General features: G+C 42.5%; 3 protein-coding genes, 1 long non-coding RNA gene and 1 pseudogene across 7 annotated transcripts; 3 read left to right on the top strand and 2 right to left on the bottom strand.

The window, feature by feature from the left end:
* Nucleotides 1–4,378: 4,378 nt before the first annotated feature.
* Nucleotides 4,379–5,450, bottom strand: Rprml (reprimo-like). The gene has a single exon (NM_001033212.2). It carries the CDS (start codon nt 5,176–5,178, stop codon nt 4,825–4,827), a length of 354 nt encoding a protein of 117 aa, NP_001028384.1. The 5' UTR covers nt 5,179–5,450; the 3' UTR covers nt 4,379–4,824.
* A 495-nt stretch (nt 5,451–5,945) lies between these two features.
* On the bottom strand, nt 5,946–16,023 carry 1700072I22Rik (RIKEN cDNA 1700072I22 gene). Of its 2 annotated transcripts, NR_131109.1 has the most exons (3): nt 15,648–16,023; nt 7,736–7,829; nt 5,946–6,353 (listed from the first exon to the last, which is right to left on the bottom strand). It is a non-coding gene; the product is annotated as an RIKEN cDNA 1700072I22 gene (long non-coding RNA). The 2 variants fall into 2 exon arrangements; NR_131143.1 differs by lacking the exon at nt 7,736–7,829.
* Nucleotides 16,024–16,068: 45 nt separating this feature from the next.
* On the top strand, nt 16,069–23,891 carry Lyzl6 (lysozyme-like 6). Of its 2 annotated transcripts, none has more exons than NM_001356472.2 (5): nt 16,069–16,135; nt 18,016–18,201; nt 19,806–19,964; nt 20,981–21,059; nt 23,568–23,891. In NM_001356472.2, exons 2-5 carry the CDS (start codon nt 18,063–18,065, stop codon nt 23,635–23,637), a joined length of 447 nt encoding a protein of 148 aa, NP_001343401.1. In that variant the 5' UTR covers nt 16,069–16,135; nt 18,016–18,062; the 3' UTR covers nt 23,638–23,891. The 2 variants fall into 2 exon arrangements, with proteins under 2 accessions (NP_001343401.1, NP_081359.1); NM_027083.3 differs by having other exon boundaries at nt 16,069–16,225.
* A 9,584-nt stretch (nt 23,892–33,475) lies between these two features.
* Nucleotides 33,476–120,382, top strand: Gm884 (predicted gene 884). Of its 2 annotated transcripts, none has more exons than XM_030246104.1 (14): nt 33,476–42,082; nt 44,969–45,040; nt 46,006–46,077; nt 50,376–50,447; nt 51,682–51,762; nt 70,064–70,135; nt 72,264–72,338; nt 109,083–109,201; nt 111,445–113,192; nt 114,019–114,123; nt 118,349–118,395; nt 119,981–120,011; nt 120,086–120,193; nt 120,272–120,371. In XM_030246104.1, the coding sequence occupies exons 1-14, from the start codon at nt 33,573–33,575 to the stop codon at nt 120,335–120,337; spliced, it is 11,178 nt and encodes a 3,725-aa protein (XP_030101964.1). In that variant the 5' UTR covers nt 33,476–33,572; the 3' UTR covers nt 120,338–120,371. The 2 variants fall into 2 exon arrangements, with proteins under 2 accessions (XP_030101964.1, NP_001028606.2); NM_001033434.2 differs by having other exon boundaries at nt 40,220–42,082; nt 120,086–120,189; nt 120,268–120,382.
* Nucleotides 53,828–54,750, top strand: Gm11643 (predicted gene 11643; annotated as a pseudogene).
* Nucleotides 120,383–144,179: the final 23,797 nt, after the last annotated feature.

Raw genomic sequence — 144,179 nt, 5'->3', positions numbered from 1 at the left:
GGTCAGTCAGCTAAAGGGTGATATGACAAAAACCTATGGCACCTGTAATGTCAGTTTCCAACATGAGCTTATCACTGCATATTGCTAAGCGAAAACAGTCGCAGGTCTCCAACCATTCAAATGTTCAAAACTGCACGAATGCTGCAAGGACAGCTTTTTTTTTTTTAAATTAAAATGCCCAGGTTTTACTGTTTTGATTCCCTAAACACACAAAAGGAGCTACAGCAAAGGATTGATGGTGATTCTTTCTGGGTGAGAGACTGGGACTACTGGAAAAAATGCACTTCAAGTCCACAGATTCTACCTACTGGTGACATCCAAGGACCTAGCATGGCTGCGGGGCTCTGTGATTCAGTGTCTCATGCCACCATGACTAACTACATCCTTTGCTGGTATTGAACCTCATACAGATCAGGGCAGAGATGCGTGAACCCTTCAAGATATTTCTTTTTGCATTATTCTCGGTGCTGTTGAGTGCTTTCAGACATTCACATTTAACTTCCCAATCACTTGGCCAGCTAATATTCTTAGAGATGAGGGACCTGAAGCCTGAGAGGCTGAGTGGCTTTTTCCATCAGCTGGGAAACCCTGAGGCTTGCCTCGTTAAGCCCCGTGTCTCTGTGCACATCTGCCAACTGTCCGCCCATTTCCTCGCTTTTGTTGAATGCTTCCTCCCCAACTAGGGATGATACTTTTCAGAGTATGGAGCAGTGGGGCCCAGGCCTGGCTTTGAGGAAGGGTCACCGTCACAAGGAGGCTATGCAGTTGGCAGAGGACACAGACCTTGTGAGGTAGAGGTGTGACCACCCCCAACCAACCCCCCTAAATGCTGCTGCTTTGCCACTTTATCTTCAGCAGATTTGCAAGTGGCTGCGGTTGACCATCCCCTGTGTAGACAGAAGCCTGACGATGGGGCAGAGGGAGAGACCTTAAGCTCCTGCGGAGCCTCGTTTCCCCCTGCTGTATTTCTCTATTCTTTGCCTTCTTCTCCATGCCATCTTCTCTCTGCTCCCTCTCAGATTCTCTCCTCGTTCCTTTCCTTCTCCCTCCTCCCATTCTTATTTTTGCTTCCTGCTCTAGGGAGAACGGGAAAGATGTTCTCACATGGGTCCTGGCTCTGAGTCAAGACAAGCGGAGTGGGGGCAGAAAAGGACTCCGGGAAGAGGATTCTGGTTGCTGAAGCACATGGCTGAATGGAAGCCTGGAGCAAAAGGAGGTGGCATCCCTTTTCTTCATCCCCTCAGTCTGCTCAGCAAAGAACCACCAGTTGGGCAGTGAGGCCACTGGGAACAGACCTCTTTTGCTCCCTCTCCTTTGGAAACCAGTTCTGACACTCCAGGTGACTGATATCTGCTGTGTTGCTGGGATCACGGGAGGGTGGGGCTCGGTGCAACTGGGACTTTGCACCCTCCTTGGCAAGCTGGGGAAGGAGTGGAAGTGTGGGTGTTAGCACTCCCAACTCCTCTGCTCCAGGATCACCTTGTAGGCGACGGTACTTGCGACGGTACTTATGTCTGAGTCCCAGCTGCCCTATCCCAGGACTGTTGCTGTTGCCCTAGGGATAGCATGCTGGGACTGGGCTCTTGCTGACCCCTGGCCCAGAACCCGACCTATAGTAGATTTGCTGTAGATGCTAATTGACAGAGTGAACGTGAGAGAGTCCATTAAAGGCAACCTCAGTTTCCTCTCCCATAACAGCAACTGAGGTGATGTCTTCTCTTACTCGGCAGGGTCTTAGTGTTACTCAGGCAGCTTCTTTGGGTCCCATTTTCCTCTTCTGTAAAATGGGAATGTGGATGAAGCCGGTGCTTCACAAATTAGATCCTTAGGAAAGTACTTTGAAAACACCACTGTGAGGTCTGGGTGTAATTATTACTAGCTTTCTGTCCAGGGTCCTTGTTTCAGAGCCAGCTCCATTTTACTGGGCAAAGCTCATACATTCAACAGAGATAGCCATAATGCTGGTAGTTTTCTTTGCTGACTGTCTTTTAAGGGCCATGTCCTGTGCTGGCTACGTCACATGCACGTTATAGGAGCTCTGAATCTTACCACTCCTTCTGTGCAGGTGACACGGAGGCACAGAGAGGTTGAGCTACTTCACTGAAGTCACAGAGCCAGGAAACAGAACAGCGAGGATATCACAGACCAGGGTCTTGTGTTTCTCCGTGCTGAATCTGAGACCTTCTGAGACTTGGCCATTGTGTCCTAAGCCAGTCTCACAGGGAGAATCCAAGGGTTGGAGACACAGGAAGTGCTTTCCTCTAAAGTCCCCAAGGCTCAAGATTCTGATCCTGGGTCACCTTTCTTCTTCCTGCAGAGCCGTGCCTCGCCGATTTCTACCTCACACAATCCTGCCTTCCTCCTCTCTGCCTGAGGTACCCCTCTACCCCTTCTAGGCTGCAGGAATAAGAATGGTTACAAGTGTGGCTGCTCCTCCTCATCTCCCCAGAACAAGTGTCTGCTGCCATTTCTTCCTTGAGCGTGGCCTTTGCATATACCTTCGTGTGCAAGCAAGTACCCGTGCATATTTGCCTGTGAATGCATGCTTGAACACTGAGAAATGGACAGCAGAACATTCACGGTAAGCCTAGGGTGTTGGTGCATGCATGTAAATTCAGCACACAGGAGACTGAGGAAGGAAGGTTTTGAGTTCAAAGCCATCTTGGGTTATATAGGGAGACCTTGGAGTTTTTTGACTCAAAACCAAGTAAAACACTCATACATCTCAGATAGGTCTTTGTTAACAATGACCGTGGACCTGCAAGGCTTCTCCACTAAGGCTTTCGAGTTTGTCAGCAAATTCAAGAACTTGAACTCGTGAGCCACCTCCCCTCTGTCACACTTTTGCTTCAGGAAGTTTTCGATGTTCACTGGAAGGCCTTATTCCTCCCCAAGCCCCTGTCTTCTGGGACTTGAAGAGACTTCTTTGTGGTGGTCTGAATGGAATATTCCCAGCCAGTAGGTGGCCCAGACTCCAGGCACCTGTGCCAACTCAGGCCAGGGGTCCAGAGTCAGTGTCCAAGTTCCCCCATCTTCCAAGCCCCTTCCCACTGAATCAGACAAGCTACCTGAGACAATGCCAGTCAGTCATCATGCACACGGGAACACCCCATGAACCCCAGTGTTCCTTCTATGCTATGGGACTTGTCTCATAGCTATTTAACAAGGGTTCTGCAGGACCTGGCTTCGCTGGCCTGTCTATCACATGGATGAATCCCTGGGTATATGACTGAATGGCAGGGTGGTGGGAAGGACATATCTTAATATCGATGACTTCACAGAGCTGTGTGGGAGCTGGGAGGAGTCTAAATCCTTCGGATGCAATCACCACTTATGATATACCCCCTCCCCCACACTGCTGCCTCCTTTCCCTGCCTAACTGGTGCCAAAGACAGAAGGTTCCTTCCGTTATCCATTCTAAAGCCAGGGAAGGCTTCAGCCATCTTCTTTCTCATCCTCCTTCAGGTCTACCCAGTTGGCGAGGAGAGGGAGGCACCTGAGCTCGGTTCCCCAGAGCCCTTTCCAAGTACTTTATGCCCAAGACTGGCTAAGAGGGTGCACATAGGTCGAAAAGCCTAAGGGAAGAGGGCTTTCCTCCCTGTGGTGGCCTGGACTCAGTTGTACCCCAGAGCAAAGGCTTGCTGTAGATGGCCCCCTTCCCTTCCTTCTGGCCAGTAAGCACCAAGTCCCCTCCAGAACTCAGTTTCAGGTTATAAGGGACTAGAGGGTGCATTTTTTTAAATGGGAGGGTCTAGTACTCAGAAGACAACTTCACCTGGAGGCCATTTTCCTCATCTTAAACACCCCAAGTCTCCTTCCAGGACAGAACTGTTCCATCCATCTACCATCCGTAAGGGTGGGGTAAAACAAGCCATTAAATGGGGCTTCTGGGCTCAGCTTGGAATTTTACTAGACCCAGCCCCATCTACCCAAATGAATTTATCTGATATGTTTATTTTATTCCCTCCCCAAAATTCTGTTCGCTTTCTTTTTCCATTTCCATTTCATGAAGATGACTAAAATTTCCAGCAATTAATCTCATTAAGTGTCTGGCTGCCCCAAAGGACCTGCCTCCTCTACAGTAGTAGTGTAGAAGAAAACAGTTCTTTGTAGGAAAAAGGAAACAAAAACACAAAAAAAGACAACAAAAACAACGTTTAAAAAAAAAACCCAAAAAGATAAAACAGTTCCTTTCTTTCTCCTCTTGGTCTGAGAACCAGGGAGCTTCAGAGCTATCTGCCCCATAGCTCCTTTAATGGACCAAACTGGGCAAGAAGTAGGTCACGGTCTCCTCCCTATACACACACACACACACAGACACACACACAGACACACACACACACACACACACACACACACACACACACACGGCACAGTTAGAATGTATAAGGAAGCCCGACGGCTATGGTTTTATTACAAAATTTCTTCTCAGACGCAATGCGAGATCAGATGCAAAATCTCAGCGATGCACCTCTTCCCTGAGCCCTCCTTGGAGCTGGCCCCCACCAACACGGCCGACATCCCCGCCATAGTTAACCTCAGCCCCGCATTGCGTCTCCCCATCCCTGTCTCCCACTCTGCCCCGAACTTCTCTTTGTAAAAAACCTGTGAAGAACCCTGCGTCCCCGGCCCCTGCTGGAGCGCACACAGGACGGAGTCTGGCATGACAGTCCCTTCGCGCACCGCCGCCGCTGAGTCCTATGGTGTCCAGACCCGGGTGGTGCGAGGTACTTCGTTGATCGCAGGCAGCGGCCAAAGCCTTGAGAAAGAGGCTCCGTAGTCTCTTCCTCGCGGTGCTTCAACTCTGGCAAGGGCGGCCGGCGCTCAGTATAGTCCCAGGATGGCGGCGCCCACGTCCTTGGAGGGCCTGCGCTCCTGCATCAGAAAGTTGATCATGCTCTCGGACTTGATGAGCAGGTTACAGCCCAGGAAGAAAACGCCGAAGACCACGGTGAGCGACAGCACGCAAAGCACGGCGATCTGCGCCACGCGCGACACCCACAGGCTGCGTTCGTCCGGCGCCAGTCCTGCGGGGACCCCGTCGCTGGCGGTCAGTGGTGCGCCGCCGGGGCAGCAGTCTAGCCACGTGCCCAGCCCGTGGCTGCGGTTTCCCAGGGTGGCTCGGGCGTCACCACCCACCTCTTCCAGGCCGCTGTGGTTCAGGAAGCTCACGTTCATGCCGGCGTGGTGCCTGGGGGGGGTCTGAGAACGCAGGCTAGGACGCGCCCGGGAGCTGGCGGCGTCCGCTCTGTCGGGGACGCCCGGGGGGTCCCTGGATTACCCTTGCGCCAGGAGGAGAGGAAGGCGGGAAGTCGCCCACGCGCGCTGCGGTTCTTGGTCCGCCTACCTCCCCAGCGGGAAACCGGCGGCCAGGAGCAGAGAGCAACAGGCGGCGCGCGAGCTTGAGAGAGCCAACAGTGCGTGGCAGTCGCCCACGGAGCTCCGAGACTGCCGTGCTGCCCCGCCCCTGGCAACCGCCGAGCTCCGCCCCGCCCCGCCCTTCCCCAACCCACTCGCGTCGCCCAAGCTGCGGGGACACGAACCCCTCCCAGCGTGCTGTCTGCGCAAAGCCCGCTGGACAGGGTCAGAGTGTTCAGGCAGCTCCTGCCCTCGGGCCAAGTAATCTTTGACTCACTCTAGGCTGTCTGTTTTGGGCCGAAAGCTGCCCCAAAGGTGCGGGTTCCCAGAACTGTGGATGGGGGCGGTCTGGAGCCTTTTTCATTCTGTTACATTCTGTGTGTGTGTGTGTGGGGGGTAGCTTTGGCCCACGGCATTGCCCACTCCAACGGGTGTGGCTCTGGGTGGCCTGACTGTGCCACATTGTCTCTGCTGGCCCCTCTCAGCTTTTCCCTGGCTGAAGGCTGTCACAGCTAAGAGCTCTTTGCCTCTTACCATGGCCCCATATGCCACCTCTTTTTAACATATTTATTAAAATTAAGTCATTTGGCGGAGTTTCTATTTTATTTATTTTATAGAAATAATCATTGTAGATCACTTAGCACGGATCAGCAAAAGTTGGGAAAAACCCTCTAAAACTGCAAAATCCTGCTGTCTGGGGTGGGCCAGTGTCCTTACCTAGGTACAACCTCCTCCTGGTTGTCTCTATTTGTGTCCGGGAATGCAGCGTCTTGCCTACTGTAGCGTACATGCTGTTTTGTACTGCAAGGATCTGGCTCAGACAGTCTGTGCTTTGCTTTTGGCACCAGAATTTCTTTAGAGAAATGCTCCTATATTCCTTTGCTCATTATTCTGCTCAGCTTAAGGCAGGGCGGGGGTGGGGGTGGGGCGGAGAGGTTTAATCTGCACTCGCAGCCCATGTCCTTGACTCTGTCCAGCTGTAGTCCAGCTGTCTGCTGCAAAAGGTAGAAGTAGAGAGTGAGTATGGGGACTTCAGGGAAACCCGGCTCCAGTGAGCATACTCAGTACACGTGGGGGCAAATGCCCTGCTCCATAAGCTCTCAATCTTTCCTTCCTGCCCCCCTTACCCTTCCATCACTCTGGGTAGATCCTGCTGGGTAACTTGGTGTGAAAGGAAGGTTGAGAGATGTTTGCCTTTGACCTGTAGTGTGAAGGTAGAGAGAGCGAGCTAGGACCCCTGGAAGCTAGCGAAGATCACCAAACTAAACACAAGCCTGGGCTCTTACCCGGCTCCCCCCTCCCCGCTCTTGCTGGGACAAGAGTCAGCCAATTGCCTATGTCCAGCTGCCTGAAGAGGGGCGGGGCAGGAAGCTTTGCGTAGAGGCAGGCAGGCCTGGGGGTGGGGTACAGAAAAGTATTCCTTGGGCTCAGCAGAAGGGAGGCATAGAGTAGTCTTAGTTTGTGGGGACGTATTGCTTTTCCTACCGTGTCCTTTGGGATTTAGGGACAAACTTAGGGATGCTGTCAGCTGCCTGCCAAGTTCAAGCCTGCTTGCTACAGGGACTGTGCTTAGCTTTCAGGTAGTATCAGGGTTTGATTTTTCACATACAGTCTGGCCATTGCCTCTGTAGACCTAGGCTCTCAGGCTCCTTCAGCTCAGAAATGGGCGTCCTGTATGACCCAAACCCAGGTCATTACACACTCTCTGTCTGTACCATGAATCCTGGCAAGATTTGGCACAGTTTGATGTGTATGAACTCTTAATTTTTACTCCCCCCTATGTATGTATAGATCAAAGGTAAGTGTTTTTCTCCATTCCCCCCCCCCACGCTCCCCTCAGAACTAAGGAGTGACCCCTGCGTGTCATACATGTGAGGCAAGCATCCGTCAGGGAGCTTTAGCTCCTGTTCCTTCTATGTTAGTTCTGAAACAGGGCCTCCCGCTGAGTCTGGAGGTCACCAAGTCCACCAGACTACCTGACCTCTAGGAGCCTCCGGTCTTCACCTCCTCAGCACTAGAATTACAGGTGTGCAAAACTCAAGTCCTTACACCTGTGTGCTGACCATGTTACTCACTGAGCCTTCTTCCTGCCTCCTGAACTCTTAATTTTTGTGGGAACCCTGACAGGTAAAGGCGTTCCTTATCAATGGCTGCCTTGCAAATCCCTTCACATAGAGCCGACACTGGTCCCCTCACAGTACCTGAGGGACAGGGATATAGAAGCCGCTAGGCTCTGGCATAGAGTCCCTCACAGGATGGAACTCCAGGTCTTGGCTAAGGCCACAGTCATCTAAAAGTTAGACATCTATTTCTGTGAAGAGGCACCATGACCACAGCAACTCTTACAAAGGCAAACATTTGACTGGGGCTGACTTACAGTTCAGAGGTTCCGTCTATTACTGTCATGTGGCAGGAAACATGGCGGCACGCCGGCATACATGGTGCTGGAGAAGGAGCTGAGAGTTCTACACCTGGGTCAGCAGGCAGGAAGAAGAGAGAGTGTGGGCTTGGTTTGAGTGTCTCCCCAGTGACACACTTCTCCAACAAAGCCACACCTTCTAATAGTGCCATTCCCTGAGTCTATGGAAGCCATTTTCATTCATACCACCGCACTCCCTTAGTCCCCTAGTTGCCTGTTGGCAGGAGGGGACCTCAATCCTTCCCTCTCAGCAGCTTTTCCATGGGGCTGCTTGGCTTTCCTTATGGCCACACTTGAAGAATGCACTAAAAGGTGAACAACTGGTAGATGGGAGAGGGAAGAAAAATGAAACCCGCCAGCAACCCTCACGTGGCCATGGTCTCACAGCAAGCCTTGGAGACTTAGAAGGAGGGAAATCTTGCCTGAGGTCATAGCAGGTAGTGTGGCCCAGACAGTATTTAAACCCGGATGACTGACAACCATACTCCTTCCAGCTCATGATGCATGTGGATAGATCTGTGTGGGGTGCGTTTCACTGTCGGGAAGATCGGAAGTTCAAAGTGTAGGGCTGGGCCTCAGGAACCCAGGAGCAACTTTGCCACCCGGGTCGCCACCCTCCTTTAGAGAGAAGGAAGAAGGTGCCTCTGGGGCAGCTGCCACCCACGTGGGACTATTTTTACCCTCTACCTCAGTCACACTCTCTCAGCTCTGGAAGGGCCATGTGGACAATCTGGTCCCCAAGAGGAATTGCATGGGCTACTCAGAGGCTGTTAATGTACTGTCCCTGCAGCTGCTTGAATTAACCTTTAGCCTTCTGGCATGTGTGGGCCACCAGGGTTGGTAAGCAATGATCCTCCCTTGGGCAAAGAGGTTAATAAAACCCTCCTTATTACCATTGCTGGCTAGCTGAACCATGGGGGAAATGCCCTCGTGAGCTGACTTTAGAAACCATCGCCACTGTAAACAGGGTAAGTACAGCGTTCCTCGCACATGCGAGCTATTTCAATAATGGTAAGACCAAGTCCATTTACATACCCACCTATACCTTCTCTGCCCTGTAAAAATGTAAATAGTTGACCGTGGAAGGAGCGCGCCCTCCAGAGAGGCTGAGAGGCCCGGACTGGAATTTACATCGCCAGAAGTCCTCTCGGGTCCTATTTACATGATTCATTATCTCAGCAAGCTCTTCCTGAAGCAGGCAAATTTGCCTTCTGCCCAGTTCCTGTCCAAATGGTGTCATGTTTCCAGTTGGCAGACAGGACGGAAGCCAGTGACATTTTTACTGCGCTGGGTACAGAACTAAACACTGGTTGCTTTGCTCACCCTTGCTTACATGAGGTTGCTACTAGGCTGCCAGCCCTGTTCTGCTATGGCAAGTGGGTGGAGGGCAGAGGGAGACCCTCAGATTGTACAAGCCAGTGCAGAGTACAAGCACTGTGCACTGAGGAACAAATATATTTGTCATAGGTACCGGAGACTCTATGCCTCACCTTCTGCCACCTGTCTGATTTAGGATTGGTTCATTGGTTGAGACAGGGGTTTTGTGGTGGTTTGAATATGCTTTGCCCATGGCAAGTGGCACTACTAAGAGGTGTGGCCTTGTTGGAGTAGATGTGGCTTTCTTGGAGGAGGTGAGTCACTGTGGGGGCGGACTTTGAGATCCTATGCTTAAGACCCACCTAGAGTGGAAGAGAATCTCCTGGCTGCCTTTGGATCAAGATGTAGAACTCTCAGCTCCTTATCCACTACCACGTCTGCCTGGACTCTGCCAAGCTTGGCCCAGGGAGCGGCACTATTAGGAGGTGTGACCTTGTTGAAGGAAGTGTGTCACTGTGGGCATGGGCTTTAAGACCCTTGTCCTAGCTGCCTGGAAGTCAGTCTTCTGTTTGTCTTTGGAAAGAGATGTAGAACTCTCAGCTCCTCCTGCACCATGCCTGCCTGGATGCTGCCATGCTCTCGCCTTGTTGATAATGGACCTAACATTAACCTGGAAGCCAGCCCCAATTAAATGTTCTTTGTGAGAGTTGCCTTGGCTGTGTGGTTTCTTTTCACAGCAGTAAAACCCTAACTTAGAAATCAGACCCAAGTAAGTGTTTGCCTTTATAAGAGTTGCCTTGGTTGCTGGGCGGTGGTGGCACACACCTTTAATCCCAGTACTTGGGAGGCAGAGGCAGGCGGATTTATGAGTTCGAGGCCAGCCTGGTCTACAAAGTGAGTTCCAGGACAGCCAGGGCTATACAGAGAAACCTTGTCTCGAAAAACAAACAAACCAAACCAAACCAAACCAAACCAAACCAAACCAAACCAAACCAAACCAACCAACTAACCAACCAAACAAACAACCAAAAAAAAAAAACCAACAAAACCAACCAACCAACAAACAAACAAAAAAAAACCCAAAAAACAAACAAACAAAAAAGAGTTGCCTTGGTCATGGTATCTCTTCACCACTACGGAAACCCTAACTAAGACAATTTGGCTACATAGTCCTGGCTGACCTGGAACTCAGGATGCTCTTGCCTTGGCTTCCTGGGTGCAGGATAACAGGTGACACACTATGTCCAGTTGGTCCGTGTCTTAGAGAACATCAGTGTTTTAGAGATCTAGAATCTGTTTCTGCAGGGCTGAAACACAGTTGGCTGTGTGATTTTGGACAAACCAACTCTCCTCTCCTCTTTGGATTGGTTCAGGCATTAATCAAGGAAGCTGGAGAGGTTGCCTAGTAAAATGCCTGCCTTGAAAGCACGAGGACCCGAGTTTGATCCTTACAGACTATGGGTTTTTTTTTTTTTTAAGGTGGGGCACGTTGTGCATATATACTGTATTACATACGTGTAATACCAGAGCTACGGAGGCAGAGCCTGAAGGCCCCTTAAGACTCATTGGCCAGATAGCCTCACCTACTTGGTAGGGTCCCACAAGTGAAAGACCCTATCTCAAAAGAAAACAACAACAAAAAAAGGTGTTTATGTGTCTGGATGGGGGGAGGGGGTAGTGCGTGAGGAACAGCCTCTGAGGTTGGCCTCCTGCTCCCACACGAGCGTGTGTGGGCACACGTACACACACTTGTACAGACACAAGAAAGTCTTCCTTACAATTTTCTTTACAGAAACAGGTTAGTGAACCAGGCAGGCTGTTGTCTGCTTTCCTGTGCTCTGTGTCTGGAGAAGCATGAATCCCAGGGTCTTTCTTTGTCTGGTTTGTCCCCAAAGTGCCTGAGCCTCATGAGCCACCTGTAGGTGAGGAGGTTGATCATTATCTACAGTCTCAAGACTGCCCTCCCCAGAGCAGAGGTTCTGTGAAGTCTGCGATACAAGAGACACTGCAGGAACTCTTAGGACCTTAAATACATCATGTTGTTTGTGAGTTCTCTAAGGAAATTCGGGATGCGGCATCTGACGATGAGACCCTCCCCCTGCCCCCCTGCTAATATCAACTGATGCTTTGTGCCTAGAACACTGGGAAATTTGCTGAAGCCTCTCTTAAGCCTCAGTTCCTTTATGTAGGACATAGACAACGTTTCAGAAGTTAAACAAGGCCACGCCTGGAAACAGGCCTGGCTCCGCACCTGGTGCAGAGTAAGTGCTCAATAAACGCTGCTAGCTATTATCTATAACGAGGTCCTTCCTCTCCAGCACTGACAGTCTGTACTTCCAACTGCAGCGTGTAATTAAACCGCAAAGCATCTGGCTTCCCGGGCAGAAAGAAGAAGCCTGGAGGAAGGAAGGAGAGAGAGAAGGCTCCTTCTGGGCTGCCCGTTTGTGCAGCAGCCTCCCCACCAGCCAGGGCAACAGGGAATGGAGCGAGATGCCAGCCCTTAATGACAGGGTTTGAGGAGCCTGTGGGTCCCTGTTAGCTCAGACCCTTGGGGGATATTTGCCAAGGCAGACAGCTGAAGGGAAAATCAGGGCTGCTTTATGGTTGCTGAAGTTCGAATATGGTTGAAATGTCCCTGAAGGGTCCATGTGTCGATGACTTTGTTTTTAGGGTGGTAGTGGAACTAGGAGATGGTCGAACCTTAAAGAGATGGGGCCCCTAGTTTGGGCATGGTGGCTCATGCCTCTAATACCAGCATGGGGAGGGGTATGGTAAGCAGGCTCAGGCAGGTGAGCTCCCATATGCTTTCCAGTAAAGTCTGGGCTACCGAATGAGGCCTTGTCTCACAAAAACAAAAGGAAGGGCTGGGGGTGTGTAGCCCAGTAGGTCGAACACTTGCATAAGGCCCTGGGCCTGAGTCACAGCTTGGTATAAACCAAGCATAGCACTGCGTGCCTGTAATTCCAGTTCTGGGGTACAGAGGCGGGTGGGTCAGAAGTTCAAGGCCACCCTCTCTCTGTTACTTGCCAAATTTGAGAGCAGCTTGGGGTATATGGCTCCCTGTCTCAGAGCAATATAAAGGGTGGGACCTTTGGGACATCACGGTGTATATACATACCATAGACAGTCCATACCATAAACAGCTAGGCCACAGAGGAAGGGCAGAGAAATGCGGTAAGGACAAGCTGGTTGAAAGTGACAGCTACAATGGGGAAGCCAGTGCATGCTGGGCACCAGAGGAGAGACCAGTGCCACAGGCTAGTGGAACACGGGAAAAGAAGCTTTGGACTCCCAAGCAGCTTAGCGATGACAACTCGGGCTTAAGCGTGGGAAACCATTTTCAGTCTTGCAAGCATAGGCTTGGCAGTGAGTCTTTGATGGCAGTCAGATGCTGCTGGCCCAAGGAAGGGCCAGGCATGTAAGTCTCTCATCACTTGCATCAGGACCTGCGAAGGCTGGATATGGAACTCTGGATTTGGGGGCACAGGTCCAGGGGTAGCTCAGGCTAAACTTGTATTCAGTCTTGTAACCCACCCACCCACCCCCCCAAAAACTGTTCGGGCATAGGGATCCTTCTGCCTGCGACCTGATGCACTGTTAGGTAGCCTCTGATACTGTACTGGCCGCTTTTGTGGGTCAACTTGACACAAGCTGGAGTTCTCACAGAGAAAGGAGCCTCCCTTGATGAAAGGCCTCCATCAGATCCAGCTGTAAGGCATTTTCTCAAATAGTGATCAAGGGAGGAGGGTCCAGCACATTGTGGGCACTGCCAGCTCCCTGGGCTGGTAATCCTGGGTTCTTTAAGAAAGCAGGCTGAACAAGCTAGGAGAAGCAAGCCAGTAAGCAGCACCCCTCCATGGCCTCTGCATCAACTCCTGCCTCCAAGTTCCTGCCCTGTGTGAGTTCCAGTCCTGTCTTCCTTTGGTGATGAACAGCAATGTGGAAGTATAAGCCGAATAAACCCTTTCCTTCCCACCTTACTTCTTAGTCATGATGTTTTGTGCAGGAATACAAACCCTAACTAGGACACACACCTTTCACACTGATGGAACCAGCCATATGATTTCTTCTGGACAACCAAAAAGGTAAAGCAAGGGGCTGGTTTGAGAAATGTTTGTTTCTGGGCCTGGCTGTCTTGGTACACTCACGACATTATCTTACCTGCTATTACTAAGGTTTTTTTTTTTTTTTTAAAAAACCCAGGTCCCATGCATGCAGCACCCATGAAAGCCAGAACTGGGCAATGGACTCTTTAGAGCGGAAGTTACAGATGGCTGTTAGCGGTTGTTACATGGCTGTTACATGGTTGCTGACACCTGAACCTGGATCTTCTGCAAGAGCAGACAGTGCTCTTAACTGCTGAGCCATCTCTCCAGCCGCTGGCTAGATGGATTTTTATGACGCGCCATTTGAAAAAGGATCCTACTTCTGAAAATGGTATAAAACTGCCATCACAAGGCACAATTGCTCAACACTACAACGGTTAGTTTCCAAGGAGACACACTATACATTATTGTTTATAAGAAGGATCAGTGATTAGCTGATGGACCAAGTTTAGCCACAGCCTGTGTTTGCAAAATTTTACAGCGTCACAGACAGACTCACTTATGGGTGCACTATCTGCGGCTGGTTTTGTGCCACGTTGACAGAACCAAATGGTTGTAGCAGAGATCTTATAGTCTGCAATGGTGAAAATACACATCATGAAGGCTTTTATAGAAAACGGCTTCATAAGAATTATAAAGAAGAGGGGGGGGAGACTGGGTTGAAAATACATCTTAGCAGTTAAGAGCATGTACTGCTTGAAATAGCAGGGCTAGACACTGAGGACCGACAACCACTCACTGACAATGTCACAAAAGAAAGACATGACATGCTTGTGATGTTAATGCAACCTAGAATCATCTGGGAGGAGAGTCTCACACACACACACACACACACACACACACACACAGAGAGAGAGAGAGAGAGAGAGAGAGAGAGAGAGGGAGAGAGAGAGGCTGTCTACTTTGGACTGCTCTGTGGACATGTCTGTCCCGGGTTGTCTTAGCCAAGTTAACTGATATGGGAAGAGCCTACCCAGTATTGGCAGCGCCATTCCCTAGGCAAGGGATCTTGCCTTGTTTAAGATGGAGAAAGCAATCTGAGCACAAGAAGGCAAGCAAGCACATGCAGACACTCATTTCTCTCCACTGTTCACTGGGGGATGTGACGTGACCAGTTGTCCCAAGCTCTTTCTACGACGACTTCCTAGTAGTAATGAACTGTATCTTGGAATTGCAAGCTAAAACAAACCCTTTCTCTCCTAAATTGTTTGTTGTCAGGACATTTTAATCACAATAACAGAACTAAAACCAAAAGCAATGTCTTTGGGAAGACAGCTAGACTTGTCAAAAGTTTAAACCTTCATCTAATTAGGCATCTAGACTCAACTCTCAACGAACAGAAAATGGAAAAAAAAAACCAATTGGGAACATGTTAAGCTACATCACAGATTTGCAACATGAAATGTGGCTATTTCAAATAACAAGAGCTGGACATTAGTGCTCAACAGAAAGCCCATCAGGACTAGAGAGACTAAGGCAGGAAGAGAATCATGAGTTTGGGGCTAGCCTGGGCTACAGAGTTCTTGAAAAAAAAAAAAAGACAATTTGCTCCTGAGAGGGAGCTAAGCCTGCTGGTAACGTCGTCGGAAACAAGTTCAGCTTTAGGCTACCGCCTCCCAGCTCTGAGACTTTGGGATGGCTTAACTTCTCTGCAGCTGATTCTTAGGAGCTCTGTGAAGACAAATGGATTCCCTGCCTGCTGTGTTGAGCGCTGTATCCCACTGGCGGGGCTCATTTCAGGGTCAACATTTGTTCTCAGAGGGAGGCTTGTCTGCAGCATCCATGGGCACTTCCCTGTCTCTTTCCCCTCTCTTTCATTGAGTCATTCATCCCCGTGCCCCACTGTTTGCCATATGCTAAGCAAGCTAGTTAAGTCGGTGATGCTGCAGCATCTGGTCCACTAAGTTGCCTGTCAGCTCCACAAACCAGAACCTGCTGCCCCTTAAAAAAAAAAAAAAAAAAAAAAAAAGGTCTGGGAACACAGGGAACTCTCCTACTGCTGATGGACAAACAAGGCAGATTCTGAACCAAAGGAACCCAAGCCGACATTCAGGCTGTACCAAGAAAAAGAGAATGGTGCCTGCTAACTCCGAGAGGGAGGCTAGGTCATCTAAGGGACGGCATTTCGCAAAACCAAACTTTAAATCCACGTCTTCTTGGACATGGGCTGCTTCTGCCCTCTAGTGGCTGCTGGCTAGCACAGCAAGTACCAGCTTCAGGCAGTTGAGCTTTGTTTCCAGACTTCTAAATTACACTATGTTTCTCTACCATGCTTGACCCGTAATTACCTTTCCTCGAAATGTATCTTGTTTAATGATAGTAATTTCTAAATATTTTTTCGGCACCATTCTAAAGTATTGCCATGCTATAGTAGGTAGGTAGGTCTTCTTTGTGAGCATGTAACAGAAACACAACTCAAATTTGTTTATGTAAGAAGGGATACTCACTGAGTCCCAGAGAGAGGAAAAGAAGGTGTGTGTGGGTCCTTGAAGGTTGTTTCTGGACTGGATTCTGGACTCCACAGACTTTCTACAAAAGATTGGAGCTGCACAGGGGCCCACAGAAATCAAAATGCAGGGTATAGGTCCTGAGCAAAGTCCCACAGCTCTGCAGAGTTACAATCAGAATATAAGCACAAACCCTGCAGCCCAGGGGCAGGATGTGTAGGTCCTCTTTAGAAACTAAGGTTGTCCTGTTCTCAGAAAGGAAGGGAGGTATCAGGGTTCTGCCCATTGGTCCGCCTTACACCTTGCCTTCCAGACCCATCTACCATTTCTACCTAAAGCCTGCACAGTTTGCACAGTTCAAACCGGCATATTTCCTGGAGAGTGATGATGTCACAGAACCAGAGTTCCAGAAGGCTGAGGTGGCCAAGAACACATGCCTTCTTGAGACGAAGGAGAACTATTAGCCAGATGGGGCCAGAGAGTGCTTGGTAAGGAAGAGGAGGCTCCTGCCACAAACCATCTTGTCCTGTAGATCCTCCCAGAAGGGCCTGGGCTGGCTGCGAGCTAGGGCCAGAGAGGTATGCTTTGAAGCTGGATAGGGCCACATTCGGGGACTACTATCACCCCAAAGGGAATCCCTGAGGGGCTCCATGGGCCAAGCCAGACATTCCTGCATCCCAAGGCTTGGGGAAGCCTATCTCTGAGGTGCATTCTGCATCAGAGTAGGGAGGGCTGCAGGACATATCTGAATTAAACAGATATTTGCTATTTACCGGAAAGTCTGATTTAACAGGACTTCATCTGTTCTATTTGCAACACCAGAGCAGGGTAGTGAGAGCATCCAGAGAATGTCCTAAGTGCATGCTGTGTGACAAGGACAAATCAAGAGACCAGAAGGCAAGCAAAGCCGCCGGAGAGGCCACGTCATCCCTACATATGATGAAGGAGAGGGAGGGATCCTGGCCTTTGCCCTCAGCATCATACACCTAGTTTAAAGAGAAAGACACACATCCTAGGGCAGGACCAGCCCACGTGTGCGCTCACAGAATGAACATTTTGAAGGACAGAACCCAGTTATTTTATAGATGTTTCCTTCTGTTTAGGTTCATTTCTTTATGCTTGGACCCAGGCTTCCCATCTGTGGCCAGAACACCTCATTAGAGCTTATGCATCTTGAGGTTTCCCATCCAGAGGTGCAGAGTGTCCCTTTGTCCCTCACTGATAATGTTAATTTTAATTGCAAAGTCAAAACATTGGGTTTTGCTACGCAATACGGGAATGACCAAGGCCATGTATATAAGCCCTGATATTTTTCCAGCTTCCACCAACTCAGACCAGCCCCAATAGTAGTCATTATTCAAACCAATCACTGCCCAGGCTATGCTCCTACTGTAGCCTGGGAATCTGCCACATTTATAGGAGTCCTGGTTCCATTCTGTAAGGAATGTGAAACCATATCTTTTTGTTTATTATTTATCTTATTCATTACACCGTTCTGATTGGGCAAGTATTAGTAAATAGATCTTCATTTCACACATGGGAACCAGAGAAGTAAGTATGTTGTTCAAAGTCATACAGCAGCCCAGCCTTTGATAGCTGGTAGTGGGTGGGAATTCAGAGTCCTTGATCTTCAAACACACACACACACACACACACACACACACACACACACACACACACACATACACAGGCATACACACCATTAAAGCGAAGATTATTTATATAATACGATTATATTCGCTTGTTTTCTGATATGCATTTATACAGAAACAAAACAATAAAACCTACAAGCAGCCCTCCAGGAATGGCATGAGGCAGAGGTTGCAGTGGTGAAGGTCATATGTCATGTATCTGGGAGTATGGGTTGGGGCATATTGGCATCCCGTGTCCCTGCCCTTCCTCTGAAGGCACACGCTCAATCCATACCACAAATGCTGGTGAAACAAAATCTGCTCTAACTTTTGCCAACCTCACTCCCCATCCTGCTACCCAAACGTTGCTTGTGCCTAAATACCCATGAGAGGAGGACCAGCCACTGAAGCCAGAGTGGTCTTGATTTTGAACTCTTGAATCTGAGCAATGGGTATATGGAGGATCAGGAGATTTCTCTCTCTCTCAATCTTTCTCTCTCTCCTCTTATGTTAAATTTTCCGAGACAAAAAACATGATACGAACATAAAAGAACAGGCCCTTACCTGTGATACTAAGGCTCTGGTAGTAGAGGCAGGAGGATTGCTGAAAGCTGGCTACATACTGAGTTCCAGGGTAGGCTCGGGGTGTATGTACATCGAGGTTGAGGAGTGGGGAGCACTGAAACTTACCAGGTATTGAACATTGAGTGAGCGAGGAAATTTGGTTTCTCTCTCAGATCCCCCAGGCTCTCAGAGACTGCCTAGTGCCCTGTCTCCTTGGACAATGTTGAAGGCACTGTTCATCTGTGTGGCAAGCTGCCTTCTGGTAGTGAATGATGGCAACATCATCCATCGCTGTAGTTTGGCCAAGATTCTGTATGAAGAGGACTTGGATGGGTTTGAGGGCTACTCCCTGCCTGACTGTGAGTGTCATCTCCTTGGCTCCTTCCTCCCCACCCCTCCTCTGGATCTCTTACCTGCCTTCCTTCGCCATTTGTCTTTCCAAGTTGAGTTCAGAGAACCATCTCCCTGCAACAAGAAGCCTCTCCCAACATGTCACATCTCAGCCAGTAGCTATTAACTGAGCTCTTACCATGCACTACTGCTTTGGAGGTGAACCAAATTCTTTCCCTCACAGAGCTTACATTCTAGCACAGCAGCGAGCACTCACGCGGATACCCAGTGTTGGCTGGTGGCGGCATGTGCGTGAAGAATGTGGTGCAGGCATGCAGTTCCCAGAGTTGAAGGCAAGAGGATTGCTCTGAGGCCAGCCAGGGCTCGGTAGCAAGTTCTTGTCTCAAACAAGCAAAGGAGAAGCTTAAGGGGGTCAGCAGATGGCTCAGGGGGTGAAAGCACCTGTCACATTGTAAGCATGACAACTTGAGTTTGATCCTTAAAATAATGACTTACAACAACAACAACAACAACAACGTGGGAGCCAGAGAAACGCTCAGCAGTTGTGAGCATGCTCTGCCCATCCAGAAAACCTGAGTTTGGGTCCCATATGAAGCAGCCTATCTGCGACTCCATCTCCACGGGACCTGACACTTCTGGCCTCCACGGGCACCCTGCAGTCACATGCACATACACACAGTCATGCATATGCATAGTTAAAAAACGATTTCTTATGCATCTATAATCCCAGCACTCGTGGAGAAATGGGTGGCAGAGAGAGAGAGAGAAAAACCAACCTGAAGCTCCCAGGCCCAGCTAGTGTGGAATACACAGTGCAGCCGCAGAAATGGGAGAGGTCCTGAAGGACAGAACTGACTTCAACATGTTCTCTCTCTCTCTCTCTCTCTCTCTCTCTATCTCCCTCCCTCCCTTTCCCTTTCCCTCTATCTCTCCCTCTCCCTACTTCCCTCTCTCCCTCCCTCTGACTCTCTCCTTTCTCCTGTCTTCCTCTTTCTCTCTCTCACACACATGTACATGGGTAACACTGTGGAAACTGAAGTCAGGGGAAGGCTCCGAGGAAGTGGCAATGGGCCGTGCTGAATGAAAGAACCACATGACCAGAAGAAAAGTATTCCAGGCCAAAGGAACAGCCAATGCAAAGGCTGTGTGGGAGGGAACTCTCTGCTCCATCTAAAATTTGTACATACATGCCTTTTGATATGTTCTCCACTTCTCCTGTTCGCTTGCTCTCCCCTTTGCTCCACCCCCTCAGCCCCCTCTCTCTCTGTGTTAAACCCATACTTTTGTACTTTTGTTCAATCTGTACTAGGCCCCTTGAAGTCAATACGAGCCTGTTTGGCTGTGCATAGCTCCTGGCAAACAGTAGGTACTCAGCAAATGCATAAAACATAAGTAGGTGGAAAGATGGGGGGATGGCTATAAAATGGAGGGGGAAATGGACCGAAGGATGGGACAGATAAGCCTATGGCTTTTTCTAGCTCTTCAGGCATAGCTAGGCTCTTGGGCCTTGTTCTCTCTCCTGATACCTTGCTTCCACCCCCTTTTATGTCAACTCCCTACCCACTCAGTCTAGATCCTTGCTAAAGAGCCTCCCTCTTCTCTCTTTTCTAAGGGCTGTGCTTGGCTTTTGTGGAAAGCAACTTCAACATATCAAAGGTGAACGAGAACGTTGATGGTAGCTTCGACTATGGCATCTTCCAGATCAACAGTCGTTACTGGTGCAACGACTACCAGAGTCATTCGGAGAACTTCTGCCATGTCGACTGTCAAGGTCTGGCTGGGAGCCCTAGGGTGGGAGAGGTGAGAGAGGAGACTAGGCTCTACTTACAGGACCTTTCTTCCCAGGCACTGCCTGAGTATGTCCTTCCAGGGATGGTTTAAAGAGCAAGGAATCCCTTGACTGAGCAGATGAATAACCCCACAGTTGTTCCATCCTTGCAAGAGGTCTGAGGGTCCCTTGGGCCCAGAAAGACTTTTCATAGCCAGGCGTGGCCTTGCTGTCACACTGACAACATGCTATATAGTAAGCAGAGATATGCACAGGCATTTTATCCGCCCTTCCACACAGTAGAAACTGTTTATGAGCCCCACTTCTCAGATGAGCAAACTCAGGCTCAGAGGAGAACCAAGGTATGATGATGTCATCTAGTACCATCCACTCGGCAGGCTGGACTGGGAGGAGTGTCAGAGTCCAGAAACTCAAGGCTGGCCTGGCGTCATACAATGAGATACTATCTGAGGAAGAGAGGAAGAAAGGGAAGAAGGGAGTAGTAGGGGGGAGGGAAGAAGAGAGGAGGGAGAGGGAGGCAGTTAGTCTAAAAATGAATGTGACTTGTGGCTTGAAATACCCAGGCTAATGGCAGATCAAAAGCTGAGTACAAAGTCCCTGTCTCAAAGCTAATCCAAGAGGCTTGACGGGGTGGCTGCATCCTTCCTACCCTGATATCCCTGGGCTTCTCACCTATAGAAGCCTCCTTTCTCCATTAAGCAGGACCATTTTTGGTCTCTGCGTTGTCTGTTTTGGCATCCCTCATGCCAGAAATCCTGCAGACTTTGGGTGAGCCACTACCTACCTTGACTAGAGAAAGAGCAGGGACCAAAGTCCAGTCTCCTCCTGGCCCCGCTTCTCATCTCTGCCAGCCACTGTAGGGCTATCTAAGTGGTCCCTAGGATGGAGGCCTTGACTAACCTGGAAGTGCTCAAGCCTTAGGTCAACAAGACAGTGTTCGTCTGGTCCTTGGGATTAGCCTTTGTACCCATCACAGGTAACCTCTTCCTTCTTTTCAGAACTACTGAGTCCCAACCTCATTTCAACCATTCACTGTGCAAAAAAGATTGTGTCTGGACCAGGAGGGATGAAGAACTGGTGAGGAGAATGTGGGAGAACTGGTGGGAGGACTGGTAGGAGGACTACTGGGAGGACTCATGGGTTGAAGCTAGTGGGCAGAGCTCCAAGAAGGACATGACAGAGCAAGGAGCAGCAGCCAAAGAGTTGTGGGCAACCCCTTACAGAGCTTAAGAAAAATGTGGGATTGGAGAGATGGCTGAGTGGTTAATACCACTGGCTGCTTTTCCAGAGGACCCTGGTTCAATTCCTCGAACCACAGGTCAGATCACAATCACCAGCAACTCCAGTCGTAGGGGAATCACCACTCTCTCCTGGCCTCCACTGGTCCTGCTCATACCTCCACCCAGCAAACACTCTTACATACAAAAGAAACATTAAAAAAATCTCAAAAAATTAAAATAAAAGGAAAAAGATGGGGGTACTGGATGGCCTTAGTACTCTTTGTCCTAATACCCATGTTGGTTCCTTCTCTAATATTGTATTAATAACTTCTGATTGTAATAAGAGAAAGCAACTTGAGCTGGCAGAGGGAACCTTTTTTATTCATACATTTAGATGCTTTTGGTTATTTATTTTTAGTGAATGTGTATGTGTTTGTGTGTGTGTGTGTGTGGGGGGAGGGTAACTCCTGCACACTTCTGCATAAATGTGTGTGGAGGCCTGATGTTGATGGCAGGAGTCTGAGGAGGATCTCTGGATTGTACCCAGAGCTCACAGAGTTGGATAGTCTGGCTAGCCAGTTAGCTCCAGAAATCCTGTCGCAGCTTTTGAACACTGGAATTACAGGCAGGCAGGGAAGCCTACCTAGCATTTATGTGGCTTTGGGGGAATTCCAACTCAGGTCATCCCCAGCCCAGAAATTTATTTCACGAGAAGGTTGCTTACTGAGCCCACTCAAGGGATGCAACAACTAGGCCTCAGGAGAGGGCAGGAACCGCAGGGGAAGCTAGGAAAAAGACAGAGGCTTCCCATGGCCAGTTCTGCTTTCACTGCATATGCAAGCCTCTGTTCTCTGCAGACCAGAATCCTTTGCTCCCCGACACACAAGACAGACTATAGCCTCCCAAGTCTGCAACTTAAAGCCCTAAGTGGACCAGTTGGACAAGTCCTGGTCAAAGTTCCAGAGATAGAGACTCTAATTGGTCCAGTATGAACCAGTGGTTTTCTCCTTGTTCCAATCAGCTGAAAGCAGGAGAGGATTTAAATAATACAAATGTCTCTCCTGCAAGGGGTCTCTCATAATACACAATGTTTCCTGTTAAAGGGGGCCCCTTAGTGGGACAGATACCCCAAAACTTTTAGCTCCTCGAGGCTGGATGCACAGGGGACCACTTTTCTGTGCTTCAAACTGGACACGTAACTAATACAAATGGCTCCATCTACAGGAATGAGTTAGAGTTATAGAGTTATGAGCCTAGCATGCAAGATCCAGGAAAGACCATTAATGATTATGAGGGCTGCTCCTTTCTGAAGGGTAGGTTCAAAGACTGCATCTTGGGTTTGAACTAACTCTAAATCCTATAGAATAGTGCTACCCACCTTTGAAGGGAAATGAGGATTTGAAAATGTGGATACTTACTAAACAAGGGGAAAAGGTAAGCCCAAGGGATGAGGGAAACTTAAAGAATCAGAAGGGTTGGCCCTGCTAGGAATGAAGGGGATTCTAGAGGCTGCTCTTCAGGGAGGACTCCAAAGACTGGGCTAGTGTGTTGTGCACTGGGCTATACACAGATGGCCTAGTCTCTAGTCGAGCTGAGGTGTGGAACCCCGGGACCCGGTGGTGATAATTCACCTTTATGGGACAGAAGGCGTTCCTTCATGTCTCCTGGAACTCTGGCTCCTGTCGAAGTTACCGCCCCCACATCCCCCACAAGAGAAGCATGGTTAATAGTCAGGTAGGCAATGTCCCAAGCTTCTGACTTTCAGGCTAAACTCCTCCCTAGTTACCTAGCAACAGTAAAGCTAACAGCACACCATAAGAGGGGCTGTTTGGCCCCTCCTCACTCTCTTGATCTCTTGCTCTCTTGCTCTTACTCCTCTTACTCTCCTGTCTCCTCTCCTTTCCTTTCTCTTTCTCTCTAACCTCTTACTCTCTCCCTCTTACTCTCTAGCCTTTCTTCTCTCTCTCTCTCTTTCCCCTTTGTCTCCCCTTGGCCATGGTCGGTCTCTCTCTCTCTCTTTCTACCTTTTCTTTTTCCCCCTGCTTTTCTACAATAAAGCTCTAAAACCATAGACTGTCTCTGTTCATCTGCGTTTACTCTCGCCTGTGTGGGAACCTCTCTCCCTCAGCCTCTCTCCCATAACCCCGGGGCTACAGGGTGTTGTCCCAGGGCTGCCCCTTGTCCACCCCCACCGAGTGGAGTCAGTGGCTTAGATGCCCACCCGGGGCCAAGTGGAAAGTGTCTGGCCAGACATGGGCTATGCTTCCTTCCCCCTCCTTCCCCCAACCTCTTTAGTTCCCACACTAGTGCGTGGAGAAACAGCACTTACACAGAGAGCAAAAACCTTATATTTTTCACTCTCCAGGGTAGAATGGAAATTGCACTGTTTAGGACGACCACTCTCCTACTGGATGACGGGATGCCATCTGGGATGAGCCAGGGTGCAGACCTACTGGGGAGTCACTCCAGGACCCCTGTACTCCTTGGACATTCTTCACTATTTCATTGTCTTGCCTTCACCCGTTACTTTTTTCTCTTCCCACTTGCAAGTAAAACTGACCAGAGTCCTGGAGGGAAATATCTTACCTCGGCTCCCTGCTTGTGTTCAGCCAGGCCCAGTTCCTCTGTTCCTATCATTTGTAAACCAAGAAGATGTCAAATAAATATAATTATAGTTTTCAAAATTTATTAAACATACGTGTGTTTATTTAGTTATTAGTTCCAGTTACATCTGTGTACCTACCACTTTAAGAGTGTTCTAGATCCAAGAAAAAGGAAGACAAATGTATGGTGCTCTTAGGTATTCACAATTAAGGTGGTGAAAGAGAGACATCCACAAATATTGCAGTGGGCAACAAAATATTTACTAAAATTTATACACATTGGTTAGTTAGTGTCAGACAACTGTTTTTAAAGGCAAATTGAAGATCAAATACAGGTAACCAGCCAGTCATGCTGAGAGTCAGGAATTGAAGTGGAGAAAATGGTACTGAGACAAAGCTATGATAACAGGTACCAAAGATTTGGAACGACTGAGAATCTAGATTAATAATAATAATAATAATATAATAATAATAATATAATAATATAATAATAATTATTATAGAACCAGCAGAATGGTTTAGCAGGTAACAGTGTTTCCTGCCAAACCTAATGATCTTAGTTCAATTCTAGGAACCTACATGGTAGAGGAGAAAACTCATTCCTGGAAGTTGTCCTGACTTATACCCCTGTGTAATGGCATTTGGTGTGTGCATGCGTGCACGCACACTTTTCTGCATAGGATCTTATTGGTTTGGCAGGAGTAGATAAAAGGGACAGTTGGGGGATGTCCTGCACACAGCCACTACCAGTAGTGTCTAACTAAACTGGAGTATTAACTTGGACCACTTATTCCTCTACCCCAAGCTTTAACTGCATCAGCAATCAGACCAAGGAGCCGACGATGTACTGGTTTCCGATTTTTGTTAAACCAGAAGAGCTCCATATTAGATGCCTGTCATGTTGCTGTGCCAAAATGCCTGGGCGGAAACCAAGGTTTTTGTTTTTAATTTTTATGTTTTAACTCCCAGTTTGAGAGTCCAGTCCGTCACAGCTGACGTGGCAGCAAGAGTGTGGGACAGTTGGTCACATGGTATCTGTCGTTAGGAAGCAGAGATAAATGCTGGTGCTCAGCTCAGCTCGCTTTCTCCTTTTTGATTGGCCCAGAATCCTGGCCCATGGATCCTGCCACCCAAGCAGGTCTTCCTTCCTCTGTCAAAACTTTCCTGGAAATACCCTCCCAGACACACCCAGGGCTGTTTCCATGGCAATCTTAAATCTAGTCTGGGTGACAAGGATTAATCATCACAAATTCCAACTTGACCTTAATGCTTAGTCTATATTAAGTTCTTATAATTATAATATTATAACTAGAACACTCTAAGATGTCTACGAAATATCAGCAAAAGAAGGAAGCCTGACCCAACCCGGACACCTCTTTCTCATGATGAAGCAGAAGCTACGGACACAGAAACAACTGATATTGGATTTACGGTGGATTTCAAATTGAGTGGTGACTGCAGAGAATATCCTAGAGATCCCACAGATACCCTCCAGGAGTTGACAGAAAGACGTTGACATCAACACACTGTCAATGCTTAGTCATGATCTCAGGACGAGATTCCATCCAGCTACTGGCAGTTTGATCTTCATGTGTTATCTATTCCCAGGACTGTGGGAAGCGCTGTGTTCTGCTGGAGTTCCTGAGTGGTCTTGCCTCTCCTTGCCTGTCCAAGGGAAAGACGGGCCTGCCTATGAAACTTTGGTGCACCACCAAGAGGGAATCAAAGAACACGTAATTACATCTCTTGAGATGTCTTCTATAGTTGCTGCACACTCCGGATCGGATTAGCTATTATTGGATCTTCTGAGAAAATTCGTAGCGGCTCTGAACAAGTCAAGCTCAACAAGACCCATGGTTATGCTAGGGAAATCTGGCCATGCAGAGTCTGAAACTCACCTCAACACTTACCCACCAAGTGCCGCAGTTGATTGGTTCAACTCCCAGCCTTGGGTAGGCACCTTGCTGTTTGGTTTTCTAGCAACCAAACTCAAGTCTCCTGGGAAAGAGCTAATGGATCATATTCGAATGGTGACATCATACGCTCAGATGACAACATATGTTTTGATCAAGCAGTACTTGGAGCAGTGCATGGATGGGACAACTGCTTTGTCACAAGTTTCGTATGAGATACTGCCTTTCCTATCCATGGAAAAGAATCTCAAAAAGAGCCTTAGAGAGTGGTTTGAGTTCATAGCTTCCCTTTACATGGTGACTCCATCAATCTCTCTTTGGCAGCACTCTTCCGGAGTAAAAAAGAGAGTGCTACCATGATGGCATCCAAAGCACCTGTAATCCAACCTGGTACCACTTTAACTGGGTCTCTACTCTGCAGAGCCTGAGAGCAGCAAATCGTGAGATCAGGAATAGGTGGAGAACTGAGCCCAAATGTCCAAGATGTCCTTAAAGCTATTGGTGTCATGAGTTTCTCTATGGACAAATGAACCAATGCTACATTAAAAAAAAAGTAATATTATAATAGTCTCAGAAATTTTGTAATTTTTATGAAAGTCATACATTCAGGGGGAGCAGAATACATTACAGTTCATTTTATACAATTAAAAAATTATATTGTCAAGGTAAGAGAGATGGCTCAGTGGTTAAGAACACTGGCTGCTCTTCTGGAGGATCCAGGCTCAATTCCTAGCAACCACATGGTAGCTTACAACTGCCTGTAACTGTCTGTAAGATCCAGGGGATCCAACTGCATCTTCTGGCCTCCGTGGGCAATTGGCATATGTAGTGCACAGCCATACATTCAGGCAAATCACCTATAAACATTAAAATAAAGCTACTGTCCTTTTGTTATTTTGTTGAGGACAAATGAAAACACCATCATAGACCAGCAAGGATCTGAGGGCTGTCATTAAACTCACAAGTTCTGCGGAGTCCTATTGGCCTCTGACAACCTAGAATTATTGAGCCTTAGGCCTCATCATCTCTCTGGGCATTACTCACAAGTAGCCCATTATATCTCCCAGAGCACCTTTCTTAGGCTCCAGCAGTTATTTGGATCCATTCTGATCCTTTCCCAAATTTGCTTCTCCTCAATTTACTCCCAGCTTCTTCTCATCCTGCCCTGGCCCAACTCCACATACATATACCACCAGAAAGTCCAGGATGACCAGGGACATGCCTTTAAACATTTCAACCGCTAGATCTCTAGTGACTGAGTTCTGTTTAATCTATCATATTTTAAACCCCTTAAAGTTAACTCCAAGGAACCCATCTTTATAAGTCATTTCCCACCAGTTCAAAGGTGCTAACTACGTACTATTTTAGTCTCTTCGGGAAGCGAAGGTGAAGCCAATTGGATCCTGCAAGTCTATCCTTAAAAATACACTTGGATTGGGGAATTAGCGTCAACTCCAGCGCTGGAGTGGTGTGGCTGGAGCTGAAGATTGAGAACCGGAAGTCAGCCAGGACTCTGGACATCGGTGGTTCATGCCGCTTGCTTGTGCGCCTGTGCAGGGCGTTGCTTGCGCAGGCGCAGTGAAGGTAAGGCGTAGGCGTCGACCCTGGACCGCGAAAGCGTCGAGTGGGAGCTTGAGCTCTAGAGGCCTCGCAAGTGAGGGGCTGTACTGAGGAGAGGATGGACCAGGCCGCCTCTCCGCGCCCTCTGGCTTCGAGTTTCAGCTTCATTCAGGTAATAACTTGGGACGCAGGGCTAGAGGACCAGTGGTCAGTGAGCCAGCCAGGCGACCTTAGCCATCCATGCATTTTCACTGAGCCTCTTGGCTCCAGGCTTCAGCGTAGTTACAGGATTTTTTTTTTTTTATCTTGATCACTTTTAAACGGTCTTATCAAAACTCCCTTCCGTTCCCCAAAAAATGGGCTCCCTCGAGGTGTTGTAGAAACTTCCTTCTGTGTCAACATGCCAACCAATTTAATTTCCAAGAACTTGTCTCAGGGTGACTTCTTACGATGTTCCTCGATTCAGACACCTGTAATGATTGGCTACTTCATCGTTTCTTGCTGCTTATGTTTGTCCTTGTAGCTTTTATTGGATCTGGAAACTTAGTAGTGTATTATTATTACACTATCTCTACTTCTGTACATTGTTCAACACTCTATTCCATTCTAGATCATCCACTTCTAATGACTGGAGAGATGGTCTGTCAGACATTCTTTAGCTATTCTGATCTGTTTCTAACCTGTGGATATATCGAAGCATTTGTATAGTATAGATGTCACCGGAGAAATTACAAAGCAGTAGTGAGTTTTTATTGGCTTTTGGAAACTGAAACCATTTTATAAATCGTAGGTTTTAAGAATTTTACAAGTTAAGCCCATCACTGAATACGTGAAGTCATACTTACTGCAGAGCCTTGCCTTACTATTATTCACCCTCCTGCCTTGTTATCAGTTTAACTATAATTATTTTTTTAGCTCCAGTGAATATAGGTAGTTCTGCCTTGTCCCCCACACTCCCCAATACACACACCTTTTATAAATATAGAAAAGAAAATAATGTTTAAAAATAACATCAAGAAAGGGTATAAAGCACTTTAAAATAATTTTTTATTTCATTTTCTCTTCATGAAGGAAGGTGACTGCCAGAAAGAACTATGGTAAACTTACCTGCGGTAACAACTCTGTACTCCCTACTTGTCTAGAGGAATCCCACTGTGACATATCATACAGCCAGTCTACCTTACAGTACTGGACATTTCTAACAGGCAGTTTTAGATCTTCAGATAGAGAAGAAAATTTCATTTTTAAATCATTTATTCATTCATTCACTCATTCAGTTGACACATTATCAGTCCCCTGGAGGATAGTATAGACTATGCTTCTGGAAAAGAACAAAATATTGGCCTATCAGGTGCGTATTTGCTTATAGACTTGTGACAGAGAACTAAGGTGCATAAATAGATCCACAGACTACTGATTATTTATTACTTTATATTGTTTATTTATTTTGTATTGTTCAAATCTTATTAATATACAACACTTTAAAATAATTGAAGTAGATATCTTTGAAAGAACTACTGTACTGTAAGGCTGGGAAATAGTTCATTTGGTAGAGTGAGTGCTTGCCTAACATGAAGTGGGCTTCTATTTCTAACATCACATTGAAAAAAAACCTAAAGCGGGCAGATTGGTATAAATCTCTAATCCTAACACTCAAGTTGGAGAAAGGAGGTCGGAAGTTCAATATTGTCCTGGAGGCAACAAAGAGAATCCAGTTATAGGAGCCTTGTCAAAAAACAAACAAACAAAAAACAAACAAACAAAAACAAAAAAAAAAAAGAAAAGAAAAGAAAAGAAAAGAAAATTCCACAATGATTTGTAAAATATCTAGAGTAAGTGTTAGGAAGAATTTGCATTCTCACAGAAGTGTAGTAATGCAGATCAACTTCTCTCAGTCTTAGTTGCCGGTAAAATTCATAGAGATAGGTGTATTTCTTCCTTTTAATGGATTAGCAATTTGGAGAGGAGGTGGGTGGCTGGTTCATCTCCTCTGCCTTTTGGGTCATATTCTGCAATAGGAGCTGCAAGCTGTGAAGACTGAAACATGCCTTTGCTCACTCACAATTCTATGCTTTTCTCTGCAAGACTTTCTTGTTGCTAGCACTGTCCACCAATAGAGGGCAACTAGTAAATCATGTGTCCTGAAAATGATGCAGGAAAGTACTGTGACTTAAAAAAAAAATAGCATTTAGGGTTCTCTCTGAATACAGTTAAAAATGTTTTTCTTATGCCATTTAATCTTCACATCCACTCTGTAAAACAAACACTGAGTTTCAAGTATATCCAAAATAGAATCTGTGGCAGATTATGATACTGTAAGTCTCTTGTGACTTTATCTTAACACCAAATATATGGCAGCTTGACATCAGGCTCTTGTCCTAACTGGCTCACAATGCCAAGAATGGTCAAATTACTACTTTGGTTTTCATTGGTCAAACAGAGTCATGAAGAAAACTTTGTAGACTTTGACTAACCATACTTTCATGTCAATATAATCAAAGACAAAAGGATTGAACTGGGTTATGTGGAGAACACACAAGAGGACAACTACTGTTGAAAGTAAGTGGATGTATATGAATTAGCCCACCACCTATAATTAACCACCTTAATCATTTGGATAGTCCATATTTTCTTCATGATTTCTGAAGTATGTAATCAAAATGCTAACATCTAGTAGTTCCTTTGCAAATATTAATCAATTTTGAAGCTATAGGACACTTCACTGTTAGCTGGAATTGTTGGAGTGTTTTTTTAAAATATATTTTCATTAAAAGTTTAGGGGTTTTGGGACTGTGACTCAGTAGTAAAGAGCTTGCCTAACACTTGTAAAGCCTTTGATTTTAGTGTCAGTAACACACATACGCACGCACACCATATTCAGCAACACACACACACACAAACACACACACACAGGGAGAGGGAGGGGGAGGGAGACAGAGACAGACAGACAGAGACAGAGAGAGAGAGAAAGAGAGAGAGAGAGAGAGAGAGAGAGAGAGAGAGAGAGAGAATATATTCTAGAGTGGACTTTAATTCAAACTCCTAGTAGCTTTACAGTCTTTATTCTATGCAGAAGTGGTGCTGATGTCCCATGAACACAGAAGTCCTTGAGTTGTTGGTGTCCCCAAAGAGTCTGTGTGTGAGCTGGAGGAAGCTTTGTTTTCATTGTGGAGAGGGGAATAGAGGAGAGACACATTATTATTAATTTCTTTCTCAAACTCCCTTTTCCGTGGCAAGTTTTTTTTTTTTATTAAGCATATACTTGATTACATTTACAGTAGGAGAGTTGACCTACCCAGAAGTTTTGGAGGAAAAAAGGGAGCCATGTTTCTCTAATTCCTGGTTAAGTACTTGCTTTTATGCTAAAATAGTTGCCCAAATCTAAATGTTTTCAGTCTTCAATTACCTTGGCAAACCATTACCTAAATATTTTCATAAACTCTTGTGTGAACATCTAGTTCTTTGACTTCTTATGGAATGGCTTTAAGCGATGAGTAAATCCAACATTGAAAAGGTAGTCCAATTGATTCTGAGGTTTTTTGGTTTTTGTTTTTTTCCTAGACTGGTTCCAAGGCTAGGTAGGGCATCTAAGTCAGAAGCATGAGTGCTAATGATGGAGTGGAATAGGCTCACCATCATCAGTTCTACCAGCCAGTTTTGCTCAGTGTGTAATTCAAGCCTTGGTCTACAAAAGGCAAGAGTCTGCAGGAAGTATATCTTCCACCTGCCAATTTTAAACCTGTGGGTAAGATTCTTGCCATATTTTTTGGCTTAGTTTTTGGCCAGAATTCCTTAGATTCTGGCACCAGGAACTTCTGGAATAGATTAGAGGCAGTGACAATGAGTTCTATCAGAATGTACCTAAAGTAAGGCCAGTTAGCCAGATGTGTGTTATGACTGTCTTTCCTCACTAGGATAATGGTCTAAGAATTATGGATGTACTTTTGTTTTTGAAACATAGAACAATTATTATTCTCACATGCATTTAAATAAATTCATTTATTTGGTTGGATATAGAGCAGTCATCATTCGGTTTAATAATGGCTCAGGTTTCCCTTGTGTTGCTGACAGATATTAAGAGCCCTCAGGTCTTGTCAGACACCTATTTTAGACAGCTGTCTTCAGTATCTTAACTTATAAGGTTAGAAGAAGCGCTCTCTCTCTGTCTCTCTCTCTCTCTCTCTCTCTCTCACACACACACACACACACCTAGAAGAAGCTCTCTTTGACTTTGAAAAAATTACTGATAGCTACATGCAGAATATTCTATATTGAAGTGGTAAACAGAATAAAACAAGTCTAAGAAGTAGAGTCAATGATGGAATAATTAATAAGAAAATAGTGGGAGGTTATAATCATTTATATATTATTGAGAATATGGTCTACCAAGAGTGTCCAAAAGAAAAGCAATGATGCAGACTGAAACACAAGGAGGTTATAGCTATGGTTATATTTAGGCAGAACTTACCTTTGTATTTAAAGTAAATGTCTTTTTTGTTTACTTGAAGAGACCATTTATGTTTTTTTTAAAAACCGGTTTCAAGGTGAAACAACTTCAACTTTGTGATGTTCTTGAAACTATAAAGACTCAGAAAGGATAGATCTTACTCTAGCGAATAATTGTCTGAGTTCCTTCTATCTGGGTGGAGTAAACTTCAGTGCACATTGAGATGTCAGCAAACATCAGAAGATATTTGCATCCCAACCAAGAAGCATCTGAGTAAAGTTTAGGAGCCAGTCTCTTCATAACCCGGGAGCTCTTGTCTTTAGCTGCATATGTATCAAAAGATGGCCTAGTGGGCCATCACTGCAAAGAGAGGCCCATTGGACTTGCAAACTTTATATGCCCAGTACAGGGGAACGCCAGGGCCAAAAAGGGGGAGTGGGTGGGTAGGGGATTGGGGGTGGGTGGGTATGGGGGACCTTTGGGATAGCATTGAAAATGTAAACGAGGAAAATACCTAATTAAAAAAAAAGCCATGTTATGGCTCAATGAACATAGCATGGTACATTTAAAAAAAAAGAATATATCATTCCATTTTCCTAGATTAAGGAAAGACAGTAGCATAGTATAACCTCTAGGTTATTAGCAACATAGAGCCAAAAGGACCTTGGGGCTCTTATGGATTGTGAATTCTATAGTTTCCCACCCCCAAAAAGGCACAAATAACTAGAGTAGTCAGCTATTCTTTTCTCAGATAGCATGAATACAAAGTTCCTTAATAATGTTTTCTCATCTGTGTATGACAATAGAATCTCACAGAGTCTATTAGCTTTATCCTTTCTGAGTAGCCCATCTCCTCTCTTTCTGTGTGAGGTTGGCTTATGCTTAATTTTGGCACATAGGTATAAAGCTGTGTAGCTCAGAGCACTGTTGCAGCTTTTAAGCATCCTACTTACCCATATGTCAGTATGAAGTGTGACATAAAATGTTTTTAAATTTGTAAAGAAAATATAACAAAGTAATCAATTGAGAAAAGAGACACAAAAAGGGCATAGATATAAAATACATTTTGGTAAAAAAAATGTTAAGAAATGCTTTCAGATGAGAAAGGATTGGATATGGTAGCTTTCTCCTAATCAGTGTTCCAAAATGTACATCAAAATTTATAAACCTAGAAAGGTTAAGCACATTACAGAAGGCCTGTGTTAAAAAAGGTCTACAAGAGGTTAAAAACTTGAATGTAGTGATGTATGATTAAGTTTATATTCATGGCCTGCAGGTAGCTCAACAGATAAATGTACTTGCCACCTCATAATCCAAGCCTCATGATCAGAGTTCCATTCCTAGAAGCCTCTTAAAGGTGGAAAGAGAGAACAAACTCCATAAACTATTCTTGGACTTCTGCATGCATGTTAGAGCATGTGCCCTATCCACCATACAATAATAATAAAAATGTATGACTTTATTGTAATTAAACATTACTTTTAAAGTCCTAACAACATATTATTTGGTGCTTATTCATTGATCAGTCTACTGTGGACACAAGGAAGATGCTACAGAAGCAAGAAACAGGATACAAATACTCCAGGATTACTTTTAAATTTGACTGTTGGAATTTTCTGCAACAAAGTTGAAAGAGAGATAGTCCAAAAGGCCCAGGAAAAAAGATTACTGGTAAGAGAACAAGCAGAATCTAATTGGGACCCTGCCCAGTAATGGTTTTGTAACAAAGGTTAACTGTCATAAATAAAGGGCGGGGCAGGGCAAGCTGGTTGTCAAGGTTCCGAGGGCTTTCATTCAGTTTCCCACCAGTGTGGGACAGCGCTGTGGATCAGTCCCTACTGCATGCCATGCCTCCACTGCACTTTGGCGCACGAAGGCTTCTCTTCACGTGGCAACTTTTGTGGCTGCTAGCCCCAGCTATTTCCATTCCAGAGTTCACTGGAAATCCAGTCCAGTTGACTTCAAAGCCGTGGGTGCCAACCAAGCTCTGGTCTTGGCACCCTTCTGATCATCCACCTAGAGCCGCACATACTCGAATATCCAAGACAGACACAGGGGACGTTGATCACCTGGGGTCCTCTGTTTCCACAGAGATGCTGTCCCCACTTGAGGAGTTGACTGACAGTTTGCTTCCGTTCCAGGACCCTAGTACTCTTCAGGAGCTGAACCCAGCATCTGAGGAGCTCATTTCCCATCAGGACCTGACTGACAAGCTGATACCAACTGGGAAGCAGCCAGGGAATATGTTAATGCTAAGTGGGGATCAAAATCAGGCTCCCACCCTGTCTTCAGAGTTCAAAAGTACTGCCAGTCTATTTGGGGATGCAGCAAAAACGTTCATTGTTTCACCCAAGGAGTTGAAGAAAGGTCTAGCTCAGCACAAAAAACTTGCTAAAGTGGTTGTTGGAAAACCTCAGTTTCAGAAACCAATTATGGATGATTATTATGAAGACCTGACTATGAATGAACCTCATTCTTATAACCTTCCTCTGCAATCCCAGGGGAATGCAGACGAAGTTCCCGAGCTCTTAGAGCAGGTTGAACTTGACCAGATGGAGACACAAACTCAAAATCCAGAGAACCTCCAGCAGGAAGCTCCAGATTATTTCCCACAGTCTCCTGAGGAAGATGAAACTTTAAATAAAAAAGAAGACCCAGTTCACCATCAACTCTATTATGCTTTGCCCACTATTACAGGTAAGCCTGTAGATACACAACTTAAAATTACTTCTGAGCCTATAAAGGAGGTTGAGTCATCTTCATATGAGGAGGAGACTCCAACTCAGACTCCAGGTCCTCTTGTTGGAGCTGAACTTTTTCTTAGCCAGCAGCAGCAGCAGCCAGGTGAACCTTCTGAGACTCCTGAGGAAGGTGAATCTTCTGGAATTGATCTGGAGTCTTCAATTCAGCCTCAGGAGGATTCAGAGGAGGTAGGCCCCTTACCAACTCAGCAAGAAGATCTATCTCAACATTTAGGCCCTGTTTTGGAGGATGAATCTTCTCTCAGTGAGCTAGAGCAACCAATTCAACTTTCTGAGTCTCCTGAGGTGGTAGGATCCGATTCTGAAAACCAACCAGAAGCCTCAGTTCAGCCTACAGTGTTCCCTGTAGTCGAGCAAGAGGCTCCATTTGGAGCTCCAGAATCCCCTATTGAGACTGTAGTTGAAACTTCACCAATTCCTGAAATCCAGCCAACTCAAAATGAAAATTACCAGTATCACTTGCCAAATGTTACAGTTATACCTGTGGATGTGACACTTACTATAACTTTGGGGCCTATAAAGGAGGTTGACTCTTTTCTGGCCCAGCAGGAGTTCCCAGTGCATGCTATAGAGTATTCTAATGATATTGAACCTTTTCTTAAAGAGGAAGAACCTCCAGCTCAGACTTCTGAGACTCCTGGGGAGAGTCAATTTGAAAGCCAGCTGGAGGTACCAGTTCAAGCCTCAGAGTATGATGAAGAGCTTAAAAGTTCTGCAACTGAACAACTAGCTCAATTTCCAGAGAATCATGGAGTGACAATTTTGCCCTCAAATCTCTATCAGACTCGGCATTCTAGCTTGTCAGATGTGACTGGTCAACCTTCAGATCTGGCTATTACCATAACAGAAAACCCCATAGAGATGGGAACTTCTGTCTATCATGATGCTGCTGCAACGCCTGAAGAGGTCGAATTCTTGAAAACTCAACAGGGTGTTCTATCTCAATCCCTAGAACCTATTCTGTATGACAAACCTTTAAGCCAGCAGGAAGACATAACTGGAATATCACAGATCTCTGAGGAAGGAGAACCCTTTCCAGACCAGCAGGAGACTCCAGAACATAGTCTAGAGCTACCTACTGAAGAGATAGCTCAACCTCCAGGTCACCACGAGGTAACAGGTCTACCCCTGGGTCATGGCCAAGTTTATTCTCCAGCATCACAGAATATCCTAACTCAGTATCCAACTGCCCCAGAAGAGGATCAGTATTCTCCAGTTGGTCAAGAGGTCCCAAACCAACTTGGAGAGTTTTCTGTGGAACCTTCTCCAAGTCAGCAGAAACTATTTCCAGTGCTAAAGCCCACTGCAGCTCAGGCTTTAAAACCTCCTAGGGTGGGGAATTTTTCTCTAATCCATAACAAGATTCCACATCACTCTCCAAAACCACTGAAAAATATGGTAACTGACATTCCAGGACACAAAATGACAGTTCCAAGACCAGATCAGGATCAAGGTGAGTATATAATATCATCTAATGGTTCATTTCAGTCTTTGGACCTGGAAGTCACTGTAACTTCAGGAATTACTCCAGAGACTATGCATATGTTACCAACGAGAACTATAAATCCACAGATTTATTCTCAAGTGAAAATCTCACATCCACAGCATGTAGAGACTCAGCATCCAAACCCAGCTAAAACCACAGTTCAACCTTTGGATCTGGAACTTGCCATAAATCTGCAATCTACTCCTAAGGAGAACTTTGCTCAAACTTTGCAGGAGACCACAACTCAGTTGACAGGGCCACTTAAAGAGGTTACAGTGCAAGCTCCAGAACATCATGAGGGGACAATTCCAATACCAACTCAAGATCAAGCTAACTATCCACGTTCACCCACTGTCTCATTTCAATCCTTAGATCTGGAACCCACCATAACTCCAGAGGCTAATGGAGAGCCTTATCATCCTACAGTTTCACAGCAGATTATAATAGTTCATCCTCCAAAGCACCCTCTGGTGATATATTCAGAACAAGTTCACACTCAGCATCCAAACCCTACTGAAGCCACAGCTCAACCTTTAAATCTGGAACTTATCCTAACTTCACAACCTACTGCTGAGGGAGAACTTCCTCAAACTCTACAAGACAGCACATCTCAGATAATAAGAGAACCACTTATAGAGGTTGTAGCTCTAGTCCCAATCTATCAGGAGGTGACAGTTCAAACGCCAAGTCAAGATCAAGCTGAATATTTAACCTCATCTACTGTCTCATTTCAGCCATTAGACCTGGAACTTTCCATAACTCCGGAGTCTACCAGAGAGCCTCATCTTCCTACAGTTCCACAGCAGACTATAATAGTTCATCCTCCAAAAAACCCTCTGGTGATACATTCAGAACAAGTTCACACTCAGCATCCAAACCCAACTGAAGCCACAGTTCAACCTTTGGATCTGCAACCTACCATAACTCCACAACCTACTGCTGAGGGAGAACTTCTTCAAACTCTACAAAACAGCACAGGTCAGATCACGGAATCACCTACAGCGGTTGCAATTCCAGTCCCAGTCTATCTGGATATGACAGTTCCAACACTAAGTCAGGATCAAGCTGAATATTTAACCTCACCCACTGTCTCGTTTCAGCCCTTAGATCTGGAATCCACCATTACTCCAGAGCCTACTAGAGAGGCTGAACATTTTACAACTCCAAAGAACACTACTGCTTTTCCTCCAAAGTACACTCATATGACACTTCCACAAGAAGTTTCTGTTCAGCACCTAAAACCAACTGAAGGCATAGTTCCACCTCTGAATCTGGAACTTACCATAACTCCACAACCTGCTACTGAGGGAGAACTTTCTCAAACTGTGCAGGAGAGCACAACTCAGATTACAGAACCTCATAAAGAGATTATAGTTCCAGTCCCTGTATTTCAGGAGGTAACAGTTCCAACACCTAGTCAGGATCAAGCTGAATATCAAACATTTCAGCATTTGAATCTAGAACTCACTTCAGAGCCTACAAAAGAGGCTTACCGGTCTACAGTTTCAAAGACGACTATAACAGTTAATTTTCCAAAGCGCACTCAGCATCCAAACCCAGCTGAAGCCACAGATAAACCTTTGGATCTGGAACTTACCATAGGTTCCAGTTATCAATCTACTGCTGAGGGAGAACGTTTTCAAGAGACCACAACTCAGATTTCAGAAACACCTAAACAGGTTGTAACTCCAGTCCCAGAATATCAAGAAGTGGCAGTTTCAGCACCTATTCAGGATCAAGCCAAGTATCCACTTTTACCCACTGTCTCATTTCATCCCTTGGACCTGGAACTCACTATAAGTTCAGAGCCTCCTAGAGAGGCTTACCCTACAACAACTCCAGACCAGACCATGGTTCCTCCGCAAAAGTACCCTCTGGGGATATATCCAGGGGATGCTCACATTCAGCATTTAAATCCAACTGATATCACCATTCAGCCTTTGGATCTGGAACTTACTGTACATAGTCAACCTACAACTGAGGAGGAACATTCTCAAAGCATTCGGAAGAACACAACTCAAATTACAGAACCAGTTAAAGAAGTTGAAGCTCTAGCTCCAGAAGGTGAAGATGTGACGATTCCAATGCCAATACTGGAACAAACTGAATTTCCAACACCGAACAGTGTGTCATTACAGTCTGTGGATCAGGAACTCGCCATACTTTCAGATCTTCCTGGTTGGACTTACCACCCTCAAAAACTAAAGGAAATTAAAAGACATACACCAGGAAAGATTTTCCTTCATTATGCAGAACCTCCCATGGGAACGGTAGTTGAAACTCCAGATCTGTTTTTCCTCAAAACTGCAAAATCTAAACCTGTGCAGGAGACCTCAATTTATATTACAAAATCATCTAAAGAGATTGTAGCTCGAAGTCCAGAACATAAGGAGGCTGTGCTTCCAGATCCAGTTGAGGGTCAAGAGAAGTCTCTAAACCCACCCAATATGTCATTAAAACTTTTGGATCAGGAACGTATCATACCTTTTCTTCCTCGTGGACTGGCACAGGAGCCTCCAAATCCAAAGGAGACTAAAAACCATACACCAGGGAAGATTTTCCTTCATCATGCAGAACATCCCATAGGAATGGTGGCTGAACCTCCAGATCTGTTTTTTCTCAAATCTACAAAATCCAAACCTACACAGAAGACGCCAACTCAGATTAAAAAATTACGTAAAAAGGTTGCAACTCACACTCTAAAATATAAAAAGGGGATGCTTACAGCTCCAGTTGAGGGACAAGCTGAGTCAGTACCACCACCTAATATGTCATTACAGCCTTTGGATCAGGAACTCACTATATCTTCTCAACTTCCTGCTTGGACTCACAACTCTCCAAATCCAAAGGAGAGTAGAAACCATACACCAGCAAAGATTTTCCTTCATTATGCAAAACCTCCCATGGGAACGGTAGTTGAAACTCCAGATCCGTTTTTTCTCAAAACTTCAGAATCTAAACCTGTGCAGGAGACCCCAACTCAGATTACAAAATCACCTAAAGAGGTTGCAGCTCACACTCTAGAATATAAGGAGGGGGTTGTTCTGGCTCCAGTTGAGGGACAAGCTGAGTCAGTAGCCCTACCCAATATGTCATTACAGGCTTTGGATCAGGAGTTCACCATATCTCCTCAGCCTCCTGCTTGGACTCACCACCCTCCAAATCCAAAGGAGACTAAAAATCATACACCAGGAAAGATTTTTCTTCATTATGCAGAACCTCCCATGGGAATGGTAGTTGAACCTCCAGATCTGTTTCTTCTCAAAACTACAAAATATAATTCTGTGCAGAAAAACCCAACTCAAATGACTAAATCGCCTAAAGAGATTCTTGCTCAAACTCCAGAATATAAGGAGTGGGTGCTTCCAGTTCCAGTTGAGGGTCAAGCTGAGTCTCCAACCCCACCCAATATGTCATTACAGCTTTTGGATCAGGAAGTCATCATACCTTCCCTTCTTTCTCCACCAGCTCGTGACACCCCAAATCCCAAGGAAACTAAGACTCATACACCAGGAAAGATTTTTCCTCATTATGCAGAGCCACCCATAAGAATGTCAGTAGAACCTCCAGATCTGTTTTTTCTCAGATCTACAAAATCTAAATCTGTGCAGGAGACTCCAACTCAGATTATAAATTCACCTAAAGATGTTACAGCTCCCACTCGAGAATATAAAAAAGGGGTGCTTCCAGCTTCTGTTGAAGGTCAAGCTGAGTCTTCACTACTACCCCATATATCATTACAGCATTTGGATCAGGAACTTATCATACCTTCCCTTCCTCCTCCACAGGCTCACAACCCCTCAAATCCAAAGGAGACTAAGAAATATACACCAGGGAAGGTTTTTCTTTATTATGCAGATCCTCCCATGGGAATGGTAGTTGAACCTCCAGATCTGTTTTTTCTCGAAACTACAAATTCTAAACCTGTGCAGGAGACCCTAACTCAGATTTCAGAATCTCCTAAAGAGGTTGCAGCTCAAACTCTCAAATATAAAAAGGTGGTGCTTCCCGCTCCAGTTCAAGAACAAGATGAGTCTGCCACATCACCCAAAATGTCATTGCAGCCTTTGGATCAGGAACTCACCGTATCTTCTCAACCTCCTGCTTGGAATCACAACCCTCTAAATCCAAAGGAGATTAAAAACTATGCACCAGGAAAGATTTCCCTTCATTATGCAGAACCTCCCATGGGAACGGTAGTTGAACCTCCAGATCTTTTTCTTCTCAATACTTCAAAATCTAATCCTGGGCAGGAGAACCCAACTCAGATTACAAAGTCACCTAAAGAGGTTGTAGGTCAAACTCTAGACTATAAAGAGGGAGTGCTTTCAGGTCCAATTGAGGGTCAAGATGAGTCTCCAGCTCCTCCCAGTATGTCATTACAGCCTTTAGATCAGGAACTCACCATGTCTTCTCAGCCTCCTGGATATACTCACCACTCTCCAAATGCAGCGAAGACTGAAAACCATACACCAGAAAATAATTTTTTTCCTTATGCAGAACCTCCCATGGGAATGGTAGTTCAACCTCCAGATCTGTTTTTTCTCAAAAGTACAAAATCTAATCTTGTGCAGGAAACTCCAAGTCTGATTACAAAATCACCTAAAGAGGTTGCAGCTCACACTCTAGAATATAAGAAGAGGTTGCCTCCAGTCCCAGTTGAGGGTCAAGCGGAGTCTCCACCACCACCCAATATATCATTACAGCCTTTGGATCAGGAACTCACCATATCTTCTCAACCTCCGGGTTGGACTCATCACCCTCCAAATCCAAAGGAGACTAAAAACTATACACCAGGAAAGATTTTTCTTCATTATGCAGATACTCCCCTGGGAATGATAGTTGAACCTCCAGATCTGTTTTTTCTCAAAACTACAACATCTGAACCTGTGCAGGAGACTCCATCTCAGATCACAAAATTGCCTAAAGAGATTATAGCGCAAACTTTAGAATATAAAGAGGGCTTGCTTCCAGTTCCATTTGGGGGTGAAGATGATTCTACAACTCCACCCAATGTTTCATTACAGCCTTTGGATCAGGAAATCATCATATCTTTTCCTTCTCTTGGACAGGCTCAGCAACCACCAAATGTGAAGGAGAGTAAAGAACATCAGCCCGAAGAGATTCTCTTTCACAATGCAGAACCTTCAATGGGAACAGTAGTTGATCTAGATCTGTTTTTTCCTAAAACTATGGAATCTAAACCTGTGCAGGAGGCCCCAACTCAGATTACCAAATCACCTAAAGAGGGTGTAGTTCAAACTCTAGAATATAAAGAGCTAGTGGTTTCATCTATAATTGAAGGTAATGTTAAGTATGTAACACCCAATGTTTCATATCGACCTTTAGACCTAGGGCTCTCTGAATCCTCTGGCTCCACTACCGAGGTTTATCGTTCTACTACTTTGAATGAGACTACAGTTCCTTCTTCAATGCATCTTCAAGTCCCAATGCCACATTTGCACTCAAATTTTTCTGTAACTCAACAACCTAATACAATGGCTAAACATTCTTCCATAATGGAGACTCCAGCTCATCCTTCAGAGATACCTGTGGAGACTGTAGCCCAATCTGTAGAGTATTATCCAACAATAGTTTTAACTTCAGTTTATATTGAAACTCAACATTCAAATTTATCAGCTATAGAAACGGCACATTCTGAAGTTCCAACAACCACAGCTCCTTATCCACAGGCTATATATTCTGAAGTCCCAACAACTACAGGTCTTTATTCAGAGGCTACACATTTTGGAGTCTCAACAACTACAGCTGCTTCTCCAGAGATTACACATTCTAAAGCCCCAGAGACTACAGCTCTTACTCCGAAGTGGCCTGGTACAACAAGTCTATCTCCAGATCAGGTTGAGAAACATTCAAGCCCTACAGTTCAAGTTTTGAAAATGGAATCTACCATAACTCCATATTCTGAAAATTCTAGTACAGAAAATGATTTAACTATAGAAAAAAGTGCCTACAATTACACCAAAATATGTGACTTCTGCGTGTGTGAAAATGAGACACTGTTGTGTGTTCATCTCAGCCCAAAATGGAGACTCCAACAAGTGCCTGTGCCAAGGCCCAACACCTACAATGACACTTTTGTTATCTTGTAAGACTCACCTTTTCTTATTTCTGTTTTACATTCTGCCTGACATGGCAACCTTTCCCTCAAAGCCTTCCCAGACCTTCCTTGTCACCCCAGCTCCCATCAATTGACTTTTTGCTTTTACCTTGGCTTTGTCAGCTTTTTATTGTCTTCACTTTCCTTCTTACTTCAGTGCCCCTTCCCCAAACTTTTATTTATAATTTTCTTTTTCCGTATTCATTGCTTAACGTCCGTTCTTCTGTTTCACTACACCCTCTTTATAATTTATTTCATTAGTGAAGATGTAACAGACTGATTAGCGTAGATTGCAGAGCTGGACTCCTGAGGCTGGAGCCCAGATCTTTCATGTGGTAGCTCCTCAACTCTAGGAAGAATTCTTAGCTGTGAATGAACTTCATAACCCGTAAAATGGGAAGTCTGATAGCTACTCTTCCATAGGGCTGATGTGAGTCTTAGTTAAATACATGGAATATTTATCTTAGTTCTTAGCATATATGAGTGCTAGGTGTTAATACTTTGAAATTTCTCAGTTTTGTCCAGAGCTCATTCTTGTTCTTAGCTTTCTATATTTTACATTCATTGTGTGCACTACTCAGGGCTAAGAAGTATGGGAGCTATATATGTATGAAGTTTTTCTCTGGAATGTGAATTACTAGACAAGGAAAGGGGGAATATTATGTTAAATCTTAACCTTTGTCCCAAAGTGTTTTTTTAAATAAAGTAAAAATAGGGATTACAGCATAAGTAAAGGCATAGCTACAAGAATAAGGATTTAGTGGAATCACTTACCAGCAAAGAGAAAGCAATGAGACATATTATGAAATACTTTGAATATCAACTCTAGTGGTTTGAAAGTCACAGTATGCTATAGAGAACCATAGAACATTTCCAAGAACTACTGAAAAACTATTAAATGGAGGGCAGAACCTTGCTATGTAGTATAGGTTGGTCCTGACTTCATGATCATCCCGCCTCAGCCCCTTAAATAACAAATATAGGCATGTGTCATAACACTCAGATATAGGATTATTTTAGCACCCATGTGTTGAGTGATCCAGGGGAAAAGCTTAATTCTCGATGACCATGTAGAAGGATCTAGCAAAATTTAGGAATAAAGTGAGGGAGAACTGAGCCACTGTGGCCATTTGGTAGTGGGAAGGAAACCCTGAATCTCCACAGAGTAGGAGAGGAGAGGATTTAGTGACTGATTAAAGAGTTGAGAACTGATGCTGCCTTTAGTCCCAGCACTCAGGAGGCAGAGGTGGTAGATCTCTGTGAGTTCAAGGTCAGTCTGGTCTACAGAGCGAGTTCCACACCAGTCAGGGCTTATAGGTGAGAGCTCATTTCAAAATAATAAAAAAAATGAGCCCACAGTTTGCCTTGATGAAGATGAGGAAGACAGTTTAACAGATGGACTCAGCAGTCAGGAATGAGAGCAGCATGGGGGTTGAGTTCAGTTGTAGGCATTTCCTTTATTGGTGAACATAAAATTAGCTTAGGTGAGAGGAGATGTTCACTATCAAGTGAAAAGATTTTTTTCTTCTCTAACATAAAAAAATATGTTCAAACTGAGCAAGAAAGTCTTCACTGAAGTAAGAACATACGAAGGGTAAATACTCAAAGTGAGTCAAAGAACAAAGAAACTGAACATAACTAAATTTAATAGCTTCTTTTAAGCATGTGGCACTCATGTATAGATTCTCATTTTTGAAATGTCATGGAAGCCTTTTTGGTGACATGTGCCTATAATCTTAGCACTAGGGAAAAATGAGAATCACAAGCTCAAGGCCAGCCTAGACTGTACTGGTAAGATACTTTCTCAGGATGACAAAAGGGCTAGGAATACAGCTTAGTGGTAGATTGCTTGACTAGCACACACAATGCCCTCCATCCCATTATTAGGGCTGGAAATGGGGTGGGGGGAGTGGGACACCTGGGTAGATCACTCAGTTGTTAACATGTCCAAATTGCAAGTATGGGGATTACAGTTCAGATCCTCAGAATCTCATGTAAATGACAGGTTAGTGTTGACAGTCTACCTTACAGCTTGAAAGCTAGATACTACCGGAACAATCTGGCTGACACATGTACTATATCGGCAAGAGTCTAGGTTTGATTGAGAGACCCTGTCTCAGTAAAGTAGAAGAGTGAGTGTGGATAACCATTAACGTCAAACTTGGGCTTCTGCATGCACACATGCAAAATGGAAACAAAACATACAAGGTTTATAAGATAATTTATACACTTCACTCCATAGACCTTGTCACTCTTCTTCTGTGCCCTACCATCCATAACATAAATCCCACTTGGATTTTGGGGTGCAAAATGCAATTTCATTTGTGTTTTTCACAGATGAGCTAAAACTCCTTTCACAGTGATTTTGTGTCTTTTCCTTACGTGGCACGTCTGAGAACTATTTCCACACCAGTACATTTCTTTCACTAGTTATAATTTTTTCATCTTTCTAACACCTACACAGGCTTCAACAGACAGCCCTTAAGCAAAGTTTTGGTATTACTAATATGGTTTCTTAGTAGTTAATAGTGATTAAAAATTTGCCTATTTTAATGACCATATTAAATTTTAAATCACATATATTTTTATGGGCTTAAAGAAGGAATTCATTTAGACACAGTAAAAATACTTAGTAATTAACTCTCCTTTTTAACCAAAAGGTGGGTCAGATTAGAAGTTGACCTTTTGAGGAAGTATCTCACCAGTAGTCAGGCGTTCTTAACTGTGCTTCCTCAGAGACTGATAGATTCAGGAATCATAAAGTTGGTGGCGTCCCTCATTCTGCATCGAGCACTTCCATGAAGGTGTTAGGATTTTTACTGATTCTGTTTATTCTTTTCCTATTATTCAATTATATCAACTGTTTCTCCACAGAAATTTCAAAGGAAATGATATTTCTTTCATTGACAAAAATGTATGGAAGGTATACCGTTGGACTGAGAAATTGTGAGTAGTGTGTGTGTGTGCATAGATATATTCTCTCCAAATATTATGCAAAATAGTGCACTAAGGCCTTTTTTTGGTCCAGATTTTGAGGTGACTATGTCTGAGGAAAGACATTTCCTCTGCGCAACCCAGTAAATTTCTGATAGCTCAACATGGAAGGTTTAGGGTAGAGAGAGGGAGTTCTAATCTCACTAAATAAAGAAATTGGTATTGATTGCATTTTCCTGGTAAGTTGCATGAGGACTGGGGTGTGGTTCAGTGTTAGTACACGAGACCATGAGTTGGAACCTTACTAGTGCAGGCAAAAATTTTAATTTTAATGTTGTGGGGTTTCATAAGAGGCAGATTTGTTTTGCAGTACAGGAATAGTCTATGATGTCATTTTTAGTGGTTAGTAGTTAAGTAAGAGGGATATTGAAACCTTCCTTGTGCCATAATTCCTCAGCTCTGAGGTAACCACTACTCTAAATTGGTATATATCCATCAGACACATTTGCATATAGAAAATAACAGTGTCTCTGCTTTCCTTATCACTTTTACATAAATGATAACATCTGGTAACTTCTTGTTTTCACTTCATGATATTTAAAATTTTCTTTCACATGTGTAGAGGCTTATACTATTCATTTCCAGTTCTGTTTAATATTTTATAGTGTGTACACATCCGTGAGAATTTAATATTATCCTGCTGATTATTAGAGACTATCTGGTTTTTCTGTTACTTGTCTGGCTGTAATAAATGTCCTGTATACCTTGGACAAGTGTTTCTATAGACCAGATATCTAGAAATAGAGCCTTTAGGATAGTTTTTACATATGAAATTTTAACTGCCCTAAAAATAAGTAGTGCCAACTTACACTCTAGGCAATAGCACATGACAGCATGTATCTCTTCATCCCATTTCACCACCAATGTTCTCCGTCTGTTTGATGGTTTTTGATCCAGGTAACCTTTTAATTTTCCAGAATTCTCAGCGAAAATCACCTGACTGAATTACATAAGGAGTCATTCGAAGGCCTGCTATCCCTCCAGGTTTTGTAAGTTAGTTGAGCATATCTATTTGTAAGTAATGAGTTGTCTGTGGATGGATTAGATACTAACATCTCTTCAAACAATAAAACTGCGCAATTATTGAGTAGTTTGGCAGTGCTTGCCTATAATTCCAGCCCTGAGGAGGTGGAAAGTGGGAGGATTGCTGCAAGTTGGAGATCTGCATGGTCTACATAGTGGCTTTCATACCTGCTCCAGGGCTGCTAGGCAAGAGCCTGGCTCTAAAAACATGATAAAAGAAAATCTGCAGTTATGTCTGTCTGTGGGGGTGTCAGCCTATCTCTAACATTAAAATGCCTTTTATGCATTTTAAATTTCCTAAATTATATAGACAAGCTTCAAGCAGAAGAACTCCATTTATAGAAGGAAGATGTTAGGAAGATCTGAGCCATTACTGAGACTCACATGACCCTTGTTTTCTAAGGCATATGCTTCTATTTGGATCTTGCCATACCTCCATCAAGTCTGGTCCATGTTCCCATTTACTGTAGCCCATGAGTTGGGAGCGCTTTGACACTCTTATAAGACTTGTGCAAGCTGATGTGGCAGGGTGCCTGATAACAACTTAAGGAGGCAAGATTCATTTTGGCCCTTCATCTCAGAGGTTTTTGGTTCCTTACAGCTGGCTCCATTGTTTCTGGGTCTGTGTGTGGGCTTAGAAACCTAACATGTTTACTAATTTAGCCTTTACAAAGAGGTTTAAGACAGCATAGTAGGATTTAAGAAATTAATATTAACTTTGAATAGTTATATCAAACAGAAGAAATTAGCCAACTACATAATTTGAATTTGAAGGTCATTAACCCCGAATGTTTTGACAATATTTTACCCCTTTGAGATATAGTCTCGTGTAGCTCAGACTTGCCTTGAACTCTCTAAATAGCCAAAGCTTGACCTGATAAATTCTTGCATCTCTTACCTCACATTTCCAAAGTTCTGGGATTACAGGGATCCATTGTCACATAGTTTTTATAATTCTGAGGATCAAATCCAAGGTTTTTGTGCATTGTAGGCAAGACCTCTACCAACCACGATAGTAGATACCTTATGCTTTTTTTTTCTTTGAGAATTTGCAGCAGTCCTTCTACCGCAGCTTTCTAAATGCTTGGATTGCATGCATGTGCCATCATATCCAGCTTCATATGACCTGAATGAAATTGACAATGAGATAATGTAGCTAAATAGATTATATAAATATTATTTACATAATGAAGTTATTAGGAGAACAGACTGGTATTACAGTTTTCAGAATAAGTTTTATGCCCATGTCAAAATAGATACTGAAATAGTGGTTAATAAGTACATACAAAAGTTTACTTGAAGCAAACATCCCAGAAATACGTCTGTCATTCAATGATTTAAACACTAAAAGGCAGGGGTACTGGCATGTGACTTTAATCATAGCACTGGAGAGGTAGAGGCAGGCAAGTCTCTTGAGTGTGGCTGAGGCTAGTCTGGTCCATAGTGAGTTCCAGGCCAGCCAGGGCTATATAGTGTGTAGAGACTGTATAAAAAAGTTTTTAAAAAATCTCAGCAATGTTGTCAAGGAAAAAATACTTGCAACAGTAACTCTACTTGTTTAGAGATAAGAATATTCTGTGTTGTTCAGTGCCAGAGCTAGATTTCTAACCTTTACCCATGGGTTCAGAACAGCACAAATCGTGAATCATTACTGAGCACAAAAGAAAAAAAAGTGACATTTTTTTTAAGTGAATGGGGTATATTTTCACTTAGAGAGTCTTGCGATAATTCTCCAACCCAAATATGCCCTGGCAATGAAAACACAACTCAATTAATATGAATACAAGCTGTGTACCTAGATTGGGCAGAGCTACCACTACACTACCATCTTCCCCATCGGTGAGACCCCTTATAATTTCGGTTTCTCCAAGCCATGTGCTTCTGCTCCACTTCCCTGCTTCCCTTCTACTTCCTCTCTTCTGTCTCTCCCACCCCTCCTCTCTCCTAACTTTCAGCTCCACCTTCTGTTTTTTTGCCAAATCACCGGCTCTAGCCTTTTTTTTTTTTTTTTTTTTTTTTTTTTTTTTTTTAACAAATTAAGGTGGGAGAAGGTTTACAGGAAATCATGAGTGCTGACTCATTCCTGGGAGAATGCCGTTAGCATCAAATTACAAATAGCCCCAAAGCTACCAGCAACAAGAGAGCATTAGGGAAGTGTGTATACAGGGTTTGTTGTTGTTGTTTTTTGTTTTTTGTTTTTTGTTTTTTCGAGACAGGGTTTCTCTGTGTGTCATTCTGGCTGTCCTGGAACTCACTCTGTAGACCAGGCTGGCCTTGAACTCAGAAATTCGCCTGCCTCTGCCTCCCAAGTGCTAGGATTATAGATGTGCGCCACCACTGCCTGGCACATATACAGAGTCTTATATGGTGTGAAAAATCTTCTGTCTTCTGGGTGTGGTAATATACGTCTTTAATCCCAGCATTCTGGAGGCAGAAGCAGGAAGATCTCACTGAGTTTAAGACCAACCAGGGCTGCATAGTGAGACTTGTCTTAAAAACAAAACCACTTTCCTTCCATAGACACTCAGAGCATGACCATGATTAGTCCTACTTTGTATTGGTATTTTGTGGGGCAGGGGCTTTTGTGACTAAACTACCAAGCTTTACAAATGCTTCGAGAAAATAAAATGAACTTAGTGGAGTAGTCCTCTTATTATTTTAGTTTATAAACAATTATTTCATGTTAATATTATCATTCATTTATTTAAATGTCCTTCAATTTTAAAAATGTGCTAAATAGAACATGTCAAATACTGCATCTGTTATTGGAGGCACAGAGAGGCATAGACAAGGCTCCTTCCCTCTCAGAGCTCACACTGTGAGAGAAACAGCACATGAGCATGCATCTTAATGCTCTGAGACATAGAAGGTTCAGCCATGAAGTCATAAACTGAATTTCTTCCAAATAAGCCACGTTTTTTTAACTCACCAACGATGTGTTTATTTTATAAATATTTGAGTTTGCTCAAATACCTGTGTTAGTCTCAAACTTGGTGGGCAATGTAGGTAAGTTGGACTCCATGCTCTCAAGGAGTTTATAATTAGAAGAAGAGATGCAAAAATAATTTGAAAAGCATGGTGGGGCTGGAGAGATGGCTCAGCAGAGTTCGATTCCCAGCATCAACCTCAGGGGGCTCACAACCTCCTGAACTTGTAGCTCCAGGGGATCAGAAGCCATGTGCACAGAAACATACATACACAAAAATAAAAGTGAAATCGTTTTAAAGTAATGAGGTTTGAGGCGTGGGCTCCGTGCCTAAGAGCACAAGCCAGAAAAGCCCAGTGACCCACTCATTTAGTCCTTAGAACCCACACTAGAGAAAAGCCAGATGCAGCGGCATGCATCTTCAGTCAGTGAGCTAGCCTACAGTAAGCAGTATGGCAAGAACAAGAGACCCTGCTTCAACAAGGTAGAAGACTGGAACTGATTTCTGGAAACTGTCCTCCTACCTCCACACATATACACATTCAGTTTTTATAGGTCACTGAGGTATACATTGTGTCTAGAGAACAAGTAGAGAAAAGACTTGGGTTTGGTTCATGGAAGGTGTTCCAGCACCAGTGCAATTTGAGTAAGACCTTGAACAGTCACTGGGAATCATCAGGCAGGTCTCTTGGGGCGAATGTGCTAAACACTAAAAACAAGAGTGGAAAAAATGGTACACATCAAAGAGTGAGAGGGGTGCCCTGTTGAGCATCTGCAGAGTATAAAAGGGAAGGTAGTTCAGAATCAGGCCTTCTTTGGGTCTGAGTGCCAAGCCAAGGAGCCATAATGGGATCAGGGCTCAGTAACTTATGCACTAAGACAGCCCTCAGTGTCACCTAGAGAACTTGTTAGAACTTCGTGCTGACAGCACCCCACCCCCCCCAGATACCAATTCAGTAAGTCTGGGGTAGGGCTGAGAATTTCCATCTTAAGCTCCCGGATGCCAGATTTGTGCTTGTAAATTTAGTATTCAGGAGACTGAGGTGGGAGGACTATATTCTACATAGACAGAACCTGTTTCAAAACCAAGTCACTTAATAATTCTCTCAGGAAAGACAGCCTCTGAAATTTATCAGGGTTTATAGCTATCTATTTATATATGAGGAGCATAAAGGTTGAGATACTTAGTATAGGTTTTGAGGCTCAAGAAAGTTCAATCAAAGGTTTAGAGTTTAAACAAAAGCAATAGTAGTATCAATTCTAAATTCTGTTGTTTATTCATGCTAATGAGATATCTAATAGCTAACCAAAGCAATATTTCCCTTTTACTTTTCCTAGGGATTTATCCTGCAATAAAATACGCTATATTGAAAGAGGGACATTTGAACCATTACCTTTTTTGAAGTATATGTAAGTTACAAATATAACTCATTCATATTTGGAATTTTATAACCCCATGCTACTTATTCTGATGCATGATTAAAATTTTGCTAGTAGGAAATAAGCCACACTCAGTACAAATAACACATATTTTCTCTCATATGGAGAAGGCAGACTTATGCCTATTTTTTTTTTTTCAGTGCTGGGGACCAAACCCAGGGACTTGTACTTGCTAAGCAAGCACTCTATCAATGAGCTAAATCCACAATCCTTAGACTTACATGTAAATACACACATATGTCTCATGAATGTAGAAGATAGACTATGGAGAGCAAGAAAGAAGTCTAGAAGTATGTAGAATAAGAGAGGATGATGGGAGAAAGAAAGACAGTATTTTCTATAAGTTGAAATCTAGATTTAAGTGAGTGGTGTGTGTGTGTGACATGAAAGAAAAAGTGAGACTCTAAGGAGGAAGGGGGAGAAGGGGAAGGGACAGTGGATAATGGTAGGAAGGATAAGTAAAATATGCATCCTTACAAACACATGTACCATATATAATGTGACCTGTCATGATGAAATCCATTATAGTATGTAGATGAAACATTTTGTAGCTAATAGAAAGTAACTACAATTACACAGAAAATCATTATGTGTGTGTGTTTATGTCTGTGTACACCCATGTGGATGTGTTTGTTTTATAGCCTTCTACCATATGAGTCCTGGGGCTTAAACTCAGGCCTGGTGGCCAGCCTTTTTACTCATTGAGCTATCTCACCAACTCACATATTTTTTGTCTTTGGTAAACTGAGTGAGATTTGTCTTACGATATAGCACGGGTTCTTAGTTGGTGTGCCTGTGCACCCAGGTGATATTTGGCAACTGTGGATTTGCAAATGGCAGACACCACAGCTGTTCTAAACACTCTCCAGTATATAGGACAAACCTATAAGGCAAAACAGGGCTCCAGCCCAAAAATTCAGTGGTACTGAGGTTGTGAAACCCTGTCCTAGAGAAGTAAGATCATTGGGAAAAAAAGGGGACTTAGTTGTCATTTACTGTAGTTAGTACATTGCATATGTAAATACGAAGTATAAATCATAAGCCAATATTATCCACAGTGAGATTTCCTTAGTGAATTGAGAAAACATTGAAACTTTCTGAGAAGGGTTATGTTTCATCATATGTATATTAGGATAATTGTTACTGTTTTGAAGAATTTTTTTCTTTTGGCTCATGTCTTTTTAATTTTTAAAAATTATTTTAGGAACCTTGGGTGCAATTTACTCACGGAACTGAGCTTTGGAACATTTCAAGCATGGCATGGGATGCAGTTTTTACAGCAGTTGTAAGTAGGCAAAAGAGTCAGAGATCCTCCCCACCCCCATTCCCACTATTAAGAGTCCCACAAGGACACCAAGCTACACAACCATAACATGTATGCAGAGGACTAGCTCAGATCCACACAGGATCTGTGACTGTCATTTCAGTCTCTGAAATCCCTGCTTAGTTGATTCTGTGGGCTGTGTTCTTGTGGTATCCTCAACTTATCTGGTTTTCTTTAAGGGTTATTACTCATTTCCTCCTATTTTTGATTCTTTTCCTTGATTTCTTTAAGGGATTTATTAATTTTCTTTTTAAGGACTCGCTCGCCTTCATAAAGTTCAGCTTAAGGTCATTTTCTTGTGCTTCAGCTGTGCTGGAATATCCAGGACTTGCTATAGTAGGATAACTGGGTTCTGGTGGTGGCATATTGCTTTTGCTGTGGCTGTGTTCTTACACTGGTGTCTAGGCATCTGGATTTAGGGTGATTATAGATCTAGGTGCTGATTTCTGTGTTTGTCTTTGTTGAATGGGTGTTTTGTTCCTTGGTTTCTGTTTCCTTTCTGGTCTTTTGGCCAGGGTGGCCTATAGTTGAATAGAGGGTTTTTGCCCAAGTTGGTGGCTGGACTTCTGATACCCAGGTAGCCTTTGTTGGAGCAGAGGCCCTCTACCAGAGTTGTGGGGTTCTGGCATCCTGCATGGCCTCAGAGGTTCTGGCAGCAGGTATGGACTCTGGTGGGATACAAGCTTCTTGCATCTTTTCCAAAGGCAAGTTGCCAAGGGAGAGAAGAGGAATTCTGTGACACCTAGTACATGATTACTGGAATGTTTTTAAGTGAAGTTCTATTTTCCCTGCATTAAAAAATTTGTACAAAGGTCTCAACCGAGGTGGGTTTGTCCAGAACTGAATGGAGCCTAACCTCAAAGGCTTCTCATTGCACAGAATGTGTCAAAGTCCTGACTGGGGCTCTAGCAGCTTCTATATTAATAAACTCTGCATGATTATTAATCAAATATTTAATTTCCAAAATTAGTTAAGGGTCAGGCTCCTCAAGATCCATAGTCACCTCTGGTTCCTGGTACTTACTGGACTACAGCCTCCATGTTACTGACAAACACTGATGCTACATGTTAGTGGTACCTAACCTAAGAGGGGCAGATGCTCTTGAGTCTGAAATTCAGGTCAAAGACACACCAGAAGCTCATTAGTTATGTACCATTGCTTGATTGATAGCAGGATTCTTACCCCTTTTCTATAAAAATATTACAAAGAACTAATAGTGGTTTATAATCTACATGGTAAGTGTATACCCAACCCCTGAATTAAAGCGCTTCTTTTCATCTACAGAGACCCAGACTGGTGGCTTTTTAAAATTCTTTTAGTCAATTAATTGCTTCTAACAATAAAATTCCACGATTTTACAAACTGCAGAACTCCACAAAGCAGAACAGCTTCATATTATTCACATGCTGGCTTCTCTCATGCATGCAAGCATTATGCTGAAAACAAATATGAGCTAAAACAAAGTGAAAAATCTAAGCTGTACCCTATCGAAAGCTGTTAGTTCCTGTAGAGCTTACCTACAGTGTATTATCAACACTGAGTATAGCCACGCTGAGACTAACGGGGCTGCCAGCCTGTTTTGGAAACAGCCAGGGTTTCTCCTGCTCCCCTGGTATTGGTTTCCTGTAGGAAGCTGTCCATCTGCAAACGTTTGCTCTTTTCAGGAAATGGTCCTCCCTGTGGTCTGGACAGGATCCTGGCATCTGTCGCTCACATTCAGATGGCACAGACACTGAAGAAGTAGAGCAACTTCAGTCAGTCCTTTGGGATGGTTTAGTGGGATGTTGAATTTGTAGTCATCCTGCAGTTTTGAGAGGGTCACATCCAACATTTATGACACCTTTTCTCTTCCTGTTGCATCCTATTTTCCTGCTGGTATAGCAAGGCGCCTTCTCCTCTAATCCTGATAATTTGTCCTCTGTCTGAAACCGGTTTTTGATTATGAGGTGTCTATGATGATTCTGAGGTGTCTGTTATGTTTCCGGTACTAGGTAAAGTATTGACACAAATAAGATAACACGTTGAGCTGCTTCTTCTTCAGGAAAACACCAAATGACAGATGACACCGGTGCAGCGGGAGGGCGGGTTAGACCCACGGGCCCAGGATTAGGAGGCCTCCGGCACCTTCCACAGAGGATCCAGCAGCAATCTTAGGGGTCGTGGAGGCCGTGGTGTGGTGGAGGCCGAGGGGCTCGTGGAGGTAAAGCAGAAGACAAGAAGTGGATCCCCACTTCCAAGCTGGGGCGCCTGGTTAAGGACATGAAGATGAAGTCCTTGGAAGAGATCTACCCGTTCTCCCTGCCCATTAAGGAGTCTGAGATCATTGACTTTTTCCTGGGTGCGTCCCTAAAGGATGAGGGTCTGAAAATCATGCCAGTGCAGAAACAGACTCGGGCTGGCCAGCGTTCAAGGCTTTCCTCGCTGTTGGGGACTACAGTGGTCACATTGGTCTTGGTGTTAAGTGCTCCAAGGAGGTCTCCACTGCCATCCAAAGGGCAATCATCTTGGCCAAGCTTTCCATCGTCCCTGTGCAGAGAGGCTATTGGGGGAACAAGATTGGCAAGGCCTACACTGTTCCATGCAAGGTGACAGGCCGCTGTGGCTCTGTGCTGGTGCGTCTCATTCCTGCCCCCAGAGGCACTGTCATTGTCTCTGCTCCTATACCCAAGAAACTACCAAGGATGGCCGGTATAGATGACTGCTACACTTCAGCCAGAGGCTGCACTGCCACCCTGGGCAACTTTGCCAAGGCCACCTTTGAAACCATCTCTAAGACTTACAGCTACCTGACCCCTGACCTCTGGAAAGAGACTGTGTTCACCAAGTCTCCTTCTCAGGAATTTCTGATTGTCTTGTGAAACCCATACCAGAGTTTCTGTTCAGAGGACCCAGGCTCCAGCTATGGCTACCACATAAGGGTTTTTATACAAGAAAAATGAATTGAGTCTGTTTTTAGAAGAACAGATAATATGTTGAAAGTTCATAGAATGGTGTTTGACACATAATAAATACTCAAACATTATCATACCTCATTTTTTACTTTCTCCCAGACTCTTGCAGTCTTACTATTCTTTTTTCAGTTAATTAATTTATTTTTTGTATATGAGTGATCTGTCTTCATACACACACCAGAAGAGGAAATTGGAAATTGGATCCCATTACAGATGTTGTGAGCCACTATGTGGTTGCTAGGGATTAGAGAAGCAACCTGTATTCTTAACTACTGAACTATCTCTCCAGCCCCACAGTATTACTATTCTTTTTTTATTTATTATTTTTATTAGATATTTTCTTCATTTACATTTGAAATGCTATCCCTGAAAGTCCCCTATACCCTCCCCCTGCCCTGTTCTGCTCCCCAACCCACCCACTCCTACTTCCTGGCCCTGGCATTCCCCTGTACTGGGGCATATAATCTTTGCAAGACCAAGGGCCTCTCCTCCCATTGATGGCCTACTAGGCCAAACTCTGCTACATTTTCAACTGGAGACACAATCTCTGGGGGGTACTGGTTAGTTCATATTGTTGTTCCACCTATAGGGTTGCAGGCCCCTTTAGCTCCTTGGGTACTTTCTCTAGCTCCTTCACTGGGGGCCCTGTGTTCTATCAAAAAGATGACTGTAAGCATCCACTTCTGTATTTGCCAGGCACTGGCATATCCTCACAAGAGACAGCTATATCAGGGTCCTGTCAACAAAATCTTGCTGGTATATGCAATAGTGTCTGGGTTTGGTGGTTGTTTATAGGATGGATCCCCGGGTGGGGCAGTCTCTGGCTGGTCCTTCCTTCTGTCTCAGCTCCGAACTTTGTCTCTATAATGCCTTCCATGGGGATTTTGTTCCCCAATCTAAGAAGGAACGAAGTATCCACACTTTGGTCTTCCTTCTTCTTGAGTTTTTTGTGTTTTGCAAAATGTATCTTAGGTATTCTAGGTTTTTGGGCTAATATCCACTTATCAGTGAGTACATATCATGTGTGTTCTTTTGTGATTGGATTACCTCACTCAGGATGATATCCTCAAGATCCATCCATTTGCCTAGGAATTTCATAAATTCATTCATTTTAATAGCTGAGTAGTACTCCATTGTGTAAATGTACCACATTTTCTGTATCCATTCTTCTGTTGAGGGACATCTGGGTTCTTTCCAGCTTCTGGCTACTATAAATAAGGCTGCTATGAACATAGTGGAGCATGTGTCCTTATTACAAGTTGAAACATTTTCTGGGTATATGCCCAGGAGAGGTATTGCTGGATCTTCCAGTAGTACTATGTCCAGTTTTCTGAGAAACCACCAAACTGATTTCCAGAGTGGTTGTACCAGATTGCAATCCCACCAGCAATGGAGGAGTGTTCCTCTTTCTCCACATCCTCACCAGCATCTGCTGTCACCTGAATTTATGATCTTAGTCATTCTGACTGGTGTGAGGTAGAATCTCAGGGTTGTTTTGATTTGCATTTCCCTGATGATTAAGGATGTTGAACATTTTTTCAGGTGCTTCTCAGCCATTGGGTATTCCTCAGTTGAGAACTCTTTGTTTAGCTGTGTACCCCATTTTAAAATAGGGTTATTTGATTTTCTGGAGTCCACCTTCTTGAGTTTTTTATATATATTGGATATTAGTCCCCTATCTGATTTAGGATAGGTAAAGATCCTTTCCCAATCTGTTGGTGGCCTTTTTGTCTTACTGATGGTGTCTTTTGCCTTACAGAAGCTTCACGATTTATGAGGTCCCATTTGTCGAGTCTCAATCTTACAGCACAAGCCATTGCTGTTCTGTTCAGGAATGTTTCCCCTGAGCCCATATGTTCTAGCTTTTCCCCACTTTCTCCTCTATAAGTTTCAGTGTCTCTGGTTTTATGTGGAGTTCTTTGATCCACTTAGACTTGAGCTTTGTATAAGGAGATAAGAATGAATCAATTCGCATTCTTCTACATGATAACCACCAATTGAGCCAGCACCATTTGTTGAAAATGCTGTCTTTTTCCACTGGATGGTTTTAGCTCCCTTGTCAAAGATCAAGTGACCATAGGTGTGTGAGTTCATCACTGGGTCTTCAATTCTATTCCATTGATCCACCTGTCTGTCTCTGTACTAGTACCAGGCAGTTTTGATCACAATTGCGCTGTAGTACAGCTTGAGGTCAGGCATGGTGATTTCACCAGAGGTTCTTTTATTGTAGAGAATAGTTTTTGCTATCCTAGGCTTTTTGTTATTCCAGATGAATTTGCAAATTGCCCTTTATAACTTGGTGAAGAATTGAGTTGGGATTTTGATGGGGATTGCATTGAATCTGTAGATTGCTTTTGGCAAGATAGCCATTTTTACTATATTAATCCTGCCAGTCCATGAGCATGGGAGATCTTTCCATCTTCTGAGATCTTCTTTGATTTCTTTCTTCAGAGATTTGAAGTTCTTATCATACAGATCTTTCACTTCCTTAGTTAGAGTCACACCAAGGTATTTTATATTATTTGTGACTATTGTAAAGAGTGTTGTTTCCCTAATTTCTTTCTCAGCCTGTTTTATCCTTTGTGTAGAGAAAGGCCACTGATTTGTTTGAGTTAATTTTATATTCAGCTACTGCACTGAAGCTGTTTATCGGGTTTAGGAGTTCCCTGGTGGAATTTTTAGGGTCACTTATATATACTATCATATCATCTGCAAATAGTGATTTTGACTTCTTCCTTTCCAATTTGTATCCCCTTGATCATCTCCTTTTGTTGTCAAATTGCTCTGGCTAGGACTTCAAGTACTATATTGAATAGATAGGGAGGAAGTGGGTAGGCTTGTCTAGTCCCTGATTTTAGTTGGATTGCTTCAAGTTTCTCTCCATTTAGTTTGATGTTGGCTACTGGTTTGCTGTATATTGCTTTTACTATGTTTAGGTATGAGCCTTGAATTCCTGATCTTTCCAAGACTTTTATCATGAATGGATGTTGGATTTTGTCAAATGCTTTCTCAGCATCTAACGAGATGATCATGTGGTTTTTGTCTTTGAGTTTGTTTATGTAGTGGATTACGTTGATGAATTTCCACATATTAAACCATCCCTGCATCCCTGGGATGAAGCCTACTTGATCATGATGGATGATTGTTTTGATGTGTTCTTGGATTCGGCTTGCGAGAATTGTATTGAGTATTTTTGCATCGATATTCATAAGGGAAATTGGTCTGAAGTTCTCTTTCTTTGTTAGATCTTTGTGTGGTTTACGTATCAGAGTAATTGTAGCTTCATAAAAGGAATTGGGTAGAGTACCTTCTGTTTCTATTTTGTGAAATAGTTAGAGGAGTATTGGAATTTGGTCTTCTTTAAAGGTCTGATAGACCTCTGCAATAAACCCATCTGGTCCTGGGCTCTTTTTGGTTGGGAGACTGTTAATGACCGCTTCTATTTCTTTAGTGGATTTGGGGCTGTTTTGATCGTTAATCTGATCCTGCTTTAACTTTGGTACCTGGTATCTGTCTAGAAAATTGTCCATTTCATCCAGGTTTTCCAGTTTTGTTGAGTATAACCTTTTGTAATAGGATTTGATGATGCTTTAGATTTCCTCCGGTTCTGTTGTTATGTCTCCCTTTTCATTTCTTATTTTGTTAATTAGGATACTGTCCCTGTGCCCTCTAGTGAGTCTGGGTAAGGGTTTATCTATCTTGTTGATTTTATAAAAAACAAACAAACAAACAAACAAAAAAAAAGAAACAGCTCCTGGTTTTGTTGATTCTCTGTATAGTTCTTTTTGTTTCTCCTTGGTTGATTTCAGCCCTGAGATTGATTATTTCCTGCTGTCTACTCCTCTTGGGTGAATTTGCTTCTTTTTGTTCTAGAGCTTTTAGGTGTGTTGTCAAGCTGCTAGTGTGTGCTCTTTCTAGGTTGTTTTTTTTTGTTTGTTTGTTTGTTTGGTTGGTTTTTTTGTGTTTTTTTGGCGGCACTCAGAGCTATGAGTTTTCCTCTTAGGACTGCTTTCATTGTGTCCTATAAGTTTGGGTATGTGTGGCTTCATTGTCATTAAACTCTAAAAAGTCTTTAATTTCTTTCTTTATTTCTTCCTTGACCAAGTTATCATTGAGTAGAGTGTTGTTCAGCATCCACGTCAACGTTGGCTTTCTATTATTTATGTTGTTATTGAAGATCAGCCTTAGTCTGTGGTGATCTAATAGGATGTATGGGATAATTTCAATATTTTTGTATCTGTTGAGGCCTGTTTTGTGACCGATTATATGGTCAGTTTTGGAGAAGGTACCATGAGGTGCTGAGAAGAAGGTATATCCTTTTGTTTTAGGATAAAATGTTCTGTAGATAGCTGTTAAATCCATTTGTTTTATAACTTTTGTTAGTTTCACGGTGTCTCTGTTTAGTTTCTGTTTCCAGAATCTGTCAATTGATGAGAGTGGGGTGTTAAAGTTTCCCACTATCATTGTGTGTGGTGCAATGTGTGCTTTGAGTTTTACTAAAGTTTCTTTAATGAATGTGGCTGCCCTTGCATTTTGAGCATAGATATTCAGAATTGAGAGTTCATCTTGGAAGATTTTACCTTTGATGAGTATGAAGTGCCCCTCCTTGTCTTTTTTGATAACTTTGGGTTGGAAGTAGATTTTATTCGATATTAGCATGGTTACTCCAGCTTGTTTCTTTGGACTGTTTGCTTGGAAAATTGTTTTCCAGCCTTACTCTGAGGTAGTGTCTGTCTTTGTCCCTGAGGTAGGTTTCCTGTATGCAGCAAAATGTTGGGTCCTGTTTATGTAACCAGTCTGTTAGTCTATGTCTTTGTATTGGGGAATTGGGTCCATTGATATTAAGAGATATTAAGGAAAAGTAATTGTTAGTTCCTATTATTTTTGTTGTTAGAGTTGGCATTCTGTTCTTGCGGCTATCTTCTTTTAGGTTTGTTGAAGAATTACTTTCTTGCTTTTTCTAGGGTGGCATTTCCCTCCTTGTGTTGGAGTTTTCCCTTTATTATCCTTTGAAGGGCTAGATTCGTGGAAAGATATTGTATCAATTTGGTTTTGTCATGGAATACTTTGGTTTCTCCATCTATGGTAATTGAGAGTTTTGCTGGGTATAGTAGCCTGGGCTGGCATTTGTGTTCTCTTAGGGTCTGTATAACATCTGTCCAGGATCATCTGACTTTCATAGTCTCTGTTAAGAAGTCTGGTGTAATTCTAATAGGTCTGCCTTTATATGTTACTTGACCTTTTTCACTTACTGCTTTCAATGTTCTACCTTTATTTAGTGCATTTGTTGTTCTGATTATTATGTGATGGGGGAATTCCTTTTCTGGTCCAGTCTATTTGGAGTTCTGTAGGCTTATTGTATATTCATGGGTATCTCTCTCTCTCTAGGTTAGGAAAGTTCTCTTCTATAATTTTGTTGAGATATTAACTGGTCCTTTTAGTTGAAAATCTTCATTCTCATCTATACCTATTATCCTTAGGTTTGGTCTTCTCATTGTGTCCTGGACTTCCTGGATGTTTTGAGTTAGGATATTTTTGCACTTTGCATTTTCTTTGATTGTTGTGTTCATGATTTCTATGGAATCTTCTGTACCTGAGATTCTCTCTTCCATCTCTTGTATTCTGTTGTTGATACTCACATCTATGGTTTCTGATTTCTTTCCTAGGATTTCTATCTCCAGAGTTGTCTCCCTTTGTGATTTCTTTATTATTTCTACTTCCATTTTTAGGTCCTGGATGGTTTTGTTCAATTCTTTCACCTGTTTGGTAGTGTTTTCCTATAAGGGATTCTTTAAGGGATTTTTGTGTTTCCTCTTTAAGGGCTTCTATCTGTTTACCTGTGTTCTCCTGTATTTCTTTAAGGGGGTTATTTATTTCCTTCTTAAAGTCCTCCATCATTATCATGAGAAGTGACTTTAGATCCATATCTTGCTTTTCTGGTGTGATGGTGTATCCAGGACTTGCTATGGTGAGAGAGTTTGGTTCTGATGATGCCAAGTAACCTTGGTTTCTGTTGCTTCTTTTCTTATGCTTGCCTCCTATCATCTGATTATCTCAAGTGTTTGCTGCCCTCAATATATCTAATTGAACCCTGTTCTTCCTATAATCCTGGTTGATTCGGGACTCCTCAGAGTCCAGCTTTCTCTGTGATCCTGTAATTCCAGGATCCTGTGAACCTGAGATTCTGGGTGTGTCAGAGTTCTTGGCAGTCAAGCTTCCTCTGAGACCCTGAGATCCTGGTGTGATCAAGCTCCTGATATCCTGGGATCCTGAAATCCTAAGATCCTGGGTGTGTTACAGCTCCTGGAAATGGTGTGTCTTCTGGGGACTGTGGGGCTGTCTGGTGTGTTCGAAACCAAGATATACCAGCACCAATCAGAAGGAACCCAAGCTTCTGATCAGGCAGGGCTCCTGTGTCCTTGCTCCTGCTGTCACAGGCCTGTCATGATTGGTTTGGAACAGATGTTGTGTTCCACTCACCAGTGATGCTAAGATCCTGGATGTGCTAGGGCGCCTGCAACATGGAGAGTCCTCGGGGACCTTGGGACAGTCTGCAGAGTTCGCGCCCAAGGTGCCATTATTACTATTCATGTGACCAATTTGTGAACAAAAATTGTTGAAACTGAGAGATCTTGACTCACATGTCCAGGTTCACACCATTAACATGTATATAACTTCTTAGCAGCTTTCCATGTAATTTTCTGGGTAACATTCCTTTCCTTTTAATAGGAGTTAAACTTGACAATCCATTTCCCTCAGGAAACACTAGAGCTTCTGGACACACCACCGTCACCATTCTCAGAACTCCTGTCCCTGGTCCATTGGACATAAGAACTCACTACTTCTAAGCATGCCCCTCTTAGATGCCTCTCTCTGCCTCATTCACATTCATTTCAGGTAGGAAAATGCTATAAGGACTTCCTAAGTCTGAGATTGTCTTACCCAATCACATCAGTAGAAAGTTACAGATCTAGAATTTGAGTCTTGCTGGTTCTTCTCTCCATTTTCATCACCAGCAATCTTCGTTAAGGTGATTCTTAGCATTGTGATTAAGATATCTCGACCTTTCTATTTCCTTGGACTCTACTGGTATAACACAAACTCCTACGCCAAGGAGCTTGGAGTGGGGAGGCGTGCTCGAAGGCCTATGGACCTTGTAGAGGAGGAAAAGAAAGGATTTCTTCTTTCCTCACATTCTTCTTGCACGTTGAAACAGGGTCTGAGTCGCTGCTTATTTTTCTTCCTCTAAGGAAGCTGTTTCCCTGCCTGTCTTTGGGATTCTAGTGTGAGTGCTTTTGGAGGCAGGCTTAGCTTCTCCCTTCTAACTGTGCAGAACTGCAAGGTCAGCCAGGGGTGAACTTCCTCGTGAAGTTTTGGTTGTTTTTTTACCTATGCCCATGCATACACATGTTCATGGACTTCAAAATATTCAGGTATGTGACTTGTGCTCCTCTGTTTTTTCAGGGATACATTGGAGCATCTTAGATTTCCTACAGATGTCTTATTCTTCAGCTTTTCTTTTAAGCTTGTTGCTTAGGCTATTTTTCATCCTAACTATAATCCAATTTCTCATGTAGCTGTCATAGTTAAAATATTTGCCTGGAATTGTTTTCTGAAATCAACTCTTAGAAAGATCAGCATGCAGTTATATCAAATAAAGACAGGCCATTCTAGTGACATCTCCCAGGGACCTACCAATGAGGCTTTGAAGGATCTTAACTTTACGTTGTTCCCCATAGTGGTGGGGTTATAGGCTGTTGTGTTTTTATTATAATTATCTATTTACTCTTTTATAGTTTTATATTTTTTTAAGAATTTCATACTTTAACATAACATGACTCTTTCAGCAGTCAGCTATGATTTATTGAAAGCAGAAGCACATTCATGTAAGCCTGTACACACACACACACACACACACACACACACACACACACACAGTAAAGCACACAAAAGAGACATACTCCCCAAGTGGGAAGGGATCCCAGAACCATGTTTGAGTGTTCTCTGACAGTGGGGGTTTTTCATGTAACATGTTTTGATCAAACCCATCTCCACATTCTTCCCTCTTTAGTTCATCCCTTACAACTCCCACTACTTTCCCCTCCTAACAACTTTAAGTGTTCTTTAAAAGCAAAAACTCACCATGGCTTCTTGGTGCTGCCTGTATGTGCACGGCATGAGTGTAGGACCATCTGCTGGAGCATGGATAGCCTCTCAAGACCTACATCTCTGAATGTACTATTCTCCCCACCCAGAAACCATCAGTTGTCAGTAGCCCCTCAGATAGGGATAGAACTTCATGAGTTCTTCCCTCTTCCATGCTATGATTTTAACTAAGTTGGTCTTATACCAGTCTCGTGCATATAGTTCCAGATGGTATAAGTTCATTTTTGCAACAGTGCAAATGTCTAGCAAATACTGTTTCTCTGAAGACTTCTACTCCCTTTAGCATTTGCAGTCTTTCTTTCCCCTCTTTCATGGTGATCCATGAGCCTTTGGGGGACAGGGTTTGATATAGTATAGATGTCCCATTTATAGTTGAGTACTCCATAGTCTCTTATTCTTTTCATGTTGACCATTTGTAGGTCTTTGTATTAGTCATCTACTGTAAAAAGAAATTTAAAAAAGAAGCTTCTCTGATTAGAGTTGAAAGGTGCACTAATCTGTGGGCATAAAAATAAGAATGTAGGGAACAGTTCATTATTATGTCCAGAATAAATAGTACTTGGGTCTCCTTCTATAGCCAATGAACTAGTGAATTACAGGTTTTTGGTCATGTTTGTGCAAAATATGAATTCTGTCTTATGTAGTGGGCTTTAAATCTAATCAGAAAGTGATTGGTAACTTCGATAACAATTATGCCACTATTGCACCAGTGGCTTGTTATAGTTGCTGACGTTTTACAACTTGGTAATTCCAGTCATTCTTTTTCTCCTCCATTAGTGTACATAGCACTTTCCAGCATTTTCCAGCTATGAAAACTAGCTATTAGGGGATAAAGCTTCCAGATTGAATGACAATAGCCCCCATAGGCTCATATATTTGAATACTTGGTCCTCAGTTGGTGAAATTGTTTGGGAAGGATTAGAAAGAATGGCCTTCTTGGAGGAGTTTTGTCACTGGGTGTAGGCCTTAAGGTTTTAAAAGGCTCTAGCTATTCTCAGTGCTCTTTTACTTTCTGCCTTCTATTTGTGGATCAGGATGTAAGCTCTCAGCTGTTTCTGCAACCACACCTATACTTTCCATCAAAGACTCGAACCTGCTGAAAGTATAAGCTTAATTAAACACTTTCTAAGTTTTCTTGGTCATGGTGTTTTATCATAGCTATATAAAAGTAGCTCAGGCAAGTAGCCACTTGATTTCTCCATGCCCTATGACTCAAATATTTTGTATCTTCAGCTATATGGTCTTATGATCAAGTTCTAGAGGGTAACCAATAGCATTGGAAATAGCCTGTAATATTTAGGAGGGGATCTAAGGGAAACCCTTTGACCAACAACTTGAAAAGGAGTAATCCATATTAGGTGTACTTTGGCTTTTTATTTGATAGCTTATGTTGTCTGTAGGAGGCATCGTCTCTCCATTATAGGGTAACTCTGTTAAACATATCAACACACACACACACACACACACACACACACACACACACACACACACACACACACCAAATAATGTTTTATTCAAATCCACCTCCACATTCTTTTCTCTTTAATTCAGCTCTTATCCCTCCCATCACTTTGCCCTCCCAACATTTTAGAAGAAAGCTTTTATTCTGCAGGTGTAATTGTCATCTCAGAGGTTTACTGTTGAATAAACTCACTCTTGCTAGCTCTTTTTGAACTCTGGCTGGCTGGTTTAACTTATTAGCTGTTCTGATTCAAACTCCTCTCCAAGCTGACTGATTCACGCTAGTTTTTCTCGGCTTCTGGCTGAATTGCTCTGCTTGGCCTCAAACTAACTATAGCATTCTGTTCTAATCTTTTGGCTCCTCATTCTCTGACTTGTCTTGTCATCACCTGTTTTTAGCTTGTTCTTTCTGCAACCTTTCTCCATAAAACTGTCCTAGTAAAAAGTGCCTTTGAACTCCATGACCTGAACTGCCATCAACTGAACTGCAATGAATTCAACTCCACTGTACTGCCTCTCAACTGACTTCCAACTCACTGAACAGTCTCTCTCTCTCTCTCTCTCTCTCTCTCTCTCGGCTTCTCTTAGCAACTTTCCCATGTTGTTCTCATGACAGTTGGGCATATCCTATCCTGTCAAATCTTTATCTGATTCATCACTTTGCCTGTCCCTCAATGAGATGTTGTTGTTTAGGATTAAAGGTGTGTATTAAGGGTGTGTTTGTGACCAGCCAGATCACACAGACCTAGAAGGTCTTTGGATGTGTTCAGAGCAGTCATGTTACTGGATTTAAATGCCTCTACAAACTTTGAGTAATTATTTTTTTGAAAAAAACAAAACAAAACAAAACCTCACTGAGTCTACTTGATGCTACCTGTGCTTACATGGCATGACTGTAGGGCCATCTCCTAGAACATGGATAACTTCTCAGGGATTACATATCTGAGGACAACTCATAATATTTATTTTAGGAAAACATATGCATTTTAGGAAGCTTCTATAGTGGTAACTTTCCATGTGGCATTTCAATGGTCTTTAGTGTTAGATACTCTCATTCCTCCTCCTTTACCCTGCCTTACCATCCTGAAGGTCACTTAATCCTTTGTATTGCCTTCTTTCTTTCTGCAAATCACCTGCATTCTATCTCTGTTCCTTTGAATTCCCTCCATCTTCATGGCCCTTTACTAACTTCCTACCTTCTATGGGTACTCATACTTAGACACAATGGACTGAACCACTGACACTGTAAGCTGGCCCCTGTCTCAGGGTTTCTGTAGCTTTGAAAAGACACTGTGACAATGTCCTTATGTCAACACTTTTGTTGATGTCACCATGTTGTCATGGATTTGAGTCTTTCAAGTCTCAATGACAATGAGCTAATTAGGTATTAGTCCTGGCACAAGAATAAAAGAAAACTCTGCTTCTTGTAGAGATATTTTCAGATAAGCACATGAAGTTTAAACCACTATTTTTAAGCCAATGTTCATGTCTGTAATCTCAGCACATGATATTTAAATCAGGAGGATTAGAGTTCACAGGCCATTCTGAGCTGCATAGTAAGTTCTAGTTTGATGCTATAAAGTGATTTACCTGATACTTGGCCTCAAAAAGCAAACAAAACAAGAAATTATGTCTAACTCATTATTTGATACAATTGATATACACTAAAAATAAATTTAAAGGTTTTCTATATTAAGTCCTCTGAAAATTAATGTTAAATCACAACTGTCTTAAATTCCATCTAATAAGTTAAACATAAGCTTTGGTGTCAGAACTGACTTCAAATTCCCACTTTATTTTTTATGAACGTAGAAACACACATGTTCTATAGCCTCTGTGTGTCTAATTTCTCATGGGTCAATGGGTCAATAATAACTTAACCATTTAAGTTATTGTTGCATTTTTTTAATGCAATGCTTTTAATTATTTCTTTCAGTGAGAATCTCATGCAGTGTAATTTGATGATATTCACCCCCTTCTCCTCCAACTCCTTCCAGACCCACCCCCAACTTCATGGTTTTTTTTTTTGTTTGTTTGTTTGTTTTTTTGTTTGTTTTTTTTGTTTTTTTTTGTTTTTTGAGACAGGGTTTCTCTGTGTAGTCCTGGCTGTCCTGGAACTCACTCTGTAGACCAGGCTGGCCTCGAACTCAGAAATCCACCTGCCTCTGCCTCCCAAGTGCTGGGATTAAAGGCGTGCGCCACCACGCCCGGCTCAAGTCTTCGTTTTTTGTCATTTGAATGAATTTTTGAATGAATACATGGTCCCCAGTTGGTGGGTCCATTTGGGAAATTTTAGGAGGTGTGGGCCTCGTTAGAAAATGAGTCTCTGATGATGAGCTTTGAGGGTTTAAAGATTAGCATATTTCTAGTTTGCTCTCTCTGCTTTGTGTGGTTAAAGATGTGAGCCCTGAGCTTCCTACTCATGCCTGTGCTCTACTGCCATAAGCTCTTAACTCTATGGAACTCTAACTCCAAATAAACTTTTTTTTTAATTAGTTGCTTTAGGTATAGTGTTTTGTCGCAGCAAGAGAAATACATCCATTATGTCCATGTATTTCTATGTGTGGAATCACTGGAGCATGGTCATCTTATCAGTCTCACTCTGAAAAACTGACTTACTCCACTCCAAAAGCATCCAGCTGTTCATAACTCCTCAGCCAGGGTCGTGTCTTAAGGTTTTACTGCTGTGAAGAGACACCATGACCACAACAACTCTTTTTTTTTCCTCTTTTTTTATTAGGTATTTTCCTCGTTTACATTTCCAATGCTATCCCAAAAGTCCCCCATACCAAACCCCCCAATTCCCTACCCACCCACTCCCCCTTTTTGGCCCTGGCGTTCCCCTGTACTGGGGCATATAAAGTTTGCAAGTCCAAAGGGCCTCTCTTTCCAGTGATGGCTGACTAGGCCATCTTTTGATACATATGCAGCTAGAGACAAGAGCTCCGGAGTACTGGTTAGTTCATATTGTTGTTCCACCTATAGGGTTGCAGACCCCTTTAGCTCCTTGGGTACTTTCTCTAGCTCCTCCATTGGGGGCCCTGTGATCCATCCAATAGCTGACTGTGAGCATCCACTTCTGTGTTTGCTAGGCCCCGGCATAGCCTCACAAGAGACAGCTATATCTGGGTCCTTTCAGCAAAATCTTGCTAGTGTTTGCAATGGTGTCAGCGTTTGGAGGCTGATTATGGGATGGATCCCCGGGTATGGCAGTCTCTAGATGGTCCATCCTTTTGTCTTAGCTCCAAACTTTGTCTATATAACTCTTTCCATGGGTGTTTTGTTCCCAATTCTAAGAAGGGGCAATGTGTCCACACTGTAGTCTTCATTCTTCTTGAGTTTCATGCGTTTAGCAAATTGTATCTTGTATGTTGGGTATCCTAAGTTTCTGGGCTAATATCCACTTATCAGTGAGTACATATTGTGAGAGTTCCTTTGTGATTGGGTTACCTCACTCAGGATGATGCCCTCCAGGTCTATCCATTTGCTTAGGAATTTTATAAATTCATTCTTTTTAATAGCTGAGTAGTACTCCATTGTGTAAATGTACCACATTTTCTGTATCCATTCCTCTGCTGAGGGACATCTGGGTTCTTTCCAGCTTCTGGCTATTATAAATAAGGCTGCTATGAACATAGTGGAGCATGTGTCCTTCTCACCAGTTGAAACATCTTCTGGATATATGCCCAGGAGAGGTATTGTGGGATCCTCCGGTAGTACTATGTCCAATTTTCTGAGGAACCACCAGACTGATTTCCAGAGTGGTTGTACCAGCTTGCAATCCCACCAACAATGGAGGAGTGTTCCTCTTTCTCCACATCCTCGCCAGCATCTGCTGTCACCTGAATTTTTGATCTTAGCCATTCTGACTGGTGTATGGTGGAATCTCAGGGTTGTTTTGATTTGCATTTCCCTGATGATTAAGGATGTTGAACATTTTTCCAGGTGCTTCTCTGCCATTCAGTATTCCTCAGGTGAGAATTCTTTGTTCAGCTCTGAGCCCCATTTTTTAATGGGGTTATTTGATTTTCTGGAGTCCACCTTCTTGAGTTCTTTATATATATTGGATATTAGTCCCCTGTCCGATTTGGGATAGGTAAAGATCCTTTACCAATCTGCTCAACAACTCTTATAAAGGACAACATTTAATTGGGACTGTAGAAGGAACTGAGAGTTCTATAGCTTGATGGGCAGGCAGCAGGAAGAGGGAGTGACACTGGGCTTGCTTTGAGTTTCTGTAACCTCAAAGCCTACCCCTAGTGACACAAGGCCACACCTCCTTCAACAAGGCCACATCTCCACAAGGCCACACTTCCTAATAGTGCCACTCCCTACGGGCTTATGGGGACCATTTTCATTCAAACCACCACAGGGTGGGACTCATGAAGCCCTTCCTCCTCCAGCACAATCAATGTTAGTCAAAATAATTATTAACATGTTCTGTAGACATAAACCAATCATGATTAGCTTTAACCTGAATGCAGATTTTCTATTACTCTATTTAACTTCAATTAAATTTATTTTTGTTTGTTTCCAAGGCCGGGCAAGAGCACAAGCCCTGTGTCTACAGTGTGGGGGAGAGTATTTATTGATTTCATTGATGTATAAACAATGTTGCTTATTTATTCAGCAAACACTTGTTTAATACCATAGAAATTTTAGGCACAGAGATAACAGTAGCAATAAGTCATGTTCCTTGCCCTTAGAAGTTTTAGACCAGGAGACTGATAAATGATCACAGACACCCTCACACAGAGAGTATTTGATGGAGCCTGGATATGGACCCAGTTCCCTCACACAGAGAGTATTTGATGGAGCCTGGATATGGACCCAGTTCCCCTTCTGACATTCTCTTTTCTTTTGCTCCACAGCCAAGGAAATGGTCCCCCCCACACACACACACATCCTCCCACATGTTTTTTTTCCTTTGACTGAGTGAATTGAGCAAAAATTCTTTTATATTTTTTTAAAATGGACAAGCATCTTGAAAAATGGGAGGCATTAAAATGTTTTCTACAGTGAAAGGGTTTACTACCAATGTACTTGTTTGTGGGATTAAAAAAAATAGGTTTATTTATTTTTTTGTGTCTGAGTATTTTGCCTGTGTGTATTTCCATGCACACATTGCTCTCAGAAGACCGAGGACAGCATTGGATCCCCGGAACTGGAATTATGGGTGGTCGTGAACTACTCTGTCGATGCTGAGACCTGAACAAGAGCAGCCAGCAGAGCTAATCACTGAGCCATATCTCCAGCCCCGTGTCTGTAGGATTTTTGACCTAAAAGTTCTCTGACATTTTTTTTCTTTTCAATCCACTATTATTTTCTGGTTTTCTCCCCCTGATAGTTTCTGTTTCATTTTGTTCTTTAGTGTCTGCTCATTTGTTTTGTGTTTATGTGTGGGTACATGAGTGCCAGGACACGTGATTGCCATGACATGTATGTAGCGGTCAGAGCACAACTTGGGGAGCTCAGTGGTTTCCTTCCATCATGCAGGTCCTGGAGCCTGGACCTAACTTGTCAGGTTTGGTGGGAAGCACCTTTACCTTTACCTGCTGCTGAACAACCTTGGTGGCCCACAAAGTGATTTTTTTTTAAAGTTCCATAGCAAAGAAATTAAACTTTATAAGTAGACTCATGCATATTGAAAATGCTGGTAATTCCAATTGAATTGTATTTTTCAGAATTCTCAGCCGTAATCCTCTCGCAGTTGTTGAAGATCCCTACTTTTTTAAGTTGCCAGCGTTAAAATATCTGTAAGTATTAGGATAAGCTTGTGGACCGTGAGATGACTTCTAGCCTTACTGGCTTTCACCCGAGGACATTGTTTCTCATTTCTTACTAGTTCTTTGATAACACCATACACTGTTCTGATCATATTTATCTCTTCCCCAACTCTTCCCAAATCAGTACTCCTTCCCTACCTACCCAACTTTGAGCCCTTAGACTTTTGCTTGTGTGTCTTTCCAGTGGAATATGGTCAACTTCCCTGGGGGCCACACCCTCACTCTGGGCTCTCCTGGTCTTACTTGCTATCAGTTCCCAATACCCCTAAGCTATGGGCATCACCTCATGCTCCACTTCCCTCTTCGTGTTGGAATTTTGTCTGCCTTGTCTTTGTATAAGTCTCTCACATACATGCTATCACAAGTGCCATGAATTCATATGTGCAGCTGCCCTGACGTGTTTGGAAAACAGTTTGCTTGTAGTCATTACAGGGAATGACTATACCTCTGGCTATTACAATCTTTCTGCCCTTTCTCCTAAAATGACCGTTGGATCCTGGAAGAGAGATGCGATATAAAATGTCCCATTTAAGGGCTGAGTATTCTGCAGCCTCTTATTCTCTGCACCTTGACCTCTGTGAGTCTCTGCGTTAATTACCACATATTCCAAAAAGAATCTTCCCTAGTGAGGCCCGAGGGATATGTTAATGTATGGGTTTAAAGATAAGTCGCTAGAATTTAAGTTAATACTATACTCTTTGGCAGAGTAACAATAGTAGGTTCTCCCCTAGAGCCTATGACCTATTTAGTCACAGATTCGTGCCCCAATAATGTGCTAGCTATGGATTTCAGCTTATGGAGCAGACCTTAGATTCCATCGGAAAATGGTTGGTTGACATGTGTACCAGTTTTTGTTTGTTTGTTTGTTTGTTTTGTTTTGTTTTTATCAGTGACCATGTGTTGCCAGGGCAATTGTTGTTTTAGCTTGCAAGATTCATGGTTAAGTAAGACTGCTGACTACTTTTCTCCACTGGTAGTGTGCACAGTACCTTCCAGCACTATTATAGCCAGTAAATGTGAAGCTTCCAGTTGAATAATAGTTTGATTTCTTTATATTTTGTGGCTTAAGTATGTGGTACCTTCTGCAGTAAGGTATTGCCATCAAGTTATGGGAGATAATCAAGAGCATTGGTGATAGTGTATAATAATGCAAATCTAAGGGACCTCAATGGCCAACAACTTCAAGCAAATAATCGGTCCTCAATATTGGCCTTTTTAATTTGTTAGCCTGTGGTGTCTCATAAGCAAAAATTTTCCCTGTTATAGGGTTACTCCACTTAAACTCTCTCTCTCTCTCTCTCTCTCTCTCTCTCTCTCTCTCTCTCTCTCTCTCTCTCTCTCTCTCTCTCTCTCTCTCGTGTGTGTGTGTGTGTGTGTGTGTGTGTGTGTGTCTGTGTGTCTGTGTGTATATGTGTGTGTACACATGTACTTTAAGAAGCTTCTATAGTAGTAGGTTTCCATACAATGTTTTCAAAAGATCTCTAGTGTTATTCTGTCTTCTACCCTGCACATAAAAGAGTATTTTGTCTTAAGGATAAAAAAAGTTGCCAGGTGGTGGAGGAACACGCCCTTAATCCCAGCACTTGGGAGGCAGAGGCAGGTGCATCTTTGTGAGTTCCAGGACAACCTGGTCTATGGAGTGAGTTGCAGGACAGCCAAAACTACACAGAAAAATCCTGTCACAAACAAGTCACAGTTTTAGTTTTAACTATATGATTTTAAAATGCTAGTGAGGGGGCTGGAGAGATAGCTCATTGGATAAGAATATGTGCTACTTACCCAGATTGACTGTTCATAACTGTCTTTGTCTCCAGCTCTAGAAGAATCTGATGATTATTTTTAAAAAGAAAAGAAAATGTAAAGTAGGTAGTTATGGAGTAAAGGCAATATGAGAATGATAAATAAGAAGATTAATTGTGTTCAGTGCCAGCCCATTGAGTGGATGGCATAAGTAGTAACCTTAGGTATAGTTAACTCTGTAGAAGTTCTTCTAGGACAGGCTTCCTTACTCCTGAGACAGGTAGTTTTATAGGAAAGCTGAAGGTTAAGTAAGCGTGTGATGAAATGGTTCCTCATGAAGTCTGGCTTTTTCCTTCAGGGACCTGGGGACCACACAGGTGCAACTGACAACGGTTGAGAGCATCCTCATAAAGACTCTGGAGCTGGAACATCTGTAAGGTTTATCTTCTTAGAGTAATTTCACCTACTTCTTTAAAAGTTTGCTTTATGCTAGTTTTTTGTTTATTATTTTTCTGAAGTCAAGATTATTGATGTATAATTTTCATGCAATTCAGTTTGAGTTTACATAGTCATCTAACCACTACTACACAGCTTAGACAACCTTGCAAACTCTTTCACCCCCCCCAAAAGGCTTGCCATGGACAGTGAAATGGCTCAGTGCATAGCACCATGAAAGCCTAGTAACCTGAGCTTCATTTCTGGTAACAACATTGAAGTGAAAGAAGAGAGCCAACTCAACAAGCATGTCTTTTTACCTCCACACGAGTGCTCAGACACATACATACACATACACAATGATAATAAAAGGTCAAAGGCCCCCTCATGTACCTTTGCCCTCAGCCACTCCTCTCAGCCCTTAATCCATTACTAGTCTTATTTATGAGCCTATATTTTCCCTTTTCCAGAACATCTCATAAATGACATCCCATAATTTGTGACCTTTTGGGTCTGTCTTCTTTCACTCACCGTGATCTTTAGCATCTCTCACCAGCAGTGTATGGCAATTGCTCCATTCACCTGATCTTTATATTTCAGTTTTTAAAAAGCACTCACCTGGACTGGAGGTGTAATTCAGTTGGAACCATGTTTGCCTAGCGTGCATGATGCCTTGGGTTTGATGTAAGCCAAACACGGGGGGCAGGGGTGAATGCCTGTCCTCCCCAGCTCTCACAGAGTGGAAGCAGGAGGATAAACTAGTAATGTATCTTTGGCTACATAGCTAGTTCTTAGATAGCCTAGGATAAATATGAGATCCTGTCTCAACAACAAGAAAAAGTTGCCTTTCTACTAGCTGGTACTTAATAGTTGCCACTGTCTCAGCAGTCTCTGACCCACAGAGACAAGAACGACACAGACACCAAGGTGGGTTCACGCAGCAGCTTCTTTACTTGCAGCTTTTTCCCCTACAGCTCTCTTCCCCAGCAGCTTCTTCTTTCCCTGTCCTTCTTGCAGCTTTCTCTCTTACAGCTCTCTCCACTCTCAGTGCAACAACCCTCCTATACTCATCTGACTGACCTCATCTCGCTCCACCCCACCTCATCCAATCAGAAATCACATGCTCCAGACACGAGCTCAGGTCGGTCACCGATAGGCTGACAGGTCCAGATCACGAGGAACAGTCCAGCCTGGCAGGCAGCCCATGCATACAGCCTCACTGCGCATGCTTGGGCAAGGCAGTAAACATGTGGGGTTCACGGAGCCTGGCAATGGGCCAGGGTGCCATCTAGGCCCATGCGGCCGCACCCGCTTCCCGCATCTCCCCCTTTTTGTTTTATTAGGAGCTCTGGGATCAGACTGTGTCTTAGGTTGCCCCCATCCGTGCCTCACTTTTGCCATCCTGTCTTAGGTTGGTATGCGCACATGAGGGTCTTACCTGTCATTGATTACTAATCCAGCGTGTTGAGCCAACATTGGGGGGATGTTCCTTCTTCCAAGGCTGCCATAGCCTGCACTAAGGCTTATTTATCAGCCCTGTGCCGCCTTCGCATACGTGCCATCCACCAAAGCATTCCTCCACACACAACAGTCAGCAGGAACACCCAAAAGGCCATCCCTCCCCAATTCTTTAAGAATCCCACAGTTCCCTGGATGTTCTCCAGCCACTGCTTTGCAGTTGCAATCTCCATACGGGAGTTGTTCACGGCAACAATCGATGCTCGCAATTCCTTCATCTTTGTGCCGAGATCATGACTCCAATTTCCTAGCAGCATCACACCAATTGCACGAGACAGATTTGCAGCTCTGGAAAAATTCTGATACTGAACAGAGGTTACACACATTCCTGCCATATGAGTAATGCAGGAAGCAAATACTAACTGCTCCAAAATATTCATCTGTTCCTGCAACCAGTCCACTCTTTGGTTAACCATAAGGATACCAGCTTTCAAATTTGTATTCCAGTGTAGCCGAAGCCCCGATTTCGCACAGTTATTAATCTGCTCATAAACCTGCATAGGATAACCTGTTTGATTGTTGGCAAAATTCCCTTGCCCCATTAACATGTCTATATTCTAGGCTGCATTGGGGAGTCCAGCATCAGCATTAGCCTCAGCCTGCTCAACAGCATGCTCAATATAAGCAGCCTTCCAGGTTAAATAACCTCCTCCCGAAAGATCAGCCTTGCAGAGGTTCTGCCAATCAAAAGGCGTCATACAGTACCATTGTAGGGACTCAACCTGAGTTACGGTAAAGGCAGCCTGGACCCCATAAGTCGAAACTGACTCCTTCAATCTTTGTACAACCTTCCACTCCAGGGGTTCATGATACCGTTGCCCTTGTTGGTCCTGAAATACTGGGAAGGCCCCACAACAGTGGGCACATTTTCCAGACTTTTGCATGAAGACTACACTTTCCCCTTTTGTTTCCCTCATCTTTATAGGGGGGAGGAGAAGGCAACAGAGGGGCTGATGGTTTGGGCAGCCTACCGCACCTCATACTCCAGCGGGACATCTGACTACAGACGACACTCTTGCTATCAGTCCCGTTGCTGTCACTAGTAGACCCTTCAGAGCTAGATTCCTTCTTCTCTTTTTAATCTTTGGTTTGTTGTCTAAGCTGTTTAGGTTTTCGGCAGCTAGCCTGAGAAGCAATCTCCTTAGCCTCCTCAAACGCTGCCGCTCCTTCCTCTATTTCAGCATTGTACTTTCCACTGGCGTCCCTCAAGCACGCCCTGACCAAGTTCCAGATGTTTAACATTTTTACTTTCATTTTAGTCGCAGTTGAACCCATGTTGCTGAAATTCCCTTCGTCTCTATTCATGAGAACCTTAGTGCTTCATCCCCTTTATTCCAGGAAACCTTCCCTTCGTCTCTATATCTGAGATCCTTAGTGCTTCGTCCCTTTTTTCCCAGGAACCTCCCTTTTGTCTCTATACCTGAGAACCGTAATGCTTTGTCCCTTTTTTCCCCAGGAACCTTACCTGATTTTCTTCTTCATGAAGAGAGACAATCACTTAAAATGATTATTAATAAAGACAACTAGAAGCACCTGCTGCAGGGGCACACTGTATGTTGTAACAAAGGACCAGATCCTCTCTCTCTTGTGTGTATGCACCTAAGTGAGCACAGGGACCAACACACAGGGACCATCATTCACTGTACTGATTTTAAGAGAAGCTCTAACTTAAAAGTCCTCATAAAATACCTAAGAAGTGGGATACACTGCAGCGAAGTGGAATACTTAATACTTATGTAAATGCAGAGCACAAAGCTCAGAAGATAGGACAGAAAGGGATCAATACAGAGACTTTTTGGGGGGATCTGGGTTCTCAAAAATGAAACTTTCATTACATCATCTTTACATTTTCTTTGAGAACAGGAAGAATTTTATACATCTTTACAGACTTCTCACCAACTAAATAGTCAATAAATATTTGCCTATGTGGTGAAACCCTGTATCAAACAGAACTAAACACAACAAAAAACTTAAGAGAAAATGAATTAACAGGGAACATTTAAGATGACATATGTTATGTATGAAACATTCCACATTAGCCCTAATAACTACAATAAATGTTGGCATGTGCCTCTGACAGAGTAGAATAATTTTTGTAGGTTAAAATTCCAAATAATCGGCAGTGGTATGTTCTCAGTATTGTTTAGATAAAAACACAGAATTTAGAGGTAGCCACGGACTCTTACAGTTTAACTAAAGAGGTTTTAAACTGGCCACTTGCCCAAATTTTCTTACTGCTGCTTACTAAACTTTCCTTACTTACTGTTGCCGACCAACACGATGAGTTCCCCGTACAGGCCACCACTTGCCTCAGTCTCCAACCGGCAGAGACAAGAATGACACAGACACCAAGGCAGGTTCCCGTAGCATCTTCTTTATTTGCGGCTTTTTCCCCTATAGCTCTCTCCACTTAGGCAAGGGCAACAACAACAACCCTCCTATACTCATGCCGACTGACCTCATCTCACTCCACCCCACCTCATCCAATCAGAAATCACACACGCTCCAGGCTCGAGCTCAGGTCGGTCACTGATAGGCTGACAGGTTCGGATCACGAGGAACAGTCCAGCCTGGCAGGTAGCCCATGCATGCAGCCTCACTGTGCATGCTCGAGCAAGGCAGTAAACATGTGGGGTTCACGGGGCTTGGCAATGGGCCAGGGCACCATCTAGGCCCATGCGGCCACACCTGCTTCCCTCAAATAGTGTCTGTGAACTTGTAGTCAATGTTGCAGTTATTAAGTTGACTTAATAACTGGTATTGTGTAGTGTCTATTATACTCCAGTGTGTTTTAGTGCTATGTGTTTAAGCCTTTGTCCACATCTGAATCCCATGTGTTTTTGTTCTTATTGAGCTTTGGTTTTAGTTTGTCTTTGAGACACGGGGTCTTTTTATAGAGCCCAGGTTGCCCTAGAGCTTGTGCTATCCTTGTGCCTTTGCCTCCTGAATTCTGTCTTTACACACTTTTGCCACTATACCAAGTTTCTTACAAGGATTTGTTTTTTTTCTCTCTATTTATTTTGTGTGCATGTATTTGTGCGCATGAATGTGTATGGTGAGCATACTCATGACACACATGTGAAGGTCTAAGGACAACTCCCAAAAGTTTCCTTCCACCATATGAGTTCTGAGTGTGGCACATGCCCATGCACACTAAGCAACCTTGCTGAGTTTTTTTTAAAGTTTGTTTTCTGTACTCTGAATACAAGTCTTTTGTCTCAAATATGTATTTAGTAAGTATCTTCTCTCTGGCTAAGGTTGTGTTTTCACTAGTGAAGTATCTTCTGAAGAGCACATGTTTTTACATTTTCTGTATGACACACTCTAGCTGTTTTTCTTCTACAGCTTGTGCTTTTTTGTGTGACTTACACAAGAAATCTTTGTCTGAGTTACCCAGTTTTGGAAGTGCAGCCCAAGTGGATAAGAACAGCATTGGGGTGAAAGTCTGGAGGATATCAGCCTAAAAACCATGTAGAGGGGGACCAAGTAATCATGGTTTGCATGCACTGGCCAGTGTTGTAGTCTGACCCTCACTGCAAAGGACCAGGCAGTGGTTAGCTGCATGGTCTCTTCTGTCACCCTTTCCTCTTGAGTAAGGTAGCACAAGTCCCCCCATGGTTCTTTCCCTGGTTGTAGGAAGAAAAACACTCAGGTGGCAGGACAGTTTGGCAAATAATGTTTCTGAAGATTCTGTGGAAGCTGCTCAAGATGCAAATAACAGACAAGCTCAAGGTCAGGTGGTGCACAGTGCTCAGTGCTTGCGTTCTCCAGCCTGACTGGAGCCATGTGGTGCTACTTTAACACTCCTTCTAGATGCCTGTAGATTTATTTATTTATACCTTCAAAAGAACTATGGCTATGACTCAGCTTCAGGTGAAGTGTACCGAAAGAGAAAACCATGTTTCCTGAGGAAGATGAGGACCTGGAGCAGAAGTGTCAGCACTCTAGCAGCCTCCATTGTGGTAAGACACAGGAATTCATCCCTGGTGATGTCAAAGATGCAGAGTCAAAGCAGCACAGTTAACACTAAGAGGAGCACACACTACAGGCAGGAAAAGAAAGTAGTAAGAGCAGAAAAAGGATCAGCCAAGGTAGAATACGAGTGTATTCCAAAGGACTCGGAGTTCTTACCATCTCCAGAGATCCGGACATGCTCAGTGAGTTAGGGGATTGAAAGGGTGAAAAAATGATAGAGAAGAAAAAAGAACCCACAAAGCAGCAAAAGCCAGTTCTAAGTAGTACCCAGTCATGGGGCTAGGCAGAATGGGAAATTTGGTTTCAAGTGCTATTTTTTTTTTCAAGACACCAGCAAAATTTACTGTGGCTGCTTCTGCTGGGATATCCCAACTCTGCTTCCAGAGGCAACTTTCTCCTTTCTTTCTTTCTTTCTTTCTTTCTTTCTTTCTTTCTTTCTTTCTTTCTTTCTTTTCTTCCTATAATTTTGTTTTTGTTTTTTTTTTTTTAAAGATTGGAAGGACAATTTAAAAAGATTTGAAGAATGGCTGAGCAACTGGAAAAATTGTGGGTGGAAATGGAAGCGCTTGGGAAGCAAGGAGTGCCAGAAAAGGGAGAACAAAGGGCCCAGTTCTGGTGCCTGAGCCAGACAGCAGGAGCTTCCTGAAGGAGGAAAGAGGGAAAGACATTGTGCCAGAGGGCAGAGAAAAGTTGAAAAGGCTGAGGACAATCTGATCCAATAGCCTATTTCAGGAGAAAGGGTTACTCTCAAACCACTGTGCTGCCAGAATGTGACTAGTGGACCCAGGGTTACAAGCTTATCCCCAATAGTTTTCCCGATAGTCAGAGAGCATATGCCTGCTATGAGTGGGGACAAAGTTATGGTGAGTAAGATAATATCCTATGGAAATGATAGATCTAAAGCATTTTAAAGATGCTATGCTTTCATATGAAATGCACTTGCCATATCTCAAACAAATTCTAAACTGAATTACTCAAAATAGAATTATTCCCCAAGACTGGAAGGGATTGGTGACAGTTGTACTAGAGACCCATCCACATGGTGGATCTCTAGTACAACTAGGTGGTGGAGGGAAGAAGTCACAAATATTGAACAGTGAAAGAGAGTTAGGGGAATAAATATAGTAAAATACCAGTTGCTGAATGAAGAGTGGTACTCTGATATATAAGAACAGATACAATTTGATGATGGTACTATAGAACAATGTTGCTTTGTGGCTTTCAGAGCTTGGGATAAAGTAGAGGAGCCTGGAAAAAGATCCACCTCATTTATACAAAGATTATGCAAAGCCCTGGGGAAGTCTTCACTGATTTTCTTTTTTTATATTACAAAGATTAGTCTCAGCTGTGAACAAAGCCATATCAAAATGCAAATACTGAATATAAAGTTGTTAGACCACTAAAGTCTTGAACCTATAGATAAGTGTATAAGGGATCAATACTGGTTCTAAAGGTACCATGCTAATATAATAGGTCAAGCTATAGCTAGAGGTCTCCAATATCAAAATGCCTGGTGCTCCAATTGTGGGAAATATGGCATTTGCAGAGAGACTGTGACCAAACTGCTAAAGGTCTCAGATCTTAATATGTCTGGTGTGTTAAGTGTGAGAAATACGGTACTTTGCCCTGGAAAAGTGAACAAGGCAATGGTTTTTCTAAATATAAACCAGAAAGATGGCCTAGGCTTCCAGGGATGTGTAGGCAATGTGGCAAGAGTTGTTACTGGATCAATGAGTATAGATCCAAGAGATATCCAAGGCAAGGAAATGAAATGGAGGATCTAGCTCGAGGCCCTGCCACAAAAAAATACAAACTGTTTGCCTCTTGTCAGTAGGAATTAACAAGCAGGAAGTGCTGCTTTAGACTTAGCTACAGATAACATATAAAGATTAGAATTGAGCAAGAGAGTTTGAAAACCTTAGCCACCGACTCAAAGAGCATTTAGTTAATTGAAAACATCTGTTTTATAATTTCCCACTACGCACACCACAATTGATGACTTAAAACAGAAGTGGGAAAATGTAGTGAGAATTTTAGAGCTTTGGTTTCTTTGAAAAACACAGGAATATTATGGGAGTGTTTTTTCATTTCATTTATGGACTGGGGTGTGGGGATGTGGAACTGGTTCTCAGCAGCTGACTGTGATTTGCCTTGTGCTCTAGCAGGGGTGTGATTTTGCATCAGCAGATAGTTTCTGCAGTTGTGTGACAGTTGGAATTCAGGGGACTTTTCAGAGGGTATATAAATGCCAGGGCCCCAACAGGTTGAATTAGGTTGTTGGTTGGTGTTGGTTGTGGTTTGTTAAGTCATTCACAAAGAAGAAACAACAACAAGAAGAAATTAGTTATCTTGATGGCAAAGATCAAACTTGCCCCAGGAACTCAACACCCCTAATCAGCAGGAAATAGCCTAAGGATAGCAGCATTCCTTTCCTTTCTATTGTTTTTTTTTTCTCCCCTAACTAGTGTTAGGGGGTTGAAAGGGTGAGGAATGGGTGAAAGAAGGAAGTACCCACAGAGTAGCAAAAGCCTGCTATAGAGAGGGGTGGCTATACTAGGGTGGCTTTGCTTGCTCACTACACAAGCGCCCCATGAGTCCTTCACTTCATTGATCCACTGGAAACATCTGGAAGCAGGGAATCTTGGGCAGAGATTCTCATCCTGTTAGCCTCTGATTTTATATTAGACACTTCTTCCATAAGCAGTTAGTACCCTAGGTTGTGTTCTGCTTGCCTGGGGAGTTCTTTTGAAGAAAGTGAGATACAAATGGAGGAGTAGGAAGATGAAGATGAGAAAGATGATGACCCAGAATGGTCTCATTTTTGTCTCTTCATCATCCATACATTTCTAGAAAAAAAGAAAACAGCTAGCCAGCTAAGGACAGTGAGAAACATTGCCCTGAGAGTGAGTTACCTCATGGATGGCTGTCCAGACTTCTAGACAACTTTCCAGGTTCTGCCTTTCAGAACATCCTGAAGACCTGATAGTCTGGGGCAAATCCACTCAAGAGACCACAGAGCCTAGTGACATTGTACTAGGCATCCTCAGTCTCCTGTCCGACAGTTGATGGAAGCCTGAAGCACTCCCAGATTTGAAGAAACCCCATTCTGTTTCCAGCCTTTAAGTTTTTGGCTCCAGTGGCTTGCCTTGGCACTCAGGAGGAAGGAGCTCGAGTATTGTTGGACTTTCTTGGACCTGCCAGCATTTGAATAATGATACAGATACTTATTAATTTTTACTATAGCCTGGGTTGCCTATCAGCTAGCTCATCTAACTTAGTTAACCTGACTATTCTAATCCACATCCACCTTGTGGCCCATTACCTCTCTCACACTCAGTCCCGACACCTGTTCCTTCCACCTCCATGGTATGCTGGCAAAACTTATCTCTTAATCCTTCTCTCTGAGTCCTTCTCTCCGCCCAGAAGTTCCACTCTCCCTTCATGCTTCAGCTATGGCCTTCAGCTCTTTATTTAAGCCAAACAAAAGTGAGGAAAGAAGAGTGTTTACAAAGTGTGTGAGTTGATGAGCAGGGCGATGGGGGAGTGGATAGGGGGCTTTCGAAGGGGAAAATAGGAAAAGGATAACATTTGAAATGTAAATAAAGAAAAAATCTAATAAAAATTAAAAAACAAAACAAAAACATGATACGGCTGGTAAGCCATAAGAATAACAATACCAAAATCCAGTTTGTACTCAGCTCTCTGCTGGCACAGGAATCAACATTTGAGTAATACAAAGACAACCTTCCCACAGTGTGCAAAAATGTTACCTCAACATCACCCCTTTTAGTCCAATAAATAAATGACTTTTCCTCTAACATCAATAAACTATTTATAAGAAGAACAATTATGAGAGCTATCAGGTAAGAATTACATTCACAATGTCCAGCCCATTTGTATTTGGCAACCTGGAAGAAAGCACCCTACCATATATCCTATCTTGGTGAGTTCAAAACTTTGTACCTAAATAATTTTCTATCATAACTCACTTATCAACCTATAAGTATGTTTTTTATATGTGACTATCTATTAACTTGCATTTCTTAATTATCCTAAACAGTTTACAATAGTAGTCTTCATAGGACTAGAACTTTATATTACATTTTTAAACGACAAGAGTTAAAACATATATACAGGATGTTGTAACAAAAATATCCCTAAACTTCTATTTATAAACAAAAATCCATACCAATGTAAAAATGCTTGAGACTTGTAGTTGTTTTCTAGTTTAAAAGTAAATTCAATATTCTATCTTTTATTTTTGTTCTTTCATACCTATACCACCTCGTTTTCTTTTCATCCCCTCTCCCCTCTTTTTCTCCTAACACTAGGTAGGAGAGAAAGAATGATAGAGTACAGAAAGAGAAAGAGAGAAAGAGATCTCTGAGTCTGACCTCCTTTAATTTATTTCTTCCCTGACCACGACCATGAATAACTCGCAGCCCTGTAAACAGTGACAAAGATCTGTCACCCACTGAGTGATTCCTGAGAATGGGGATGTCATGTGCTCACGAGAGCGTCCTGCTCTCTTGAGGTGAAGGCATCTTTTAAAAGGGGATCCTAAGAAAATTGAGGTATGGCCAAATCCTAGGAGAGCTAGCTGTATCATCTGCTGTCCATTCTCTGTGGGATGGGAAAATGCAGGGCCTAACTGAAATCCTGGATGGGACAGTCTGTGAGGCTGGACCAATTAGCTAGTCACTTGAAGTTTTCCTGGATGCAGCAACTGAGTCAGACTGTGGGGCTGGATCAACTGGGATACTTGTTTTGTCTTTAGTGGTATCTGCTCCTTTTGTTCTGAAAACACATAAATGTTTAAAGAAAGTATACATTTCTGTACTAAAACATGCACGGGATGTCCAGTGAACACAAATCAGCTAAAGATGATTCTCTGCTCTATGTTTGAGCAGGTGAAAGGTGTCTAATTTTATATGTCTATTGGACTGTATAACCAGACTGTAATATAATCTCCCCCAAAATAACACATTACCTGGCTTCCATTCTGAAGTTAACACAATCTTATAATATATGGGCTGGTTTAATTTAGCAGTCCTTTCTAAAATCCAGTGTTTTCAGCAGCTGGACTACCTGTCTCATTGACATTTTTAAAGTTAAAAGTCAATAAAGCATCATTTAATCTGTCCTTGGGAGATCACATATCCCCTTTCTGTTTTATTAAAACTTCCTTTAAAGTCCTGTTAGGTCTCTCCACAACTGCTTGACCTGTAGGATTGTAAGGTATACTAGTAACTTGTTTGCTGGGGGACTGACCGGCCTTAGCACAGGTGCTGAAGTGGAATACAACGTTGGACACAGGCCATAACACTGATATCTAGCCTTGTAGAAATTTAACTCTTTCTTACAGTTCTGTGCTAAAACCTTGGCTCTTTCTTGTTGTTCTTCATTAAGCTTCATTAAGCACGGGGTAAACTTAACTCTTTATCTCTCTTATTGCTTACTTTATAATTCTCTGTGCTTGCATAAGCACTGGGAAACTTAATTCTTACTTTATAATTCTTTGGCAATGAACGTATGCTGAATAGCACCAGGGAATTCAGTAGAGGATTTATTGCTAAGGATCCTTTCTCTCTTGCCCAGATGCCTCACCTCTCACTGGCCAGGCAAGAGGGAGGCTTGGAGCAAATAACCTTTAGTGAACCAGGAAATGAAGTAGTGCTCACAGAAAGAAAAACTTTTACACAGGCAATATGTACAGAATACACACATTTATACACAGAGATACATTCACATTTTTTGTCGGGCCCGACCACCCGTCTCATCAACTCCACAAGTGTTCATGCACACTTACATACATACACGTAAAATATATGTATTTGGTAGGTGGAGCAAAAGTCCTCATGAGCAGGTTTCATTGCCAGTGAGGAGAAACCTGCTGTTAAGAAAAACCCTGTCTCATGGTAAGAAAAAGCTTGCCTGCTCTCTCTGCTCTCTGTGCTCTCTTATTGTCATTGTTCCTTGATGTACTTTTTTGGGATGCATGATCACATGATAATTTAAGCATCTTTTTTAAAAAGTTCACAAGTTCAAACATAAATTCAAGTCATAAATTGAATAAGAAGTTACAACAGAGATGTTTACATGTGTTTTCATTAAGACTATCTAATTAAACATTCATTTTCTGTCACTAGCTCCACAGGTTTATTAAGTTTAAAACAGTAATTCTTATGTCTTAGTTAGCACAGTTTCTGCCTTGTGTCTCATTTGTATTGAAGTTTTGTATAGATAAATCCAGTCAATATTCTTTTTGTCCTTGCTCCTACAATACATTGTCCATTCCCAGTTTATGACCTTAGTTATCACTTAGTAGTTTTATGGATAGCCTAAAAAGAATGTTTTCCCTGACTGTTAATCCATTTCAAATCTACTTTCTATCTTAATGCAATTATCCCATGACACATGAAGGTTTTCAGAGCCCTAATTGCAGCCCTTTCTATAGAAGACTCAAATTTTACTTGTATAAATTTAGGAATTCTATAGAATCATTATTAGGAATTATGAAATCATCAGTTTGTCTACATAGCATTACTACAAGAAAGTACATCTTCATTGATCGCAGAAAATCTGCCCAATAAGGTAGGGTGATGCCCAGAAATAATTATATTAATGATGACAGGGAAGGCATATCACCTGCAAGAATAAATTCTGAGATGAGATTTCTAAAGGCCCTGAAAACTAAAGTTCACCCACCACAGACCATGCAATACGATGTGTCATCTCCATAATGCCACTTGCATGCCTTCAGTCTTTACTTGATGGCTCCTGACAATGTTTTATGTCATAACATTTAAAGAATTGTTGCATTTTACTAGATACATATGCCAGAGCATTATCAGCTTTAATCTATAAAGGTAACCCTAATATAGCCATCACTTCACTTCTAATAAACGTGTAATTACAGAATCAGCCTTTTCAGAACTCAAGGCAAGAGCCCATTATAGTCCTAAATATGTGTCAATTGTATGATATACATATTTCAATTTTCAAAACTCTGCAAAATGAAACAATCATCTGTGAAATTACATTAATTTGGTTACTTTTAGGGTTACTTCTGGTAGGTAATGGTGATTATATAAAGAACAAGTAGGACAACTCTTTATAGTTTTCTTACCAAGTTAGAGAAAAGTGCTTTAAACTTATATTATTTACATAATGTCTTTTATGAAAAATTGAAGCCTCTAAAAAGTTCACTATTAATAATCGTTCTATCTCTTCATTTCCTAATGCCAATGGTCCTGGCAAACTTATATGAGATCAAGTATCATATACATACACACACACATACACACACACACACACACACACACACACACACACACACACATATATATATATGGTCCTGGCAAACTTATATGAGATCAAGTATCATATACATACACACACACATACACACACACACACACACACACACACACACACACACACACACACACACACATATATATATATATATATATATATATATATATATATATATATATGAATGATGGTCTCTGTTTCATATGACTTGATACAGTTGTGTAAATAACAAGGTTAATTCTGAGTAATTCTGAATAAGGTTAACCTGGAATAATTTCAAAGCAACTCTCTCTGCATGTTGAGAGTCAGTAACTTTTCAGAGGTTCTGGAAAATCTAGTAGAAGAGCATTTAATTCTGATTTTTGAGCTGAGGCATATGGACTTTGAATTATTTTACTTATATGTAACAGAAACTTGTATTTGACAGAGGTAATTGTCACCTCTGAGGCTTCCTGCCTAGTCTGCTGTTCTAGACCTGGTCATGGGAGCTTCTAGCCTCTGTACAATCTTATCTAGGCCTAGAATATTTTCAGCCTGTGAGACATGCTGCTCAATAAGCTCACAGTTTCTTTTTTTCTGATCTCTGGTTGGCTGATTCAACTCAGCTGTTCTGTCTCAAACCCCTTTCCAAGCTGAGTGATTCAATCTCTCTCTCTCTCTCTCTCTCTCTCTCTCTCTCTCTCTCTCTCTCTCTCTCTCTCTCTGCCTGTTGCTGTCATGAATTGATGAATTGCTTGGTCTCATACTGACTTTTACAGTTTGCTCTGTTCTCCTGGCTCCTTCTCATTCTCATTTTTCTTCACTTGTGTATAGCTTGTTCTCTCTCTACAACCTATCACTGTCCCAGGAAAATGGCATCTTCCTTCTCCTCCTCTTCTCTCTGCACTGCTCCCTTAAGTAGCTTCCTTTTCCCCTCACTTCTCAAGAGAGTTGGGCAAATATTATTCTGCCAAATCTTTCTCTGATTTATCACCTCATCTGCTACTCAGTTAGACAGCACTTTAAAAAAATGGCAGCTTCCTTCTACAAACCAACTTTACCTAAATTATTTGGGATTAAAGGACTAAGGGCATGTTCGTGTTCCAGCCAGAGAGATTAAAAATGTGTGTGAAGGACTGAGTCGCACCACAATAACACAATCTCAGGGTTCACAATGTAATCAAATATCCTGCAGCACTTATATTTTCTGACTTATAACCTGCCATTCCTGATTTACTGGCATCTATATATCAGGTAGGAGCTTTAGAAATTGGTGTTCCTCTCACTGTGCAAAGAATAATCCAATTAGTTCTTTTTATAAACTGAAGTTGCTTGCTTTGGGGGTATTTGTTGTTAATTTCTCTCTCCCCCCCTCAAATCACTGTAAGCTCTTTTCCAATCCTCATTATTACCCATAAGAAGGTAATTTCAGCATTAGTGTCAGGCACTACAATCTCTGCTGGGTCTGTTCCTGCTACCTGATGGTCTTATTCTCCCTTTCACAATCAAATAAGAAACATTTTTAATATAGGTTTTAAAGATTTTATTCTGTTCATATGCTAAAAAATATCAATTTTAAGATATTATCTTTTATTTTCGTAAGAATTCCTATTGGAAGCATGAGTAGAAAGCAAAATAACTAAAATACAACCCAGCTTTGAATCTAAGTGGTACACATGTGCATCCTGTAATTTCTTTTCTACCAAAGCTAATTCTTTTTCAGCTTCAACTGCTAATTTTCTTGAACTATTTAAGTCTGAATAACCTTGTTAGCTTTTGAGTAGTTAATCCAATTATGAGACTTAGCCAATTAATATCTCCCAACATTTTTTTGAAAACCACTAAGGATTTGTAATTGTTGTTTTGTTGTTGTTGTTGTTGTTGTTGTTTTTGATCTGTATCTTCTGTGGCTGGATTTTTTTTTTTTTTTTTTTTTTTTTTTTTTTTGCAGAACTATCTTATATCCTAGATAGTTTATAGAATCTCCTCTTTGTATTTTTTCTTTTTCAGGAGCAAGTTGTAATTCCCAACAAGGTAAAATTATCTTTATCAAATATTTTTTCCTAAGGTATCTGAATCTGAATCAGATAGCAAGATACCATCCACATAATGATAAATTATAGGTTGAGGGAACTGTTTATGAATCATTTCCAACTGCTGTTGCACAAAATATTGACATAAGGTAAAACTGTTTTACATCCCTGTGGCAAGACCTTCCATTGATATTTCTTAGTTGACAAGGCATGATTAAATGTGGGCACAGTGAGAGGAAATCTTTTTTTTCCCAATTTTTATTAGGTAATTTCTTCATTTACATTTCAAATGCTATCCCAAAAGTCCCCTATACCGCTCTCCTACCCACCCACTCCCACTTCTTGGCCCTGGTGTTCCCCTGTACTGGGGCATATAAAGTTTGCAAGACCAAGGGGCCTCTCTTCCCAGTGATGGCCGACTAGGCCATCTTCTGCTACATATGCAGCTAGAGACATGAGCTCTGGGGGTACTGGTTGGTTCATATTGTTGTTCCACCTATGGGGTTTCAGACCCCTTCAGCTCCTTGGGTACTTTCTCTAGCTCCTCCATTGGGGGCCCTGAGAGGAAATCTTTTTGTATCTTATTTCTCAAGCAGTATTGAGAAAAATTGATCTTTTAAGTCAATCACTGTAATAGGCCATGCCTTGAATAATAAAGAAGTTAAAGAGATTCCAGGTTGTAAAGAGCCCTTAGGCAGATGACTTTATTGATTGCCCTCAGATCTGTCGGCATACTCCTTTTTTCCAGATTTTCTTTTAATGACAAATATAGGGGAATTCCAAGGGTTTCTATATGTTCAGCCTCCAGCTGCACTTGGACCAGCTGTTTTAGTACCTGTAACTTTTCTTTATTTAAGGCACATTGATCTACACAGACAGGCTTGTCCGTTAACCATTTTAATGGTAGGGTAGTTGGTAGTCTATCAGCAGTGTCCCTCCTTATAAATTTGGAGAGTCAAACTCTGTTGTGTCCTGATTATAGAGCTTGGGCAGTCTGTGTCTTAGATAATATTTTCCAATATCTTTCTCAGGAACATCTCTCTTTTTTTTATTTATTTATTTATTTATTTATTTATTTATTTATTTATTATATGTAAGTACACTGTAGCTGTCTTCAGACACTCCAGAAGAGGGCATCAGATCTTGTTATGGATGGTTGTGAGCCACCATGTGGTTGCTGGGATTTGAACTCCGGACCTTTGGAAGAGCAGTCGGGTGCTCTTACCCACTGAGCCATCTCACCAGCCCGGAACATCTCTCTTATAGCTTGTCACTGAAGTTGGAGAAATGTTAATCAGTGCTTCCAACTGTTGTAATAGATCTCTTCTTCATAAGTTTATGGCTATATCTGCTTTATGACTTTATTTAAGGGCCATATATGGGTTTAATTTTGCTATGTGACCTCTGGTCCTATGCATTTATTCCATTTTAGACCTTGTTTTACCTGAGACAATGTCCCAATTCCTAGGAACTGTGTAGATACTTTTTGTAGTGGCCAAGTTGAATTCAAGGAATCTTGTGATATTATCATTACATCTGGTCCTATATCCTCTAGACCTTTAATCTTAATTATATCTATTTGTAATTTCAACCTTGGTCTCTTTTCATTTCTAGCAATTTGCCAAAATATCTGTTTTCTGCTATCTTTAGAATCTCTTGTTCTATCTACAAGAACTGCTCTATGTCTGTTAAATGGGTTAGTTAAACTTTGAGCAGTGTTATTTGTCCTGTCAGGTTTTAACTTTTCTAGTCAATTTCTAGCACAGTTTTTCCATGGCTGACAGGGAAGCAGATGGTTCATGTTGTCTTTTTTTGCCACACTCTGAGAAAGGCCCCTTAGTCATTTTCCAACAGTAAGGAATTGCCTTAGATATCTGTGGATGATCTACATTCATAGCCTTGTAGATTCCTTCCACATCTTCTACATATCTAGGAAACTTCTTCCCTGGATTATCTTTAGAGAAAAAAATTATCCTTAGGAATTGTTTGTCTACAGTTTTTTAGGAAATGACCTGATCTTTCATAGCTACAGCAATGGACATTTTGAGTTCTCATGTGTTTGTAATTGTTTGTCCAACCATAACTGAATTGTGAGCTTTAGATTCAATATCTTCAGTAGTTTTTACCCATTCATAAACAGGTGCAGATCAGGCCCTTAATAGTCTAATAGCCCTTTTGCATTCATAATTAGCATTTTCAAAAGTTAAAGAGTCAATTAAAATTTCTCTAGCACTTGGATCTGATATTGCTCTATGTAGAACTGAATTAACTTTGTAAAAAGCCAATCAACGATTCATTTAAACCCCGGGCTGTTGTGGGAAATATTAAAAAAAAAAAAAATAGAGCTGGCATGCTCCCGTGCTTATACCTCTGCACTGGCGGTCAATGGCTTACCTGTTTTTATCTTATGGAAACGAGTGTGGTGACACACGCCTTCAGTCCCAGCACTCGGGAGGCAGAGGCAGGTGGATTTCTGAGTTCGAGGCCAGCCTGGTCTACAAAGTGAGTTAGTTCCAGGACAGCCAGAGCTATACAGAGGAACCCTGTCTCGAAAAACCAAAATAAATAAATAAATAAATAAATAAATAAATAAATAAGAAAGAAACTCTGACTCAGAACTCCACAAACTCTCCACCCAGCTTGCTAGGTTCCCACTGGCACTTGTTATCATGCCAACCCAGTGCTTCAAATCCCCCACGGCCTTTGTGGTGCACATCTGACAAACCCACACTTTGCCGCCATACCTTTCTCTTTTGAACCCAGACAGGCCGCTGTGTGAAGGAAAATGCAACACAAACTCAGTTCAGAAACAATGGCAACTCAATCTCTGGGCACAACAACTAAAACATAATCTTGTAAGCCGTATTAAAATCTGATTCCTCCGGTGTTGAAGTCTTGTGGATCCACCATAATACCAGGAAACTCTGTCCCTGTACGGAAAAGGGCCTGGCTTTCTCCTGCTACCTCTCTTCTCCTCTCCAACCCAGAAGTCCGGCCTACTTGCCCAGTGATTGGCTCCTTTATTCATTAGGGGATTGGTTCACAAGGAGCCACTTGAGCACATGATTCATTCCTCATTCCAGGCAGCCTTTCCCAGGAGAGCAGAATTTAACATAAAATACAAGCAGCACAGAGCCATCCGCAACACTGGGCTATCTTTGTAATTGATTCAGATGCTTGTCCCAAGCATTTACAGATACTGTATGACATTGTTCTAAGATGGCATCATCAAACATAACCTGTACTCTTTTTTTTTTTTTTTTTTTTTTTTTTTTTTTTTTTTTTTGGTGCTGGATCTGAATGTAATTTGTTAAATCGATCATCAAACTTTTCATACAGAAGAAAATAGGGAAGTTTGGTGACACTACATAGAGCAAGGTACAATGAGGTTACTGAACTCTTTCACAAAACAGAGGAATCCAAACACGGAAGGACTGACAGGAACCAACTGGGATAAAATTCAGTGTTAACAACTGGGATCACAAACAGCTCCACCTAAGGTCCACTTAATCTTAGAAGCCAGGGATGAGGGCTTCATGCCCTTGCCATAGTTCTTATTCTAGTCTATTGTATAGTCTACCTTCCCCCTAGGCCATTGTAAATACTTGTGTATGGGTGTAACTCAGCTATCTATAGTTCTAAGGATCTACTCTGGTTCCTCCTTAGGTCACAAACTTCCTTCTTCACAGATAATGGTAAATTCCTGCTTAGGGCAGTGACTTAGCTATGCATGCCCAGGGTCGGATCAAGGACTGCCTAGAATCTAACTTAGCTATATGTCAAAATATCAATCCTTAGGAGCACTTATAATAAAGCAATATCAAGGGAAAGCACACAGATCCGTTTACCAACTAAAGCAAGGACATTGGAGCATTCTTTATACAGGATGCCATGATTCCAGGAGACTAAGTTTCTGTGAACTCGGGACAGTGCACAGGTTTTCAGGGCCTGTCATGCTTGTCACTACTGGAGTGGATGTAGCACATATGTACATTGTTTGACATTTTTAAAATTCAGATATATAAGCAACATCTATTTGCCATAACTGATTAGGTGCGAGTCCTCGAGGATTAACACCATTATGCGGTACAGGAAGAAATTGAGGACAAGAAATTTGACATGCACATTCTCTAGAAATACCAAACTGTTGTCTCAACCTATTACTATTTTAATTTAATTTATTTATTACTATTTTAATGATGTAAAGAATGAGAGTGTTTGGCTAAACTGTTCCTGTGTAATGCCTATACTCTGCCTAATATGCAAACCTGCTGTGGCATTGCCCTCATTAAGGGGTCTGGGCAATCTAGTATGAGCTTTTAAATGTCATACAACCTAAGGAACAGTACATGCTCTTAAATTAAGTTGCATTTGCATAAATAATTGCAATATTTAAGAACTAGCAAACTAAAAATGGAACAAAGTCAAGCAATTGTAAGCCATGAGGTATATACTGGCCATCAGTATATAAACTCAAAGCTTGATTTTTCAGTGTTTCAAAAACGGTGGCTACAGTACATAATTCAAATATTTGTGAAGCAGTGGGGAAACTCAAGAGAATAAACATATGATCCAATTACGTATGCTACCTTCCCTTTAGATGAGCTGTCTATAAACGCATTCTCTATCAGCTACATATGTAAATTTACAGGAAATACAAAAGTATGCATAGAGGCAAATTCTAACAACTTGTCTTTTGGATAATAATTATCAAATTTGCCTAAGATGTTTACACATTCAATAAACTAAATATAAGTATTCTTTTTTTAATTTTTTATTAGGCATTTTCTTCATTTACATTTCCAATGCTATCCCAAAAGTCCCCACATACCCTCCCCCCCACTCCCTTACCCACCCACTCCCACTTCTTGGCCCTGGCGTTCTCCTGTACTGAGGCATATAAAGTTTGCAAGACCAATGGGCCTCCCTTTCCACTGATTGCCTGTTAGGCCATCTTCTGCTACATATGCAGCTAGAGACACGAGCACGGGGGGGGGGGGCACTGGTTAGTTCATATTGTTGTTCCACCTATAGGGTTGCAGACCCCTTTAGCTCCTTGGGTACTTTCTCTAGCTCCTCCATTGGGGGCCCTGTGATCCATCCAATAGCTGACTGTGAGCATCCACTTGTGTGTTTGCTAGGCCCCGGCATAGCCTCACAAGAGACAGCTATATCTGGGTCCTTTCAGCAAAATCTTGCTAGTGTTTGCAATGGTGTCAGCGTTTGGAGGCTGATTATGGGATGGATCCCCGGGTATGGCAGTCTCTAGATGGTCCATCCTTTTGTCTTAGCTCCAAACTTTGTCTATATAACTCTTTCCATGGGTGTTTTGTTCCCAATTATAAGAAGGGGCAATGTGTCCACACTGTGGTCTTCGTTCTCCTTGAGTTTCATGTGTTTTGCAAATTGTATCTTGTATGTTGGGTACTCTAAGTTTCTGGGCTAATATCCACTTATCAGTGAGTACATATCATGTGAGTTCTTTTGTGATTGGGTTACCTCACTCAGGATGATGCCCTCCAGGTCCATCCATTTGCCTAGGAATTTCATAAATTCATTCTTTTAAATAACTGAGTAGTATTCCATTGTGTAAATGTACCACATTTTCTGTATCCATTCCTCTGCTGAGGGACATCTGGGTTCTTTCCAGCTTCTGGCTATTATAAATAAGGCTGCTATGAACATAGTGGAGCATGTGTCCTTCTCACCAGTTGAAACATCTTCTGGATATATGCCCAGGAGAGGTATTGTGGAATCCTCCGGTAGTACTATGTCCAATTTTCTGAGGAACCACCAGACTGATTTCCAGAGTGGTTGTACAAGCTTGCAACCTACCAACAATGGAGGAGTGTTCCTCTTTCTCCACATCCTCGCCAGCATCTGCTGTCACCTGAATTTTTGATCTTAGCCATTCAGACTGGTGTGAGGTGGAATCTCAGGGTTGTTTTGATTTTCATTTCCCTGATGATAAAGGATGCTGAACATTTTTTCAGGTGTTTCTTGGCCATTTGGTATTCCTCAGGTGAGAATTCTTTGTTTAGCTCTGAGCCCCATTTTTTAATGGGGTTATTTGATTTTCTGGAGTCCACCTTCTTGAGTTCTTTATATATATTGGATATTAGTCCCCTATCTGATTTAGGATAGGTAAAGATCCTTTCCCAATCTCTTGGTGGCCTTTTTGTCTTATTGATGGTGTCTTTTGCTTACAGAAGCTTTGCAGTTTTATGAGGTCCCATTTGTCGATTCTCGATCTTACAGCACAAGCCTTTGCTGTTCTATTCAGGAATTTTTCCCCACTGCCCATATCTTCGAAGCTTTCCCCCACTTTCTCCTCTATAAATTTCAGTGTCTCTGGTTTTATGTGGAGTTCCTTGATCCACTTAGATTTGATTTTAGTACAAGGAGATAGGAATGGATCAATTCACATTCTTCTACATGATAACCGCCAGTTGTGCCAGCACCATTTGGTGAAAATGCTGTCTTTTTTCCACTGGATGGTTTTAGCTCCCTTGTCAAAGATCAAGTGACCATAGGTGTGTGGGTTCACTTCTGGGTCTTCTATTCTATTCCATTGGTCTACTTGTCTGTCCCTATACCGGTATCATGTAGTTTTTTATCACAATTGCTCTGTAGTACAACTTTAGGTCAGGCATGATGATTCCACCAGAGGTTCTTTTATCATTGAGAAGAGTTTTTGCTATCCTAGGGTTTTTTTTGTTTTGTTTTGTTTTGTTTTGTTTTTTTTATTCCAGATGAATCTGCAGATTGCCCTTTCTAATTCGTTGAAGAATTGAGTTGGAATTTTGATGGGGATTGCATTGAATGTGTAGATTGCTTTTGGCAAGATAGCTATTTTTACTATATTGGTCCTGTCAATCCATGAGCATGGGAGATCTTTCTATCTTCTGAGATCTTCTTTAATTTCTTTCTTCAGAGACTTGAAGTTCTTATCATACAGATCTTTCACTTCCTTAGTTAGAGTCACACCAAGGTATTTTATATTATTTGTGACTATTGTGAAGGGTGTTGTTCCCCTAATTTCTTTCTCAACATGTTTATCCTTTATGTAGAGAAAGGCCATTGACTTGTTTGAGTTAATTTTATATGCAGCTACTTCACTGAAGCTGTTTATCAGGTTTAGGAGTTCTCTGGTGGAATTTTTAGGGTCACTATATATACTATCATATCATCTCCAAAAAGTGATATTTTGATTCTTCCTTTCCAATTTGTATCCCCTTGATCTCCTTTTGTTGTGGAATTGCTCTGGCTAGGACTTCAAGTACAATGTTGAATAGGTAGGGAGAAAGTGAGCAGCCTTGTCTAGTCCCTGATTTTAGTGGGATTGCTTCCAGCTTCTCACCATTTACTTTGATGTTGGCTACTGGTTTGCTGTAGATTGCTTTTATCATGTTTAGGTATGGGCCTTGAATTCCTGATCTTTCCAAGACGTTTATCATGAATGGGATTTTGTCAAATGCTTTCTCCTCATCTAACGAAATGATCATGTGGTTTTTGTATTTGAGTTTGTTTATATACTGGATTACATTGATGGATTTCTGTATATTAAATCATCCCTGCATCCCTGGAATGAAACCTACTTGGTCAGGATGGATGATTGTTTTGATGTGTTCTTGGATACGGTTTGCGAGAATTGTATTGAGTATTTTTGCATCGCTATTCATAAGGGAAATTGGTCTGAAGTTCTCTATCTTTGTTGGATCTTTCTGGTTTAGATATAAGAGTAATTGTGGCTTCATAGAATGAATTGGGTAGAGTACCTTCTACTTCAATTTTGTGGAATAGTTTGTGAAGAACTGGAATTAGATCTTCTTTGAAGGTCTGATAGACCTCTGCACTAAACCCATCTGGTCCTGGGCTTTTTTTGGTTGGGAGACTATTAATGACTGCTTCTATTTCTTTGGGTGATATAGGGCTGTTTAGATCATTAACCTGATCCTGATTTAACTTTGGTACCTGGTATCTGTCTAGAAATTTGTCCATTTCATCCAGGTTTTCCAGTTTTGTTGAGTATAGCCTTTTGTAGAAGGATCTGATGGTGTTTTGGATTTCTTCAGGATCTGTTATTATGTCTCCCTTTTCATTTCTGATTTTGTTAATTAGGATGCTGTCCCTGTGCCCTCTAGTGAGTCTGGCTAATTGTTTATCTATCTTGTTGATTTTCTCAAAGAACCAGCTCCTCGTTTGGTTGATTCTTTGAATAGTTCTTCTTGTTTCCACTTGGTTGATTTCAGCCCTGAGTTTGATTATTTCCTGCCTTCTACTCCTCTTGGGTGAATTTTCTTCCTTTTGTTCTAGAGCTTTTAGGTGTGTTGTCAAGCTGCTAGTGTGTGCTCTCTCTAGTTTCTTTTTGGAGGCACTCAGAACTATGAGTTTTCCTCTTAGAAATGCTTTCATTGTGTCCCATAAGTTTGGGTATGTTGTGGCTTCATTTTCATTAAACTCTAAAAAGTCTTTAATTTCTTTCTTTATTCCTTCCTTGACCAAGGTATCATTGAGAAGAGTGTTGTTCAGTTTCCACGTGAATGTTGACTTTCTATTATTTATGTTGTTATTGAAGATCAGCCTTAGTCCATGGTGATGCATGGGACAATTTCAATATTTTTGTATCTGTTGAGGCCTGTTTTGTGACCGATTATATAGTCAGTTTTGGAGAAGGTACCATGACGTGCTGAGAAGGTATATCCCTTTCTTTTAGGATAAAATGTTCTGTAGATATCTGTTAAATCCATTTGTTTCATACCTTCTGTTAGTTTCACTGTGTCCCTGTTTATTTTCTGTTTCCAGAATCTGTCCATTGATTAAAGTGGTGTGTTGAAGTCTCCCACTATTATTGTGTGAGGTGCAATGTGTGCTTTGAGCTTTACTAAAGTTTCTTTAATGAATGTGGCTGCCCTTGCATTTTGAGCATAGATATTCAGAATTGAGAGTTCCTCTTGGAAGATTTTACCTTTGATGAGTACGAAGTGCCCCTCCTTGTCTTTTTTGATAACTTTGGGTTGGAAGTCGATTTTATTAGATATTAGAATGGCTAGTCCAGCTTATTTCTTCAGACCATTTGCTTGGAAAATTGTTTTCCAGCCTTTCATTCTGAGGTAGTGTCTGTCTTTTTCCCTGAGATGGGTTTCCTGTAAGCAGCAAAATGTTGGGTCCTGTTTGTTTAGCCATTCTGTTAGTCTATGTCTTTTTATTGGGGAATTGAGTCCATTGATATTAAGAGATATTAAGGAAAAGTAATTGTTGCAACAAAATTATTTTTGTTGTTAGAGTTGGCATTCTGTTCTTGTGGCTGTCTTCTTTTAGGTTTGTTGAAGGATTACTTTCTAGCTTTTTCTATGGCGTGGTTTCTGTCCTTGTATTGTTTCTTTTTCTGTTGTTATCCTTTGAAGGGCTGGATTCGTGGAAAGATAATGTGTGAATTTGGTTTTGTCGTGGAATACTTTGGTTTCTCCATCTATGGTAATTGAAAGTTTGGCTGGGTATAGTAGCCTGGGCTGGCATTTGTGTTCTCTTAGTGTCTATATAACATCTGTCCAGGATCTTCTGGCTTTCATAGTCTCTGGTGAAAAGTCTGGTGTAATTCTGATATGCCTGCCTTTATATGTTGCTTGACCTTTTCCCCTTACTGTTTTTAATATTCCATCTTTATTTAGTGCATTTGTTGTTCTGATTATTATGTGTCGGGAGGAATTTATTTTCTGGTCCAGTCTATTTGGAGTTCTGTAGGCTTCTTGTATGTCCATGGGCATCTCTTTCTTTAGGTTTTTGGGAAGTTTTCTTCTATAATTTTGTTGAAGATATTTGCTGGCCCTTTAAGTTGAAAATCTTCATTCTCATCTACTCCTATTATCTGTAGGTTTGGTCTTCTCATTGTGTCCTGGATTTCCTGGATGTTTTGAGTTAGGATCTCTTTGCATTTTCTTTGATTGTTGTGCCCATGTTCTCTATGTAATCTTCTGCACCTGAGATTCTCCCTTCCATCTCTTGTATTCTGTTGCTGACGCTCACATCTATGGTTCCAGATTTCTTTCCTAGGGTTTCTATCTCCAGAGTTGCCTCACTTTGGGTTTTCTTTATTGTGTCTACTTCCCTTTTAGGTCTAGTATGGTTTTGTTCATTTTCATCACCTGTTTGGATGTGTTTTCCTGTTTTTCTTTAAGAACTTCTACCTGTTTGGTTGTGTTTTCCTGTTTTTCTAAAGACTTGTAACTCTTTAGCAGTGTTCTCCTGTATTTCTTTAAGTGAGTTATTAAAGTCCTCCTTGATGTCCTCTACCATCATCATGAGATATGCTTTTAAATCCGGGTCTAGCTTTTTGGGTGTGTTGGGGTGCCCAGGACTGGGTGAGTTGGGAGTGCTGCATTCTGATGATGGTGAGTGGTCATGGTTTCTGTTAGTAAGATTCTTACGTTTGCCTTTCACCATCTGGTAATCTCTGGAGTTAGTTGTTATAGTTGTCTCTGGTTAGAGCTCGTTCCTCCCATGATTCTGTTAGCCTCTATCGGCAGACCTGGGAGACTAGATCTCTCCTGAGTTTCAGTGGTCAGAGCACTCTCTGCAGGCAAGCTCTCCTCTTGCAGGGAAGGTGCACAGATATCTGGTTTAGGACCTGCCTCCTGGTAGAAGATAAGATGAAGGCCTGAAACAGGGCCTGTCCCAGAAGCTGTCTCACTTTGGCTTGTCCCAGAAGCTGTTAGCTTCTGTATTCCACACTCTCATCTGCGCAGACTAGTCTCAGAGGGATCTGGAAACCAAGATGGCTCCCCGAGGTGCTCCAGCAAAGCCCTCCCAGGGCAGGGCAGACACCTCTCCTCTGGCAGGAAAGATGCCCAGATGTCTGGAGCCTGAAATGGGGTCTGCCTCAGAAGCTGTCCTCTAGGGACCTTGGGGGTGTCCACCAACTCCGCACCCAAGGTGACCAGGTGCTGGCACTAACCAGAAGGGACTTGTGACCCTGGTCAGGTCAGGTTTTCTGCTTCCCTAATGCTGTCTCAGGTCCCGCGCGCGATTGGAATGGAACAGAAGTTGTGTTCCACTCACCGGTGGTCCTAAGATCACGTGGAGAGTCCTCTAGGGACTTTGGGGGTGTCCTCCGACTCCACGCCCAAGGTCATAATCTGTACTTTTAATTCAGAATATTGACCTTTACCTAGCAACTGATCCTTGACAATATTGATGCCTCTGTCTGGGTTTTGTTGCTCCATAACTGAAGCCTCATCTTTCTACCATGTCAGCCATTGTAGTTGAGGGTCAGATTCTAAGATGTCTGACATCAGCTCTCTACAGTCTTTTGGAATTATACAATTTTGTGTGGCCCAATTATTAAGTATCTGTCTTACATAGGGTAAATGTAAAGCATAGGGTGTTACTACTTCTTTAAATCTTTTTAAGACTCTGTAAGACTATGATCTTCCGTGCAAATTTCTTAAGCCCTTGTAGATTTCTCATCTGGAGCTAATTGTCTTATTTTAGCTGGAAGGATCATTATAGCTTGTCAAATGGGCTTGGGCTGCCATTTTGCAGTCTTGTCAAAAGGTGGCACCATAGGCTTCAGATTGATTCATCTGAAGAGTTGTCTAATTTTTGTTCTATTGCTTGTAACTTAGCATGGATTTTTTTTTTTTCAGGCCTCTCCTTATCTAAGTTCTTATCCAAGTCCTAAAAAGATCTTTCTTTTTTAAATTATTTATTCACTTTACATCACTATTACAGCCCCCACAACAGCCTCTCCGCCCCCATACTCCCCTCTCCCCCTCTGAGAAGGGGGAGTCCATGCCTCTCCCCCTGGTACCAACCTATCCTGGCACATCAAGTCACTGCAGGACTCGGTGCATCCTCTTCCACTAAGGCCAGACAAGGTGGACCAGTTAGGTTAATGGGATCCACAGGCAGGCAATAGTCAGGGACAACCCCCATTCCAGTTGTTGGAGACCTGTTATGAAGACCAAGCTGCACATCTGTAATGTATGGAGGGGGGTATCTAGGTCCAGCCTATGATTGCTCTTTGACTGGTGGTTCAGTCTCTGGGAACCCCCAAGAGTCCAGGTTAGTTGACTCTGTTGATCTTCTTGTGGAGCTCCTATCCATTTTAGGTCCCTCAATCCTTCCCCCAACTCTTCCACAAGACCCCCCAAGCTCCATCTAATGTTTGGCTGTGTGTCTGTTTCCATCAGCTTCTGGGTGAAGTATCTCAGAGGACAATTATGCTAGGCTCCTGTCTGCAAGCATATCTGAGTATCATTAATAGTGTCAAGGATTGTTTGCTGCTCATGGGATAGGTCTCAAGTTGGGCCAGTCATTCCCTCAGTCTCTGCTCCATCTTTTTTCCTGTATATCTTGTAGGCAGGACACATTTTGGGTAGAAGATTTTCTAGTTGAGTTGGTGTCCTTAACCCTCCACTGGAAGTCCTGCCTTGCTACAGGAGGTGGCCACTTCAGGCTCCATATCCCTCACTGAGAGCCGTCTCAGCTAGAGTTACCCCATAGACTCCCTGGAGCCTTCCCCATCTCCGATCTCTGGCACATCTTAGAGATGACACCCCACCCATCCGCCACCAGTTTCCATTCCCTCGAGCCCTGCTGTCCCTACACATGATTCCTCTGCCCCATTCATCTCTCCCACCTAGTTCCCTCCCTCCATCTACCTCCAATATCTATTTTATTTCCACTTCTGAGTGAGATTCAAGCATTCTTCTTTGTACCCTCCTTGATATTTGGTTTCTTGGGTCTGTGGATTATAGTGTGGTTATCCTGTGCTTTGTGACTAATATCCACTTATAACTGAGTAAGTATATACCTTGCATGTCCTTTTGGATTACCTCACTCAGGATGATATTTTCTAGTTCCATCCATTTGCCTGCAAATTTCATGATGTTCTTGTTTTTAATAGCTGAGTAGTATTGTGTAAATGACCTACATTTTCATTATCCATTCTTTGGTTGAGGGATATCTGGGTTGTTTCAAGTTTCTGGCTGTTAGAAATAAAACTACTATGAACATAGTTGAGCAAGTGTCCTTGAAGTATGGTGGAGCATCCTTTGGGTATTTGCCCAGAAGTGGTATAGCTGGGTCTTGAGGTAGAACTATTCCCAATTTTCTGAGAAACTGCCAGTGTTCACTCCCACCAGCAATGGAGGAGTGTTCACTTTGCTCCACGTCCTGCTAATATGTGCTGTCATTTGAGTTTTTGATCTTAGCCATTCTGATGGGTATAAGGTGGAATCTCAGATGTTTTGATATGCACTTCCCTAATAACTAAGAATGTTGAACATTTCTTTAAATGCTTCTTGGCCATTCAAGATTCCTCTGTTGAGAATTCTCTGTTTAGCTCTGAACCCCATTTTAAATTGGGTTATTTAGGGTTTTTTTGTTTTGTTTTGTTTTTTGATTTTCCATATGAAGTTTAGACTTATTTCTTCAAGGTCTGTAAAGAATTGTGTTGGAATTTTGGTGGGAATTACATGGAATCTGTAGATTGCTTTTGGTAAGATGGCCATTTTTACTGTTAATCCTACCTACTGATCCACAAGCATGGGAGATCTTTCCATCTTCTGATATCTTCTTTAGTTTCTTTCTTCAGAGACTTGAAGTTCTTGTCATACATGTCTTTTACTTGCTTGGTTGAAGTTATACAAAGATATTTTATACTATTTCTGTCTATTGTAAAGGGTGTTGTTTCCCTAATTACCTTTTCAACCCGTATCCTGTTTGTATAAAGGAGGGCAACTGATTATTTTTAGTTGATTTTGTACCCAGCCACTTGGCTAAGTGTGCTTATCATAGGGGTCCTCTGGTTGCTGGGAGCCTCATTTCTCTCTCTCTCTGGAATGCAGCTGCTGGAGGGAAGTATCTGGCATTGGGATCATGCTGATAGCAGATGGGCCCAGTGATAGCATCAGGCAACTTACAGGGTCAATATGACTGATAGAATAAAACTTAAATATCTGGAGCCGACAAGACTGCCCAGCAAGAAACTCTAAACTCTTCTCACTCTTAAGTGTACATCCATATAGGCAGACATACAGATATACCTTTGGTAATTAGGTCCTGCTGGCAGCAGCAGATAATTAAGTAAAGATTAATTGTTAGAGTTCTTTTCTTTATGGCCTCGACTCTTACTGGCTAGGTAAGAGGGAGGCTTGGAGCAATTAATTTTTAGTGAGCCAGGAAAAGAAAGTCATACTTGCAGTAAGAAAAACTTACACAGGTATTATGCACAGAAACACACACCTTTATCCATACACACAGACATGTTGGGCCCAACCACCTATCTCATCAACTCCACAAGTATTTGTGCATACTTACATACATGAACACATACATACATACATACATACATACATACATACATACACACACACACACACACACACACACACACACACACACACACACACAGACACTTGGTGGATGGAACAAAAGCCCCCATCAACAGATTTCGTTGAGCAAGCACCAGTGCAGAAAGAACTCTTATTCTGGACAAAAAATAAGCTTCAACCTTTATTGCTCAGAGAAAGAAAAAACTTCTATCTTTTTGTTGAGTATGAAAAAGCCCTGTCCTTTTCAGTAAGAAGAATCCTGCTCTTAAGAAAAACCCTGTCTCATGGTAAGAGGAAGCCTGCCTGCTCTGTCTGCTTTCTCTGCTCTGTCCTGCTCTTTCTGTCCTGCTCTCTTCTCTCTCTCTCTCTCTCTCTCTCTCTCTCTCTCTCTCTCTCTCTCTCTCTCTCTCTCTCTCCCTCTCTCTCTCTCTCTCTCTCTCTGTTCTGTCCTGCTCTCTGCTGTCCTCTCTCTACCTGCTCTGCCCTGTTTGCTCTGCTTCTGGTCTTCTGCTTCTTTGTCCTCTCTGCTCTCTCTGCTTTGCTGCCCTGTTTTCTCTTTTCTACTCCCACTTCTCTCTATCCTCTGCTCAGCTTCACTCTACTTCTATTCTATACTGCTTCAGCTCTCCTTTTATTCTTCTTGTTCTTATTCCTACTTCTCAAACTTTTTCACAAGAACATATCACATCTTATTCCAAGCATTTTTTTTTTGTTTTTTTTTCAAGACAGGGTTTCTCTGTATAGCCCTGGCTGTCCTGGAACTCATGTTGTAGACCAGGCTGGCCTCAAACTCAGAAATCTGCCTGCCTCTGCCTCCCAAGTGCTGAGATTAAAGGCGTGTGCCACTACGCCCGGCTCCAAGCATCTTTTTTCAGAAACTCACAAGTTCAAACATAGATTCACATCAAAAATTGAATAAGAAGTTACAACAGAAATGTTTTCATGTGTTTCCATTAAGACTGGTTATCTAATTAAATATTTGTTATCTGTCTCTAGCTCCAGAGGTTCATTAAAAGTTTAAAACAATAATTCTTATGTCTTAAGTTAACATTGTTTTGTCAAGAGGCAAATCATCTGCCATGTGTCTCATTAGTATTGAAGTTTTATATAGATAAATTCAGCCAATATTTTATCTTTTGTTCTTGCACCTATAATAATTTTTTCATTCTCATTTTATGAGCTTTAGTTATCAAGGGGTTTACAACCAGCCTAAAAGGAATGGCTTTCCTTATCGTAAATCTGTTTCAAGCCTGCTTTCTATCTTAGTGCAATTATCTTGTGACACATGAGCTCTAATTGCACCTTTCATATTACAGAGGGCTCAAAATGACTTGTGTAAATTTAGGGATTCTATAGACTCATTATCAGGAATTATGGAATCATCAATTTGTGCATGTGACATTGCTACAAGAGAGTACATCTTCATTGATCTGCAGAAAATCTGCCCAGTACAGTGGGCTAATGCCCAGGAATTGTTATATACATTTAATAATGACATCAAAGACATGTTGCAATCAGAATCAATCCTAAGATGAGATTTCTGCAAAAGCCTTGCAATTCAGAAGTATCCATTGCAGCCATGCAAAACAATGTGTCATCTCCAGAAGGTCACTTGTATGCTTTTACCCTTTCCTAGATGGCTCCTGACATCTGGTAGAATTTTGGGGTTACATTATCATATCTGAAAATAGCCATAGTTTGATTTCTTCCTTTCCAATTTGTATCTCCTTGATCTACTTTAGTTGTCTTATTGCTCTAGCTAAGACTTCAAGTACTGTCTTGAAGAGACAGGGAGGGAGTGGACAGCCTTGTCTTGTCCCTGATTTTAGTGGAATTGCTTTACATTTTTCTCCATTTAATTCTATGTTGGCAGTTGGCTTACTGTATATTGCCTTTATTGTGTTTATCATACACCTTGTATCCCTAATCTTCCTAAGATTTTTAACATGAAGGGGTGATGGATTTTGTTAAAGGCTTTTTCAGCATCTAATGAGATGATCGTGTAGGGTTTTTTCTTTCAGTTTGCTTATATGGTAAATTATGCTGATAAATTTTTGTATATTTTTCTACCCCTGCATCCCTGAGATGAAGACTACTTGATCATGGTGGATGATGTCTTTAATATGTTCTTGGATTCAGTTTGCAAGTATTTTGAGTATTTTTACATCCATGTTCATAAGGGAAATTGGTCTGAAATTCTCTCTTTGTTGAGTCTTTGTGTGGATTATGTATCAGGGTGACTGTGGCCTAATAAAATGAATTTGACAATGTTTGTTCTATTTCTATCTTAGGAAATAGTTTGAGGAATATTGGTATTAGCTCTTCTTTGAAAGTCTGGTAGAATTCATCACCAAAACCAACAGGCTCTGGGTCTTCTCTTCTCTTCTCTTCTCTTCTCTTCTCTTCTCTTCTCTTCTCTTCTCTTCTCTTCTCTTCTCTTCCTTTCTTTTCTTTTTCCTTTTCTTTCTTTCTTTCTTTCTTTCTTTCTTTCTTTCTTTCTTTCTTTCTTTCTTTCTTTCTTTCTTTCTTTCTTCCTTCCTTCCTTCCTTTGTTTCTTACTTCCTTTCTTTTTTTTTTGGGGGGGGGGAGACTTTAATGATTGCTTCTATTTACTTAGCGGATATAGGACTACTTAGTTTACCTGATCTTGGTATAACTTTGGTAAGTGGCATCTATCTCAAAAATCTTCCATTTCGTTTAGATTTTCCAGTTTTGTAGATTACAGGCTTTTGAAGTAAGACCTAGTGATTCTTTCAAATTCCCCAGTGTCTCTTTTTATGTCTCCCTTTTTATTTCTAATTTTGTTAATTTGTATACTGTCTTTCTGCCTTTTAGTTAATTTGGCTAAGGATTTTTCTATTTTGTTGGTTTTCTGAGAGAACCAGCTCTTGGTTTCATTGATTCTTTGTATTGTTCTCTTTGTTTCTAACTTATTGATTTCAGCCCTAAGTTTGATTATTTCCTGCCATCTTCTCCTCTTGGGTGTGTCTGCTTTTTGTCCTTAGAGCTTTCAAATGTACTTTAAAATTGCTAGTATGAGATCTCTTCAATTTCTTTATGAAGGCACTCAGTCTTATGAACTTTCTTCTTAGCACTGCTTTCATTGTGTCCTATAAGTTTGGGTATGGTGTGCCTTCATTTTCATTGAGTTCTGGAAAGTCTTTAATTTCTTTCTTTACTTCTTCTTTGGCCCAGTGATCATGGAGTAGAGAGTTGTTCAGTTTCCAATAGTTTGTAGTCTTTATGTTGTTTTTGTTGTTGAAGTCTAGCTTTAATCTATGGTGATATGTTAAGATGCAAAGGATTATTTCAATCTTCTTGTATCTGTTGAGACTTGCTTGTGACCAACAAACCATATGGTCGGTTTTGGAGAAAGTTCTGTGAGGTGCTGAGAAGAACGTATTTTCTTTTGTGTTCTGGTGAAATATCTGTTACATCCATGTGATTCATAATATCTATTATTTTCATTGTTTCTCTTAGTTTCTGTTTCAATGGCCTGTCCATTGGTGACAATGGGGTATTGAAGTCTCCCACTAGTAATGGGTGGGGTTCAATGTGTGATTTAAGCTTTAAATGTTTCTTTTATGAATGTGGGTGCCCTTGTATTTGGGGCATAGATGTTTAGAATTAGATGTCATCTTGGTGGATTTTTCCTTTAATGAGTATGAAGTGTCCTTCCCTATTTCTTTTAGTTGAAAGTCTATTTTATTGGATATAAGAATGGTGACTCCAGCTTGTTTCTTGGGTCCATTAGGAAAACCTTTTTCCAGCCCTTTTCTCTGAGGTAGTGTCTATCTTTGCTACTGACGTGTGTTTCTTGTATGCAGCAGAATGATGGGTCTTGTTTATATATCCACTCTGTTAGCCTGTCTTTTTATTAGGAATTGAGTCCATTGATGTCGAGAGATATTAATGACCAATAATTGTTAATTCCTGTTATTTTGATGTTGGTGTTGCTTGTGGGGGGGAGGGAGGGGAAGGGAGAGATATTTCTTTTCGTTTTGCTGGTGTAAAATTATTCATATTTTTTGTGTTTTCTTGGGTGTAGTTATCCTCCTTGTGGGGCTGGATTACTGGAAAGGTATTGTTTAAATTTGGTTTTGTTATGGAATATCTCATTTTCTCCATCTATGGTGATTGAAAGTTTTAATGGATATAGTAGTCTTGGATGACATCTGTGATCTTTTAGAGTCTGTAAGACATCTGCCCAGGTCCTTCTGACTTTTAGAGTTTCTGTTGAGACATCAGCTATAATTCTGATAGGTCTGCATTTATATGTTACTTGGCCTTTTTCCCTTGCAGCTTTAAAAATTCTTTCTTCCATACATTTAATGTGTTGATTATTAAGTGGTGAGAGGATTTTTTTAGGTTAAGGGAATTCTCTTCTATGATTTTGTTGAAGATATTTTCAGGGCCTTCGAGCTGGGCATCTTCTTCTCTTCTTATTCTTAGGTTTGGTCTTTTTTATAGTGTACCAATTTTCCTGGATTTTGTGTGTGTATGTGTGTGTGTGTGTTGGAAAACTTTTAGATTTCGCATTTTCTTTGACTAATGTATAAATTTCTTCTGTCATATCTTCTACACTTAGAATCTCTCTTCCATCTATTGTATTATTCCAGCAATGCTTGCTTCTGTAGTTCTGTTATTTTTGTAGATTTTCTGCCTCCAGGATTGCCTCGATTTTTTTTCCTTTATTGCTTCTATTGCCATTTTCAAATCTTCAACAGTTTTATTCATTTCTCTCACCTATTTGATTGTATTTTGTTGTATTTCTTTAAAGGATTTATTCATTTTCTCTTTAGAGACCTCTGTCATCTTCATAAGATTAGATTACAGGTTTTGTTTTTGTTTTTGTGTTTTTGGCTTTTGGTTTTTGGGTGTTTGTTTGTTTGCACTTCAGGTTTGTTAGGATATCCAGGGCTTGCTATAATAAAATAGCTGGGTTCTGGTGATGCCATATTGTCCTGGCTTTTGTTGATTGTATTCTTATGCTGGCCTTTTGCCATCTGGTTGATCCTGGTGTTAGCAGGCCTCTATGATTGCAGGTAGAACTGGTTTTCCTGGGTGGCAGCAGGCTTTCAGGGATGCAGGCAGAGCTGGTGGTCTCTGATGACTGCAGACCTCCAGGATTGGAAGTTGAGGTATGGACCAGAGGATGGAGTGCAGAGGTGATGGGGCAGACCTTCATGGCTGCTGGGCTGGCTGGGGAACCCAGCAGGCAGGAGATTGGGGCATGGAACACTCACCTGGTTGTCCTAGGTGACAGCAGGCCTCCAGGGATGCAGGCAGATGTATGGCCTGGGAAATGGAGAACAGAACTGGGATTGCATGCAGAGTGTGGACTCGGAAATGGAATGCAGAGAGGGTCCATTCTGATCTTTCTTATGTATCTGAAGATACATAAAATTTCATTCATTACCAAAAATATAATTATTTCTATGCTGATAAATGAAACAAAATTATACAGGTCCATGAGCCCTTTGTCATTGTATTCTCCATTTGGTTTTAAAACACAGAAAATGTTTTCTTTTTAATCTCTCTAATTCTCTCCTTCCTTCAAAGACTTCACATTATGATTTTCAAACTATGTACATTTTTTTCTATGATTGTCTATAGCCAGTTTCTTTTCTTTCCTTAGCATCTAAGTGCATTTCAAACATTCATTACTAGATCAGAGGCTTGACTGCTAGGGACTTTAGCTTCTCAGTCTGGGCCTGGCTTCTGCTGCCTGCAGTCACTAGTGCTCCTTTCAAGCCTTAAAGGGCCCACCCACCCACCACAATCTACCAGACAGGAAGGGGTGGTCCCTCCACATGTGAGATGTTTGAAGGCTTCTCAGTGGTCTTCACTCACCGTGAGTCAGTCCAGCATGAAACCCTACTGGTTCCATCTTCCACCCAACTCTGACTGCAGTCACTCTGCCAGCCACATGCTAAGTCTCTCTGCCCACAACGGGCATCAGCAATACCACTGAGCACTGGACTGTGGTGCTGATCTGGCTGGGGATGTGGCAGCCCGGAACCCACACCCCCACCCCCAACCCCCATGCCTGAAGGAAGCCTAAGAAACTGCAATCTCCAAGGTTTCTGTCACTTACCCACTCACAGAGAAGGGTGCCAGTTGCTCCTGCGGTGCTCTTGTTCTGTCACCAGCCTAGCTGTACAGCAAAAGCAGGTCCTCTTAAAGGAGCCATATGTTCTCATGTTGGAGCCATGTGTCCTCAAATTGGGAGTGTCTGGCCTGCCCTGTGTCTGAAACCTTTCTTAGGCCTTAACCTTGAATTTACATGCCTTTGTCTCGGGCACCAAATATTTGAATAATGACCCAGAGGCTTATTAATTTTTATTATAGTTTAGCCAGCTAGCTCATGTAACTTAGTTAACCCTTTTAATCCATGTCTGCCATGTGACCCATTACCTCTCTCAGTCAGTTCCAGCATGTGTTCCTTTCACCTCCATGGCATCCTGGCGAGTCTTATCACCTCTCCATCCTTCTCCATGAGTACCTCTCTCTGTCTGGAAGTTCTGCCCTCCTTTCCTGCTTCAGCTCTTTATTAAGCTAATAAAAAGGTGAGGGAGAAAGGGTGTCTACAAAATATAGTCCTGGTGATGAACTTTAAGAATAACAGCACCAGAATCTAGTCAGTACTCAGCTCTCTGCCAATACAGAAATCAACATTTAAGAAATACAAAGACAGCCTTCATACAGTGCACAAAAATGTTACCCATGAGTTTAAGTCCAGTATAGTATCCTTATCGAGTTTCATGACAGCCAGGGCTGCATAGAGAGACCTTGTCTTAACACACACACAGAGATGGAGGAAGAATAGAAGGGAAGGAAGGAAGGAAGGAAGGAAGGAAGGAAGGAAGGAAGGAAGGAAGGAAGGAAGGAAGGAAGGACCAACATAGGAATCATTGAGACCTTAAAGATTCTACTCTCAAACATTTGACTGTTCTTGATAACCTTGACGGGACTGCTACTTGGTGGTTGCAAATTTTTCTCCCACATCTGTAGGTAGTGTTTTCTCAAAGACTTACCCTGCTTTTCTTTTGAATTTACAGATTCTCTTTACTTTATATTGTATTTCATTGTTATTTATTATCCCTTGTTCTCTTTGCTTTGTATCACACAAAGTAAGTGTGTGTGTGTGTGTGTGTGATGTTAAAATCAAACCCAGGGCCTTGCACTGCTATACAAACCCTATACCAAAGAGCTACAAACAGCCCTTATTTTTTGGAACATGAAAGTCATCCAGATTTGATCTATGTGATCCATGTTGCTATTTAGCCATAGAGTATGGGTTAAAGTAGGCTGTTTGAGACCTACTGTAATATTCTGTTGACCCTGACACTTGCCTGTCTGTTGAGAATGCCTGTCACCCACCCTGACACTTGTCTGTCTGTTGAGCATCCCTGTCATCCTCCATGATTATTTTCAGTATCAGCAACAATTTTCCATTGAGTCTCCGAGACCCAGCTGCCCATGCCTCATGCCTCAAGAACTCCTTCCTCAGCGACCCTGCAGTGGCCTTGGGCTGCCTCTCCTACACCTCAATAACCCATTTCTCTGTTGCTCCATTTGTAGGATCTTACCTAGCCACATGGCCTGCTGCCTCTGCAAATTTAAAGCTGATATTGAGGTTATCTGCAAGACAATCAAACTGCATTGTCATACCGGATGTCTGACAAACACCACACGTTGTCGTGAGTCTCTTGCTGATAAATGATTTAATTTTATGTTTTAATTTTTAACTAGTAATGAAAAATTCCCTAAAAATAATTGCTTACTTTTATTCATTCATCCATAACTTCTTCCTTGCTGAAAGTTGGGCTCTTAGCTATTATTATTACATGATTAAAACGTAGCACTGTTCCTTGTGCAGAGAGCAAGAGAAAGGAGTGTGTGGGAAGGATGCCACGAAGGACCACAGACCCTGAACTGTGCTCTCTGCTTGGCTTTTTGCTTCCAGTGATTGCTTGGGCACACAATGCACTGCAGCTTGTAAGCTGGTTTTATGTACATTAGGTCTTGAATTCTCTCTGATTTTTTGACATCTCTAGATTGGTTTTGTTTAGTTTACTTTTGTAATTTTGTAAGTGATACTTTTTTATTTATAATCTCTCAAGCTTCTGTTCGACATGACCAGTGAGTTTTACCTTGCTCTGCCAATGGAGCAGAGAGCTCTTCATGTCCATACTGGCCAACTCCCAACTTGTTTTCAACCTCAGTCTTTTCTATCACCAGATTATTCTTACAGTTTTAAGTATTTTCTAAACTGAGCATGGTGGCACATGGAAGTAATCCCAGCCCCATAGGGTGCTGTGGCAAGATGATCCAAGTTCAAGGCCAGTCTAGGCAATTTAGTGAGAATATGCAGTGGTAATCTCCAACCCCAAAAAGCCTGTATAAAAACCACATAATCTAGTTATTATATTTGTAAGATACATGTCTAGATTTTGCAGATCCAACACAATATATTAACTTATTCTCTAACTATTGTACCCTTTGTTACTTGTAGTAGTTACTTTGTTACTGCTCCATCTTTTCTTCCTCCTTCTCTTCTTCTGTCCTCTCCTTTTGGGTAGGTAGGGAGGAACACACGTGTGTGCACCGCCACACTCAAGCACCCACTGGGGAATTTAAAGCACTTTAACATACTACTGCTACAAGAACCTACCACTGTTTGTTTTTTAGTTTAGAAAAGGACAGGGCTACAGCTCAGTGGTATAGCTTATACTTAGTCCTACAATATTTTTCTATATATTAGGCATGTTGGCAAGAACTTCATTCCAAAATGTGACACTTTTCTTGTCTAAATAGCTTGAATGCAGATCTTTACCCTTAATCTAGGGGATGGTAAATAGAATGAGCATTTGGCTCTTTATATAAATAAATAATTGCATTATTCTCTTCTTCCTCAGAAATGGCAAGTAAGCATTTCCCTTCTTTTATACATCAGAAGTATCAACTGCTGTCACTTCATGCCTAAGTCATCTCTTCCTAACTCTAGGCTGTTCATAGGCCCACAGTTTTCTTTTCATCCCCTCCTTGAGCCCTCACTGCCGTGGAAAATCCTCATAGTTCTCCTGGGACAGAAACATAGCTACACAGTGGTACCCTTGACATTCCCACTATCAAAAGATTTGCGTTGCTCCCACATGAAGCTGAAAGAATGAGAAATGAAATGAGAAAAGGCTCCAGACAAGAGTAGCTCTGACCTCGTGCATTTTATGACTTAAGTAATGTTTATCCATAAATAGGCATTGTTCTGTAAGTGAACTGTACATAGGAATGAATCCAGAAAATCAGCATGCCTTTTCTTATACCTCGTGGCCCCCAATCCCAAATATAATGGAAGAACCAAGAAGATGCACAGAGAGAAGGATGCTCCTTCCATTCTGGGAGCTAGAATATGTGGCAAGAGAGCCCACGGGCAGACATTGGGACATCTAGTCCAGATGTGAATAAGAAGCATCTGCTTTAGCTCTCTCCACTCAAAGGATGTCCCTCATCATGGGCAGCTGTGGGGGGATCAGCACAGGGCACACAAAAAGATGGAGACAGGAAGCTTAATGGGCCTTTCAAACTGAGATGGGAGAGTAGGGATGGGAGCCTGAGAAGGTTCTCTGCAGGTTGGTCAGACGTGCAGAGAGGTTGGCTTTGTCTTCAGGCCCTGGGCTCTACTGGTCCATTGGCTGTCTTAAACAGACATTCTGTGTGCACACTGTGGAATGTTACACCTATGGCGGCTACTTTGCCAACGACACTCTCTCTTTCTCTTGTTGACTTCTGAAAGGATTAAATTTAGGTTTGTTTCCCACACACACTAATGGCACACCAGTGTTTTCTGGCCCCTAATTTATTTGATTAGGGCAAATGTCTGTGGATTGAGGAAGGGCTGCAAGGTCACTCTGACTGAAGGCAACAATCTCTTCTTTTTTGACAGTTGAAGAAGCATCTATAAGGAACCCAGAAGGAGCATTTATGAAAGTGTTGCAGGGCCGGACGGGGAACACCAGCACTGAGCTCATTATTGAGCCAGAAAGGGGCAATTCAGACAAGGATTATGCCAACTATTCCAGTTCCATGGATGAAAACATAGACCTTAATGATGAAAATGATATTATGAGTGCACTAAATTACATACTGCCATATTTCTCAGAGGGAAATATGGAAGACATAATATCCTCAATGTTACCGTTCATTAAACTGCTGTTTTCTCAGGAACAAGATGCAAGTAATTCCTTGGGATCTTTGCAGAAAGACCCAGAAAGGGTTCCTGTTACAAATGAATCTAAGACCAGTAATGTGACTTACAAAAATAAATTGAATAAACATTATTTTTTAGAAAATTTGTTAGACACAGACACTGATGAGGTTCAAAAGGAAAAGAAACCTGGGAGGCACAATGCAAAATCTAAAAATGTAGGTCCCAAATTTAAACGACAAATATTTGAAAAGAGATGGGAACCTGCCCGGGCAGGGGAAGACAGTCTTGCAGAGATCGAGAAGGCAGAGAGACAGCTCCACAGCATGAGCAGGGTCCCCAAGGGGACAGGAAGCATACAGAAAAGGCACTTCAAGGATGTGAGTGGCAAGAGCCTGTGGAGCAAGCAGAGCGTCCAGACCCCTGTGGAGAGCATCTCCAAGGACAGGCAGCTCGGGAGCCCACCCTCAATGGAGCTGCAGCAGCTCGGCCTGGAGCAGAAGCCCAGGGAGTTAGTGGGCTATTCCTTCCCCTCAGAGCCCTTGCTCCCAAAGGAGCACAGGGGAGAGCTCTCTTCTTCCCCAGATCTGCCCCTGCTGGACAAGGCTCCCACTACAAACTCTCTACCTGACTTCATAGACAGACGGAAAGACTTGTCTTACACCATTTACGTTTTAGAAAGTGCAAATGCTAATGTGAAGAGAGCGAAGGGTTCTAACCCAAGTTTACAACCTGAAGCGAGGCATCGGAACCTTAGGAAGAAAAAATCTCATTTCCAGTTGATTGCAAAGAGGCCGGCAGCATCCTCTGCAGTGAGGAGCCTGATAAGTTCCCCTGCACGAGGGGTCTTTTCATCTTTAGGAGACCTGAGGTACCCAGAAAGGCCCTTTTCAGAATTATATGTTGCTCCAGAGCCTTCTACAAAAAAACCTCTTGAAGAAAATCGGGCTGCAACAGATAATGTTGAAGAAAATATTCTTGAACAAATTGTCACTATGCCTGAAGAAACTACATCAAAAAATAAATCCGCTAAGAATCCTGCTGCAGATTCTGATATACCTATACCCAATATACCAGGCTTAATTCCACCTGTTCTGCAAACCACCAAGCCACCGTTACACTTCATTTTTGGGTCTGACTCACCCAACAACTTGGAAGAATTTGCTTACCCATCGCTGATGACACCAGGAGAACAGTTTGAATCTCATCTCAACCAGCAGCTGCGGGTGCTCATCCCCAACAACGATGTGAGAAGGCTCATCTCTCACGTTATCAGGACTTTGAAGATGGACTGCTCTGACAGTCAAGTGCAACTGTCCTGTGCCAAGCTCATCTCCAGAACAGGCCTCCTGATGAAGCTCCTCAGCGAGCAGCAAGATTTCAAGCTGTCCAGGGCCGACTGGGATACAGACCAGTGGAAAACTGAGAACTACATCAACGAAAATACAGAAACCCAAAGCAAACTGAAGAGTCTGGGACGAAGTCAGGTGAGGACAGGGCTGGGACAGGGGCCCCCAGTTTCCTCAGCCAGTTGAGCAGAAATGACCAGGGGCTCCCACTCCAGATCTTACTCTGGTCACATAACGCTAACACAGCCAAGACAGTGATTTCCCCTGTAGTTTAAATTTGTTGCCAGAAGCCAACCTAAAACACAAACTATAATAACTGTGCTAGAAAGATAGCACATCCAACTTTGATGTCTTGGATGCTACTGAAATAGAAAATTTTTACTAGGGTTTTTTTTTTCTTATTGTCATTTCGTATTACAGTGCTGGGCATTAAACACATGGTATGCAAGGGCTTCACCTACTAAGCTATGTACTCTACTCTTAGTTTTGCTTGCATTTATTGGTTGTTTGGGGACTTTTGGATTTTTTTGTTGTTTTATTTATTTATTTATTTATTTTTTGTTTTGAGATTGGGTCTCACTATGTATTTATGACTAGCCTTGGACTTACTAAGTAGACTAGGCTAGCCTTGAATTTACAGACATCCACCTGCTTCTGCCTCCAAAGTATGGGGATTAGAAGTGTGTGCCATCCAAACCAAGTCGTTTATAGTTTCATTGATCCAGAGTCTTACTGTATAATCCAGGTTAGCCCAGAACGTGCCTGGTATTGATGTCAAGGGTTGTCCTTGAACTCATAGCAATCTTCTGGCCTCATTTGCCTATGTGCTAGGTTATATAAAAGTATCAGTTACCATGCACAGTTCAAGCAAGAATAGATTTTGAATAATTAGCCTTCTTTCATTCTTTTTATTTTATTATTATTTAACAACAGCAGAAATGTCCATTTATCTTATATATTTCAGTTTGGAAAAGAAGTCTCAGAGTTCAGCTACAATAACAAAGTCACCTTGGCGATATCTGTGACCGTCGTAGTGATAGTTTTGATTATCATTTTCTGTCTCATTGAGGTAAGGACATCAGTACATGCTTGGGTCCAGAATGTACCCTGTCTGTGTAGTAGATTTAGAACCTGGAAACTGGAAACCAGTGTCACTTACCCTCTCTGTCTGCAAGTGATGTCCCCGTGTGTTCACAGGTATTCTGTCTGGGAAGCATGTCTCCTCGATGTCAGGTCCTTACATAACTTTCTGATTTAGTATCAGAGGGGTGGTTGATGTGAGACACTCTGGAGCAATGAGTGAGTTCTCTCTCGGTGTGGACAGGCTCAATTTTAAGCTTGGAAAGCAAAGATCAGCATGGGGTCTGTTTACACACCCCTGGGAGGATGCCCGCTGGCCAGGGCACAGACCGCACACCCTCCACACCTTCTGGTGGCTTCACCCTCCAAAATCTTCTGGGAGATTTCTGCACAGTCCTGTGGTGCTCTGTCACTGTGTGTACAGTGCATCCTTGTGCTTGCATTTATTGACATCGTCATTGTTTCTTCTGCCAATGTAGATGACAGCTCTGTGAGAAGAGAAGGCATGCCCAGGTTTTTGCCTGTAGTCGGTAGCAGAGAAGGTGTTCAGAGAAGAGAACTGAAGCATCCCATCAGTTCCACTCCTTAAAATAGCATCAGAGCAAGAAGCTTGGCACACTTCTGTAGTCCCGTCCTTGGGAAACAGGAGTTCACGGACATCCTCAGTGGTTTAGTGCGTTCGGGCCAGGAATGCATGAAATTATCTAAATAAAAAAACAAACACAGAGATTCTAGAAAATAGTCAGAGAAAAGCAATGGACCGATGAGTGCTGCAGTGACTGTGCACAGGGACTAAGGTCGGGGACTCATCTCCAGCCTGTGCACGCTAAGCAAGAGCTGCGTCCTACAGACCACCCTTGGAGAGGCCACCCTTTAGGAGTTTAGTCAGTGGTGAAAACTGAATAAATGATAATAGACCCACCACCTGTTTTGTAGCCAAGCAATGAAAGCTTATTACTCTCACCTTAAAGAAAGGATGATAGATAAATTAAAGCAGAAGTCATTTTAAAAAGATATGAGTGGGAAAGACCTGTCTAGTCCTGACTCCACAGGCAGAGCCTTGGGTGTGCATTGGCGCAGCCTTTGGCATCCTTAGGAGAGTTGGTGCTTGTGCCAGCTGAGCACAGATCAGAGTCCTCCATTATTGTCTGACCTGATCACAAACCTTTTCAAGGAAGGGCGTCTGTCCATCCTCTCCTAGGATAAAAGAGCAACTTCAGGTCCACAGGCTAAACCCAGAGCAGAGCTGTGCTCTCCCTGACCCTGAGGCTTGGGTCCCACCCTTCACACCCCAGGTCAGTTTCACCTCCTTAGAGACTAAGAGGAAGTGTTGGGAGTTGGAAGCACAAGGAAACTTTGCAGACCATCCAAAGCATTATTATACTTGTAAAAAACAAACAAACAAACAAACAAACAAACATCCTAGTGGGAAAGGAAGTGTCGCTCAGCAAACTCACTCATCTGCCAGTGGTGCCTCCTTCCACCGAGTTATGCTCTGGTGACTAGACTTTGCCACCTCGGGCACTTTCTGATGCTGCTTTCTAGCACCTTCCTAACGCTGGTTTTCATTTGTACCTGTTTCTCTTGATTTTCCTTTCTTGTTTCTTTGAAGCAAGATCTTACTTAGCCCAGTTAGCCAAAAATTCACCACTTAACCTAGCCTAGCCTTCAATTCCTCATCCTCCTGAGTCTATCTCCCTAGTGATAGGATCACATGATCCATCATACCCAACAGTTATTTGTTTTTTAATCCTTCTAAAATTTGTTTCATTTATCTGCTTTTTAGTAGGGTTGAGAGTAGAGAATCCCTTTGCTCCCAATGAATAATTTTGCCCTGAGTATGGGTACCTGCGGAGCTCAGAGGGTGTCAAATCCCCTGGAACTGAGATTACGGGCTATTATGAGAGGAGTGCTAGAAACTGAACTCAGACCACTGACCCATCTCTCTAGCCTATTTCATAATCATTTTTATTGAATCATTCTTTTTCATTGGTCTAAAATACCACCTGTATTTTCCATTAATCCTGCTGCCTTTCCTGTACCAGGAAGAGGCCAGAGCACCAAATGTGGCCTTGTACAAGAAAGCAAGCACCCTATCTTTGAGATAAATACCCAGCCTTTCTCTCCTTCTTGTTTTAAAGATTTATTTTTACTTGTCTGTATGTATCCCTATGTCTGCTCCATGTGTGTGTGTGTGTGCCCATGGAGGCCAAAAGAGAGTAACTCCCTGGAGCTGGAGTTACAGGCAATTGTGAACCACCCAATGTGAGTGCTGGGACCCAAACTAGCATCCTCTGGAAGACCAGGAAGCAGTCCTAACCACTGAGCAATCTCTCCGTTGCTTCTGCACCCGTGTCTGTGCAGTGTGTGCTTGTGCTGCCGGCAAAGGCCCTAAGAGGGTACAGGGCCCCGGGACCAGAGTTACAGGCAGTTCTAAGCTGCCATGTTAGCTGCTGGAAATCAAACCCAGACCCTCAGCTTGTGCTGTTAACTACTGATACAGCTCTCCAGCTTCAGCTTTCTAAAAAAAAAAAAAAAATGTATTAGATGGTGTCTTAGGGTTTCTATTCCTGCACAAACATCATGACCAAGAAGCAAGTTGGGGAGGAAAGGGTTTATTTGGCTTACACTTCCATACTGCTGTTCATCACCAAAGGAAGTCAGGACTGGAACTCAAGCAGGTCAGGGAGCAGGAGCTGAGACAGAAGCCATGGAGGGATGTTCTTTACTAGCTTGCTTCCCCTGGCTTGCTCAGCCTGCTCTCTTATAGAACCCAAGACTACCAGCCCAGAGATGGCACCTTACAGTTGTATCTCATGGAGGCATTTCCTCAACTGAAGCTCCTTTCTCTGTGATAACTCCAGCTGTGTCAAGTTGACACAAAACTGGCCAGTACAGTTGGGAAACAGAGACAAACAGATCTGAATTCAAAGCCATTCTAACCTATAATGAGTTCTAGGCTAGCCAGGGCTACATAGTAAGACCCTGTCTCAAAACAATTTTATTTATTATGTAGTGGGGCACACATGTGGGGATCAGAGGGAGCTAGTTCTTGACTTTCCGCCATGTTGGATCCCAGCGATAGAACTTACTCGAGCAGGGTTAGTTACAGGCATCTGTACTTGCTGAGCCATCTCTCTGGTGCTGGTCTTCTATGTTTTGAACCTGTAGCCAAGACTGGCCTGACATTTCTTCCAGAAGAGTTGTGAAACTTTTATTACATAGAACTTTCATATCTTTAGTTAAATTTACCCTCAGCTCCTTTGTACATCTTCATCAATGTTGCACTTACAGTTTCTGGTGTGGAGGATGTGTGAGGGGCATTAGGGTTGGTTTGCAGATCTCCTCATTTTGTGACTTGCCACCCTATCAGAATTTTATTGCTTCCAATATGATTTAACTTGATCTCTTTGGCTTTTTGCTTGTTTCTAATACAAATAGTACTAATTTTTTTCCTTTCTTCCCAACATGTCCTCACTTGTTTCTCTTTTTTACATATTGAGACCATCTTGTCAGGGTGGCCTATAGCTGTCATGGAGGCCTCCTGCCCTTGTTCTTGGTCTCTCAACAGCACCATGGTTTAGGCTCCTAGTATACACTTTGATAAAGTTAAAAATATTTCTTATTTTTCACTTTTAACAGAAATTATTATTAGCTACTCCAAAGTGGTGAGTGGGGCTCTAGTCATGCTGGCACTGTGGCTCCAGGACAACCCATAAACAAAGATCCTTGTGGGGCCTTACCTTACCCTGCTCGAGTAAGTTCTATCGCTGGGATCCAACATAGCGGAAAATCAAGAACTAGCTCCCTCTGATCCCCACATGTGTGCCCCACTACATAATAAATAAAATTGTTTTGAGACAGGGTCTTACTATGTATCCCTTGTGGGGCCTCAGTACAAAAGTTCCTAGAAGCCAGGCATGCATGGAATTGTTCTCAAGTCCCAGGGTGCAGGTGATTTTTGTTATGGGAAGAGCCAAGATATCTCCCAAGAGAGAAACAAAAAATTTTGTTTTCTGAATTTTTATCTGAAACAGCCAGAACAAAGTATTAGTACTAAGTGAAACTTTAAGCTAGGTATTGTGAAGAGAGGAAGACTAACTCAGAGGGACTCCTGTGCTCATGAGCAGGTAAGACCTCAGGTAATTAGTAATGAGTGCATTTAGAGACAGTGGTCATTTTGGTAATCAGAATTGTGTTTTCTTCCAAAACAGATTTGTTCCCACAGAACAAAAAAGGGAGACAAAGAAAAGCACAAATGGTAAATATGAGAAAATCCTTCAAGAAGCTAAGAGTTAGCAGAAAGCTTGGAACTCACCTAAGTTAACTCACTCTCCTGACTGAGAAACAATTTCCCGAGGGAGCATTATCCTCTCTGTTGTTTTACCTGGCTCCCAACAAGGCAGCTGGCACCAGCACGTGTGCCTCTGGAGTTGTGTGCCTCTGGCACCAGCACGTGTGCCTCTGGAGTTGTGTGCCTCTGGCACCAGCACGTGTGCCTCTGGAGTTGTGTGCCTCTGGCACCAGCATGTGTGCCTCTGGAGTTGTGTGCCTCTGGCACCAGCATGTGTGCCTCTGGCACCAGCATGTGTGCCTCTGGTGTTGTCAGGCCTTCAGAGAGGGTGGAAACCCATAGGTTTGGGCTGCACCAGCTTTTGCCAGTGCCATCTGCTGCAGCCAGAGGCTCCATCTTGCAGTCTATGTGGGAGAAGCAGAGGAGCCCACAGTGTCAAGTGCAGGGCTGTGAATGGTGGGACACAGCCCTTCCTGTGCAGGAAGGGGAACCATCTCCTCATCCCCTCGGTCACTGCTTGATCCAGTTCTTTCTTTTACTGACACAAACCTCATAGAACTATGGCCGGGAGAGATGATGGAAAATAGGTACCTCTCTTCTAATGAAATGAACACTGGAGGAAATGTCTGGTGCGGCCACTTTCTAGGACATGTCAGAAAGAGGACCATTCTCACTGGTGGGGCCCTTGTTTTTACATTCCACTGTGCTCAGCCATTGGTCATGTTCCATTATAAATCTGTGCAGCAGCTACATCTGGAAAACACAACCCAAATTTTCTAATTCTCTTGGAACCAGAAAGGATGGCTAGAGTATGTTGGTGCTAGTCATGTCCTTTACTGCCTCTTTTTTTTTTTTCCCCAGTCATCAATAACATTTTTATTTCAGGTTCAGCTGCAACTACATTTTTAAAATTTATTTATTTATTTATTTATTTATTTTGAGATACAGTTTCACACTTAGCTCAGGCTGGACTGAAACTCCTATGTAGCCAAGGCTGGCCTCAAAACTCTTGTTTCCACTTCCCAAGTACTGGGGGATTAGGTATAATCCATCACACCCACCTAGCCATGTTCTTTAAACTGTTCTCACAACTCACTCCTCAGAGGCAGTCTGCAGGGTGAAATTCGGAGTTTATGAGCTGAGCTGTGGACTTGGTGCTAGGCAAACAGGAGTGCCCCCTCCCTCACCTCAGAAACTCTGTATGTGAGAGTTTGTCTAAAGGCACCAATGGGAAAGGCTCTGGACAGCAAAATGCTTCTGTCCAGGATGATTTCTTCAAAGAGAAAAGCTAGTCCACAGGGGTAAGTGGGGCTCTAGTCATGCTGGCACTGTGGCTATGCTCCAGGACAACCCATAGACAAAGATCTCCCCAGGGGCCTTGTGGGGCCTCAGAACAAAAGTTCCTAGAAGCCAGGCATGCATGGAATTGTTCTCAAGTCCCAGGACGTGGGTAATTTTTGTTATGGAAAGAGCTGAGATGTCTCTCAGCAGAGAGAGACACACACAAAATGATTCAATCACTAACTGACTTCTGTATATGTTTTCTTCCAAGGAGAAAGAAATACAAGGAAAGAAAGAATAAGGTAAGTTTGAGACTGGGTGCTGTGGAGGAGACAGCTGGGTAAGACAAATTAATGTCTCTCTTTCTGTTTCCTAGGAAAAATATATCTGGATAAGGTTGCCACCTCGGCTTAGAAATATACTCAAACTCGACAAGAAATGTGGGCATGATTTACGGGCCAATACTCAGGATAAATTATGGCAAGTGTCTAACTCAATGAGGGGCTAAGGGCAAGTTGTTCATTTCAAAGTTTGAATGCCTTGGCATTGTTCTTCCAGGGAGGTCAAGAAAAGATCCTCGGTGAAATCGTCCGCAGAATCGAGTGAAGTAGCCGAAACCCCACGGTGATCTGCTATCATTTATTAATAAATTATTTTTTGTAGATTTGTGTCCAAGGCCTTTGTGAATATACATGAAAATTGATGCCCAGCAGATGAGACTGTGGGCCAGTAAAGATGGCTCCTCCCCACTGTGTAAAAGCAGTTACTATGCAGACCTTGTGACCTGAAGTCAATAAGATGAATGTGGTGGTTTAAAGGAGCATGGCTCCTACAGGCTCTTATATTTGAATAACTGGTCCCCAGTTGGTGTGGAGCTATTTGGGAAGGATTAGGAGGTGCAGCCTTGTTAGAGGAGGTGTCACTGTGAGTGGGATTTGAGGTTTCAAAAGCTCAGGCCATTCCCAGTTAGCTCTCCTCTCCCTTTCTCTTTTCTTCCCCCACCCTACCCTCATTGTCCCTCCCTTCCTGCCACTCTCTCCTAACTCACAATACTTTTTTTCGTTTTATTTGTTCTCATACATCCTGACCCTAGCCTCCCTTTCCTCCATACTCCCATTCCCCCCACATTAACACCTCCCCTCTCCCAGAGACCCACTGCTCCTCCATTTCCTATCAGAAAAGAGCAGACCTTGTAGTGATGTCAAGCAAATACAACATAAAAAGGTGCAATAAGACTAGGCACAAACCCTTATGTCAAGACTGGACAAGGCAATCTAGCAAGTAGGATGGTGTCTTAGTTAAGGTTTTACTGCTGTGAACAGATACCATGACCATGCCAAGTCTTATAAAGGATAACATTTACCTGGGGCTGGCTTACAGGTTCAGAGGTTCAGTCCATTATCATCAAGGCGGAAACATGGCAGCATCCAGGCAGGCTTGGTGCAGGTAGAGCTGAGAGTTCTACATCTTCATCTGAAGGCTGCTAGCAGAACACTGACTTCCAGACAGCTAGGACCAGGGTCTTAAAGCACACACCTACAGTGACACACTACTAAAAAAAGTCACACCTACTCCAGTAGGGCCATATCTTCTAATAGTGCCACTTCCTGGGCCAAGCATATACAAACCATCACAGAGGGGAAAGGAACCTATGAGCAAGCAAAAGAGTCAGAGACACCCCCACTTCCACTATTAGGAGCCCCACAAACACCCCAAGCTAAACCAATCACAGTATGTATGCAGAGGACCTGCCACAGGCCCATGTGGGCTCCATGATTGCTGTTAAGACTCTGTAAGCCCCCGTGAGCCTTGTTTAGTTGATTCTGTGGGCTGTGTTCTCCTGGTGTCCTTGACCCCTCTATCTCCTACAATCCTTCTCTTCTCTGGGGTTCCTTGAACACTGCATGATGTTTGGGTATGGAGTCTCTGCATCTGCTCCCATCAGCTGCTGGAGGAAGCTTATCTGATGACAATTATTGAACTAGGCACCAATCTATGAATCTAGCACCCACATGGTGGCTCTAATCTTATAAATCCAGTCACAGGAGATCTGATGCCAGCTCAGAAGCCTCCATGGGCACCAGCTATGTGCATGATGCCCAAATATGCATGCAGGCAAAACACCCAAAACATAAAATAGAAACTTTAGATTGGTATTGAGCAGGCAGTGGGACTGGCTCTGCCTGGGGGGTCTGCAAACCTGTGGAAGATTGGGCCCCACCCTTCACCTTTATGGACTTGCCCTCTCTCCACCTGAGATCTCTGAGGAAACCAGCAGGTGTCACTTGTACAAGTTCTTAAACTCCATTTCATCACGGGTAGAAACTATATTCAAGGTCCCAGGCCTTAGGAGAACTGAGGACTTCCCAATAGCTGAACATCTTCTGTATTTTTTCCAATGATTTATATTTTTATTCACTTTACAGTCCTATCACAACCCCCGTCTCTCCTCTCCTCCCAGTCCTGACCTTACAAGTCCCTCCCTTCTTACCCCCTCCCCTTCTCAGAGAAGGGGAAACCACCCTTGGATACCTCTCCACCCTGGGACATCTTGTTTCAACAGGACTAAGCACATCCTCTCCCACTGAGGCACAACCAGGCAGTCCAGATAGGGGAAGGGGATCCAATGATAGGCCACAGTGTCAGAAATAGCACCCACTCCAATTCTTACGCGATCCACATGAAGACCAAGCTGCACATTTGCTAAATGTGTAGGGAATTAGGCCCAGCCCCTGCATGCTCTTTGGTTGGTGGTTCAGTCTCTGTGAGCTCCTGTAGGCCCAGGTTAGATGACTCTCTAGGTCTTCATGTGGTGTCCCTGACCCCTCCAACTGGCTCATTCAATTCTATCCCCAACTCTTCTACAAGACTCCCCGAGCTGCTCCTGATGTTGGACTGTGGGTTTTTCCATCTGTTTCCACCTGCTGCTGGATGAAGCTTCTCGGGAGATAGTTATGCTAGGTTCCTGTCTGCAAGTGTAGCAGAGAACTATTAGTAGTGTCAGGAGTTGGCTTTCTCCCATGTGATGGGTCTCAAGTCAGACCAGTCATTAGCTGGCCATTCTCTCCATCTCTGCCTTCCTGCTGATGCCTTTGCTGCCTATTCTTTTTTTTTTTTCAGCTATTTTTTATTAGATATTTTCTTTATATACATTTCAAATGCTATCCCGAAAGTTCCCTATACCCTCCCTCTGCCCTGCTCCCCTACTCACCCACTCCCACTTCTTGGCCCTGGCATTCCCCTGTACTGGAGCATATAAAGTTTGCAAGACCAAGGGGCCTCTCTTCCCAGTGATGGCCGACTAGGCCACCCTCTGCTACATATGCAGCTAGAGACACGAGCTCTGGGGGTACTGGTTAGTACATATTGTTGTTCCACCTATAGGGTTGCAGAGCCCTTCAGCTCCTTGGGTGTTTTCTCTAGCTTCTCCATTGGGGGCCCTGTGTTCCATCTTATAGATGACTGTGAGCATCTACTTCTGTATTTGCCAGGCACTGGCATAGCCTCCTACGAGACATTTGCTGCCTATTCTTGTCTGTGTTGGTTCCTGGTGGTTTAACTCTTTATTGACTCTGAGAACTACTCAGTCGTAATTCCAAGTATGCTACATCCTCTTTGATACACTGTTGAGACCCTATTCTGTCCTAGACCATCTGCTTCCTAGGCCAACATGTCTCCCTATAAAATATTCTTTTAAGTTTTGGGCTATGCTTTGCCTGTTTCTAGCCTATGACTAGATCTCATAGCCATTTAGACGGTATTGAAAAGATTAGAAAACAGTTTTTTTTTTTTAATATAATGTTTCAAGTACTCTTTGGACAGCAGAACCATTTCATAAACTTTAGGTTTTAAGAATTTCACAAGTTAATCTCATTATGGGTGGTGAAGTCAAGATGTAGTTGAGAGTAGAGATCGGCCGTACAAGGTCTATTTATTTGCTTAATATAGAGCTTTCTCCATTTGTTATTCAATTGGACAATTGATTTTCTTTATACACAGTTTCTATCCCTTTTCCCCATCTTCAAATTCAGAAAATATCTTAAAGTAAAATCAAAAGACATCTTAAGCACCTTAATAAAGAGAAATGTGCATTTCATCCCCATCAGAGCCACCAGTAGCCTGGAGGAAAATGACTGGCAGCTGGAACAGTGGTAAGGACCTAAGTACGATGGCTCAGCAAATAAAGGCTCCTACGGCCAAGCCTGACAGCCTGAGTCTGATCCCCAGAACCCACGTGATAAAAGGAGAAGACTCTGACAAGTTGTTCTCTGACTTCCACACACACACACACACACACACACACACACACAAATAAATGCAACTTTAAAAAGAAGGATTATTTTTAAAAAATTTAAAGCATTAAAACAAATGGCCCTGTGTATCCCTCTCCCAGTCCCGGCAGTGGCCTGTCAGCACTGTATATTTAGAATTAGTCATGGGGTGATAATGGCTCAGTGGTTAAGAGAGCTTGCTGATGGTGGGAAGGACTGGAGTCTGTGTCCTAACCTACTCTCATCTAGTGACTCTCAACCTCCTGCCCCTTCAGCTCCACAGGATCTTCTGCCATCTTCTGGTCTCCACAAGCACATCTTTTATTACTATTATTATTATTATGTATTTACTTTGTTTACATTTCAAATGTAATAAAAGTTTCCCCTAGTTTCCCCCTCTGAAAATCCCCTATCTTCTCCCTCCCTCTGCTCCCCAACCCACCCACTCCTGCTTCCTGACCCAGGCATTCCCTTATCCTGGTGCATAGAACCTTCACAGGACCCAGGGCCTCTCCTCCCATTGATGACCAACTAGGCCATCCTCTGCTAGAGCCACGAGTCCCTCCATGTGCTTTCTTTGATTGGTGGTTTAGTCCCAGGGAGCTCTGAGGTGTACTGGTTAGTTCATAATTGTTGTTCCTCCTAGGGAGCTGCAAACCCCTTCAGCTCCTTGGGTACTTTCTCTAGCTCCTTCATTGGGGACCCTGTGCTCCATCTAATGGATGGCTGTCAAGCATCCACTTCTGTATTAGTCAGGCACTGGCAGAGCCTCTCAGGAGACAGCTGTATCAGGCTCTTGTCAGCCAGCTCCACAAGCACAGCTTTAAAGTACTTCACAGCAATAAGCTTCATACAGAGAAAGCAGTTTCATTTTTGTAATTATCCTTTCATTTAATCAATTAACAGACTGTTGATTTTTTTTTTTAAGTTGGTATGATATCTTGGTTCTGGGAATGGAAAAAAAACTATTGGTCCCTCGGGTGCTTAATAGCTTAGGAACTAGTGACGGGAACAAGATGAGTGCACAGATCCATAGCCATTCTGCTGTTCCTTTGATCACATTGAATAAATATCTCAGTGTATTCTCGGACTTTTCCACCCAGTCTCCTTGTTCCCTAAAATAACAAGTCTGAGACTTCTTATATATGAATAAAAGCCTAGGCCATAGCTTTGGCTAGTTCCTGCTAGGCTTTTTCTTGACAGACGATGTTCCCATGTGGTACTTATTGATTCGCTCTACATTTCCCCTGTCTTGTCCAATAAAAGGCTCTTTTTCTTTTTGTTTGTTTGTTTGTTTGTTTGTTGTTTGTTTTTTCAGTCTATATGAATTTGGCAACCTTGAAGAAAGTATCCCACTACATTTTCCCCTTCTTGTCCAATTAAACAGGCTCTTTTCTCTCAGATATAAATTGAACACAATTACAACAATTATGCAAATTATAAGGTATGATATATACTTAATGCCCAGTCCATCATATTTGGAAATTTAAATAAAGTATTCTATCATCTATCCTAACTTAATGAGTTTAGAATTCTATACCTCAATCAAGTTTGATTTCAACTTGTATCACCATCTGAAAACCATCCTTTCAAATCTAGAACATCTTCTTTAGTGCTAAACAACCTAAGTTCAATTGTGAGACTGTAACTAGTCTTCAACCCCATTAGAGATTTGAAAAGGAATTAAATATCACCTTAATATGCAGGAAGCACAAAGACACTGCTTCCAAAAGTTATACAAGTGTCAGAAACAGCTGACTTCCTGGAACGTCCCCAGGGTTGGAGCATCTGTCTTCAGCCTTCTGGCCCAGAACATCTGAAAGAGTTTGAGTGAAGCAGGAATTATGAACGATTAGCTTACCCTGTCTTGGCAGAACATAGCAGTCGACTATCCTGTGCCCATCTGTTTAAATTTAAAAAAACTGTTTAGGATAATTTTAAAATGCAAGTTAATAGACAACCAATACAATAACATTCCATATCTTGTTACCCACTTCCCAGTCCTTTCTCCAGGAGTTCTTCACCCTATTCCCCGCTCCCATTTGCCCCTGAGAGGGTGCTTTCCCACCCATCTCCTACCCCCTCACCCACCCACCTATCCCCACCTCTTGTAATAGCAGCTTTAAAAAAGGAGTACTAGAACTTAACATTGGATTTTTTTAAATTACATGGCAAGAGGGTACTGGAGAGATAGCTCAGTGGTTAAGAGCACTGACTGTACTTCAGTGGTCCTGAACTTAATTCCCAGCAACCACATAGTGGCTCACAACCATTTATAATGAGTTCTGGCACCCTTTTCTGGTGTACAGGCATATATTCAGGCAGAACACTGTGTACATAATAAATATTTTTTAAAAAAGAATTACATAGGTAGAATACCTTAAAAACAGTTGGTATATAGTATGTTATAATCAAATACAACCTTAATTTTGTATCAATATACAAAGATCTATACCAATATAAGATCTTTGGCCAGTAACACCTCTATAGTTTAAGAATAGATTCAATAATCTACCCTTTATTTCTGTTATTCCTGTATTATTACTATATTCCTCTCCTTTTTTTTTCCTTTCTAAACCCTTTCCCCTAACACTAGATAGGAGAGAAAGAAGGATAGAGGAAAGAAAAAGAAAGAGGGAAATTCCCTCCCTAGTCTAACCTCCTATGTTTGCATATGGGGTGTCTCTCTCTTAAAGCTGTTTCTTGCTGATTTGGGGCATCATTTTCCTTTTAGAGGCCCATAAAATATTGGGGTGTGGGTCCATCTTAAGAAAGCTAGCTGTAGCATTTGCTGTCCAGCCTCTGCATGCTGAGATAGACCAGGGCTTAACTGAAGCCCTGACCGAAACAGTCTGTGATGGTGGATGATCTTGCTAGCTGTTTTGAAATGGTTCCTAAAGCAGACTTTTGAGGAAACAGTACTGAAGCAGTCTGAGGTAGGATCACCTGGACTATTTTGCTTGTTTCCTTTGGTGTCTGGTCCTTTTGCTCCGTGAACATAAAAACCTCCCACAGTGTTATGTGTTTCTGCATTAACTTAATTATGGAATATGCAGTGTGCATAATTCAGTTAAAGATGATTTTCTGCTCTCTGTTTGAGTAGGTAAGGTATCTGCCTTTTTTAATAAGTTAATTTGGATTATATAACCAAATTGTAATATAAATTTCTATGTATACAAGGCATGGCATGGTCTTGAGGATTGGTTATGCGTAGCTAAAGTTCTGGCTGGAGATATTTTTATCTCTCAGCCAGTTTTAGAGCTGTCCCCATGTAAAGCGATCACATATGTTTTTACCTCTTTTGTTCTTTTTCTTGATTTCTTTCTTCCTGTCTACGATCACATATGTTTTTACCTCTTTTGTTCCTTTTCTTGATTTCTTTCTTCCTGTCTACAGCAAAGATCTTCGGGATGTCCCCCTCCTGTGAAATCTGATTTTTACTTCTTTTGTAAGTGTGATAGTTTGAATATGCTTGAAGTGGGAAGTGGCACTATTAGGGGGTGTGGCCTTGTTAGAGGAAGTGTATCACTGTGGACATGGGAATTTGAAGTCTCATACATATGCTTAATTCTGGTCAATGTAATCCAGAGTCTTCTAGTGGCCTTCAGAACAAAATGTAGAATTCTCCACTCCTCCAGCTCCAGGCCTGCCTGCACACAGCCATGCTTCCCACCATGATGATAATGGACTGAACCTCTGAACCTGTAAGCCAGCCCCAAGTCAATGCTGTCCTTTATAAGAGTTGCCTTGGTCATGGTGTCTCTTCACAGCAATGGAAATCCTAGCTAAGACAGTAAGAATTCATAGTTTCTCTTCCCCATTGCAACACATGTCCTGCCTTCCATTCTGAGGTTACCATATATTTATACTGATCTAATTCAGCAGTGTTTTTTTTTTTTTCTAAACCAGTGTTTTTCAGCAGCTGTGCTATCTGTTTTATTGGCATTTAAAAAATTTAAAGTCAATGAAGCATTACTTGAATCATCTCTGGGAGACTCTATAGCCCCCTTTTTCTATGAGCATTTCCTTTAAAGTCCTGTAGAGAGCTACAGTTCCTTGACATGTAGGATTGTAAGATATATCTATAACAAATTCTATGGCATAATATCTAAAAAAATTGTTGCATTCTAATAGATACATATGTCAAAGCACCAACTTCAGTCTGCAAAGGCACGTCCAAGAAGGCCACCACCTCCAATAGATGTGCAATCTCGGAATCAGCCTTTTTAGAACTTAAGGCAGAAGCTGCTTGGAAATCTGAACCTGTATCATCTATACGATGTATCAACACATGTACATATTTAAAAATTTTTAACTCTATAAAATGAAACATACACGCTATTGTATGACATTTCTCTAAGGTAACATCATTAGACAGAATCTGGATTCTTAACTCAGAACACTGCATCTCTGTGGACTACCATTCTAACTCCCCACACCTCTGTGGGTTCTTCTCTTCTGGAACTACCTTTCTGCTGTGGCTGTATGTTCCAGGTTGGATTCTTTTTATTCTTTATTCTTTATTCTCTTTTTATTCAAGAGTCCTCTAACCTCTGCTCTATGGCCTCCAACCTAGTAGCCCATCGTTTAGTGATCTAATCTAAGTCAGTTTTATTCTGCTCTTTCTGGAAGACGATAATCATTACTGAACATATAATTATTTGCAGGCTGATAATCAGAACAAGATTATACTGGGTGCCCTCTGTCATGGTTCTTTCCTCCATTTTTAACACAGAAAATCTTTCGTTTTAACCTTTACCTCTCTCCACGCTGCACCACAGCCCTGGCTGTGTATTTCCACACTAGGTCTCTCTGCGGTTTCCAGCTCCTTGGCTAGGAAACCATCTTCCATCCAGGAGTTTTTCCTCGGGCTCTAAGCTTGGATTTTTAGCTGACTTTGGATTACATGCCTATCACGATGGCATGTGTAACCACGGGCTTTTCCACCCGGCCTCCTTGTTTCCTGAAATAACAACTCTGAGACTTCTCATCTTTAAATAAATGCCTAGGCCATAAGCTTTGGCTAGTTCCTGCTAGCTCATGACTCAGTTACTCAGTTATCCCCTTTACTCTATCCTACGTCCTGCCATGTGGCTAAGGGGTGTCTTTGACACCAGCCATTCCAGCATGGTGTCCCCAAATACTGTGTGGTGGTTGGTGTTAGTTGTCAGCTTGACGGAATCTAAATTTACCTGGAGCCAGGCCTCTAGGCCTGCCTGGCCTGTAGGGAATTGTCTTGATTGCATTGAGTGGGGCTGGAAGACCCTCCTCCTGCTGTGGGTGACACCATTTCCTAGATGGGATCTTGATCTATGAACGTGGAAAGTAGAGCCAAGCAACAGCATGCATCCATCACTCTGCCTCCAGAGTTTGGATGCAGCGTGATCAGCTGCTTCAAGCTCCCGGACTTTGACTTCCCCACCATGCACCATGATGAACTGTATCTCCTTGGAATTATGTGCCACAAAAGAAACCTTAACCCCTACCCTTTTTTTGGATGGGATCTCTTGTATCTTAGGGTCACCTTCAACTCACTATTGTAGCTGAAGATGACCTTGAACTCCTGATCTTCCTGTCTACACTTCTCTAGAGCTGGGATTTGGGTCATGTGCTACCACTTACACTTTTATGTGATGCTTTGTATCTAACCTAGGGCTTTCTGTATACTGGGCAATTTTTGTACCAATTAAGCCACATCCCTGGTCTCCCTTTTCTCCCTTAGGTTTCTTTTGTCAGGGTGTTTTATCACAGCAACAGAAAATTGATACCAAGAAGTGGGGACATTGTTGTGATAAACTAGACTGTGGGTCATAAGCCACTGGCACTGTTCGATGCTGGAATGTAGAAGAGTTTGGAACTTTGGTTAGAAAAGTTCTTTAATTCTGAAAATAGAGCTTAGTGGGCCATTCTAGTGGAAGCTTGGAAGACAAGAATACTGAGAGAAAGGTAAACAGTGGAGTCCCAGCCCAAGGTTCCGGAGAACAAGGTTCTTATCAGGAGCTGGACGAGGAGCCGTTCATGGGATATTTTGGGCAAGAATCTGGCTTCATTTGGTCCATATCTTGATGTCCTGAGTGAGGCTAAATTTCAAGATAATGGATTAACTTGTTTGGCAGTGGAAAACTCAGAACAAGAACTCATGATGCTGAGAAGACAGTTATAATTGTTTTTAAGAAATCAGCATTGCTTAAGGGGCACAGTTCCCCTGCACTGCACTGGGACAATAGAAAAGGTGTCCTAGGCAAAACCCAAACCCTGGGAGTGCCATCTTGTAAAGACCAATTCCATTTAAATGAAGAAAGCATAAGCTGAACCGGGTTCCTCAAAAGCATCTGCCTGTGAGCATGTGTCCTAGAGGGTCAGCGCACTGAAGCTGATGCAGCTGTAGTCCGGGAGGGCCAGGCTCCATCCCAAGATGACAGTAGTTTCATCCAGCTAGCAGGTATTGAAGATGTAAGAGATTCAGGGAAAGCTAAGGCCAGGCAATCTGTGTTTGTAGTCCTTGCAGGGAGGATCTGAGAGTTCATTGTATGACTTTGTGAAGGTGAGGACTAAGTTACAGTGGCAACTCAAGGACACTAGAAGCAATGGGACTATGAGTCATCTCTCAAAAAAGAGCTGTAGGCATGGAGGGAACTAGCCCCAAAGAGGCTAAGTGTGTTTGCAGGTAGCAGATCTCGAGGGATGGCGCTACCTAAGTCTCTGGGGGCCCAGATGGCTACAAATGAGCAAGCCATGCATTTCAATTGACTCTGGGCACTGGGGTCTTAACAGACTTGATGAGCAGATGATCTTGGGATAAGGCAACAGTCTCAGAGAACCACTTAAGAAGAAGACACTCTGATCCTGGCTGGAAGAATTTCAACATCTGGTTTAGGAGGTGTGCACAATATGCCCTGCATTTTGGTGTTGGGGCTCTTTGGGGAATAAAGAGAGAGAGAGATCTGGCTCACTGATGACACTCTGGGAAGGAATTCCTATTAAGCAGTCAGTACATCTCGCCCACATACTTGCCTAGGATTGATTTGTGTGTCGAGTACCACAGTGCCAGTGATAGGCTTAGCAGGACAGACAGCCCAGAGCTGCTGCTCAGAACCTGAAGAGTTCCCTTTATCTTTTAGGAACCAACACAGAAGAACCACAGAAAAGAAGTTCAGGATAAGCCAATGTGAAGCTGTTTTACAGTTTATTATAAGTAGCTAGCTGGAGCTGGAGAAACGATTCAGTGATTGAGAGTACTGCCTGCTCTTCCAGGGAATCCTGGTTCAGCACGTACGTGGTAGATCGAAACCATCTGTAGCTCCATTTCTAGGAGATCCAATGTCATTTTATAGCATTTGTGAGCACTGTTCCCTTACACTTAAATTTTTAAATTAATTTTTAAATTGAAAATAGATTTTTTTTCATATAATATATTCTGATTCTGGTTTCCCAACCCCTCCTACACCTCCCCACTCCCCCCTTTCTTTCTCATTAGAATACAAACAGGCATCTAAAAACATAGTAATAAAAATAAGAACAAACGGGGCTGGAGAGATGGCTCAGTGGGTAAAAGCACTGACTGCTCTTCCAAAGGTCATGAGTTCAAGTCCCAGCAACCACATGGTGGCTCACAACCATCCATAATAAGATCTGATGCCCTCTTCTAGTGTGTCTGAAGACAGCTACAGTGTACTTAGATATAATAATAAAATAAATCTTAAAAAAAAAAAATAAGAACAAACAAATCAGCATAGGACAAATCAAACAGGAAGAAACGAGCCAAAGAAAAAGCACAAGAAACAAATACAGACACTGAGATGCACACACTCACACCCAGAGAAAACCATAAAATCAAAATTGGAAGGCATAATGCATGTGCAAAAAAAAATCTGCAAGTTTTTTTTAAAGATGCCTAAACAAAGCATTGTGAGACAAATTAAAAAATACAGCATTCAGGTTGTTTTGTGTTGGCTGTCTACTGCTAGGCATGGGGCCTGCCCAGAGACTCTGTTGGAGAAAACTAACTTTTCCTTTGTAAGTGGATTTTCAATTAGAGATAGCTTCTGGGTTAGGGATGAGGGCTTGTGTCTACTTCCCCACTCAGCACCGGGGCCCCATCTGCCTTAGACCTGCACAGACCCTGTTCGTGCTGCCTCTGTCTCTGTGAGTTCACGTGTGTGTTAGTCCTGTTGTGTGTGTTAGTCCTGTTGTGTCTTGAAGGCCTTGTTGCCTTGGAGTCCTCCATCCCCGATGGTTCTTCCTGTCTTTCCTCATCTTCTTCCACAGAACTCCTAGAGCCCTGAGAGGAAAGTCTAATGGGGACACCACATTTAAAAAATTTTAAAATAAGCACACCTTTATTTTTATTTATTTTTACTTTTATTCCTCTCTCATACATTATATCCTGACCACAGTTTTCCCTCCCTCCACCCCCCCCAGTTCCTCCCTCCTCTTTCCCTCTCCCTCATTATCAACTCCTCCTCTGAAAGAAAAAGGAAGAACGAGCAGACCTCCCAGGGATGTCCATTAAACATGGCCTAACAAGAGACAATAAGACTGGGCACAAACCCTCATATCACAACTGGACAAGGCAGTCCAGTTGCCTAAGGGTCCCAAGGTCAGGCAAAAGAGAGATACCCCTCACTGTCATTGCTGGGAGTCTCACAAGAACACCACGCTTCACAGAGCATACATGCTATGCAGAAGACCTAGCTCAGACCCATACACAGTCCGTGTTTGCCAACTTCAGTTTCTCTGAGCATCTACTGAGTGAGCCCCTGCTTAGTTGAGTCTGTGGGCCATGTTCTCATGGTGTCCTCATCCCCTCTGGCTCCTACAATCCTCCTCCCCTTCTTCTTTAAGGGTTCCCCTGACTCTGCTTCGTGTTTGACTCTGGGTCTTGGCATCTGCTCTCTTTAATGGGCGGATGACCCCCCTCTGATGACAATTGGGGCACTGATCTATGAGTATAGCAGAATTTCATTGTTTGCCTTTTTGTTTTTGTTTATGTTTCTGCTTTGGCTAGTCCTGTTTGATTCTCTTCTGGGTCTCTAGGCTGCCCTGCCTATGGTTTCTGGCCATCTAGGCAATGTCAGGTGTGAGTTCTCTCTCCTGGCATGGGATGTCAAGTTTGGACCAGTTATGGGTTGGCCACTCCCACATATTCTGCACCACCATTGCCCCAGCATGTCTTGTAAGCAGGAAGATTGTAAATTGAAGGTTTTGTGGCTGGGTTGATGTCTTGATCCCACTGCTGGGAACCTTGCCTGATTATAGAAGATGGCCAGTTCCAGATCCATATTCACCATTACTAGGAGACTTCACTAGGGTCACTTTTGTAGATTCCAGGGAGTTTCCATTAGACTAAGTTTCTAATCAATCCCCCAATTCTAGCTATCTCTCCCAGTATTCTCCCCCTCCCCATCGTTAACTCCAGCACTCAGAGGCAGAGGCAGACAGACCTCTGTGAGTTCGAAACCAACCTGATTTACATAGTAAGTTCCAGGACAGCCAGAGCTACATAGTGAGACCCCATCTCAAGAAAAAAAAATTCTCAAGTTATAAATAAATAAACAAACAGCCTGGAGAGATGGCTCAGCGGTTAAGAGCACTAATTGCTCTTCCAGAGGTCCTAAGTTCAATTCCCAGCAACCACATAATGGCTCACAATCATCTGTAATGGGATCCAATGCCCTCTTTTGGTGTATCTGAAGAAAGCAACAGTGTACTCATATAAATAAAATAAATACATCTTTAATTAATAAATAATAAAAGGCTACTCATGGGCTGGTGAGATGGCTCAGTGGGTAAGAGCACCCGACTGCTCTTCCGAAGGTCCGGAGTTCAAATCCCAGCAACCACATGGTGGCTCACAACCATCCGTAACGAGATCTGACGCCCTCTTCTGGAGTGTCTGAAGACAGCTACAGTGTACTTACATATAATAAATAAATCTTTAAAAAAAAAAAAAAAAAAGGTTGAAAAAAAAAAAAAAAGGCTACTCATGGAAAGAATAAGGCACATGTAAGAGTGCATGTGAGTGTCTCAAAAGAAAGTTGTGTTCAACTGTCTTAGCAGTAGCCACATATACCATTTGGTAGATCTCAAGTTACAACTCAAAGGGAGACCAAGGAACTACCGAGATGATCAGCAGCTAAGAGCACGTGCTGCTCTTCCAGAGGAACCAAGCTTGGTTCCCAGCACCCAGGTGGAGGCTCACAACCAGTTCCAGGGCCTCTGATGCCTTCTTCTAGCCTCTATGGGCACTGCATGCATGGCACTGCATGCACGTGGTGAACTTACATACAGGAAGACAAAATACTCAAAACTAGAATGTGGAAACCCCTACTTTTTGCTACATGCAATTCCAAGATAAGTACAGATGTACTGTGGTTGGGACTCCAATCTGATAAGCAGAAACCATATATATTTCTTTTATCCTTGTAGCTAAGTTACAAGCAGGTTAAGATGCTTTTTATTGTAAATGCGATTTCTGGTGAGATTTCTAGAAAAATTGCAGGTTCACAGTTGGGAAAGGAGAAAGGCCATATAGTCTTAGTTCATAAGCATGATTAATTTGCTACTTTAATATATTATCTGGAAATGTCTTTATATAAAAGAAATCTTGTCTGTATGTCGGCAACCTTCACAATAAATGTTGTATTGGATTTCTTGATTCTCAACAGGTGAAAGACAGTATAATTCCAGAGTGAATATCTCTCTTCCTAAGTATCCTTATTTCTCCCTGTCTTGATGGCTTAGTGGTTAAGAGCCCTGGCTGTCTATCCAGAGGATCCAGTTTGATTCCTGGCACTCTCATGGCAGCTCACAACCACCTGTAACTCTAGCTCCAGTAGATAGAACATCTCCTTCTGGTCTCCTAGTGGACCAGTCACACACACACACACACACACACACACACACACACACACACACAGGGCCACACACACATACACACATGCAGATAAAACACCATACATGTAAATAAATGGAAAAACAAGATTTAAAAATTATTTTATTGTCTTCCTATCCCCTTTCATTTTCTCCCTTTGAGATTTTAATACCTTAATCTTAAAAGCTGTTGAAGTCTGGGCCTTGAAATATGGCTCAGTAGGTAAGGGCATGATCAACACTGACGACCTGAGTATGCTTTCTGGGATCCAGGGTAAGATAGAAGCAACTCCTACATGCCGTATTCTGATGCCCACATATACCTTGCATACATGCACACAAAATAAATGAAAATGCAAAAATAAATATATGTAGAAAAAGAGTCACTGAAGACTAAAGATCCATTTTGTGTAGTTTGTTTCATGCTGAATAGGCATGTAGAACCTGCTTGTCCAAGGATCAAAAGTCTCTGTCTAAAGAATACTTGAGAAGGTCTGAATTCAGCAGGTCAAGAGAGCCATCATTCAGTGGAACTCTGGAAGAAAAGAAATCATTGAGACATCAAAACCTCCCTCTCTCTCTCTCTCTCTCTCTCTCCCTCTCTCTCTCTCTCTCTCTCCCCCCTCTGTGTGTGTGTGTGTGTGTGTGTGTGCACGTGTGTGTGTGTGAAGGGTTTATTTAGCTTACACTTCCATATTACTGTTCATCACCAACGAAAATCAGGACTAGAATTCACACAGGGCAGGAACCTGGAGGTGGGAGCTGATACAGAAACCATGGAGGGGTGCTACTTACTGGATTGCTTCCCCTGGCTTGCTCAGCCTGCTTTCTTATAGAACCTAGGACTACCAGCCCAGGGATGGCACAACCCACAGAGGGTCCTCCCCACCCTTGATCACTAATTGAGAAAATGCCTTACAGCTGGATCTCATGGATGCATTCCCTCAAGGGAGGATCATTTCTCTATGAAAACTCCAGCTTGTGTCAAGTTGACACATACAACCAGCCAATACAATATAGGATAGATAGATAGATAGATAGATAGATAGATAGATAGATAGATAGATAGATAGATAGATAGATAGATAGATAGATATTATATAGATTTGTAGATGTGTATACACAGCTGTCTAGTAATGACAAAGTATCATAGTTAACTTCAGTTATCCTTGGGAAGAGGGAACCTCAGCTAAAGAATTTGCTCTATCCTAAAACCATCCAGTGGAAAAAAAGGCAGCATTTTCAACAAATGGTGCTGGCACAACTGGCGGTTATCATGTAGAAGAATGTGAATTGATCCATTCTTATCTCCTGTACAAAGCTCAAGTCTAAGTGGATCAAAGAACTCCACATAAAACCAGAGACACTGAAATTTATAGAGGAGAAAGTGGGGGAAAGCTTCGAAGATATGGGCACTGGGGAAAAATTCCTAAACAGAACAGCAATGGCTCTAAGATCAAGAATTGACAAATGGGACCTCATGAAATTGCAAAGCTTCTGTAAGGCAAAAGATACTGTCAAGACAAAAAGGCCACCAACAGATTGGGAAAGGATTTTTACCAATCCTAAATCTGATAGGGGACTAATATCCAATATATACAAAGAGCTCAAGAAGCTGGACTCCAGAAATTCAAATAACCCCATTTAAAAATGGGGTACAGAGCTAAACAAAGAATTCTCAACTGAGGAATACCAAAGGGCTGAGAAGCACCTGAAAAAAAAACGTTCAACATCCTTAATCATCAGGGAAATGCAAATCAAAACAACCTTGAGATTCTACCTCACATCAGTCAGACTGGCTAAGATCAAAAATTCAGGTGACAGCAGATGCTGGTGAGGATGTGGATAAAGAGGAACACCTCTCCATTGCTGGTGGTATTGCAAGCTTGTACAACCACTTTGGAAATCAGTTTGGTGGTTCCTCAGAAAATTGGACATAGTACTACCAGAAATTCCAGCAATATCTCTCCTGGGCATATACCCAGAAGATGTTCCAACTGGTAATAAGGACACATGCTCCACTATGTTCATAGCAGGCTTATTTATAATAGCCAAAAGCTGGAAAGAACCCAGATGTCCCTCAGCAGAGGAATGGATACAGAAAATATGGTACATTTACACAATTGAGTACTATTCAGCTATTAAAAGCAATGAATTTATGAAATTCTTGGACAAATGGATGTATCTGGAGGATATCATCCTGAGTGAGGTAACCCAATCACAAAAGAAATCACTTGATATGCACTCACTGATAAGTGGATATTAGCCCAGAAACTTAGAATACCCAACATACAAGATACAATTTGCAAAACACAAGAAAATCAAGAAGAAGGAAGACCAAAGTGTGAATACTTCATTCCTCCTTAGAATAGGGAACAAAACACCTATGGAAGGAGTTACAGAGACAAAGTTTGGAGCTAAGACAAAAGGATGGACCATCCAGAGACTACCCCACCTGTGGATCCATCCCATAATCAGCCACCAAACCCAGACACTATTGCATATGCCAGCAAGATTTTGTTGAAAGGACCCTGATATAGCTGTCTCAAGTGAGGCTATGCCAGTGCCTGGCAAATACAGAAGTGGATGCTCACAGTCATCTATAAGATGGAACACAGGGCCCCCAATGGAGGAGCTAGAGAAAGAACCCAAGGAGCTAAAGGGGACTGCAACCCTATAGGTGGTACAACAATATGAACTAACCAGTACCCCCAGAGCTTGTGTCTCTAGCTGCATATGTAGCAGAAGATGGCCTAGTCGGCCATCATTGGGAAGAGAGGCCCCTTGGTCTTGCAAACTTTATATGCCCCAGTACAGGGGAATGCCGGGGCCAAGAAGTAGGAGTGGGTGGGGAGGGGAGCAGGGCAGGGGGAGGGTATAGGGAACTTTTGGGATAGCATTTGAAATGTAAATAAAGAAAATATCTCTCAAAAAAAGAAAGAAAATATCTAATAAAAAATTTAAATTAAAAAAAAAATTTGCTCTATCAAATTAGCCAGTGGGAATGTCTGTGTTTTCTTAATTGCTAGTTGGTATAGGAGAACTCGGCCCACTGCTAGTGGTGGTATCCCTAAGCAGATAGACCTGGGCTGCATAAGAGAGCAAGCCATGAGGAGCAAGACAGGAAGCAGCATTGCTCCATCATCTCTCCCTTAGTTCCTGCTGTGGCTTTCCCCAGTGATGGGCTGTAACCTCTAAGCCAAATAAATTCATTCCTCCCAAGTTGCTCTTGGTCATGGTGTTTTGTCATAGCAATAGAAAGCAAACGAGTATACGTAGGATCCCCTTGTATCACTGTGAGATATTAAGGGCCATCAGGTTTTATAAGACAATTGTCCTCATTGTCTTAACTTTTGAGTTTAAGACTGAGAGCTTTTGGGGTATAAAAATAATAAAGATAGCTATAAAGTAGGTTACATATTATGTGACAAAGCAAAATAATTCTACAAAGGACTTTAGTGGTGGAATAAATTCCAAAGGAAATAGTGGGAGGTTTTAATCACTAAGAGAGAGAGAGAGGGAGGTTTTAGTCTGAATATATATACTGAGTATACATAAGACTAATGTTTTAGTCTCATTTCTGTTGCTATGATAAAAATACACTGTCCAAAGGCAACATAGAGATAACAACTAGAGAATGAAAGAATGTATTGGGAATTGTAAATTCCAGGTTGCAGTCCAGCAATGAAGGGAAACCAAGGCAAGAACTCAAGCAGCTTTGTCACACCACATCTACAGCAAAGATCAGAAAGGAACAAATGTACCCATGCTCTAGCTTTCTACTCTTTTGCAGCTCTGGACCCAGCCTAGGGAATAGTGCTACTCATAGTGGACTGGGTCAATTAACAATCAAGATTATTCCTTGGCAGGCATGCCCATAGGTCAACCAGTTCTAGATAGTTCCTCAATTAAGACTCTTTCCAGGTAATCATAGGTTGTAGAAAATTGTCTTTAAAAACTTTCACAAGTATCTAAATGGGAAAAACAAGTAAACCAAAACATAAAGTCACAACTATTGATTTAGTCATGGAATTTATCTTTGTAATTAAGAGAATGCTTTGTTTTGTTTGAAGAGGCCATTTAAGTGCTGAGTCCTGCATGCAAGGAAGGGATGGTATGACATGGTTCCTGCCCTTGGAACAAAGCCAGCAGATGCCAGCCTCTACAAGTGTTGGTGGTTGCTAGGGGTGAGGCTTGTTTGTATAAAAATATATTTTTTACTTCATGTTCCTCCTTCAGGAAATATTCTCCCTGCCAAGGTCATCGGTGAGTGTCCTTTCTTCCAAGGTTAATGATTCCATGGTAATCAGAGACAGCACTAGTCCAGGAGTCCAGGATGTGTCTATGTCCTTAGCAAAAAGTGGTGAACATTGTTACCTTCAGGACAGTCCACAAGGCTGTGGGAAAGAACTCAGAAAACATAAGTTCAAAAATATATAAACAGGATTTTTCAACTATGCAAAATATAAGGATGCAATATGAATTATATGAGGGGCTTCACAGACCTAAAAACAAAACAAAACAAAACAAAACAAAACCCTAGTGTCAGGTACACTATGAACCAGCTTGTCAGAATGATATTGAGGAAGGAGATAGAGAGATTTGGGAAGTGGTGTCACAGGGCAAGAGCCCACTGAGCTAAATTTATTGTCTGTGCTTTCAAAGGCAGGCAGACTCCTGAGTTCAAGGTCAGCCTGGGACCGAGCAAGGTTAGGCCCAGGTATGGTGAGAATGGCAATCTAAGAATGAGATCCCACCCAGCTAGCTTATTGTCTGTACTTATAAAAGCAGGCAGATCTCTGAATTTATTTGAATTTTTTTAATGTACTTGCTGTCTTTTCCTATGAGCCAAGAGGCTAAGGTCAAAAATTGCAGATTGGTGGGACATCCAAAAAGGAACCTATCACAGACAATTGTATTGATATGTAAATAAAAGACTAGACTTTGGTATGCAAGAGCTGGGCTATCTGGTAATCTTCAGAAAGCTGTGTCTAGCAGAACACAGGCTGTCAGCTTGTATCCACTATTTGACTTTGAGTGGTTCTTTTTGCTGCTCCAGAATACCCTTTCTTCAAAACCCCTGTCCAAGCCGAGGCTGGTCTGCAGCATTTAAGTTTGTAACAGGTTTCAGGTTAGGTCAACTTTAACTTTCTTAAATACTTGAAGCTGGTAAAGACTCAGAAAGGATAGATTTTTATTCTAGGGAATAACTTATTTTATTTCAGTCTGAGTGGAGTGAACCTTTGTATACACTGAGGTGTCAGCAAACATCCGAAGATATTTCTGTCCTGATAAAAAGTATCTGAGTAAAGTCTATCAGCCAGTCTCTTTATAATGAATGTGCCATTCCATGTTCCTAGACTAAGGAAAGACAACGTAGCATAGTATGACTTCTATGTTATTACCAAGGCAGAACAGAAAGGGCACTGGGACTCTTACAGACTGTGGGCCTCGTAAGTTTTTCTCCCAAAAGGCACAAGTAACTAGAGTAGTCAGCTATTCTCTTCTCAGATAACATGAACATGAAGTCCCTTGGTAATTTTTTCTCATCTGTGTATGACAATAGACTCTCACTGAGTCTATTAGCTTTATCCTTACTGAGAGGCCCACATGCTGTTTCTGTATGAGGTGGGCTTATACATCATTTTGGCACATAGGCATACACCTGTGTAGTTCCGAGCACTACTGTTAGCTGTTACAGTCTATAAGCACCCTGCTTATCTACATGTTTAGAGTGTATCAGGGACATTTAGGGATGAAATTCAGGAACAAAATCACGCCTTACCATCCTGTCAAATTTAGACCATTTTCAAGGCTGGGGATAGCAACAATAACTCCTTTGGTTTGGGGGGATTTCTATGGAATTGGTCATTACACTTGCTTAGAAAGGGGTCCTGGGTTATTCATTAAGGTAGAGAATAAAGTTCCATATTATAAAGAAAACGCTATTATCTGTTCTGTTAAGAACTACTCAAGGCCCGGCAGTGGTGGTGCATGCCTTTAATCCCAGCACTTGAGAGGCAGAGGCAGGCTGGTTTCTGAGTTCGAGGCCAGCCTGGTCTACAGAGTGAGTTCCAGGACAGCCAGGGCTATACAGAGAAACCCTGTCTCAAAAAACAAAAACAAAAACAAAAACAAAAACAAAAACAAAAAAAACAAAACCTACTCAAGGTACTTTTAAAATGGTTATCTACAGTCCCTTGGGATTTCTCTGAGGAACTAGAATAGTTCCCTCAGGGGGCAGTCATTATTGCAGCTGAAGGGTCATCTTCCATTTGGAGGGTAAACATTGCTTCTTATAGTGATTTCCCTCCCTGTAGAGGGTACAAAACCTGCTTTTTTGTTCACTGGTTTGGTTGGCTAGTTTGGTTTGGTTTTAGAAAAGTGTGGTTCTTTTCCAGTGTCCTGGTTTCCCAGAGACATAGCAAGCACTGCTCTTTTAGAACAGTGCTTTTCTCTGAAGTAACGGGGTTTTGTTTTGTTTTAATGTTTTTCTTTGATCTAAGGCAATTTCATACATGTATACAATGCATTTTGGTCATTTTCACCCCCAATTGTTCTCATCCACTTTTGAATTCCACTGCACACTTTCTTCTAAACAAGTTCCCCTCCCACTTAAAAGAAAAAGTTTGAGTGTTTGCCTGCATTGTATGTCTGTGTGCACCATGCGCATACCTGGTGCCCGTGGAGGCCGGAAGAGGATGTCAGATCCTCTAGAACTACATGTAGTTACAGTTGACCACATGGGTGCTGAGAACCAAACCCAGGGCCTGCTCTTAACTGCTGAGTCATCTCTCCAGATACCCCTTTCTCCTAGTTTTGTGTCTTTGTTGTTGCTGCTGTGTTTGTGTTTTAGTTTTGGTTTTATTGCTGTGATAAAATACCATGACCAAAAGACCTGAGAGAAGAGTCCATTGTCAAAGGAAGTCAGGGCAGGAACTTGGAGGCAGAAGGAACGAAGCAGAGCCACTCACTTATCCTTCATGGCTTGCTCAGTCTGCTTTCTTATATAACTCAGTACTACCTTTCCAGGGGTAGCAGAATCCCCTGTGGGCTGAGCCTAACTATATCAATCACTAATCAATAAAAGTTAACTACAGATTTGCCTATAGGCAATCTGATTAAGACATTTTCTCAATTGAGGTACCTCTTCCCAGATAACTTTTTTGAAAACCAGCCAAGACAATTAACCCCTTGTCAACTTGACATTCAAACACATCGCTAACGAACAATAATCTTTCCTTTCTTGTGTGTCCTCAAGGCCTCATGTTAATATCATTATTTAAATATAAAACACATCCCAACTTTTAAAAGTCTTTAAAAATTTAAGTACTTAGGAAGTCCAGTCTCTTTAAAACATCCAAACTCTCAAAGTTCAAAATCTCCTTAAAATATTCAGTGCCTCTAAAATATCAGAAGTATCTCTTAGATTCCAAAGTATCTGTAAAATTCCGATTTTTCTTTCTGTGGGCTCTAATAAAATAAAAAATAAGTTAAATATTCTTTCTTACTTCAAGAGGGAAGAACTAGGGCATAATCACAATCAATCAAATAAAGTCAAACTTCAAGAGAGCTCAGTGCCTGACTTCCAGGACCTGCTTATGGTCCTTTGGGCTCCATACGGCCTTGAAATGGTTCCATTTCTTTTGCTGTCCCATCTAAAGCACACACAATTTGTCTCCTGTGTTCAAGATGGCTCCATTCCATATATACTCTGTCCTTGGTGTTTGTCCTGATAGTTACAAAATGTTGGTGTCTCTGTTGCAACTTCATCAACTGCCTCTCCTGGCCTCTCTTCAGGGGCTCTAACCCTGCTGCATGATGCCAAGCGTCACTTTCTCTCCACTGTTCCTGGGACTTCTTTTGCAACTGAGGCTGCCCTTTCAACCAGTGGCCTCCCCTGGCCTCTCCTGGTGCCAAAGCTTGGCTTCTCTCCATGATTACTGACACCTGGGTGGACCAGATTTCTCTGCCAGCACAAGTTACTGCCATGGCCCCTCTGGATCACAGCTTCTGTGCACTGACCCCATGGAAACACATCCCAGATTTCAATTCAGCGATACTGGTGGTCTCTTAATCACAGCTGGTCCTTCAGCTGTAGGTGAACAGCATCACTGGCTCAGCAAAGCAAAGGCTGCACTTTGGTGATTGTGTTTCTATCTATCGCTAAATAAAGATTTTGGAGGAGGGGAGGTTCAAGACAGGGTTTCTCTGTGTAGCCCTGGCTGTCCTGGAACTCACTCTGTAGACCAGGCTGGCCTCGAACTCAGAAATCCGCCTGCCTCTGCCTCCCAAGTGCTGGGATTAAAGGTGTGTGCACCACTGTCCAGCTAAGATTTTCTTTTTTTTAATTTATTGAAAATGAGGGGGGGGAGTTTTTCTCCCATAATTTATCCTGATTATGACCTCACCTCCTTCTGCTCCTCCCAGTTCCTCCCTACCTCTCTTCCATCCACTCCCTGTCTCCCATTAGAATCACTGCAAAGAGAGGCCCATTGGACTTGCAAACTTTATATGCCCCAGTACAGGGGAACGCCAGGGCCAAAAAGGGGGAGTGGGTGGGTAAGGGAGTGGGGGGGTGGGTATGGGGGACTTTTGGTATAGCATTGGAAATGTAAATGAGCTAAATACCTAATAAAAATGGAAAAAAAAAGAAAGCAAATAGGCTTTTAAGGGACAATGAGATAGGATATGATATATGATATATTATATATGATATGTGATTTATTATATATGATGAAACCATATCAGAATTGGACAAAACAAACAGGAGGGAAAGAACCCAAGAGAAGGGACAAGAATCAGAGGCCCACTCATTTGCACACTCAGGAATCCCATACAGACATTAAACTGGAAGCCATAATATGTACATAGAGGACTTGGTACAGGGCTGCTTAGGCCTTGTGCATTTTGCCTTTGCCTCTGTGAGTTTGTGTGAACTTTTATCATGTTGGTTTAGAGCACCTTGTTTTCTTGATGTCTTCCATCCCCTCTGGCTCCTAAGACACACATTCTGTCTCCTTTTCCCCGGGCTCCCTGAGGCCCATGGGGAGGGACTTGAGGAAAACAGCCCCTTTACAGCTGAGTGTTTCGAGGTCTCTCACTCTCTGTGTAAAGTCTGGCTGTGGGTCTCTGAGTTTGTTCCACGTGCTGCAGAGGGAAGCTTTTCTGATGATGGCTGAGCAAGGCACTGATGTATGAGTAAGCAGACTGTCACTCGGAGTCATTTTATTGCCGTTTTATATATATATATATATATATATATATATATATATATATATATATATATATATACACATATACATATACACACACATATATACATAT

This window comes from Mus musculus, chromosome 11 (assembly GCF_000001635.26).
Source record: "Mus musculus strain C57BL/6J chromosome 11, GRCm38.p6 C57BL/6J".
Classification (NCBI taxonomy): domain Eukaryota; kingdom Metazoa; phylum Chordata; class Mammalia; order Rodentia; family Muridae; genus Mus; species Mus musculus.
The sequence above is the reverse complement of the archived record's forward strand: the minus strand, read 5'-3'. Positions and strand labels throughout refer to the sequence as shown.

Coding starts and splice junctions, on each gene's coding strand:
- Rprml (NM_001033212.2), bottom strand. CDS start 5,178: ATGAACGTGAGCTTCCTGAACCACAGCGGCCTGGAAGAGGTGGGTGGT.
- Lyzl6 (NM_001356472.2), top strand. CDS start 18,063: ATGTTGAAGGCACTGTTCATCTGTGTGGCAAGCTGCCTTCTGGTAGTG. Junction 18,202..19,805: donor GGGCTACTCCCTGCCTGACT/GTGAGTGTCATC, acceptor CTCTTTTCTAAG/GGCTGTGCTTGGCTTTTGTG. Junction 19,965..20,980: donor CTGCCATGTCGACTGTCAAG/GTCTGGCTGGGA, acceptor CCTTCTTTTCAG/AACTACTGAGTCCCAACCTC.
- Gm884 (XM_030246104.1), top strand. CDS start 33,573: ATGCCTCCACTGCACTTTGGCGCACGAAGGCTTCTCTTCACGTGGCAA. Junction 113,193..114,018: donor AGAGTCTGGGACGAAGTCAG/GTGAGGACAGGG, acceptor TATATATTTCAG/TTTGGAAAAGAAGTCTCAGA. Junction 120,012..120,085: donor ACAAGGAAAGAAAGAATAAG/GTAAGTTTGAGA, acceptor TCTGTTTCCTAG/GAAAAATATATCTGGATAAG.